A 144179-nucleotide genomic window follows, 5' to 3' on the forward strand; every position below is an offset into this window, starting at 1 on the left:
TTTATGAAGGGAAAATCATGCTTGACAAATCTACTGGAATTCTTCGAAGATGTAACTAGTGGAGTTGAGAAGGGGGAGCCAGTGGATAAATGGGGCTGGTTTAGCACAGGGCTAAATCGCTGGCTTTTAAAGCAGACCAAGGCAGGCCAGCAGCACGGTTCAATTCCCCTACCAGCCTCCCCAAACAGGCGCCGGAATGCGGCGACTAGGGGCTTTTCACAGTAACTTCATTTGAAGCCTACTTGTGACAATAAGCGATTTTCATTTTCTCATTCATTTTTTCATGTGGTGTATTTGGACTTTCAGAAGGTTTTGACAAAGTCCTGCATGTCCTCTTCACAACTTACTCTCCCACCTACATTTGTGTCGCCAGCAAACTTAACAGCCACACATTCAGTCTCTTTATCAAAGAGTTTGATATAGATTGTAAATAGTTGAGGCCCCGGCCCTGATCCGTGTGGGACCCCACTGGTTACATCTTGTTGTGTGAAAATGACCTAATTATCCCCACTCTCTGTTTCGTGTTAGCTAGCCAACCCTCCATCTGTGTTGATATGTTAACTCCACGACTAGTGGTCTTATTTTGTGCAGCAAATTTTGATGTGACACCTTATCCAACACTATTTGGGTGTTGAGGTGGGGGGGAATGGAAGCAGAATCTGGGATTAAACCTGAAATTTCTGGGGTTAAACCTGGAATTGCTGGAATTGGAATCTCTATAACTTACCCTGGAAGATCTAACCTGGAGAGAGTATTGGAGGCTTGGGATGGAGAAGGGGAGTTGGTTGGGGAAGGCACATATTCTGCTTACCTCTGTGATTATTTCCCAGAGGCTATGAGGGGATGATTTCTGCTAACATTACAGGATCCCAAAAGAATTCCAACTATCGCACTATCCTCGGTCGGCAAGCAGATTCCAATTTCCCCGAAGTGTTGGCCTGGTTTCCCTTGTGGGCCCCACCAAACAGGGCCATTGATCCTAAAGGGGCTGCTTACCTGCCAGTGGTTGGGTACGTGCGATCAATCCTAAGTGCCTTGTCCTGACAGCTTGGAGGCAGAGGGGTTTATGGGTCCATTGTACCGCAACAAGTAGAGTAGGCACGCGCCCAATTGTTCTGACACAAGCCCTGCCCGCCCACATACTCACCAAATTCAGGTGGTGACTCATTGTTGAGCGAGTGCTCGCTCAGATTTGCAAAAATCATGTCCTATCAAACCGAGGCCAGAAATTGTTTAATAAACCCAGTAAATAAACATAAATCAGTTCATATATTATGTTAGAATTGATACAATTGTAAGCTACATTGGAAAGAGAGGTGAAGCTCTTACTTGGGCTTTGTTTTGTTTTTTGGGGGCAGCAAGCTACCCCCAAATATCATTTCGCAGAATCACCAATTTTCGAGGGTTCACTTGGGAGAGTAGCAACAGTATATATATATTTGTTTAAAGGGCCTAACGGGTGTTTAATCTTTCTTTTTTTTCTCCCCTTTAAATCTCTTTGTGAATTCAGATCAGAGGGGATCGAGGTTAGGGCAGTTGCATCCTCCTCCTGTAGGATATGGGTGGTGAGGGGTCCTCGCTGACTCCACCTGCGGGAAGTGCACCCAACTCCAGCTCCTCAGAGACCGCGTTAGGGAACTGGAGCTGGATGAACTTCGGATCATCCGGGAGGCAGAGGGGGTGATAGAGAAGAGTTACAGGGAGGTAGCCATACCCAAGGTTAAGGACAAGGCGCGGGATTCTCCCCTACCCGGCGGGGCGGGGGGTCCCGGCGGGATGGAGTGGCGTGAACCACTCCGGCGTCGGGCCGCCCCAAAGGTGTGGATTTCTCCGCACCTTTAGGGGCCAAGCCCTCACCTTTAGGGGCTAGGCCCGCGCCGCAGTGGTTGCCGTCCCACCGGCTGGCGTGGATGGCCTTTGGCGCCATGCCAGCTAGGGCCGAAGGGACTCTGCCGGCCGGCGGAAGTCCGTGCATGAGTGACTTCAACTTCCCTAATATTGACTGAAACCTCCTTAGTGCAAATGGTTTGGATGGAGCAGATTTTGTCAGGTGTGTACAGGAAGGATTCCTGATCAATATGTAGATAGGCCGACTAGGGGGGGAGGCCATATTGGATTTGGTGCTCGGCAACAAACCAGGCCAGGTGTCAGATGTCTCGGTGGGAGAGCATTTCAGTGACAGTGACCACAACTCCTTGACCTTTACCATAGTCATGGAGAGGGATAGGAACACACAGTATGGGAAGGTATTTAATTGGGGGAGGGGAAATTATATTGCTATTAGACAGGAGCTGAGGAGCATAAATGGGAACAATTGTTCTTGGGGAAATGCACAACAGTAATGTGGGGATTGTTCAAGGAGCACTTGTGCTGAATAGTTTTGTCCCACTGAGACGAGGAAGGAATGGTAAGGTGAAGGAGCCTTGGATGACAAGAGATGTGGAGCTTCTAGTCAAGAGGAAGAAGGAAGCTTACGCAAGGTTGAGGAAGCAAGGATCTAACTTGTCTCCAGAGGGTTACAAGGTAGCCAGGAAGGAACTCAAAAATGGACTGAGGAGAGCTAGAAGGGGGCATGAAAAAGCCCTGGCGGGAAGGATTAGGGAAAACCCCAAGGCATTCTACAATTATGTGAGAAATAAGAGGATGATCAGAGTGAGAGTAGGGCCGATCAGGGATAATGGAGGAAACTTGTGCCTAGAGTCTGAGTAGATGGGGGAGGCCCTAAATGAATACTTTGCTTCAGTATTCACTAGAGAGAGGGACCTTGTTGCCCATGAGAACAGTGTGAACCAGGTTAATAGACTCAAACAGGTTTATATTAAGAAGGAGAATGTGCTGTAAATTTTGAAAAGCATCAGGATAGATAAGTCCCCTGGGCCTGATTGGATTTACGCAAGGTTACTACGGGAAGCGAGGGAGGAGATTGCTGCGTCGTTGGCGATGATCTTTGCATCCTCACTCTCCACTGGAGTAGTACCGGATGATTAGAGGGAGGCGATTGTTGTTCCCCTGTTCAAGAAAGGGAATAGGGAAATCCCAGGGAATTAGAGACCCATCAGTCTTACGTCTGTGGTGAGCAAAATATTGGAAAGGATTCTGAGAGATAGGATTTATGATTATTTTGATTAATATGATTATTATGAAAAACATAGTTTGATTAAAGATAGTCAGCATGGCTTTGTGAGGGGCAGGTCATGCCTCACAAGCCTCATTGAATTCTTTGAAGATGTGACGAGACACATTGATGAAGGTCGGGCAGTGGATGTGGTGTATATGGATTTCAGTAAGGCATTTGATAAGGTTCCCCATGTTAGGCTCATTCAGAATGTTAGGGGTAATGGGATACAGGGAAATTTGGCTGTCTGGATACAGAATTGGCTGGCCGAAAGAAGACAGCGAGTGGTAGTGGATGGAAAGTATTCCGCCTGGAGGTCGGTGACCAGTGGTGTCCCGTAAGGATCAGTTCTGGGACCTCTGCTCTTTGTGAGTTTTATAAATGGCTTGGATGAGAAAGTGGAAGTGTGGGCTAGTAAGTTTGCCGATGACACAAAGGTTGGGGGAGTTGTAGATAGTGTTGAGGGTTGTTGCAGGTTACAACAGGACATTGACAGGATGCAGAGCTGGGCTGAGAAGTGGCAGATGGAGTTCAACCGTGAGAAATGTGAAGTGATTCATTTTGGAAGATCGAATTTGAATGCTGAATACAGGGTTAAAGGCAGGATTTTTGGACGTGTGGAGGAACAGAGGGATCTTGGGGTCCACGTACATAGATCCCTCAAAGTTGCCACCCAGGTTTATAGGGTTGTTAAGAAGGCGTATGGTGTGTTGGCTTTCATTCACAGGGGGATTGAGTTTAAGAGCCGCAAGGTTTTGCTGCAGCTTTATAAAACTCCAGTTAGACCACACTTGGAATATTGTGTCCAGTTCTGGTCGCCTCATTATAGGAAGGATGTGAATGCTTTGGAGAGGGCACAGAGGAGATTTACCAGCATGCTGCCTGGACTGGAGGGCATGTCTTATGAAGAAAGGTTGAGGGAGCTCGGGCTTTTCTCACTGGAGCGAAGAAGGCAGAGAGGTGACTTGGTAGAGGTGTACAAGGTGATGAGAGGCATGGATAGAGTGGATAGCCAGAGACCTTTCCCCAGGGTGGAAATGGCTGTCACGAGGGGACATAATTTTAAGGTGATTGGAGGAAGGTATAGGGGAGATGTCAGAGGAAGGTTCTTTACACCAGAGAGTGGTGGGTGTGTGGAATGGACTGCCAGCAGAGGTGGTGGAGTCAGAGTCATTAGGGACATTTAAGCGACTCTGAGACAGGCACATGGACAGCAGTAAATTGAAGGGGTGTAGGTTAGGTTGATTGTAGATTAGGATAGATGGTCGGCACAACATAGTGGGCTGAAGGGCCTATACTGTGCTGTACTGTTCTATGTTCTAATGTTACAATGCTGGCACAATTCCCTGTGGTGCCTGTAGATGGCGTTTTAGTGGGATATGCCACTTCAAGCCAAGCAGCGACAGGAGTTTCGGTCTGAAGGAACTGTCGATTGCCCCCCCACCTATCCCTCCCTTCCCACTGCGCCCCCCCCCCCCCCCAAACAAGAACAGCTAACAATAGGCAGATACCCCAGCTATTCAGCCCATCTTCAGTTTCAGTGCTGAGGAAGGCAACAATTGCAAGTTAGCTTGCAGACAAACAGTCAATTATATTAAATATGTGCTGACTGCCTCTCTCCACACTCTTGCTGCCTTTTATCCCTGCTGCCTGTGCCTCAGCACTTGGAGGGGGAGCTCGTAGTTGTTTAAATGTAACATAAGTACAAGAAAAGTGCAGAAGGAGAAGATGTGGTCCTTGCATCTGATTCCTTCCAACTCACAACAGTTGTGGCGTGATGTCCTGTTCAATATTTATTTTGAAGGCGTTGAACAATGTGGGATTGGGCAAGCTGTGGCGGTGGAAGCTCAGGCTGCCCCACATAGCAGCAGTCACTGCGCTCTCAGAGTAATTAATTGTGCGATGCTCAATGAGGCAGTTCAAACAACTTGTTAAAGTGAAACATAAATGCAAGGGCTGTGGGTTTCTTAATGAATGAGTTTTGCGTTCATTCGCAGGCAGTCGTGACAGGGCACAACGTGTGTGCCATGTTTGCTACATGAGGTGGGTGTCCTCCCAACAAGCCAAGCTAATCACCGTCGGGCGTTGTACATTTCTTCGATCTTTCGCTGCAGTTCTATGAAGGTCGGTCTCTGCGCGGGACTGTGGTTCCAGCAACTCAGCATTATATTGTACATCTGCACAACAGTTAAAAAGGAGATAAAGATGATCATTTAATACCAGGACTATACAACACATTCAAATCACTGCAACAGGAATGACTCAAACACATTCCTGGAAGATTAATAATAATAATCTTTATTAGTGTCACAAGTAGGCTTACATTAACACTGCAATGAAGTTACTGTGAAAATCCCCTAGTCGCCACACTCCGGCGCCTGTTCGGGTACACAGAGGGAGAATTCAGAATGTCCAATTTACCTAACAAGCACGTCTTTCGGGACTGTGGGAGGAAACCGGAGCCCCCGGGGGAAACCCACGCAGACACGGGGAGAACGTGTAGAATCCGCACAGACAGTGACCCAAGCCAGGAATCGCACCTGGGACCCTGGCGCTGTGAAGCAACAGTGCTAACCACTGTGCCACCGTACAAGATATGATGGATTAACGAGTAAATTTATTGCCTGTTGTGGGCTGGGCCAAACACAGACCACTCTTATCCACTCCTAGTTCAATGTATAATATGGTGCATGTGGAAACTATTGACCTCATTGTGGCCACGGCAGCTCTTTGAAAGAACGCGTCAGATATTCCCGCTCCCGCTGAACTTTCCCCAAAGCCCAGCAATTGTATTTTTTTTCCTTTTCACCCATATATTCTTTTGAATTTCACTCTCTCCAGATCACAGCTCACTGCATTAAAAAGCATTTCCTCCATCTCCATCCCCACACCAATTGTCCTCAAGCAGATGCTGAATCAATTGCTCTTGGTTGGAGTAACATTAAAATGCTCCAATCCTTTCAAAATCCCCGGGCGAGGGGATGCAAACCATCAGCCACTCCTCGCACTCCTCGATGGCTGCCTCTCCTCTGTGAAACTGGGAGACCCCTGAGGTTTCTGGCGAAGTTATGTCATCGCAATGGGAGCAGATTCCAGGAAATTCACAGCCGCTGCCTACCTTGGCCAGTTTATGTTTCAGTTTTGTAACTTCCTGGCGGCTTAGTCATGGTGCTGGGTTGTTGGATTCAGAGGCTAGCCTTGTGCTACAGCGAGTGTAACTATTTCAAGCGCCTGTTACACGCCCATCTCAACATCATCTCCAATGTTTTCTGCCAATTCTATTTTCAAGTTGATTCAAGGGGATGTGAGCATTATTGCCAGGCCAGAATTTATTGCTCACCCTGAATTGCACTTGAGAAGGTGGTGACAAGCCAATTGCTTTCCACACCAGGGGCGGGTTTCTCCGCAGCCCCGCGCTGCAATTGTGTTTGGCGCGGGGGCGGAGAATCGATCTTTATGTGGGAATCATAGCCGGCGGCGCTCCCGTGACCGGAGAAACGCTCGCGCGGCGCGGCTAAGGGCCATTGACAGAGGCCCCCCCCCCCCCGCGATTCTCCAGGCAAAACTGGATGAGTTCCCCTCGGCGTGATTCCAACCATGTATTGGCCATCGGGAACCTCGGATGACGGTTGCGGACTCAGTCTGCGGCCGCCCTAGTGGGGGGGGGGGGGGGGCGGGGGGATCGAACAACCGGGGGTGGGGGGGGGCTTCATGGGTAGCCAGGGCAGCGATCGGGCGGCTCGGATCCGCGGGCACGCGCCATCTCTGGGGGGCCTACATTGGCCCTCGGTCCGAGTCCGCCATCGCGCACGGCGCGGCCGCTGCATGCCGTCGCCGTGCGCAGGCGCAGACTGGCGACCGGACGTGCGGGGGCCCGTATCCGCAGCTGACACTGCAAGAAGCACTCCGGGGCCCCGCCAGCCCCCTGCAAGGTAGGAGAATAGCTGTAGATTTTCCTGAGGAAAGTCAAGAGTGAAACACCAGCGTTTTTACACTGGCCTGGGGACATAGCTCTATTTTTGGAGAATCCAGCCCAGATCTGTAAGGGGTTCGAGAGAGTAGAGCAAAGACATTGGATCAATGGCAATTTGGTTGTTGCACTGGCTCAGGCAACTAAGACCATGAATAATTGAGTAACAGATCACCAACTTCAATCCCGGGTCTTTGCTGTGTTAGTTGAGTGCAACCAGTTGGTATAATTGGTCTTGACATCTCTGGGCTGGAGAGGGGAAATTTTGATGGTCATCCAGTCCTTTTTTTAATCTGGGAAAATCTGTTTTCCTGGCGGATAAATCCTAAACCGCAACCTCAGGACATGGTGGCGAGATATGTCCAACCGAATGGGAAGTCGACATTAAGCTTTAATATCAGTCTGGGCCATTCCCATTAAAATGGTTGGGTGTATATTGTTGGGTCGGTCAATGTCTAAGTGGTTTCCTGGCCTGAATGTAGACCCAAGGTTCCATCATATCACCCACAAAGACAAAGGTCTTGGACAACCCCTGGTCTGTGCAGCTTCCTTACCTCTCTCGGGCAGTCCTGAGGTGCTGGCAGCCGTTTAGTTTTCAGGACTTCAAGCATTTGCAGGACAATCTGGCCTTGTACATCTGAACCGATCATCCGCAGAAACTCCTTTTCAAAGGAAGAAGGGGATAGGAACATAATTTTGATTGCTGCATCTCCAAACTTTTCTCTTTGAGGCTGAAAGACACCATCTCCTCCATTCCTCCTCCTCTGCACAATCCCAATGAGTCAAAATTGAGTCACCTCACACCACCTCCTAATCCGGCTTATTCCTTCCCGACCCGTCAAAATAAATTTTCCACTGTACAATTTAAAGATTCTCAAACATTAAACTTGACGTTCACCCAAACTGATTTTCCCCCTTGCTTTTTAAAAAAAAAGTAAAATATCCAATTATTTTTTTTCCAATTAAGGGGCAATTTAGTGTGGCCAATCCACCCACCCTGCCCATCTTTTTGGGTTGTGTGGGTGAGACGGGGAGAATGTGCAAACTCCACCCTGACAGTGACCTGGTGCCGGAATCGAACCCGGATCCCGGCGCCGTGAGGCAGATAGGCTATTATTATAACCGCTGCGTCACCGTGCCACCCTCAGGATTCTCAAAGTTGAATTAAAAATTGCTGTATCCTTTACCAGGTGGCCTTTGACTGCTGCTGCACTCAAGCAGAAAGGGAGGGGCTCGAAGCTGCCTGGAACATTTGCTGCAGCCTGCCACCAGGAGCCCACATCCGGGGCAGATAAACTGGTCCCTGCTGCCTCTGAGAACCTATAGGCTGACTGGAAAATTACAGTCAACCTCCTTCAATTGGCCTTAAGTGGTCATAGAATCATGGATTCCTACAGTGCCGAAGGAGGCCATTCGGCCCATTGGGTCTGCACCGACCCTCTGAAAGAGCATCTGCCTAGGGTGAGGCCCCCCACCCTATCCCTGTAAGTCCCACCTAACCTTTTGGACACCACGGGGCAATTTAGCGTGGCCAATCCACCTAACCTGCACATCTTTGGTCTGTGGGAGGAAACCCAAGCAGACATGGTGAGAATGTGCAAACTCCACACGGACAGTGACCCAGGGCCGGGATTCAAACCCGGGACCCCGGCGATGTGAGGCAGTAGTGCTAACCACGGTGCCACCCCTTTTTTTTTTTAGTACTGGCCCTTGATTAGTTTGATTCACTACCCACTGGATGTGGGCAGGTGGCCCTGCTACCTCCCCCCCTCCCTCCCCCACCTCTGTGAGAATGGCCCAGAGGCAGGAGATAACTAGCACTCTGGCCAGCAGGGCTGTTTTTAGCACCTTCCCGCTTCCACTCCCACCCTCATATTCCGGCCCCTTTTGTCTGGACCCTTTTTCTGACTGCCACACCTTTTTTCCTGCTGTCATATTTTGATCATGCTTTGATGTTGACACTTTTCACTTTAAATTCCTGTGTCAAAACATAGAAGGGAATTTGCCTGTGTAAAGAGGTCACACTGTAATTACACCCTCCCATCAGTGGCGGTGCTGTGGCACCATACTTCTGTGACTGCCAGCTCCTCCACCTCCACGGCAGAGAAACCTTTGTGTTCCAACCACCGCTGGGTCTCTAATTCCCAAATTACTGGAAGCTTTTCATTTGGCAGTGGACGACAATTGCAAAATCAATGTATTACAGAAAAAGCATGGATCGAAATTAATGTTTTAAACTGGGAAGTGCAAAAATTCAGACTAATGTGCAGCCTGATTCGATCATACCCTGCCTCCGAACTAGCTATTTCTAATAGGTAAAAGGGTCATTAATTTGGCCATTTTAATGGAAATACTAAAGCCCAGTTTAAAGTTCATTTTAAAATGGATTTCACCATATAACTTCAAGCATAACTTAGATTACAAAAAACACACAGCTTGCAGGATTTGCAGGGGCAAAGCACAGAATTTGAAACATCTAAAGGCTAGCTAAAGCTTATGCACCATTTTACTGAAAAGTTAAATTGACATTATAAACTGTCCATTGTTCTGATGAACAGAATTGCGAAAGTTATGCAGTTTTACCACAATCTGATCAAGGTCAAAATAAGCACCATGACTACATGAATCCACCATTGTTCAGAATGCAGATAATAGTGCAGTCAGCAGAAAAACCAGTAAAAGCTAGAACTGATTAAAAGTATAAATCGCATTCCAACACACAGAAAGCACCCAAAGATGCAACATATCCGCATATGTGTTGCACATTGATGATTGACAACTAACCATCCAACCAAATGCATTTGAGCCCCATCCAAGCCAATCAACACATTGCAGGGGTAGGGACAGATGGAGCCAGTCTGATAACATTCTCTTTAAACATAGAGGTCCAGGCAGACATTTTCCATCCAGGATCACTCTATACCTTTTACCTAACTATTCGCCATCCTTATTTTGTATTTCATATTTCCAATATAACTCTTAAAGTCTGCACAAGCTGTTCTGCTTTGAACAAGAAACCGTTACTGTAATTTGAAAGTTAAATCTGTTTGTAAACATTAGACATTAGAACATTACAGCGCAGTACAGGCCCTTCGGCCCTCGATGTTGCGCTGACCTGTGAAATCACTCTAAAGCCCATCTACACTATTCCCTTATCGTCCATATGTTTATCCAATGACCATTTAAATGCCCTTAATGTTGGCGAGTCCACTACTGTTGCAGGCAGGGCATTCCACACCCTTACTACTCTCTGAGTAAAGAACCTACCTCTGACATCTGTCCTATATCTATCTCACCTCAATGTAAAGCTATGTCCCCTCGTGCTAGCCATCACCATCCGAGGAGAAAGGCTCTCACTGTCCACCCTATCCAATCCTCTGATCATCTTGATGAGGAAGGAGCAGCGCTCCGAAAGCTGGTGTTTGAAACAAACATGTTGGACTTTAACCTGGTGTTGTAAGACTTCTTACTCTGATCATCTTGTATGCCTCTATTAAGTCACCTCTTAACCTTCTTCTCTCTAACAAAACAGCCTCAAGTCCCTCAGCCTTTCCTCATAAGATCTTTCCTCCATACCAGGCAACATCCTGGTAAATCTCCTCTGCACCCTTTCCACATCCTTCCTACAATGCGGGGACCAGAACTGCATGCAATACTCCAAATGCGGGCGCATTTGTAAACCATTAAGTCAATTATATCTCTTAAAGTCTTTTGCTGGCAAGGGCTTTATTGAGAACATTTGATTTGTAACCACAAGAAGATTTCAGTCTCTCAATTATAGTCAATAGATACAATAAAAGATTTTTATTTTGCATCTGAGAAGCGTAACTTAAATTTCTACTGAGTTTTGAAGTGTGTACGAGACTACACTTAAACCGCATGGTAGATTCCTACAGTCCCTTACCAGCATCACAAAACATGGACATTCTCACGCCCCTCAGTCTGCCCTTCCACCGAGCAATCTACGGCACAAATTCTGACCTTGTGTGATCGTGCAATAAGTTGGAAGTAAAAAAAAACACTCCGTAGAGTGTCATTTGGATGGGAAGACAGGAGTGTCAGGCTTCCTGCGTTTTGAAGTCTTTGTCCGAGACGGATTTGCCCCTTTTACTTCTGCAGGGCTTGGAATCACAGGCTCGGCAGCGTTTGCGGATTTGCCGCCACCTCAATATTAGCACTTACCATAGGTGGACTCCTGCTTCGATCACTGTACGTGAACAACTCGTAAAGTACCACGCCAAAACTCCACACGTCCGACTCCCTGGAAAACTTGCTGTCGGTCAGAGATTCAAGAGCGTACCTAAAACCCAAAGGGATTTTAGTTCAAAAATGATGGTCCAGACTTTCCAATCAGCATGATCAAGTTACCAGGGTAACTACCACTCACAGGTGTTTTTTAAAAATCCATTTGTGAATGAGAGCAGTGCTGAAATGGCGTAACAAGCTACTCAGTATTCAGCAATATTGCCCACCCCTAATTACCCTTGAGAAGTGAGATGCCCTAATTCCTGAATACTGAGTGGCTTGTTAAGCCATTTCATCAGGACTGGACCAAATACAGGTTAGGCAGGGTAAGAATGGTGGCTTTCCTTCCCTAAAGGACATTGGTGAGCCAGATGGCTTGTTATAATAATTTTATGGTCACCATTACACATGCCAGTTTTTAAAAATCAGTATTTATTTCATGAATTCATTTAATTTCTGGCAGGATTTGAACTTGTAACTCCAGAGCAGTAATTTAAATGACTAGCCCAGCAACAAAGAACAAAGAAAAGTACAGCACAGGAACAGGCCCTTCGGCCCTCCAAGCCTGCGCCAACCACGCTGCCCTTCGAACCTAAAACCTTCTACTCTTCCGAGGTCCGTATCCCTCCATTCCCATCCTATTCATGTATTTGTCAAGACGGCCCTTAAACGTCAATATCGTCCCTGCTTCCACCACCTCCTCCGGCAGCGAGTTCCAGGCACCCACTACCCTCTGTGTAAAAAACCTGCCTCGTACATCTACTCTAAACCTTGCCCCTCGCACCTTAAACCTATGCCCCCTAGTAATTGACCCCTCTACCCTGGGAAAAAACATTACCACTATGCTGCCATCCCCAATCGCGGTGCATTGCAAACTGCAAGCATGTTAATCTGGTGATTGGGGGAGCGACTTGGTTGCTTAGGCTAACTAATTGGGTACCAATCAAGCTTCGTCCTGGATGATGTAAAGCTCCTTGAGTATTGCTGCAGCTGTACTCATCCAGGTAAGTGGAGGGTATTCACTGAGGTGTGACACTGCTGCCATTTCTATCTTTCTATCGACTTATGTTTCAGTGCCTGACCCTTGTCTCTGATTCCAAGAGCTGTGAATTAAAGCTCCTCACCAGACCCTGGACACAAAAGCCTCGTTTGACACTCTCTCAGGGCAGTACTGAGCGAGTGCTGCACTGTCAGAGGTGCTGTCTTTAGGTGAGGCATTACATCCAGGCCCTGTCTTCCCTCTCATGTCTTTGCAGGAAGACTCGCACGGCACAATTTTGACAAAGAGCAAAAGAGTCCTCCAAGGCCTCCTGGGCGAACATTTATTTCTCAACCATCATCACAAAAGCAGATTATCTGCTCACGATCACCTAGCTCTTTCTGGGAGTTTACAAATTGGAAGTGAATGAACTTCAAAAATACTTCTTTGTCTGTGAACACCTTGGGGTGCCCTGTGGCCATGAACATCACTATATAAATGCAATTCTTTCTTTTGTAACAAAGGTTTCTGCAGAAATTAACCATATGCAGTAACTGACCGAGCCACTAGGGGGACCTCTCATTGTTCGTGAAGAACTCTTACCAGAAGATCGGACTCTCTCCAGGTTCCAGCACTTTGTAATAATCCTTGTCTCCGGGCAGAATCTTGGTCAGTCCAAAGTCACCTATTTTTACACAGGTGTCACTTTCTACCAGAATGTTCCGCGTTGCCAGGTCCCTGTGTACGTAGCGTTTGGAGCCAAGATAGTCCATCCCCTTTAAGAGAAGAACGGGAAGAGTTCTCACATGTGACTTGCAGATTGGACCGTTTCAACTATTTTGCTTCATTAGAGAAAGTATGAATGCTAGCCAGTCTCTGAGGACCTGAGATACGTTGGCAACCCTCCGGGATTGCCCTGGAGTAGGGGGTTTAAAGACGAACACAAGAATTAGGAATAGGAGTAGGCCCATCGAGCCTGCCCTGCCATGGCTGATCCGATTGCGACCTGAACACCACTTGCCTGTCTACCCAACTCCACCCCGTAACCCTTGACTCTCTTACAGAAACTCAAGCCTTGAGTATATTCAGTGGCTCAGCCTCCACTGCTCCCTGGGGAAGAGAATTCCACAGATGAAAGACCCCCTGAGAGAAGAACATCGCCTGCTTCTAGTCTTGATGCGCCATCAATTAACACAAGACGAGTAGTGAACGAAACTGTGGCTTTAATAAGCTGAACAGAAAGCCTCCACGCCACTGAACCCGAACTGGGGCAGGGCCGGAGGTCAGCCACCTTTATACCGAGCCCAAGGGGAGGAGCCACAGGTGGAGCCATGAGGCAGTGGTTTACCACAATACACGTAGTACAGTAACAGTTTACCACAATACATATAATACACTAACAGTGGTTTACCACCAGTCTTAAATGGGAGAGAGTTAATTTTTAACCCCTAGTCAAGACTCCCCCGCAAGGGGAAACGTGCTTTCAGCATCCACCCTCAGGATTTAACACATTCCAATAAAATCACCTCCCAATCCTCTAAACTCCAAAAGGCCCAACCTGTTCAACCTTTCCTCACAAGGATAACTCCTTCACCCCGGGGATCGGTCAAGTGAACCTGCTCTGAAGTGCTTCTAATACAGTTGTGTCCATTCTTAAGGCAAAAACTGTCCAGAGGCAATGAGGACATTGAAGCAAGTAAACCGAGCAAAATGATCATTAAAAAAATTGTACTTTGAGAATAGTTTTCAAAAGTATTTTGGTTATTGTAATAACCCTCACGAGACCCATGGGGCCGACCCGATTGAGCTCCCCGTGAGGTTGGTGGAATAGTAGCTGGCCCGCTGTGGGGTGAAGGACTAACGGGGCGGGCTTGTTAAAATGAACCAATAACATCGGCCAGGATGGAACCGACATCTTCAGAGGATCGCGATTGGGACTGATTATATTACTTTGTATTTATTTACCTAATAAATCTTTGCGTTTAAATCCTTCTCGAGACTTCTGTGATTATAATATTACTCGGACTGAGTCCTAGGATGGCAGGACTGATGCGGGAGGAGAGGTTGAGTCGGTTAGGACTGAATAACAACAACAAAAGAGAAAATGATGGAAAATCTCAGCAGGTCTGGCAGCATCTGTAGGGAGAGAAAAGAGGGAACGTTTCGAGTCCGGTGACTCTTTGTCAAAGCTAACAGACAGAGAAAGTGGGAAATATTTATACTGTGGAGTGAGAATGAAAGATGAGTCATAGCCACAGAAACCCAGGGAAACCGGGTGCTAATGGCCACAGAAAGAGTGCTAATGGCAGTCCTCAGAGAGAATAAAAGATGAATAACACCAACCTTTATTATTGTCACAAGTCGGCTTACATTAACACTGCAATGAAGTTACTGTGAAAAACCCCTAGTCGCCACACTCTGGCGCCTGTTCGGGTACACTGAGGGAGAATTCAGAATGTCCAATTCACCTAGCAGCACACCTTTCGGGACTTGTGGGAGGAAACCGGAGCACCCGGAGGAAACCCACGGGCAGACACGGGGAGAAGGTGCAGAATCCGCACAGTGATCCAAGCCGGGAATCGATCCTGGGACCCTGGTGCTGTGAAGCAACAGTGCTAACCACTGTGTTACCCGTGCCGCCCCTTACGCTGGAGTTCAGAAGAATGGAGGGGTGGGTACTCATAGAAACTTATACAATTCTAACAGGACTAGACAAGGTAGTTACAAGAAGGATGTTTCTGATGACGGTAGGATGCGGGGTGGACCATTGAGGACAGAGATGAGAAGAGATTTCTTTACCCAGAGAGTGGAGAGCCTGTGGAGTTGATTACCATAGTTGAGGCCTGTGATGATTGATTACTGCACCTTTAATGTAATGATCCCTTTAAGACCGGGTTTTGGAACCCTGGGGGACTCCGCCTCTGGCTCCACCCCCCCAGGGAGCCATATAGAAGGTAATGTCCAGTGGGCAGTGAGCACACTTCTCGGTAGCTGACTGGTTCTCTGCTAATTAAAGCCTTTGTATTACCAATCACCTCTCTCGAGTTGTAATTGAGGGTATCTCAAGGCCAAACCCATGTTTTCAAGAAGCAGTTAGATATAGCATTTGGGCAAAGGGGATCAAAGGATATGGGAGGAAGGCAGGAGCAGGCTAGTGAGTTGGATCATCAGCCACGATCATAATGAATGGTGGAGCAGGCTCGAAGGGCCGAATGGCCTCTTCCTGCTCCTATTTTCTATGTTTCTATGTTTTTATTAATTATGCATATATCGGACACGGGGGAAAAGGGTGTTTTGACTGAAAGCCGAAATCACCCAGCCAGGTACTGTGGAGGCTGTACACTTTCTGACTGGTCACTGGAAGGCAGGACACCATGGTAGCACAGTGATTATGCTTCACAGCGCCAGGGTCCCAGGTTCGATTCCCTGCTGGGTCACTGTCTGTGCGGAGTCTGCATGTTCTCCCCGTGTCTGCGTGGGTTTCCTCCGGGTGCTCCGGTTTCCTCCCACAGTCCAAGGATGTGCAGGTTAGGTGGATTGGCCGTGAAAAATTGCCCTTAGCGACCAAAAAAGGTTAGGAGGGGTTATTGGGTTACGGGGATAGGGTGGAAGTGAGGGTTTAAGTGGGTCGCTGCAGACTCGATGGGCTGAATGGCCTCGTTCTGCACTGTATGTTTTATAGGTGTGGATATATTGAGTAGCCAATGGCAGGAGTGTTGGGGCAGGGCGATTGGAGGCAGCAGGTCAGGGAACCTTCAGGGAGTTTTCCGTCCAGGATTGACAGCTCCTTGTCCTGAAGTCCTCTGTAAAACATCTAACCTGCCCCTGGAAGCAGAACGTTGTTGCACCTCTATTCATGAGGGGACAAAGAAGGCCTTGGGCTGCAAGCCTGGTGGGCAGGATGTGCAATTATATAGCAGTTTCTCAGGACAGCGGATGTGTGCTGGGCCCGTAGCTCAGAGGTCGATGGATCAAAACCATTCTCTGCTATTCATATTTGGGGCAGCACGGTAGCATAGTGGTTAGCACAATGGCTTCATAGCACCAGGGTCCTAGGTTCGATTCCCGGCTTGGGTCACTGTCTGTGCGGAGTCTGCACGTTCTCCCCGTGTGTGCGTGGGTTTCCTCCGGGTGCTCCGGTTTCCTCCCACTGTCCAAAGATGTGCAGGTTAGGTGGATTGACCATGCTAAATTGCCCTTAGGTTAAATGGGGTTGCTGGGTTATGGGGATAGGATGGAGATGTGGGCTTAAATAGGTTGCTCTTGCCAAGAGCCGGTGCAGAGTCGATGGGCCGAATGGCCTCCTTCTGCACTGTAAATTCTATGATTCTATGACACCGGAAAGCGCATTACGGCCAATGAACTGCATGCTTCTGAAGTGTGGTCACTGTTGTAAGGCAGGAGTTAATTTGTGCAGAGAGAAATCCCACGAGCAGGAGCGGGCTAGGTGACCAGGTAAATTGTTTTGCTCAATGTTGGTTTGGGGGATAAATATCGGCCGGGCTGCGGGTGAGAACTCCATTGCTCTACTTTGAAAAGTGACAGTGAATCTTTTATGTCTACCTGAGGGAGTTCACAGGCCCTCAGCTGAAATCCAGCACTTTGACCTCGCAGCATTCTCTCACTACTGCACTGGGAGTATCAGCGCAGTGGAATTGATGCACTGGTCTTAACGCTCAAACCCGTAACCTTCTGGCTTAGAGGGTGAAACCTAAAGTTGACACCGAAAGCTAAAAGGGGAGTCTTTAGCAGTCCCACAAACAGCTGAACGTGTGTTGAATTCTACACGTGATTTTGTTCTCAAGCTTGGAAGGGTGAAAAGAACTGATACAAAACCTATTGCTGAGAAAACAAGGGGCGAGATTCTCCGACCCCCCCCGCCGGGTCGGAGAATCGCCGGGGCTGGCGTGAATCCCGCCCCCGCTGGTTGCCGAATTCTCCGGCACCGGAGATTCGGCGGGGGCGGGAATCGCGCCGCGCCGGTTGGCAGGCCCCCCACCCCCCAGCGATTCTCCGGTGCCCGGATGGGCCGAAGTCCCGCTGCTGGAATGCCTGTCCTGCCGGCGTGGATTAAACCACCTCTCTTACCGGCGGGACAAGGCGGCGCAGGCGGGCTCTGGGGTCCTGGGGGGGGTGGGGGGTGGCGCGGGGCGATCTGGCCCCGGGGGGGGGGGGGGGGGGGTGGGGGGTGCCCCCACGGTGGCCTGGCCCGCGATCGGGGCCCACCGATCCGCGGGCGGGCCTATGCCGTGGGGGCACTCTTTTCCTTCCGCCTTCGCCATGGTCTCCACCATGGCGGAGGCGGAAGAGACCCCCCCCACTGCGCATGTGCGGGAGCGTCAGCGGCCGCCCACGGCATCCCCGTGGAAATGTCATTTCCGCGCCAGCTGGCGGGGCACCAAAGGCCTTTCCCGCCAGCTGACGGGGCGGAAATCAGTCCGGCGCGGGCCTAGCCCCTCAAGGTGAGGGCTCGGCCCCTCAAGATGTGGAGGATTCCGCACCTTTGGGGCGGCGCGATGCCGGACTGATTTGCGCCGTTTTTGGCGCCGGTTGGCGGACATCGCGCCGATTACGGAGAATTTTGCCCAAGATGTGGAGATGCCGGCGTTGGACTGGGGTGGGCACAGTAAGAAGTCTCACAACACCAGCTTAAAGTCCAACAGGTTTGTTTGGATTCACTAGCTTTCGGAAGTGAGTGAAGACAAACAAGCATATATGAGGCACGGCCGCACAGTGGTTAGCACTGTTGCTTCACAGCTCCAGGGTCCCAGGTTCGATTCCCCACTGGGTCACTGTCTGTGTGGAGTCTGAACATTCTCCCGGTGTCTGCGTGGGTTTCCTCCGGGTGCTCCGGTTTCCTCCCACAGTCCAAAGATGCGCAGGTTAGGTGGATTGGCCATGCTAAATTTCCCTTAGTGTCCAAAAAGGTTAGGTGGGGTCACTGGGTTAGCGGGATAGGGTGGAGGTGTGGGCTTAAGTACGGCTTAAGTGGCGTGCTCTTTCCAAGGGTCAGTGTAAACCTGATGGGCTGAATGGCCTCCTCTTGCACTGTAAGTTCTATGATTCTACTGGGTTACGGCACAAAGAATAAATAGGGCTAGCAGGAGTTGCTAGGCAACTGGAGGCCCTTGTAAGGATTTAAAAAAGCTTTTAAGTTTTAGTTTTAGCTGAATTTGTTGGCAGTTGCAGACAGGATTTTGGGCATCTCTCAACTGTGCCAGAAGAAAGGCTGGACAGGCTGGGAGCTGCAAAGAGAGAAGTTTCTTAAAGTCTAGGTAACCAGGGAGTTGGTACAGAAAGAGTGCTGAAGACGATTGAAGTTAAGTGAGCAGAGACCAAGATATTATTCAGAAGAATACAAGTAAGAGTAAACAAAGTGTTCTGAGTGAAATAGACAATTGCAGTAACTAGATTTAAATTGGGACAGCAGCTGTCAAAAGTAAATCAAACACCTGATGCCATTTTAATACAGTATGGGAATTGAGAGTCAAAGCAATTGTGAGCAGTTTACACAGCAGTCAAGAGAAAGAAGTCCTGCACAGGCTGGTGTAAAATCCTGGACTGGATTATCTGTAAAAAGTGGAGTGGAAGCTTTGTTTAAAAATGACATCCCTTACGTCATCCCCGCGCATGAGCAGGGGGGGTTCACTTCCGCATCAGCCATCGCGGAGGCTATGGCCGAGGTGGAAGGAAATGAGTTCCCCCACGGCACAGGCCCGCCTGCAGATCGGTGGGCCCCAATCGCGGGCCAGTCCACCGTGGGGCCACCCCCCAGGGCCAGAACGCCCCGTGCCCCCCCCCCCCCCCCAGGACCCCGGAGCCCACCCGCGCCACCAGTCCCGCCGGTAAGGGAGGTGGTTTGATTCATGCTGGCGGGACTGGCGTGACAGCAGCAGAATTTCAGCCCATCGCAGGCCGGAGAATCGCCAGGGGGGGCCCCGCCGACCGGTGCGGCGCGATTCCCGCCCCCGCCAAACTTTCGGTGCCGGAGAATTCGGCGGCCGGCGGGGGCGGGATTCACGCTGCCCCCTGGCGATTCTCCGACCCGGCGGGCGTTCGGAGAATCCTGCCCCAGGTCTGGATTTTGGAATTCAAACCGCTAAGCGAAAGTATTGTTATGAGAGAAGATTTTAACACGTGTTTTGGGAGTAGAGTTTGGAAACTCTCATGTGACAAACATCTGGGGGAATTCTGAGGAGACATCTACAAACATTTACTTGGGGTTCGTAGTGGAGAGTGTATTTACCCACAGTCATCTTGTGTGCTTAAAAGGGACGTTGTGTTCATGAGACCATCGTAGATCAAGGTGTATTTTGTAACCCGTGTTAATCATCAAATTTGTGTGTGATTGTTAAGCTGAGGGCAGCACGGTAGCACAGTGGGTAGCACTGTTGCTTCACAGTGCCAGGGTCCAGGATTGATTCCCGGCTTGGGTCACAGTCTGTACAGAGCCTGCAAGTTCTCTACGTGTCTGCGTGGGTTTCCTCCGGGTGCTCCGGCTTCCTCCCACAAGTCCCGAAAGATGGGCTCTTGGGTGAATTGGACATTCTGAATTCTCCCTCAGAGTACCCGAACAGGCGCCGGAATGTGGCGACTAGGGGCTTTTCACAATAACTTCATTGCAATGTTAATTTAAGCCTACTTGTGACAAAAAGATTATAAAAATAAGGAGGGGGGTAAAGGTGTATTGCATCACAATCCAATTTGTTAATGTTTAATAAATGCTATTTTCTTGTTGCTGATGCGGATCCGTGTCCTGTGATTCTGTTCCTCCATGCTTTATTAAAGTTAATTAAAAGTTTGGGGGAGGGATTCTCCGTCCCGCCGCATCCTTTTTCTGGTGCGGCACTCCCTCGCCGGCAGCAGGATTCTCCGTCCCGGCAGCCGGCCAATGGGGCTTCCCGTTGTGGGCACCCCCACGCCGTCAGAAATCCGCGGGCGAAACGGAGGAACGAAGCCGACACAGAATCCAGCCCACGGTCTTTCGAGCCAGGGTTCCATTCTGGGATCGTCCCGTCCAGTTATAACACCAACTGGGATCCTCACACTAGTGAAGCTGATTCGAGGAGCTTGTGGGTCGGGTTTTCCTGTGGGCCTTGTGTTGGACTCTTTGATCTACAGTACTGATCTGAAGGCACCCTATCACCCCCAAATCACCCAACATCATACTAGTCAAACTCTCCCTCCCAGGCCCTACTCACCTTACATATTTGGGAGGCGTACAGCAAGAGTTTTTTGTGATCCAGTCTGTGTTTGTTCTTTTGCAGGTAATCTCGCAGGCTCCCATACGGCAGATATTCCATTATCAGTCTCAGGTTCCTGTGCCCTGTGGAAATAAAGCAACAGCTATTTCTGACACAAGAAGTGTTGCATGGGTGTGTAGCACCGATGAATCACAGACAGAATGGGACATATTGTGGAGAAATGTGAATAGCGCAGCTTTCAGTAAAATCTGAATACATTTTTCAATGAGACTGAGCGCTCACACAGATGAGCTTTTTAATCTTTTGAACAGATTTTTTATGCAAACATTTAGCCAGCACGCAGGAAATAAAAATACATATTTCAATCCTTAATGGAGAAGGAAATTATTTATCGCTTGCGGAATCCTTCCCTGGCCCCCGTTCTCCAGTCCCTCTCTGCTTTATCATTTTTTGTTCTATTTTTACCATTAATAGAGAAAAGGTTAAACCTTCCTGCACCCTTTACCTCCCTCCAGCCCCTATGTTGAAGTCAAGACTTGTTGAATCATGACCTATTCACAATCCCAAAGCTGTGGGACTCCGGGTTCACGTTAGCCTTTGTTTCCTCCGACAAGCTTGAGACTTTTTGTGCTGACGACGGGCCACAAGGTGACAAGGTGGCAGCCTATGGTTAATGTAGGGGCTGTTTAGCACAGGGCTAAATCGCTGGCTTTGAAAGCAGACCAAGGCATGCCAGCAGCACGGTTCAATTCCCGTACCAGCCTCCCCGAACAGGCGCCGGAATGTGGCGACTAGGGGCTTTTCACAGTAACTTCATTTGAAGCCTACTTGTGACAATAAGCGATTTTCATTTCATTTCATTTCAAAATGGATTTGTGCCGTGCTGCATTTCTTTGAACACGTGTTTAAGCATTGTTCAGGAACCAGCATGGAAAAGGTCAGAACTGTCTGGTCCAAGGACCTGTGAGGGAAATCCATAGGGTAGCTGTTTCCTTCACTCAATCTCAGGACATAGGTGTTACCTGCATGGCCAGCATTTATAGCCCATCCCTAATTGTCCTTGAAAAGGTGGTGGTGGTGTGCTACCTTCTTGAATACAACCGAGGGTCTTGCTGGGCCATTTCAGAGAGCAGCTAAGAAACAGCTGGACTAAATGGGTCTGGAATCACACAGGGAGGGATTTTCTGCACAGCCGCCGCATGTTTCGCGGAGCTGGCCCACCATCGGTCCAGTCATTGTCAACAGGGCTTCCCATTCCCTCGTTGTCAGGGGGAGGGACCATCGGCAACACCGGAAAATCCCACCGGCATGAATGGCTGGAAAGTCCCGGCCACCCAGTCCAGACCAGGTAAGGAAGACCGATTTCCTCCCAACCAGGACGGACCTCAGTGAAGCAGATGAGTTTCTTTCAACAATCCAGTAGTTTTATGGTCACCGTCACTGATACTGATTTAGTAGCTCTACATTTGTCTACTTAACTCAAATTAAATTTGCTTGCTGTGATAGTGGGATTTTAACTTATATTTTAGGATCCTAAGTCCGTGCTACTGGATTACGAGTCCAGTAACATAGCCGTGCACCCCGACAGATATCTGGGGAGGCCAGAGAATTTAGGGTTGTTATACTTAGAACGGAGAAGGTTAAGTAGGGTTTAATGGAAACATTCAGAATTATGAGGCTTTTTATGGGAGGGAAACTGTTTCCACCAACAGGAGGTTCAGTATCCAGAAGACCCAGATTTAAAATAATTGGGTTGAAAATGGTGCACCCCAGGCCATAGAGACATAAGGATCACTTACAGAGGAAAGCAATCACTGGAACTAAGAGAATATCTACTGTTACAAAATTCCTATACCTGACAGAATAGGACTGGACAGGACAGAATGAGCCTTCAAATAAGGGAATAGTGTAGATGGGCTTTAGAGTGGTTTCACAGGTCGGCGCAACATCGAGGGCCGAAGGGCCTGTACTGCGCTGTAATGTTCTATGTTCTATGTTCATTTTGTGACCTTAAGCATATTATTCCTTACTTTTCCAACTCTGCACCATGAGATCTCGAGCGCATTCTATCTGAATGGGAAAAGTCCCACAATGGGCGGGATTCACATCGCCACTTTGCGAGATCCCACGGGGCGTGGCGAGTTGGTTGGATCCCGGAAGTGGGATCTCCCGACATCTACCGGTTGCATTGACCATGCTGCGCTGCTTTGCGGGCGCAACGTGGCTGGTAGATCCCGCACCTCGTCTTTCTCCCCGGTCTCCTCAATGACAAAAATCGCTGACAGTAAAGGCGGGATTCTCCCAGCCCTGGGCCGGGCCGGAGAATCGACGGATTGGCGCCGGCGTGGCTGGCGCGGTGCCGGTCGGGGGCTGCTCTACACGGCCGGCTCGCCGATTCTCCGGCCCGGGTGGGCCGAGCGGCCGCAGTTAAAACGCTGAGTCCCGCCGGCGCCGTCCACACCTGCTAGCAGCCGGCGCCGTCCTGGCCCCCTGTAGGGACCAGAATTACTCTTGGCAGTGGCCCGTTCACACCGTCGCGTTTTACGATGGCGTGGACACTCTGCCGCGGGATGGGAGCATCCCGCCCTAAGTCTTCAGTTGCCAAATTATCCTGAACACAGAAAGAAAACAAAGAATGGGGAAAGCATTCTGGCTCACCGACACTGTAGCAGACGCCCTTGTATTTTACAATGTATTCACTGTGGAGATTCTTGACCACTGCAATCTCTCGCTCAAAATCCCGAAGGTGCTCTGTCGTGCTGTGCTGGAGCTTTTTCACGGCAACCAGGTCTCCCGTGTTGTCACCGAGTGGATCGTAACGGCATAGCTCCACACTGCCAAAGTTTCCCTGTCAATGAGGCAACAAGAGTCACTGAGCAAACTGGCCTTGGGGATTGGGGGTTGCCAACCCTCCAGGATTGCCCTGGAATCTCCAGGAATGAAAGTTCAATCTCCAGGACACTGTTGGGCACAACATCCAGGAGGAAAATCAGAAGTAATACTTTAAAAATTGCGTGGGAGGTGATGGTTTTTGGTGTAGAAGTTAACCGAGGCCTTGCCTGCCGCCTCAGGTGAATGCAAAAGATCCCATGACACAATTGGAATTGGGTGTTCCAGCACAGTTTCAGTCTATTATTTTACAGGACGTGGAAAGCATTTGCTGCCCATGCCGAATTGTCTGAGAACTGAGTGGCTTGCTAGGCATTTTCAGAGGGTGGTTAGGAGTCAACCACATTGCAGTAGGTCTGGAGCCACAAGTAGGCCAGACCAGGTAAGGATGGCGGATTTCCTTCCCTAAAGGAGATGAGTGAACCAGATGGGTTTTTCCAACAATCTACGATGGTTGTTATAGACCAGGATTTTATGGCCCCTCCCACTGGCAGAATCTTCCGATCCCACCGAGGCCAACGGAGATTTGAAGGTCTCGCTGCATCCGACGCATTGAAACTTATAGAATACTGAGAGGCCGAGATAGCGTGGACGTGGAGAAGTTGTTTCCATCAGTAGGAGAGGCTAGGACCTAAGGGCACAGCCTCAGACTCAAGGGACGATCCTTTAAAACCGAGATGAGGAGGAATTTCTTCAGCCAGAGGGTGGTGAATCTGTGGAACTCTTTGCTGCAGAAGGCTGTGGAGGCCAAATCACTGAGTGTCTTTAAGACCGAGATAGATAGGTTCTTGATTAATAATGGGATCAGGGAGAAGGCAGGAGAATGGGGATGAGAAACATATCAGCCATGATTGAATGGCGGAGCAGATTTGATTGGCCAAGTGGCCTAATTCTGCTCCTATATCTTATGGTCTTATGGACAGAGGACAGCGGGGCTTGACCTTCCTGGCCATGGTCACCATTGCAGAGACTAGCGGTGCGATCTACCAGCTGCATCATACCTGAACAGGAGTGTGACGTGGCCAGTAGATTCCAGGAGAGGCCTCCCATGGATTTCCCGACAGCCAGCATGCCTCTCGGGATCTACCCAGATCTCGCGAGGTGACTCATAGATTATCATAGAATTTACAGTGCAGAAGGAGGCCATTCGGCCCTTCGAGTCTGCACCGGCTCTCGGAAAGAGCACCCTACCCAAGGTCAACACCTCCACCCTATCCCCATAACCCAGTAACCCCACCCAACACTAAGGGCAATTTTGGACACTAAGGGCAATTTATCATGGCCAATCCACCTAACCTGCACTTCTTTGGACTGTGGGAGGAAACCGGAGCACCCGGAGGAAACCCACGCACACACAGGGAGGACGTGCAGACTCCGCACAGACAGTGACCCAAGCCGGAATTCGAATCTGGAGCTGTGAAGCAATTGTGCTAACCACCATGCTACCGTGCTGCCCGTATGGCCCGATCAGGATCCCGCCCACAATAGGCCTTGCACACCTAAGGAGGTTTAAAACCCGCTTAGGGGTGATGACCCAGGATCTATCGGGCTCCCGGCATCTACCGACCTCTCCAGGGCGTGCCAAGCTGGGTGCCATTCGATAGTGGTCCACACAAACGTGGACCAGGCAGAATGGCACCCGGGGTGGGGTCTCCCGGGCCCTCGGAGGTCCTTGTGTAGTCAGGGACAGGGCAGGGTGCCCCACTGGACCTCCTCTTGGAACACGGGTACCTTGGCACTGGCAGGTGGGCACCTTGGCACTGCCACCTTGGCACTGCCAAAATGCCTGGATGACACTGCAAGGCCGGCAGGAGCACTGAGAGTTCCAAGGTGGCAGTACCACGGTGTGGGTGCCAGGATGGAACTGTCAAGGGTCAGGGCCTGAGGGGGGCCTTGCCCATGAAAGGAGGGTGAGGGGGGGGGTGAAGATGAGGGAGTGGAAAGCGGGTATGAAAGGCCTCCGGAAGGTTGGAATGGGGCGAAGGGTAGGGGTCCTGGAAGGGGGGTGGACTGAAAGGGGACGTGGGAAGGCCTAAAAAGGGGGGGGGGGAGGGGGAGTGCTTAGCGGCCCCATAGCGGGGTGACATCATTTGAGGGGGTATGGGGTAATACCCATGTGTGTGGGAGGTGACACTGCCCATGGGTGATGGTGTGTGGAGGTCTCACAAGCTCACTTAGAGATGGGGGCACTCTTTCAAAATGGCAGCCGGATCTTTGTGGAGCTGGTCGGGCCAATGACTTTAGCCCTCCAGTGATGAAAATAATTCAAAGTGTGGACTGGTCTGGTGAGAAAATCCACAGGGCCCAAAAAAGGTGACTAAGTGTAGTTAGATATCAGTGGGGTACTCGCCGACAGAGCAAAACCCACCACAAATCACACTTAGAAACATTTCCGTTAGATCACGCCCTAGATTTATATTCTAAATTTGACATTATCAGCGAACCACTTCCCCTAAATCTCTGAACCAATATGATCAAAGTGAATGATCTGGTCATTTATCTCACTGCTGTTTGGGGGATCGTGGACCAGAAACAAAATGGCTGCCATATTACAACAGTACCCACATTCACAAGCTGCATCATTGGCTGGAAAGCTCTTTGAGACATCCCGAGGAACTGAAGGGAGCTGAGATCAGTGAATCCAGCGCAGGCCAGGATTTGAGAGGTGGCACTCAAACTCACAACTAACACACTCCTCCTCCATCCTCGATTTTATTCCTCTATGAATTCAGCGCAAATTACCTTGCCCAGCATTGAGATGAATTTAAGGTGCCTCTCTTCAAAGAAACTGGGATCATCCTGTTTCCTCATGTCAACAAACCGCCAGAAACCATCGGTACTGGGGAGGTCGCTGGGCGACAGGTCACAGAGCCGTTCATAGTCTGCAAAATACAGAAAGGTCATTAACAACACAGGGGATTAATGTAGGGTTAAACTCTGGCCTTTCACCTCAAGAGTCTTGTTCTATTCAAGCCTATACGAAGGAACTATAATCTCCTTTCTCTGCTTTAAGGATCTTGTGAAATTAGTTTTCTCAGTCGATGTTCTAGTGAACTGTCAAACTGCCTCTGATTTGGCACCAGATGTTCAAAAATGGCAATCTATTCAGGCCACAGAGTGCCTTCTTCTGAGATTGGGGTTGAGGAGCATTGATGGGGACAGTGTAGAGAGAGTTTTACTCCTAACCCTGTTCAATACCTGCCTTGGGAGTGTTCAATGGGGACACTGTAGAGGGAACTTAACTCTGCATCTATACACATGCTGTACCTGTCCTGGGAATGTTTGATGGGGACAGTGCAGAGGGAGTTTTACTTTGTATCTAACCCCGTGCTGTACCTGTCCTGGGAGTGTTTGATGGGGACAGTGCAGAGGGAGCTTTACTCTGTATCTAAGCCCATGCTGTACCTGTCCTGGGAGTGTTTGATAGGGACAGTGTAGAGGGAGTTTTACTTTGTATCTAACCCCGTGCTGTACCTGTCATGGGGACAGTGTAGATGGAGCTTTACTCTGTATCTAACCCCGTGCTGTACCTGTCCTGGGAGTGTTTGATGGGGACAGTGTGGATGGAGCTTTACCCTGTATCTAACCCCGTGCTGTACCTGCCCTGGGAGTGTTTGATAGGGACAGTGTAGAGGGAGCTTTACTCTGTATCTAAGCCCATGCTGTACCTGTCCTGGGAGTGTTTGATAGGGACAGTGCAGAGAGAGCTTTACTCTATATCTAACCCCGTGCTGTACCTGTCCTGGGAGTGTTTGATGGGGACAATGTAGAGGGAGCTTTACTCTGTATCTAACCCCGTGCTATACCTGTCCTGGGAGTGTTTGATGGGGCTGTGCAGAAGGAGCTTTACACTGTATCTAACCCCGTGCTGTACTTGTCCTGGGTGTGTTTAATGGGGAAAGTGTAGAGGGAACTTTACTCTGTATCTATCCATGTGCTGTACTTGTCCTGGCTGTGTTTAATAGGGACAGTGTAGAGGGAGCTTTACTCTGTACCTAACCCCGTGCTGTCCTTGTCCTTGGAGTGTTTGATGGGGACAGTGAAGAGGGAGCTTTACTCTGTATCTAACCCCATGCTGTACCTGGCCTGAGAGTGTTTGATGGGGACAGTGTAGAGGGAGCTTTACTCTGTATCTATCCTCGTGTGGTACCTCGCTTGAGATTGTCTAGTGGGGATAGTGTAGAGGGAGCTTTACTCTGTATCAACCCCCGTGCAGTACCTGTCCCTAGATTGTCTAATGGGGATAGTGTAGAGGGAGCATTACTCTGTATCTAACCCCGTGCTGTACCTGTCCTGGGAGTGTTTGATGGGGACAGTGTAGAGGGAGCTTTACTCTGTATCTAACCCCGTGCTGTACCTGTCCTGGGAGTGTTTGATGGGGACAGTGTAGAGGGAGCTTTACTCTGTATCTAACCCCGTGAAGTACCGATCTTGGGAGTTTTTGGTGGGGACAGTGTAGAGTCAGCTTTATTCTGTATCTAACCCCATGCTGTACCTGGCCTGGGCGTGTTTGATGGGGACAATGTAGAGGGAGCTTTACTTTGTATCTAGCCCCATGCTGTACCTGTCTTGAGATTGTCTAATGGGGATAGTGTAGAAGGATTGTGGGGAGGATGTAGCACTGATTTCTAAAATTAGTTACCTGATGTGTTCAGTCTGTTAAGTTCTCTGATAATGGCCCTGAAGGATGGCCGCAGATAGGGCTGGTAGCTCATGCACTGATTGATGAGGTTGGCGAGTTCCGTCCACCTGGGAGCAGGAAGCTGGAGACCGTCTTCATAAAACTGTAGCTTCTGCACGACACATGGGACAAAAAGACGACAGAATAAAACATTACAAATCTCCCCCAGCACGGCTACATTTTCCGGCAGTTTCTACAGCCTGCACCTGATCTGCTTCATTAGATAACTACCTGGGCTTTGAACGGAAAAACTTTCCCAGTGGGAAATCTAATATTTGCTCCATAACCAGACAGACAAGAGGGTCCCTGCATCAATTCCAGGTGCCCAGTGAATTGCTGTGGCTCAGTGGGTTGCCTGCCCACCCAGAGTCAGAACGTTGTGGGTTTAAGCCCCCCTCGAGAGACATAAGCACGAAATTATAAGGCTGACATTCCCAGTGTGGTACTGAGGGAGTGCGGCACTGTCAGAAGTGCTGTCTTTCAGATGGCACATTAAACTGAGGTCCTATCTGTACATCGATGTAAGGGACCCCATGGTATAATTTTGGAGACAGAGGAAATCGCAGTGATACCCTGGCTAATATTTATCGCGCAATCGATTATCCAACCATTGTCACATTGCTGTTTGTGGGAACGTGCTGTGTGCAAATTTGCTTTGTCCATGACAACAGTGACTAAACTTCATTTGCTGTGAAGCACTTTGAGGCTGCGGGCGGCGCTATATAAATGTAAGCCTTTCTGTGAGCAAGTTGGGAATAGAACTGCTGACCGTGGCAACCTGAGATTGAATCAGAAATGGAGGAAAATCAGTGGGGTGATGCACTATCGATTACCACAAAGACGAGAGCAGTGGAATAATCGAGGCTTTATTGAGCAAAGATGTGGTGCCTCCTGTAGCTGGAACCAGAATGGCTGCAGCACCGGCGAGTGCACACCTTTATACACCACCTACTGGGCGGGGCCAGCAGGCAGGGATTTACCCATGTACCTCTACTATACCGGCAGTGCCGTAATACATGTAATACAACTAGTGGTGACGACCACATGGGGGTCCTGCTCTGAGTTTATTTTAAGGGACCCATGTTGGAACGCACGATGTACGCAGGCATCACGTGGGGACATTATCCCTGTGATACCTCCCACATTTATAGGCAACGACCAACGTTCAGTGTCTCCACTCACTTGGGAATGCTGGGCACCTGTGTGAGTCTGGAAGGTGTGGATTGGACCCCCAGCGTGAACCAAGAGAAGGAGGGAGACAAAAGCTTCCGCCCTTGTTTGGGGCTCGGATTGTCCGGTGAATGGAGTTTTGATTGGAACGCCAAATTCTCACTCACGACGGGTCCCGCCATGGACGAGACCGGAGGATCCCGCCCAATTTGTTAAAGAGGACGAAATCAGGAAAAGAGGTAAGGCGGAAGAAACGCTGAAGGAATAGCGGCATTTACACACAATGGGCAAAATTCTCCAGTATCGGCGCGATGTCCGCCGACTGGCGCCCAAAACGGCGCAAATCAGTCGGGCATCGCGCCGCCCCAAAGGTGCGGAATTCTCTGCATCTTGGGGGGCCGAGCACCAACTTTAAGGGGCTAGGCCCCCGCCGGACGAATTTCCGCCCCGCCAGCTGGCTGAAAAGGCCTTTGGTGCCCCGCCAGCTGGCGCGGAAATGACATCTCCGGGCGGCGCATGCGCGAGAGCGTCAGCGGCCGCTGACGGCATTCCCGTGCATGCGCAGTGGAGGGACTCTCTTCCGCCTCCGCCATGGTGGAGACCGTGGCGAACGGGGAAGGAAAAGAGTGCCCCCACGGCACAGGCCCGCCCGCGGATCGGTGGGCCCCAATCGCGGGCCAGGCCACCGTGGGGGGCACCCCCCGGGGTCAGATCGGCCCGCGCCCCCCCCAGGACCCCGGAGCCCGCCCGCGCCGCCTTGACCCGCCGGTAAGGTAGGTGGTTTAATCTACGCCGGCGGGACAGGCATTTTAGCGGCGGGACTTCGGCCCATCCGGGCCGGAGAATCGCGGGGGGGGGCGGGGGGCCCGCCAACCTGCGCGGCGCGATTCCCGCCCCCGCCGAATATCCGGTGCCGGAGAATTCGGCAACCGGCGGGGGCGGGATTCACGCCAGCCCCCGGCGATTCTCCGACCCGGCGGGGGGGGGGGTCGGAGAATCTCGCCCAATATTTTGTTATTCTTTGTAATATTCACAGGGGGTGCTATCCCTCTGTAATATAACACAGGGTTAATGCTATTCCCTGTAATATACACGGAGTCTGTTATTCTATATATCGTACACGGTGGCTGGAATTCTCTGGCCGGTGCTACAGCCATTCTGGTTCCAGCTACAGGAGGCACAACATCTGGCTGTTGGGATTCTCTGTCCTCGCCGGCAGTACACCCCGCCCGTGGGTTTCCCTGTGGTCTGGGGTGGCTTCAATGGGAAATGCCGTTGACAAGCGGCGGGAATATAGAATCCCGCCGCCATCGAACTGCGTGCCGCCGCTGAAAAACACAGCGGCTGGGGGACCGGAGAATCCAGTATTTGCTGTTCCCTATATCATTCACAGGGGATTCCCTACAACATAATGGGGTCTATCATCTCCTGCAATAGATATTGGGTTTGTTATTTCCCTATGATATATAAAATCTTGCAATTCCCTCGAATGAATACAGTTAGATATTCTGAATGACATGACTGGCTTGGGTGTTGGATTTTCTCATCCTCAAAGGACCAATTTCTGTTGTTGAATTCGCTCAGAGCTGCCGAATGAGCTGCTGGGTAGCCCCAGAACAAAGTCTATTCAAATGTTGAGCAGCCAGAAGTGGATGGCCCCTTACCCGTGTCGGCTCCATGCTGTAGAGAGGAAGGTCTCCCCCACTGAATATCTCCCAGAGTGTTGTCCCAAAACTCCACTTGTCTGATTCCACAGCCAGGTGGTTGGGTTCGTCAATGCACTCGGGAGCCGCCCAGGGAATCCTGTCGATTCGAACTGTGGAAAGAGCGCAGTCACGCATCAGCCTCACATTTAGTTGCAAGAAGGTGTCTACAAAACTACAACCTCCGCCTGCTACGAAAGCAAAGGCGCCGGGCACGTGGGAAACACTCCCACCTTCCCCTCTGAATCGAGCACCATCCCAACTTGGACAGAAATTGGCCATTCCTTCGTTGCTGGCTCAAGATCCCAGAGCTCTGGACCCAGCAACACAATGGGCACAATGGGAGTACATTCTCCACATGGGCTGCAGTGGTTCAAGAGGAAAGCCCATCATCTCTTTTACGAGGGCCATAATGGATGGGCAATAAGTGCCAATCTTGCCAGCAACAATGCCCACAGAAAGGCATGAATCTACTTGGGCAGCACGGTAGCACAAGTGGATAGCACTGTGGCTTCACGGCACCAAGGTCCCAGGTTCGATTCCCCGCTGGGTTACTGTCTGCTCTTTCTCCCCGTGTGTGCGTGGGTTTCCTCCGGGTGCTCCGGTTTCCTCCCACAGTCCAAAGACGTGCAGGTTAGGTGGATTGGCTATGCTAAATTGCCCTTAGTGACCAAAAAGGTTGGAGGGCTTATTGGGTTACGGGGATAGGGTGGAAGTGAGGGTTTAAGTGGGTCGGTGCAGACTCGATGGGCTGAATGGCCTCCTTCTGCACTGTATGTTCTATGTGCTTCCAAAATGGTATCAACACACACCAGTCATATTGACGGGGTGAACGTTTGTCAATATTATTCTTTTCCCCAGCAACCCCCAACTTGACGGACAATTTCTTCTCCACCAACAAAAAAGCAACCTATGCACTGAAGTGAATTTCAGGCCAATCGCCTCTTACCTTCAATTGGCAGGATTGTGATGCTGACTCCGGGGTCGCTTAGCTTGATAAACGGAGGAATCCCGGTCACTGTGTCTCCTTCGCGTGTCAACAGGACATTCTTCGCACAGACGTTGCCATGGACAATGTGCTTGTCCTCCTGTAAAGGTGAAAGCTTTATATCAAAAGAATCTCCAGCATTGGGTAGGGCCTGAAGGCAGCTGGTTCGGTGAAGGATAATCTTGACAATCTGGTGGTTCTTCGGTGGGGGAGATTTCAGAGGGTAACATAAAGAAGGCAGGGCAAGGAGCCCACATTCGTACTTTCCAATTGTCCAGGACTAGAGGGTGAGTGAGAGCACAGGTCAAAGAAAAATACAGGACAGATTCCTGGAAGTATTTCTTCACTCACGAGCAGTGGTCCATGATAGGGATAGGTTATTGAGGGAGGGTGGTTGAGCCCTGGACTACTTCATCAAGTAGTTGGATGCTTGAATGGGAAGCAAGTTGGGTTTCGTGTTCCGGAGGAGGAGATCAAATGGATCCAAACCAACCTCCTTGTATGAGTGGCTTCCTTGGAATAGTCAACCCGAGTGGAGCAATTTAGTACCATTGGATCATAGAATAGTACAGCTGAAGACCACCATTCGGCCCATCAAGTCTAAGGTGGATCATTACACCAACCAGTTAGTCCTACTCCCCTGCTCTCTCCCCATAACCCAGAAATTGTTTGCTCATTAAAGTATTTAACCGATTCCATTTTGAAGGCTGCCGTCGAATCTGTATCCACCACCTATCCACCATTCCAAATCCTAATCAAAGTCATCCCATGATCAAATTGAAAAGAAGTTTAGCCCCATTAGTTTTCCTGGTACCTTCCCCTCTCATGATAGTTATTGTATTTATTTCCTGGTTCCCCATTATTATTTCCCCATTCTCATTCTCTCAAAGGCCTATGTTCATTTTGGCATCTCTTCCTTTCTATATAGTTAAAGAAGTTCTTGCTGTCTATTTGTATATTAATTGATAGTTTACTCTCATGGTTTACGTTCTCCCTCTTTATTTTTTTGGTCATCTTTTGTTGGCTTTTAAAATGTTCCTAATCCTCGGGTTTACCACTTATCTTTGCCACATTGTCCATTTTTTCTTTTACTTTAATACTATCCTTAACTTCCTGGGTTAACTAATGGTTGATTAAATTTAGAGTACCCAATTTTTTCAATTTAGGGGCAATTTAACGTGGCCAATCCACCTAGCCTGTACATCTTTTAGGTTGTGGGGGTGAGACCCACGCAGACAAGGGGAGAATGTGCAAACTCCACATGGACAGTGACCCAGGACTGGGATCGAACCCGGGTCCTCAGCGTCATGAGGCAGCACTGCTAACCACTGTGCTACCATGCTGCCCGCTATCGTTTAATAAATCTGCCTCATTATACATTACCAGTTCCAAATCAGCCTGATCCCTGGTTCGATCCTCTACACATTATTCTAGAAAACTGTCCTGAATGCACTTCTCTGAATTCTTCCTCACAGCTACCTCTGACAACTTGATTTTCCCAATCTTCAAAAAGACTAAAGTCACTCGTGATTAAAGTATTTCCGTTTTTACATGCCCTCAGTATCTCTAGATTTATTCTCTGTCCTACAGTTTAGATAAAGTTAGGCTTTGTTATTCATCTCTTTAGTTAAATAAATTTAGAATACCCAATTCATTTTTTCCAATTAAGGGGCAATTTAGCGTGGCCAATCCACCTGCCCTGCACATCTTTGGGTTGTGGGAGCGAAACCCACGCAAACACGGGGAGAATGTGCAAACTCCACATGGACAGTGACCCAGAGCCGGGATCGAACCTGGGACCTCGGCGCCATGAGGCAGCAGTGCTAAGCACTGCGCCATCGCACTGTCCGTTATTCATCTCTTTTACTCGTGACTCACCAAACCATTGTGGCCACTGGGGAGAGGAGGGTTTTCAAACCATCAGTCAATAGTGGAATTTAACTCAGTGTCAGCGATATAAGAACTGTGCGCTAACCCTCAGCCCAATACGCAACAGGACAGCTCACAATCATTTGGAAATCGAGCGACGCGACTGTTTCTGTGGAACATGCTGCAACACATACCAGGAAATTCATGGCGTAAGCAAGCTGCTTTGCAACTTCCAGCTTCCAGCTGATGTTGACACAGTTTTTGCTTCTATTCTTTTTCAAGTACATGTCCAGGGCTCCGTACCTCACGTACTCCTGCACCATGATGTCTGTAAAGCAAAAAAGGGAGCAAATGTAAGGAACAGGCATCAGCTGGCTACTGAGTAGGACACCTGAAGAATGTTTAACATTTGCAGCAAGTGTAACATGGATACCTTTAAGGCTTTAATAACGGGATATGCTCTCTTTCCTGCCCCTCACCTTAAAACTTGTGATTGACCCCTCTACTAAGGGGAACAGCTGCTTCCTATTTACCCTGTCCAAATCCCTCATAATCTTCCACATCTCAACGATCAACATCCTGGGTGTTACCATTGATCAGAAACTCAACTGGACTAGTCACATTAATTATGTGGCTACCAGGGCAGGTCAAAAGCTGGGAATCCTACGGCAAGTAACTCACCTCCTGACTACCCCAAGCCTGTCCACCATCTACAAGGCACAAGTCAGGAGTGTGATGGTATACTCTCCACTTGCCTGGATGAGTACAGCTCAAAAAAACGCTTAAGAAGCTGGACACCATCCAGGACAAAGCAGCCCGCTTGATTGCTCCCCCTTCCACAAACATTCATACCCTTCATCACCGATGAACATTGGCAGTCATGTGTACCATCAACAAGATGCACTGCAGCACGCACCAAGGTTCCTTAGACAACACCTTCAAACCCATGACCATTACCATCCAGGAGGACAAGAGCAGCAGATACCTGGGAACGCCACTACCTGGAGGTTCCCCTCCAAGTCACTCACCACCCTGACTTGGAAATATAACGTTGCTCCTTCACCGTCGCTGGGCAACATCCTGGAACTCCCTCCCTAACAGCACAGTGAGCGTACCCACACCTCAAGGACTGCAGCGGCTCAAGAAGGCAACTCACCATCGCCTTTTGAAGGGCAGCTAGGGATTGACAATAAATACTGGCCTTGCCAGCGACACCCACAGCCACATGTGAAGAAAGAAACGGTGTTAATTTAATTTGTGAGCTGCAAGAGGTGGGCAGTATAATGAATAAAGAGAAGGCAGATTTGTAACTAATTACACCTGCCCTCTGGCTGTGATAACGGGTAAGGTATTCAGAGCACACTCCCTGCGCCAATCCAAAACCCTGATTCCACTTTGCTGCCTTATTCTCACAGCTCCGACTTTTCACATTTTAGCCCAGGGAATTCCCTGCCCGCTACTCCAATCGTGCAGCAAGAAGCAAACAAAAGGTCGGCCGCGGTAGAACTGTTTGATTGAGTACACAATCGGAGGTGGACTACATGGAAGAGCAAGACAGGGATGCGAGATAACAAACTCTGCCGGAAGTAGTTTATTATTGTAGCGGCACCTCTCTTGACCCATGACCATGGTGACGGCAAACGATTCTTGCTGGATAATCTCCATGACTGGTGAGATGGGTCCGTGGGGACTTTTATTTATTTATTCTTTCACGGGATGTGGGCATCGCTGGATGGGCAAGAATTTATTGCCCATCCTCAATTGCCCTTGAACTGAATGATTTGCTCGGCCATTCCAGAGGGTCAACAAGACCAGCAGCGTGGGTTCAATTCCCGTACCGGCCTCCCTGAACAGGCGCCGGAATGTGGCGACTAGGGGCTTTTCACAGTAACTTCACTGAAGCCTACTTGTGATAATAAGCGATTATTATTATTATTATTATTATTATTATTAATAAGAGTCAGCCCACATTGCTGTGGGTCTGGAGTCACATGTCGGCCAGACCAAGTCAGGATGGCAGATTTCCTACCCCAAAGGACATTAGTGAGCCAGATGGGTTTTTACAATCGACAATGGCTTCATGGTCATCATTTGACCTTTGATTCCAGACTCCTATTGAATTCAAATTTCACCATCTGCCATCGTGGGATTTGAATCTGGGTCCTCAGAGCTTTCCCCTGGGTCTCTGGTTCAGTAGTCCAGTGGCAAAGCCACTACACCTCCTTCTGTCCTGTGTCACAACGTGCCAGAGCAAAGACTTCTTGCACATTCAGACGTTAAAATAATTTATGGGGAGCATGGTGGCACAGTGGTTAGCACTGCAGCCTCACAGCGCCAGAGACCCGGATTCAACTCAATGACTGTCTGTGTGGAGATTGCATGTTCTTCCCGTGTCTGCGTGGGCTTCCTCCGGGCAGGTGCTCCGGTTTCCTCCCACTATCCAAAGATGTGCAGGTTAGGTGGGGTTACGGGGATAGGGCAGGGAGTGTGGGCCTAGGTGCGGTGCTCTTTCAGCGGGTCGGTGCAGAATCAATGGACCGAATGGCCTCCTTCTGCACTGTGGGGATCCTACGGATTCGATTCTTCTCTGAACTTAAACGGTTGGTCGCTGAGGAAAATTCAGTCAGGCGCCGCGAAAATTGCTGGACTTACTTTCGTCGCTGACTGCACAGATTCCGTAAACCAGGATGAGGTGCTTATGGGAAATTTGACTCATGACGCTTGCTGCCTCAAAGAATGACTGTAAGCGTAAAGAGAGTCCACGTTTGAACAATGGATGTAACTCAATATTATAGTTATAATAACAGAGATCTTCTCCAGCCACTCCCAAACGCTGTGCTTCTCTGGTCATCAATGTAACATCCCTGTCACTCCCCCCCCCTTCCCCACCACCACCCCCTCCCCCTACCCTTGCAATCTCTGGAAACCGCTCTCTAAAAATCTGGGCTTTCTCTGCTCCTTTAATTCTCAAAAAACCCACCTTGGGCCAAGGTTGCGGCTCTCAGTTTTCCTTCACTGAATATCTGCTTTCCTCACCTCCAGTCGCAAAGTCCTCATGACTGGATGGACATATGAAGCAACATAGGGGGCAGAACGGACCCCTGAGTCCATTGACTATCCCACCTTTCAATAAAATGAGGACCAGTCTGTATTTTAACTCCATTTGTTTATGGGCCTCAATACCCTTGCCTTGCAAAAATCTCATGCGCTCCATTTTCATTCCTCCCACAGTTTCAAAATCTTTTTTGGGGGGAGGCGCTGAGTTCCAGAATTTCTTAAAAATCTAGAGTGCCCAATTATTTTTTTTCAATTAAGGGGCAATTTAGTGCGGTCAATCAACCTACCCTGTGCATCTTTGTATTGTGGGGGTGAGACCCACGCAGACACGGTGAGAATGTGCTAACTCCACACGGACAGTGACCCGGGGTCGGGATCCGACCCGGGTCCTCAGCGCCGTGAGGCAGCAGTGCTAACCACTGCACCACCATGTCACCCGAAAGGATTTCACTAATTCAGATGTCACTCTCCTTATTTTGGACATTTCAATGAGACCACCCCTTAATCTCCTGATGTCCATTTGCTGAGTGACCCCGTAGATCAGAATGAAAGATGACGACATTACCTCAGAATAGTTCCTGTGTGTGTGATCCAGGACTTTCAGTAAAACATCCATCTGGTAAGAATCACAATCCGCATTTCCCTTCCTTGTACCTTTGAAGATCTTCATAAAGGAGCCTTGACCCAGGCTTTCACCCTGTTGTGATTGAACCAAAGTCGTTAGTTCAAAGTGGTTTCCATTCTCAATCTTGGGCGCAGGTAAACTGCAGCGGCCTCTGCACCCGGGTATCTCCCATTCAAGGAGCCAACAAGGCAGCTCTATTTCCATGGGCGCATTCCTGCCGCTGAACACAGGTTAGAAACACGCACAGTAGAAATACCTTCCAAACCCGTGACCTCCATCTACTAGGAAACAAAAGCAAGCAGACACGGGAGTACACCAAGTGTCCCTCTCAGTCGCACACCATCCTGACTTGGAAATATGTCGCCGTTGCCTCGCTCTCGCTGAGTCTAAAATCCGGGAATTCCCTACCTAACAGCATTGTGGGTGCACTGACACGACAGGGACTGCAGTGGTTGAAGAAGGTGGCTCAGTGCCAGTAATAAATCTGGCCTAGCCAGTGACGTACACATTGGGGTGATTCTCTGAGCCCCGCGCTGGGCCGGAGAATCGCCGCAACCGTGCCTCGACGCCACGACGCCGGCGCGCGATTCTCCAAGTTGCGGAGAATCGGCGGCATTTGCGCCGGTGCGTTTGGTGCGGCGCCGGCCGCTGGAATCGGCGGGGCCGCCGACTCTCCGGCCTGGTACGACAGAGTCCCGCCGGCGCCGTTCACCCCTGGTCGCTGCCGGCGGGAACTCTGCGCAAACGGTCGGGGTGCGGCGTGTGGGGAGGGGGCTCCTTCACCGGGGAGGGGGGGGGCCTCCGCTGGGGTCTGGCCCACAATCAGGGCCCACCGATTGGCGGGCCGGCCTCTACCCCCCCCCCCACCCCCTCCGGGCCTACTTTCCTGCGCGGCCCCTGAACACCATGTTGAGTCGGGGCCGGCGCGCTAAAGAAGTCCCCCGCGCATGCACAGGTTGGCGCGGCGTCCATTTGGTACCTGGAAAGGAGGCTGGAGCGGCGTGAACCGCTCCAGCGCCGTGCTGGCCCCCTGTGGGGGACAGAATAGGTTGTACCCGGGCCCGGTTCGCGCCGTCGTGAAACGCGACGGTGTTCACGACGGCGCGAACACTTGGGCTCCATTTGGGAGAATTGTCCCCATTATGCGAATGAATAACAGAAAACATTCTCACCCAGGAGCGACGCTTCTTTCTCTCAATTAACTCAGGCCCATAGAGGGCGCCACTGCTTAGATCTTTACCGACACACAATTGGGTTTTGGTTACTCCTTCAACAAGAGCTCTGAGAGAACTGACTGCAAGAGGTTAGGCTATAAGGAGTGGAATCGCAGGCTGACGGCACTGCTGCAACAGTCCCTTTTTGAGAATTGACTTTGCGGACTGAAATATCAACCTCCCACATAAATCTATTTAGAAATTGCAGGAGCTGCTCCGCAGCAAGAGAAGATAATCACTGCCTCATGATGCCCACAGTAAAAACACCAACATAATCGCGATAATCCAAATCATCTTCCTCGGGCTCCCCACATACAGCTTGTTATCAATCTGCTTAATTTCATCTCTGGGAACAGAATTCATTTCACTTTAATGGCACTAATTATTTACGTGAAGTATTGTGCACAAGACCTCTTCTTCTCAGAGTTCGGGCTATGGAGCAAAAGAAAAGGATCAACTTTCATCACTATAGCACCTTTCGCATCTTCCACACATCCCAAAGGTCTTTGCAGCCAATGAAGGATAGTGGCTGTTGCAATTGTTGGAACTCATCAAGGTTCCTCGGGCCGCACCTTCCAAAGCCCACGGCCGCCATCATCTAGAAGGACAAGGGCAGCAGGGAACACCGCTGTCTGGAGGTTCCCCTCCGAACCACTCACCGCCCCCGACTTGGAAATATATCGGCCAGTCCTTCACTGTCGCTGGAATTCCCTCCCTAACAGCACCGTGGGTGTACCTACAACCTCAGGGACTGCAGGGGTGCAAGATGGCAGCTCACAACCACCTTCTGTATGGCAACTAGGGATGGACAATAAAACTCTGGCTGAGCCAGTGATTCCCATATCCCGTAAATTCATTTTTTTAAATGTAGGAAACAAGGCCACCTAATTGAACACAGCAATTCCCTACATACAATGTGAGATAAGATAATTTGTTTTTTGATGACGCTGCTTGTGGGGTAATTATTGGCAAAAGGACAATGGGGAGAATTCTTCTGTTCTCCTTTAAAGTAGTGGGTCTGGAAAGGTAGCCAATCCATGGCTTACAAGGGAAATTAGGGATAGTATTAAATCCAAAGAAGAAGCATACCAATTGGCCAAGAAAAAAACCCAGGTCTGGGGATTGGGAGCAGTTTAGAATTCAGCAAAGAAGGACCAAGGGATTAATTAAGAATGGGAAAATAGAGTACGAGAGTAAGTTTGCAGGTGGCACAAAAACTGACTGTGAAAGTTTCTATTGGTGCGTGAAGAGAAAAAGATTGGTGAAGACAAATGTACAGTCAGAAACAGGGGAAGAAAAAGGATCAACTTTCATCACTATAGCACCTTTCGCATCTTCCACACATCCCAAAGGTCTTTGCAGCCAATGAAGGATAGTGGCTGTTGCAATTGTTGGAACTCGTCAAGGTTCCTCGGGCCGCACCTTCCAAAGCCCACAGTTGATCCAGGCTGAGCAACTAAACACACACTTTAATTCTGTCTTCACAAATGAGGACACAGATAACTCAAATGTCGGGGAACGCAGGGTTTAGTGAGAGGGAGGAACTGAAGATGATCAATATTAGTAAAGGAATGGTATTGGGAAAATTGACGGGATTGAAGGCTGATAATCTACACCCCAGAGTTCTTAAGGAAGCGGCCCTAGAAATATTGGATGCATTGGTGGTCACCTTCCAGGATTCTGCAGACTGGGGAACAGTTCCTGCTGATTGGAGGATGTAGCTAATTTAACTCCACTATTTAAAAACGGAGGTAGAGAGAAAATAGGAAATTTCAGCCTGACATCAATAGTGGGGAAAATTCTAGAATCCATTATCAAAGATTTTATAGCTGAGCAGTTAGAAAGCAGTGGCAGGTTCGGACAGAGTCAGCATAGATTTATGAAGGGAAAATCATGCTTGACAAATCTACTGGAATTTTTTGAGGATGTAACTAGTAGAGGGGGGGGGGGGGGAGCCAGAGGATGTGGTATATTTGGACTTTCAGAAGGCTTTTGACAAAGTTCCACATGAGAGATTAGCGTGTAAAATTAAAGCACATGGGATTAGGAATAGTGTTTGAGATGGAAGAAAACTGGTCAGCAGACAGGAAACAAAGAATAGGAATTAGCGGGTCTTTTCCAAATTGGCAGGCAGGGAATAGTGGGGTACCGCAGGGATCGGTGTTAGGACCCAGCTATTCACAATATATATATTAGTGATTTATATGAGGGAACAAAATTGTAATATCTCCAAATTGGCAGATGACACCAAGTTGGGTGGGAGGGTGAGCTGTGAGGAGGATGCAGAGATCCTTCAGTGTGATTTGGACAAGTTGAGTGAGTGGGCAAATTAATGGCGGATGTACTTTAATTTGGATAAATGTGAGGTTATCCATTTTGGTAGCAAAAACGAGAGGGCAGACTGTTATCTGAATGGCCATAAATTAGGGGAAGGGAATGTGCAACGAAACCTGGATGTCCTCGTACACCAGTCACTGAAGATAAGCATGCAGGTACAGCAGGCGGTAAAGAAAGCAAATAGTATATTGACCTTCATAGCGAGAGGATTTGAGTACAGGAGTAGGGATGTCCAGCTGCAATTGAAAAGACCTTGGTGAGGCCACACCTGGAATACTGTGTGCCGTTTTGGTCTCCTTATCTAAAGAAGGATGTTCTTGCTCTAGAGGGAGTGCAGCAAAGGTTTTGCCAGACTGATTCCTGGGATGGTGGGACTGTCATATGAGGAGAGATTGAATCGGTTCAGATTGTATTCGCTGGAGTTCAGAAGAATGTGGGGGATCTCATAGAAACATATAGGGCGAAATTCTCCGGTATCGGCGCGATGTCCGCCGACTGGCGCCCAAAATGGCGCAAATCAGTCGGGCATCGCGCCGCCCCAAAGGTGCGGAATGCTCTGCATCTTTGTGGGCCGAGCCCCAACCTTAAGGGGCTAGGCCGGCGCCGGACGAATTTCCGCCCCGCCAGCTGGCGCGGAAATGACATCTCCGGGCGGCGCATGCGCGGGAGCGTTAGCGGCCGCTCACAGCATTCCCGCGCATGCGCAGTGGAGGGAGTCTCTTCCGCCTCCGCCATGGTGGAGACCGTGGCGAAGGCGGAAGGGAAAGAGTACCCCCACGGCACAGGCCCGCCCGCGGATCGGTGGACCCCGATCGTGGGCCAGGCCACCGTGGGGGCACCCCTCGGGGTGGGGCCGGAGAATCTCGCCCATAAAATTCTAACAGGACTAGACAGGGTGGATGCAGGAATGATGTTCCCGATGGTGGGGGTGTCCAGAACAAGAGGTCACAGTCTGAGGATAAGGGGTAGACTATTTGGGAGAGAGATTAGGAGAAATTTCTTCACCCAGAGAATGATGAGCCCGTGGAATCCATGACCACAGAAAATAGTGGCGGCCAGAACATTGTGGGCAGTATTCTCCGGTCCGTCAGCCGCGTTTTCCTGCGTGGCATGTCGGCGTCGCCGGCAGTGGGATCCTCCATTCTGGCAGCTGGCCAATGGGATTTCCCATTGTGGCCACCCCATGCCGTCGGGAAATCCGCGGGCGTGGGTGCAATGCCGGTGGAGGGTAAGATTCCGTCAACGGAGAATTCCGCTGACGGAAGCAGTTAGATACAGCACTTAGGGAGAAGGGATCAAAGGAAATGGGGGGGGGGGGGAAGCAGGGTTAGGCAATTGAGTTGGATGATCAGCCATGATCATAATGAATGGTGGAACAGGCTCAAAGGGCTGAATGGCCTCCTCCTGCTCCTATATTCTATGTTTTTGTGTTTCTATGTTTCTACATTTCTAGTAAGTGGGAGCATTTTACAATGACTGTGCAATGAAAATTAGCTAAATATGGGTGACATTGCATAAAAGTGTTGACATTATAACAAGGACAGATATTACACAATGAACAACCAGTCAACAACAAGAATAATAACATAGTTGAAACAAAAGTACCAACGCACTTTAAAAACTGACAGCGAGGCACATAAGGAGGTGAATGATGAAGGCAGGTTTCGAGCAGTATTGTGAAAGAGGTGATAATGTTTGGGGAAGGAGCTCCAGAGTTGAGGGTGTAGGTGGCTGGAGCAAGAATATAACAAGCTATTTGTTGTATATGCTTCCTCGCTACATTCTCAGAGTGGTGAAGCTGAAATCCATCGTGGCGTCATTTAAATGAATTGGAACTGTATCACCTTTGGTTGTATGGTGGAGATTAACAAGAAATGATGGTCTCTGTTTCTCGTTACTGATTTTATATTGGGACTGAAATAATTTGTTCTCTGATATGCAGTCGTTTTTGCCCAATCTCTCTCTTGGCCATAGTGGTTATGCGAAACCCACGCAAACACGGGGAGAATGTGCAAACTGCACACGGACAGTGACCCAGAGCCGGGATCGAACCTGGGACCTCGGCACCGTGAGGCAATCCTATGTACCTACATGACAAAGAAACTCCTGCATCACCATAACTATCACTCCAATAAAATACATTTCTTCTAATTCCTCCGCTCAGTTTAGTGACGGATTTAGTTTGATGGCCAGTCCTTACTGGTTCTCCAAGCAGAGAGAATAGTCAACCCTATTTACGCCATCAAAACGCTTCACCATTTCCTCATCTTTTACCTCTTTTATCAAAACTACTTTAATCACCGTTCCTTTGGATGTTAGCCTCAGATAACTTGAAATTCCATTCAAACTCCTTTCCCCTCTGTCAACATCAAGACTTTTTGCGCTGCTCAAATGAATTATTTTGCAAAATCTCAAAGATTGGATTGGATTGGATTTGTTTATTGTCACGTGTACCGAGGTACAGTGAAAAGTATTTTTCTGCGAGCAGCTCAAACAGACCATTTAGTACATGAAAAGAAAAGAAAAGAAAAGTTGACTCTTAGCTACCCTACCTGAAATGGCCGAGCGAGCTGCTCAGTTCAAGGACAATTAGGGAAGAGTAACAAATGCTGTCCCAGCCAGCCACACCCACATCCCAAGAACGAGTTAAAAAAAAGCTCCCTTTTGAAAGCCATGAATAAGTTTGCCTCCAGCACACTCTAAGGCAGCCAATTCCAAATCCTAACCTCAGCTCCAACACTACAGTGATTACACTGTAAACGTATTTCCTTGGCTGCAAGCTACTTTATAAACGCAAGTCATTCTTCCTTTATTCAACCCTATCTTCAAATAAATGGGTCTGGCTCACCTCGCCTGCAATGCTTGGAAATTGGGATTGTGCAATCACACAGTCGACTTCCACTTCTGGGTTCAATTCCAGAACAACTTGATGAAATTATTGGATTGGATTTGGATTGGATTTGTTTATTGTCACTTGTACCGAGGTACAGTGAAAAGTATTTTTCTGCGAGCAGCTCAACAGATCATTAAGTACATGGGAAGAAAAGGGGATAAAAGAAAATACATAATAGGGCAATACAAGATATACAATGTAACTACATAAGCACCGGCATCGGATGAAGCATACAGGGTGTAGTGTTAATGAGGTCAGTCCAGAAGAGGGTGTTTTGGGAGTCTGCTAACAGCGGGAAGAAGCTGTTATTGAATCTGTCCGTGCGTGTTCTCAGACTTCTGTATCTCCTGCCTGATGGAAGAAGTTGGAAGAGTGAGTAAGCCGGGTGGGAGGGATCTTTGATTATGCTGCCCGCTTTCCCCAGGCAGCGGGAGGTGTAGATGGACACAATGGATGGGAGGTAGGTTTGTGTGATGGACTGGGCAGTGTTCACGACTCTCTGAAGTTTCTTGCGGTCCTGGACCGAGCAGTTGCCATACCAGGCTGTGATGCAGCCAGATAGGATGCTTTCTATGGTGCATCTGTAAAAGTTGGTACGGGTCAATGTGGACATGCCAAATTTCCTTAGTTTCCTGAGGAAGTATAGGCGCTGTTGTGCTTTCTTGGTGGTAGCGTCGACGTGGGTGGACCAGGGCAGATTTTTGGAGATGTGCACCCCATGGATGAGAGACTGCTTTGCTCGTTTTTTGGAAGAATACTGCAATGCAATGATTTACCTCAGCCTCCATCCAGCTCGGAGTCTCAAGACGCTGGGGCACACCGAATCACTTCCAAATTTACAATCCCATGGAGAAGTCAGGAAATGTCACACCGCCACAGTAAGGGACATTGAAGAGTAGAGGGAGCTCACACGTTTAGCACTTACTGTCCTCGTCCAGCCCTGGGAGCACCTAATAATAACGCTGACTGCTGGAAATAGCTCACTCTCTCCCTTAAACATTCACCACCTCGACAGACGCAGAGGTTTAAAAGGAAATACAAATTTCCGAGCTCGACATCACCTCGCCCTCTCACTCTTTGAGCTGCAGGAGCATATTATGAGCGAAATTACAATATCAGATTGGCTACTTCCATTGCCAAGTCAATGACTTGGCCTCTTTTACTCTGAGTCAACTTCAAACACTCCCTTATGTGAAATGTCTTGATATGAAATATTAATTCCGCTTTTCTCTCTCCACAGATGCTGCCCGCACAACTTCCAGCATTTGCTGTTTTAATTTCAGATTTCCAGCACACACAATTGTTTTTTGCCAATCCTTCTTTGCTCCACTTTCATTGACTCACCCAAGTTAGCTCCTCCCTCTTCACCTTGTGGAACATCATCTGATTGACGTTCCTTCGTTGCATGGTCGGAGATGCAAGGAGGTCGGAAGAGCAGTTACCCCGTACGATAATCAAGTTGGATTTCTCTGCGAAGGGGAGAGAGGCAAGGAAGACATTGATTGGGGCTGAGCAACGGCTCCCAGGGATAGAACAATCTGTCCATTGTAGAAGCTGCTTGGTTTTCATTCTGATGCCCTTGGCCAGTTTAATCATAGTGTAGAAGGAGACCATTCAGCCCATTGAGTCTGCACCGGCCCTTGGAAATAGCACCCTACCTAAGCCCGCACCTCCACCCCTGTAACCCAGTAACCCCACCCAACCTTTCGTTTTGGTCATGGCCAATCCACCTAACCCGCACATCTTTGGACTGTGGGAGGAAACCGGAGCACCCGGAGGAAACCCACGCACACACGGGGAGAACGTGCAGACTCCGCACAGACAGTGACCCAAGCCGGGATTCGAACCTGGGACCCTGGAGCTGTGAAGCAACAGTGCTAACCACTGTACTACCTTGCCGTGCCCATGCAGGTGCTGATTAAAACCTACTTCACTTGAATCTGATCTTTTCACTCGTGACACCTCATCTTAACATCACACCCTCCTGAAATTCTAGGTGGAACACTAGTGGAGAGTTTTATTGCCTGTAGAACTATCCACCAGATGGTGATACTACTGTAAGAGAAATGAATGGAAACTTCTTAAGAGTAGTTGGGGGGTTACAAGTTCAGTATCATGGTGAGGCCACATCTGGATTATTGTGTGCAGTATTGGTCTCCTTATTTAAGGAAAGACGGGGATGCATTAGAAGCAGTTCAGAGAAGGTTTACCAGACACCAGGAATGGGTGGGTTGTCCTATGGGGAATGGTAGGTGAGGTTAGATTTGTATCAACTAGAAGAGTAAGAGGGGACTTGGTCGAAACCTTGAAAATTCTGAGGGGCGCTGAGGGGGTGGATGTGGCGAGGACGTCAGCGAATCCAAATTTTAAAATTAAGAGCTTGCTCGTTTAAGACAGAGATGAGGAGAAATGTGTTCTCTCGGAGAGTCGTGAGTCTCTGGAACTTTCTTTTTCAAATGGCAAAGGAAGTTTGGGCGAGATTCTCCGACCCCCCCGCCGGGTCGGAGAATCGGCGGAGGCTGGCGTGAATCCCGCCCCCGCCGGTTGCCGAATTCTCCGGCACCGGATATTCGGCGGGGGCGGGAATCGCGCCACGCCGGTTGGCGGGCCCCCCCCGCGATTCTCCGGCCCGGATGGGCCGAAGTCCCGCTGCTAAAATGCCTGTCCCGCCGGCGTAGATTAAACTACCTACCTTACCGGCGGGACAAGGCGGTGCAGGTGGGCTCCGGGGTCCTGGGGGGGGGGGGGGGGCGCGGGGCGATCTGGCCCTGGGGGGTGCCCCCACGGTGGCCTGGCCCGCGATCGGGGCCCACCGATCCGCGGGCGGGCCTGTGCCGTGGGGGCACTCTTTCCTTCCGCCTTCGCCACGCTCTCCACCATGGCGGAGGCGGAAGAGACTCCCTCCACTGCGCATGCGCGGGAATGCCGTCAGCGGCCGCCAACGCTCCCGCGCATGCGCCGCCCGGAGATGTCATTTCCGCGCCAGCTGGCGGGGCACCAAAGGCCTTTTCCGCCAGCTGGCGGGGCGGAAATTAGTCCGGCGTGGGCCTAGCCCCTTAAGGATGGGGCTCGGCCCCCCAAGATGCGGAGCATTCCGCACCTTTGGGGCGGCGCGATGCCCGGCTGATTTGCACCGTTTTGGGCGCCAGTCGGCGGACATCGCGCCAATACCGGAGAATTTCGCCCCTGATTCTTTGAATATTTCAAGTCGGAGCTAAATAGATTCTTGATTAACAAGGGGGTGAAAGATTATCGGGGTATGCAGGAATGTGAAGTTGATGTTACAATCATGATCTTACTGAATGGTGAAGCAGGCTCGAGGGGCCGAGTGGCCTAATCCTAATTCATTTCTATGGTCGTATGTTCGTACCACCACCATAATAGTGAGGATTTTGGCTGGGGATGTCAGGTCCATGGTTCATGCTGGGTTGAGTGGTGACTTTGAAACGATCAAAGTCATCGGTTAGTCTACAGTTTGGATTGATGATCAGTTTTGAGTGCCTCCCTTGATAACGGACATCATGGGGACGGGGCAGGATGGTTGGATAGAGCTAAGTGGCCCACCACTTCTTCACCCAAAGGGTTGTGAATCTATGGAATTCCTTGCCCAGTGAAGCAGTAGAGGCTCCTTCATTAAATGTTTTTAAGATAAAGATAGATAGTTTTTTGAAGAATAAAGGGATTAAGGGTTATGGTGTTCGGGCCGGAAAGTGGAGCTGAGTCCACAAAAGATCAGCCATGATCTCATTGAATGGCGGAGCAGGCTCGAGGGGCCAGATGGCCTACTCCTGCTCCTAGTTCTTATGTTCTTATGTTCTCATGGCTCAGCAGTAGCATCGTCACCCATAAGTTAACAATGCTTGAGGTCAGGTTCTAATCCAGAGACACGCAGGACACGCCAATGGAGTACTGAGGGAATGCTGCACTGTCCGAGGTGCCATCTTTCGGGTGAGGTTAAGCCAGGCTCCCCTGGCTGTCCACTCAGACAGCAAAGTTCCGATGAGGTGTAGTCACTTTCAACTCGGAGGCAGCATGGCAGCCCATTTGTGCACAGCAGGAACCCTAACAGCAAGGCGATGATCTTTTTGGGACAACTTGGAAATAAAGGAACTTTCCCACTGCCGTCTTTCATTAAGATCACAAGAATTGATAATCTTTTAAAAATTTAAAAAAATATATATTTAGTGTACCCAATTATTTTTTTTCAATTAAGGGGCAATTTAGCATGGCCAATCCACCCAGCCTGCACATCTTTGGGTTGTGGGGGCGAAACCCACGCAGACATGGGCAGAATGTGCAAACTCCACATGGACAGTGACCCAGAGCCGGGATCGAACCCGGGTCCTCGGCGCCGTGAGGCAGCAGTGCTAATCACTGCGCCACCAAGAATGGATTATCAAAGTGCTGTTCTGTGGGATCTTGCTGTGTGAAAATTGGCTGCCATGTTTCCCACATTACAACAGTGGCCACACTTCAAAATGACTTGATTGGCTGTGGGGGTCGTTCCGGGGATCGTGAGCTGGGCTGTACTTCACTGAGACAATACTGGCAATAAGAGGCTTTGGTTGTAAGTTACTTGAAAAGCCACGGCTCGTTTTATTAGAAGAAAGATGATTCGGCGGAAATCTGTTAGAGTTTTCAAGACTACAAGGAGCTTTGATAAAGGACACGGGAAAGATCTGTTGCCGCTGATCAATGAATCAAAAAGCAGAGGGCATAAGTTTAAAATCATCATCAAAATTACAAAGAAAGATGTGAGGAAGATGTGCTTTATGCCGTTTATAGGCAAAGTGCTGTATTATACCTTTTCAACAGAAATGGGATTAATATTTAAATAACAACATGTAGAAAAATATGGAGCAATGCCAAGGTAATGAGACCAAGTACATAGCTCTCCCAATATGTGGATATTGTAAAGCACAGAAAGGGTTAATGTAATGTTACTATTCTAGTCACTAGATGGTGCTATAGAGCAACCATATAAATATCACTTGCCTCCTTGATTTCTGGAAGATAGAAGAGATATATGGGATACATGGAGAGAATGGAAGAGAGCAAGACAGAGTAGTTGTGAGATAGTCTAACCAATAGCATAGTTAAAAGTGTAGATCTTTACTTAACTAATTCCTTAGTAATATATTTGAATCTAATTCAGTGCAGTGTAATAAATTAGCTTTGTTTATTAAACACAGCGTGCTGGTCTTTGTTCGCACTACAGCCTTCACCATCCTGAAAGAACTAAAACAAAGAACACATTTTATTTTATAAATTTAGAGTACCCAATTATTTATTTTTTTTTTTTCCAATTAAGGGGCAATTTAGCGTGGCCAATCCACCTAACGTGCACTTCTTTGGGTTGTGGGGTGAAACCCACGCAGACACAGAGAAAATGTGCAAACTCCACACGGAGAGTGACCCAGGGCCGGGATTCGAACCCAGGTCCTCAGCGCCACAGCCCCAGTGCTAACCACTGCGCCACATGGCACCCTGACAGAGACCTCCCTTACACAGGTCTGATGGGCCAAATGGCCTCCTTCCACACTAACATTCTACTATTCTGTAAGGTCTCTCCCAGTCTCCAGCGCAATAGCCAAATAACCTGCCAACACTCACTGCCTAGTGTCAATCATTAATAATGGCCCCTTGGGTGTGGTAGCAAGGAATTGGCAATATCAGTTAATGCCTTAATCTGAAGATGAACAACAGAAACTTGCCTGTCCTTTTGTGCATTAATCATGCCCAGACGCTTCACAGGAGAGATTATCGGACAAACTCTGATCCCGAGTCAATAGGTGTGGCTCGGTCAGTAGCGTTTGATATCTCACAGCTCTGGGTCCAAGTCCCACTCCGGGGCTTGAGCACAGTGGTCAAGACTGACACTTGAATACAGTACTAAGGGAACAATGCACTGTTGGAGGTGCTTGTCTTTTGGATGGAACGTCAAACCAAGGTCCCATCTGCCTTTTGGGGCAGGTGTGAAAGATCCCACGGATTATTTTGAATAAAAGCAAGAATCCCTTGCATTCCGGCCAATATTTATCCCCCCCAACTAACATCACAAAGAACAGTTACGTGGTCATTATTGCACTCCTGTTTCACCCATGAAAATGTTGGTGGGATGCTGATGTTAGTCTGTGATGCAGATGCTAACAATGTAGTTGTCAATCATTCGGAAGCTGGAGGTAATTTTTAAGGCGTGCCTTAAAGGAGGGGGGAGCAAAAGAGAGCCTTAAGGAATCTGAGAGAGAAAATTGGGAAATAAAGACCGTTTTTACCTTTTGGTCGAGGTGGACAACAGGTGTTGAGCTGGATGCTGACTCCTTCTGACATGAGGCCTGTTCTGTGATAGTAATTCAGAAGCTCCTTCAGGCTCTCAAACTGGCGCTGCACGCCAGCCAGAGAATAATTTTTCTCCTTTATAATTAGACAGTCCTTGTAGTCTTTCCCGCATTCCGACTGCATCAAATGAAAGAGTTTCATCAAACGCACTGAAATCCCAGTGGAATTAGTAGACATTTCCTCACAGAAGGAGGCCACACGGCCCATCATGCCTGTGCTGGCTTGAAAAAGAGTTATGCCGCCTAATCCCACTTTCCAGCTCTTAATTCATAGCTCTGGAGGTTGCCGCATCTCAAATGCACAACCCGGTGCTTCTTTTAATGAGCTGTGGGTTACTTCCTTTACCATCCCTTCAGTCACCCTCTGAGTGGAAACATTCCCTTCAACATCTGGCTAATCCTTCCGCCAATTACTTTAAATCTGTGCCCCTGATTACCAACCCTCTCTGATGCGGAGGAAGTGGGTCATAGGAATACAAGGAGGCCATTCAGCACTTCAAACCTGTCCCGTCATTCAGTCAGATCCCTGCTCACCTGTATCTGAATTCCATCGACCAGCTTTAGGCCTTCATTCCCTTACCTAACAAGAATACCTGAGCAGAGGCTGCAAATGGCCTCCTTTGGAGTCAAAGGATTTTCTTATGCGTCTAACTGAACGGTGGAACAGGCTTGAGGGACTGAATAGACTTCTCCTATTTCTTTGACGTAAGGTTACTCTGTTCAGGAATGATCAAAGAGAGCCGTTATGATCTACCTTGTAATGATGTGAGGGGTTGTTACTGTTGAAGTCTTGGAGGTGGTGTGGCCAATATGCCATGGAAATCACCTCACCCTCACAATTTGGGATGAAGCCCTGTGGCCTAGGGCTGGCAGAGCAGATCCCCTGGAATTTCAAGTCAGTGGTCTCTGAATGTCAACAGGATATTGGACAATGGGAAAGTCAGGGCTGATCTTCATCTCTTCCCCAGCCAACATTCACACTTGACCCCACACCCAGCAGTGGGGTGCACTGGGCAGTGATAAGCTAGTGGGAAAGGCCCAGCAGATCTCTTTCCCACACTTCCCAACTCAGGGTCACTGTGAATCCTCCATTCTATCGTTCATGCCATCACTTTCCACCTGATTCACCACCGACCCCAGGGACAACCTGGGACCTTCCTCAGCTGCTTGGGACTCTACTACAGACAGAGATGAATGTAATTCAAAACCTAATTCAATTGGCATCTGTAGTGTTCAATAGGTCAATTGTTTTATGTTTGATTATGTGAATCCGGTAACTGACCTGTGCTCACTGTGCTTGATTGGTTAAGCCCGGCCGTTGACTCAGAGTTATGTAAATAGAAACTGAGCTGGCAGGATAGTGCAGATATTTTAAAACATTGTCTAAAACTCAATAAACAAAGCTCCTGCACCCTTAGAAACTAATGTCATCTTTGCATTGCTTTGAGGCAAATCAAATATATCAAGTATATAACCAAATTTTAAGATGGCGACTTACTTCAACGCAAACGGTCAGGAAGTACTTGTTGAACTCCTTAGGGCTGCACCGAAGGATGTAGAGGCCTCTTCGGTTTCCAAGTTTTTTCAACTTATACACGGCAAAGTCAGAACTGTTAGGAAGAGCAATCAATTTTAAATAAGGACAAGAGACTAAAAATAACCGTAGACCCTTTCACAGGGAACAGGGGTGCGGGAGGGTAGGTGGATGGAACTATTGCTAATTGGGGTTTTCAGTATGGCTTTGGTTTGGCCTTTGACGCCTCACTAAAGTTGGGACATTTCCATTGTTATTGCAGGCTCCCCCTGGCCCCCATCCTGAGTTGGACTGACAATGACCAGAAATTGAGTCAGAACTTGTTTGGCATTTTAAAAAACCTTTTTGCATGTGCGCAAGACAGAAGAAGCCCACTCCGGTGTACCAGGCAGATAACCGAAAACTTGGTCATAAATGTAGTTTCTAAGGCGTCTCCTCAGAGATGAGAGAGAGGTAGAGAGGCACAGCATCTTGGGGATGGAAATACAAGGCTTAGGGTCTAGGCAGCTGAAGGTACAGCCATCAAAGGTGGAGTGATGGAGATCAGGGATGCGCAAGGAGCCAGAGTTGGAGGAGACAGATATCTCAAGAGGTTTGTAGGGCTAGAGGAGATTATAGAGATAGCGAGGGGTGAAACCATCACAAGAATTGAAAGCAGGGATAAAATTGAGGCATTGCTGGATTGGGAACCAATGCAGATCAGCGAGCGATGGGGGAGGGCCAAGGGCACTTGGTGCAAGTTAGGCGTTGGATGTTTATTCATGTGTATAAAAGGGTATTGAAGATGAGGAGAAAGAGAGCAAAATGGAAAATACGTGGGCGGGGTACTTTGTGGTGGGACTCCAACATAATGGACGAGACCTTCTGGATTCTCACGCCAGAGGGATCTTCTGGTCTTGCCGCGGGTTACTCGGAATGTGGGGTGGATTAAATTAGAAATCCCATTGATGATTGTGATGTTGGACTTGATAGCGGCAGGACAAGTAGATCCCACTGCCGGCCAACAGCAGGTCACCTTCCGACATCGAGAAACACACCATGGGAAGGCCAGAGAATCTCGCCCAATGCCTCACATAGCAACTGCAGAAATTATACCCGACCCTCATGACCTCCCGAGGAACTGAATGAATGATAGGCAGGGCAGCATGGTAGCACAGTGGTTAGCGCTGCTGCTTCACAGCGCCAGGATCCCGGGTTTAATTCCCGGCTTGGGTCACTGTCTGTGCGGAGTCTGCACGTTCTCCCCGTGTCTGCGTGGGTTTCCTCCGGGTGCTCCGGTTTCCTCCCACAAGCCCCGAAAGACATGCTGGTTAGGTGAATTGGACATTCTGAATTCTCCCTCTGTGTCCCCGAACAGGCGCCGGAATGTGGCGACTTGGGGCTTTTCACAGTAACTTAATTGCCGTGTTAATGTAAGCCGACTTGTGACTCTAATAAAGATTGTTATCATTGTTATTAATTTTTTAAAATAAATTTAGAGTACCAATTCATTTTTTCCAATCAAGGGGCAATTTAGCGTGGCCAATCCACCTAACCTGCACATCTTTGGGTTGTGGGGGCGAAACCCACACAGACACGGGGAGAACTTGCAAACTCCACACGGACAGTGACCCAGGGCCGGGATCGAACCTGGGTCCTGAGCACCGTAGTCCCAGTGCTAACCACTGCGCACGTTCCGTATTATTAAAGGTGATGATCCACTTTCGCTCGGTCAGTTGTAATGCCCGACCCTTGAACGTACGTGATTGGTCCATGGCAGTTGTGTTCAATGTGTTCCAACAGCTTGGGTGGAGCCACCTCTTTGCAGAAATAATGATGTGCATCGGCCGTCAGCCTGTAATAGCCATCGATAAGAGACACGAAGGAGAGGGCCTCTCTCAGGGTGGGAAACTCTGCCTCCTGTGGTCGCAGGAGTGGAACAAGTTAGACAGAGACAGGATGCAAATCAGAACAAAGTTATACCTCTAATCTCAATCTCTCCGCCCCATGTATTGCCGTCTTTCTCTAGTTTAGACACCGCTACTGATATTGTTCCTCTGAACTTTTCACTCCTGCCTCTCCCAACTTCTAAATACCTGCCACAGCCAGCAGCACCCTTACGCCTCGGGAGGTCATGAGTTCAGGTCCTGCTCCAGAGACCTGTGCACATCATGCAGGCTGACATTCCCAGTGCTAGTAGCGAGGGAGCACTGCACTGTCAGAGGTGCTCACATTCTCTACTTTGATCTAGGGCGGCATGGTAGTACAGTGGTTAGCATTGTTGCTTCACAGCGCCAGGGACCCGGGTTCGATTCCCGGCTTGGGTCACTGGCGGTGCGGAGTCTGCACGTTCTCCCCGTGTCTGCGTGGGTTTCCTCCGAGTGCTCCGGCTTCCTCCTACAAGTCCCGAAAGACGGGTTTGTTAGGTGAATTGGACATTCTGAATTCTCCCTCTGTGTACCCGAACAGGCGCTGGAGTGCGGCGACTAGGGGATTTTCACAGTAACTTCATTGCAGTGTTAATGTAAGCCGACTTGTGACAATAATGAAGATTATTATTATTAGGTGCCAACATTCAGAGGAAGGGGGCCTGTCTGCCTTTGTAGGTGGATGTAAAACGTCCCGGGGCACTATTTGAAGAGGAGCAGGGGAGAGTTCTCCCCAGTGTCCTGGCCAATATCTACCCCTCACCAAAGCAGAGTATTTTGTTTTTGTGGCATTGCTGTTTGTGGGAGCTTGCTGTGTACAAATTGTTGCAGAAAGTCCAACATCACAGCAGTGGCTACACTTCAAAAGTATTTAATTGGCTGCAAAACATTTTGGGACGGCCTTGCCAACTAGGCTCGCTCCCCATGACTGAATTAAAAATAAATATGACGTTCATTTTCACTTGTCTTTATCCCTCCACCATCTTGCTGGTGACCTACACTACGAGCATTGTCATTTCACACACGCCCCCAATTCTAAAACAGAACACAAAATGAATGGCGTCAAACGCTGATAATATCTTCAGTTGTCATGCGGATGACAATGCCACAAGTGAGTTCAGCGACACAGAGTTATTTATATTATGCTGTTTGTCATGGTACATTATTTTTACATCTTGACCGAAATATACAACAAAACAAAAATAACCGAACCAATCTGTCATAGACTATGTCCTGATCGTGGACTACTTTTCGAATTACCCGGAGGTGACACGGTTGCACGACCTCACCTCGTCTGCAGTCATTCGTGCATGTCAAGGAACCTTTGCTCGACACGGCATCCCGCTCACGGTTATGTCGGACAATGGCCCCTGCTTCGCCAGCCAAGAATGGTCCAACTTTGCCAGGGGGTACAATTTTGCCCATGTGACGTCCCGTCCCCTGTACCCCCAATCCAACGGCAAAGCAGAGAAAGGAGTACATATCGTCAAACGGCTCCTGTGCAAGGCTGCCGATGCTGGGTCCGATTTCCCCTTGCCTTGCTGGCCTATCGCTTTGCCCCACTGTCCACTGGCCTGTCGCCAGCCCAGTTACTCATGAGTCGCACACTGAGGACGACGGTGCCGTCCATCCATGTCCCAGACCTCGACCACGTTCCGGTCCTTCGCCGGATGCAGCTGTCTCGTGCACAGCACAAGGCACCTCATGACTCCCATGCAGCTGATCACCCTGCTCTGGCTCCAGATGACAACGTCCGCGTCCATATTCTGGATGGGGGCTGGTCTGCAACCGCTGTTGTCCTTCGGCAGGTGGCCCCCCACTCGTTCCTGGTTCGTTTACCGGATGGCTCTATTCTGCGCCGCAATCGATGCGCCCTTCGTCTCGTTCCACGCTTGCCACGTGATCCTCCAGTGTCGCCGTGCCCTCCTGCTGACCCTGCCACGGACAATGCGGAGCTCCCTGTCACTCTGCCTCCCCTGACACTGACGCAGTCCAGCCCGCTCCTGAACCGGCGGCTCTTGACCCACCCTTGAGGCGATCAACCAGAATTCGTCGCCCACCTCAGAGACTTAATTTATGAACTTTTCGAATTTATGGACTCTCTGAATTGTTTTGTTGCTTTGTTTGATCGTTTCCCTGGTTTATATAGTGTTGATCTCGTTACTCTTGTTGCATACTGCTTCTCTGCACCAGGCACCTTCCCATGTAAATAGCTTAGTTCTCATGTACGTAGTCCTGTAAATATGTCTTTGCACCCCACACGTAGTTAGGAACATTCTCACCACACATTATTTATTGCCACACAATACATTTTTTTATAAAAGGGGGGATGTCATAATATACACCAGTATATCATGGTGCAGATACACACACACTGCTGGACACACAGCAAGACCAATCAGCACACACAACACCACAGCCAATCACCAGTTAGAGCACACTCACTATAAAGACAGGGGGCATCAGAGTTCCCGCTCATTCGGGATGCAGCCTCTCAGAAGGACAGAGCTTACAGCTTACAGCACAGATTCTCACCATGTGCTGAGTGCATAGACTGGTTAGGATATTCAGGGGTCTTTAGTTTAATCTAACATCGTGTTAACCCACAGTGAAAGTATGTTCAACAGTTTCTCGCTTAATAAAATATTGTACTATTTTATCGCTTCTCGGCCTTTTGGCTAAGATCAAGTGTTGGGGCACAGGTTTAAGGTGAGAGGGGCAAGGTTTAGAGTAGATGTACGAGGCAAGTTTTTTACGCAGAGGGTAGTGGGTGCCTGTAACTCGCTACCGGAGGAGGTGGTGGAAGCAGGGACGATAGGGACATTTAAGGGGCATCTTGACAAATACATGAATAGGATGGGAATAGAAGGATACGGACCCAGGAAGTGTAGAAGATTGTAGTTTAGTCGGGCAGCATGGTCGGCACGGGCTTGGAGGGCCGAAGGGCCTGTTCCTGTGCTGTACATTTCTTTGTTCTTTGTTGTTTGTTGTCTGTAGATTGAGCCTTTGGGTTCAGATCGGGTATGTCTCTCTTGTGGGGACCATAAATTCGATTCAATTTGAATTCGTTTTTTGGAGCAGGCGAGGAGCTGGATTAGGGGTTTGCCCCTGACCCACACTCCGAGCCCTGGCTTGGTAACTCAGAAAAGGAAAAACAAAATAAATAAATAAAAAAATAAAAAAAATATTGTCTATATGAAGTGTTGGTGGCCTGTATGTGTTCCACGGATCCAGAGCACCCAACACATCACAATTCACGCCAAACCCCCCCCACCACAATCTTTAGCCATTTGTCCTGTCGGATTGACTGGTCTGAGTTGCTGATACTGGCTGCTTTGCCGAGGAGAAAAGGGGCATAATTATTCCCCCAACGCCAGTGAACTGCAATATTAGTTGAGATCCTGAAATTTGGAATCCAATCGATAAGGATGAATGGAACCATGAGGCCTCATCCATCCACAGTCACTGCCGAGTCCACCATTACTGCATCTTCGTCTTCAGTGATTCCAGGGGCCGTCATAGATAGAATTTACAGTGCAGAAGGAGGCCATTCGACCCATCTAGTCTACACCGGCTCTTGGAAAGAGCCCCCCACGCAAGCCCACACATCCACCTTACCCCTATAACCTCACCCAACCTTTTTGGACACTAAGGGGCAATTTAGCATGGCCAATCCACCTGGCCTACGCATCTTTGGACTTGTGGGAGGAAACCGGAGCACCCGGAGGAAACCCACGCACACACGGGGAGAACGTGCAGACTCCGCGCAGACAGTGACCCAAGCAGGGAATCGAACCTGGGACCCAGGAGCTGTGAAACAACTGTGCTAACCACTGTGCTACCGTGCTGCCCAAAAGAAGGTGTCCATTCCAAACCTTGGCCATTTGTCCCAAAGGGCAACTCGCTGATCAGCCCTAAATTTACCTTTGGCTCTGGTGTCCCCTTGTCTTGTCTTTCTGCCATGGTTGAACGGGAAGCAATGGCAACTGAACCATTTCAGAAGCTCAAGGGGTTGATATGAGGACAGGTTGCATAAACAAGACATGTTTTTCCACTGAGCAAAGAAGATTGAGTGATAATCTGAGCGAGATGTTCAAAATGATAAAGGGAGTTCACAGGGTAGAGAGAAGCTGTTTCCTCTGGTGAGGGAGTCCAGAACAAGGGGGTCATAACCTTAAAGCGAGAACCAGGCAGCAGTATTAAGGGATATGAAAACAAGGTGGGTGGATGGTGTTGTGATACAGACCAGTCATGATCTAACTGAATTCAGGCTAGTGTCCTATCTGTACATTTTATTTACCATTTGCTATCTTATAACCATTGATAAGGTTGGCTGTCATCATCTTTCAAGGCTGAAGAATTGAGATCTCGGCAGGATTTCATTAACTCAATTCTCCAGCGTTGGGGGGTCTATTTCTTGGTTCCCGATTGGTCAGATCGCTCATGATTAGCTGATGGCACCTGTTGCCTCTTTGTTAAAAGCTCATCGTTCAAGTCCCACGGCAGACGTGAGGGCACAATCTAGCCAGAGACTTGATTGCGGTATTGAGAGAAAGAAGCAATTATTGGATTTGGAGTGGTTCAGGCGTAACGTTAAATCAAGATTCCATTTGCCTGCTCAGGGCGGCACGGTAGCACAGTGGTTAGCACTGCTTCTTCACAGCTCCAGGGTCCCAGGTTCAATTCCCGGCTTGGGTCACTGTCTGTGCGGAATTTGCTCAATCTCCCCGTGTCTGGGTGGGTTTCCTCCGGGTGCTCCGGTTTCCTCCCACAGTCCAAAGATGTGCAGGTTAGGTGGATTGGCCATGATAAATTGCCCTCAGTGGCCAAAAGAGGTTAGGAGGGGGTTACTGGGTTATGGGGATAGGGTGGAGGTGTGGGTTGAGATAGGGTGCTCTTTCCAAGGGCCGGTGCAGACTCGATGGGCCGAATGGCCTCCTTCTGCACTGTAAATTCTATGATTCTATAAAGATCCCATGGCATTATTCAGAGGAGATCAGAGGGTTCCCAAAATATGTTGACCAACATCTCAAAAACAGGTTATCTGGTCACTTTCCTTGTTTGTGTGACCCTGCTGACCACCAGCTGGACGCTGCACTCACCTATGTACCAAGGTTCAAAGGTTGCTATTGTCTGCTATTCTGGGATGTCAATGTGGTTTTGAAGAGGTGTTATCTGTAATATTCCACATGGGACTTACGGGGTGGGAATACCTTCCCCGATGTTCACGAGAAGTATGAGCTCCCCCGTAGAGGGGGGTGGGTTGGGGGGGGGAAAGACTCAATTGAGCATTGTATAAAAGGTTGGCCATTAAGTCACTGACCAGAAGAACAATCTCTCCCTCAATGCCAGCAAAACTAAAGAGCTGGTCATTGACTTCAGGAAGCAAAGTACTGTACACACCCCTGTCAGCAACAATGGGGCTGAGGTGGAGATGGTTAGCAGTTTCAAATTCCTAGGGGTGCACATCTCCAAAAATCTGTCCTGGTCCACCCACGTCGACTCTACCACCAAGAAAGCACAACAGCGCCTATACTTCCTCAGGAAACTAAGGAAATTCGGCATGTCCACATTAACCCTTACCAACTTTTACAGATGCACCATAGAAAGCATCCTATCGGGCTGCATCACAGCCTGGTATGGCAACTGCTCGGCCCAGGGCCGCAAGAAACTTCAGAGAGTCGTGAACACTGCCCAGTCCATCACACGAACCTGCCTCCCATCCATTGACTCCATCTACACCTCCCGCTGCCTGGGGAAAGCAGGCAGCATTATCAAAGATCCCTCCCACCCGGCTTACTCACTCTTCCAACTTCTTCCATTGGGCAGGAGATACAGAAGTCCGAGAACACCCACGAACAGACTCAAAAACAGCTTCTTCCCCGCTGTTACCAGACTCCTAAATGATCCTCTTATGGACTGACCTCATTAACACTACACCCTGTATGCTTCATCCGATGCCAGTGCTTATGTAGTTACATTGTATATGTTGTGTTGCCCTATTATGTATTTTCTTTTATCCCCTTTTCTTCCCATGTACTTAATGATCTGTTGAGCTGCTCGCAGAAAAATACCTTGTACCTCGGTACAAGTGACAATAAACAAATCCAATCCAATCCAATCCAAGCCAGTAGGGTTCTACTGGGAAGTGTATATACTGTATTGTAAATAAATCAAAGTTTTTTATTTTATTTGGTGTGGACTCGTCAGGTGGGATTCTCTGATCCCCCCGCCAGGTCGGAGAATCGCCTGGGGGAGGCGCGAATCCCGTCCCGCCGCCCTGGTGCCAGCTACTGTATTTTCCGGCGCCGTTTTTCGGGCGGGGGCGGGATTCCCACCTCGTCGGTCGGGGGCCGTTGGCAGCGCACCCCGGCGATTCTGCGGGCCCCGGTGGGCCGAGCGGCCGTCCATTTTTCACCAGTCTCGCCAGCGTGGGTTACTCAGGTCCCACGCGGCAGGACCTGGCAGGTGAGTATGCGTGGGCGGTCCTTGGGGGGCGCGCGGGGGGATCCGACCCCGGGGTGTGGGGGGCCCCACGGTGGCCTGGCCCGCAATCGGGGCCCACCGATCTGCGGGTGGGCTTGTTCTGTGGGGGCACTCCTTTCTTCCCCGCCGGCCAGACTGCGCATGCGCGAGACCACACCGGCCATTCCGTGCATGCGCGAACTCGCGCCGCCCCTTCGCCGCAGGCTGGAGCGGCGCCAACCCCTCCTGCGTCCGCCTAGCCCCCGAGACAGGTGAGAATTCCTCACCTTGGGGGGCCATTGATGCCGGAGTCGTTGCCGCCGGTTTTCCCGCCGGCGTGGGGACTTCCCCAGAAAGGAGAATCCCGGCCCCCGTGTCCTTAGTAAATTATCCAAAATGCAAACACTGCTTTCCACTCAGCTGCAGCGCTCTTTAATCAGGCGGAGAGTAGAACACCCTCAGTTGGGTCATCCTTTATCAGCTCCAGTTTACGCACCTCCTTTTACACTTCCTCAACGCCCTCGGTGTTATAGTTCCAATGCCACCCATTGCTGTAGTTTTTCTGGGCGAGGCTGACTCTGTCAGGATAGAGTCATAGAATGGCTCATAGGACGAGCAAAGAAAAAGGCCATTCGCCTCCTCACGCCTGTGCTGACTATTTGCAAGAGTTGGCCAATTAGCCTCACTCCCCTTCTCTATCCCTATAGTCCTGGAAAAACAGGCCCTGTCAACCTTTTAACCAATTCTTTATTTAGAAGTTGTGAGTCTGATTCCAAACATTCTTTCTGGAAGTACGTTAGACCACAGCAAAAAATGTGCAAATAAATAAAAAGGTTCTACATGCTGCCTCTGATTCTCTTGCAAATCACCTAAAATGTGTGTCCTTTGGTTACTGGCCCATCAGGCACTGGATACAATTTATCCCTATGCACTGGACCCCTGATTTTAACTCTTCTAACAAATCACCTCTTAAACCTCTGTACACCAAATTCGGAACTGATTGGAACCAACTTGGATGGAGTATTGTGAATGAACGCTCAGGTTGCTTCTAATAGGTCCTCTGATTGGTGCTCCTGATAGGGTGATTGTGCTAGGAATGTAAAAGTCAATGTTTAGATTCTGCTTACCAAAAGCTTGTTGTCTTGCTTGGTGAGTGTGACAATTCGACTTTCTTCCAGGACATAATCCCGGCTGGCTTGCTTGAGAGTGATGTCCACAATCTCGGGGAAGTCACAAAATGGCTGCCACTGCTAAACCAGAAAGGATATCAAAGAGAAGTCATCTTCTTATCCAAGCGTTAAGCGGGTTACAGTCAGGGTTTTATCAGCATAAAAACATTTTAGGGCAGATGAAGAGTCTCCTGGTTCATCGGTCCAATAGAATTAAGATACCCATGTGCACTTCTCACCGCACCCAATATTCCCCTGATGAGAGGTTAAGGCCGGCTAACAACTCATGTTGGCGAATCAAGCAGCTGAGCTACCCTCCTACCAAAGTCTTCAGTTTATGGAGGTGAGCATTAAGCAGGAATATTATCAACTTCAGAATCTACCTGCAGTTTTTGATTTGGGAAACAAAGGGCGGGATTCTCCGAAATTGGGGCTAAGTGTTGACGCCGCCGTAAACGGCGGAGCGTTTTACAACGGCGTCATCTGGCCCCTAGGAGCAGCGTTTCTGCGCCGCACAGGGGGCCAGCCCGGCACTGGAGCGCTTCACGGTCCGCGCATGCGCGTGGGTTGCCTTCCCCGCTCCGGCCCCCGGGCAACATGGCGGAGCCCTACAGGGGCCCGGCGCGGAGGAACATAGGCCCCCCCCTGGATAAGCCCGCCCGCCGATTGGTAGGTCCCGATTGTGGGCCAGGCCACCGTGGAGGCCCCCCTGGAGTCGGATCCAACCCCCCCCCCCCACACCAGGACGGCAGACAGAACGGCGAGGTCCCGCCGGGTAGGACCACATGCGAACGGCGCCGGTAGGACTAGGCCGAACTCGGCGGGCACTCGGTCCGTCGAGCGCGGAGAATCGCCGGGGGGGGGGGGGGAGTGGGCGCATGGAGCGGAGAATCGGCGGAGCGGCCTCGGAGCAGCGTCACGTGATTCACGCCCCCCCCCCCCCCCCCCCCCGGCGATTCTCCGATCCGCCGCGGGGTCGGAGAGTCCTGCCCAATATTCCCAGCTGGCAAGAGGTGTGGAATTCAGTTAGCCTTACTGGAGGCGTAGGGAAAGGGAGTAAGCTTGCAGAAAAACTCAGAGTAACGAACTTCCCAAAGATTAAAAACCTTGGATCTGATTGACCTGGACAAGTGGTGAAAGTTAGGAGAATAAAACTGAAACTTTATAGGTAGAACACCGAAGCAAGGAAGTCACGTTAATTCACTGACTGGACCTTAGCTGGACTTTCGGGCCACATCTAGGCCCCACACTTTAGTGAGGGTGTCACGACACTGAAGTGAGTGCGGAGGAGATTTACTAGGATTTAGCTGTCCAGAGAAAGTAGAGATATCGGTGTTGACCCCCTTGTTGAAGGGGCGGTTTAACTGAGGTGCGCAAAATCGTGCGGGTCTTTGATAGAGTGGATAGAGAGAGACATTTTCCAATGGCAGGAGATTGGGTAACCGGAGGTGCAGATTTCAGATGATTGGCACGGGGGAAGGAGGAGAGATTTCTCAATGCGCCGAGTTGTTACAACCTGGGAAGCGCTGTCTGAAAGAGTGGCGGAACCAGATTCAATAGTAGCTTTGGACAGGAAATTGTATCTCAACATGAAGCTGAGAAAAATAGCAGGGACATGGAGCATAAGACCATTTGGTGGTTCTTCTAGAAAGCCAGCACGGCGTGACGGGCCAAACGGCCTGCATTGGTGTCCTTTGCTTTCATGTTTCCATGGCTAAAGGCAAGAGTGTTCCCTTGATCTGATTCCCATTACATTCTGCATATGGACTACCACAAATAACACCAACCTCGTTTTCTTTTACACTCCATTGAATTCCATGTTCTCCAGAGACACAGATGAACTTGTGAACTTCCTGCCCTTGGGGGTCCCATGTTGGATCCTTAACGTGGAAGGTCTCCTTGCTGGGCACAGTTTCCAAGCTTTCCATGTCCATGAGATATTTCAGCTTCAGGTACTTGAGGTCCGCCTCGCAGTGACTGATTTTCTTCAGGAACTTGTTGAACTTTCTTCGGATTCTCTTCCTCGTTAGGAAGGTGTGCTGTTGGATTTGGCAACGGAGAGTGGCGGGGATGCAGGACTTGTAGCTTTGAACGGAACGAGAATGAATTTGTTAGCAAGGCAGTCCGCCCAGGGACAATTCAGGACTAAAAGTAGCTTTGTACAATGTCAAGATATTGGAGTAAAAGGAAGATTCGAGAATTGTGTCAAATGAAGATTAAAAATAAAATTTGGCGAAAATGCAGTGAAGAATGGGACTGATAAAAGTGCATCTATTTGAAAGGGTTCTTTGATATGCAAATTAGCATGGCAACAGGAAAACAGATGGTTAGCTGAATCACGAGGGAATGGAAAATGATGCGAAGAAATAGGAGATAGACAGGTAGAAGAGGTCAGTTCAAGATGGAGATAGGAGAATATAATTTACTCCTATGTTCTAAAAGCCTGGCCCAAGGGGCTATCCAGGTTTGGATAACCTCAAAGAGAGAAAACTCTTTTATAATAGATATAGGACAGAGGTCAGAGGTAGGTTCTTTACGCAAAGAGTAGTGAGGCCGTGGAATGCCCTACCTGCTACAGTGGTGAACTCGCCAACATTGAGGGCATTTAAAAGTTTATTGGATAAACATATGGATGATAATGGCATAGTGTAGGTTGGATGGCTTTTGTTTCGGTGCAACATCGTGGGCCGAAGGGCCTGTACTGCGCTGTATTGTTCTATGTTCTATGTTCTTTTTGCGCTTGGAAAGCAGCATGACCATTAGAAGCCGGGGGTTCCCTCTTCTGGAACCGACCTGACTCGCCACGCCTTGCGAGATCCAACAGTGCTGCCCACGACCCCCACCCCGTACTCCCATTCCCTCCCCTCTTACAGGCCATCTCGCCAACGCTACCCCCCCCCCCCCCCCCCGACCCCCTCCCACTCCACCCCTGCGATGAACGATGAGTGCGGCTAACGATGCCCCCTCTGTGTCCTCGCCCCGTACGAGGAACGGGTCATGGAGGTCGCGGAGGTGGTCGAGGACAGGTCTGTAACCAACACAGAGGTTGGCGTACGGTGTGGAGGCGAGGATTCACCGGCCCCCACTCAGATGACCTGCCATGTGTGAGTTGTGAGACTGGTCCATCCTTCCTACTGACCACACGTCCATTCTCCCGCAGGATCTCCATCCGACGGCACAGGCCCATCTGAGTTGTTCCTGCCCCCTAATGCCTCCCATGAGAACATTTTGGAGGAGAGATCCAAGGATGCCATCGTCAAAGAGTCCCCAGCCACCAGAGCAGAGACTACACCTCGCTGGGCAACATTAGTGGGAAGGCTTCCTGGCCACATTCTGGTGAGCACCACACAGTTGCTGATGCACATCAGGTGGAGGCAGGAATGCCCAGGTGAGACAGCAGTCGGAGGTCTGCTGGATCCCAGGACCCAGCTGGGTCCCCATCAGATGCTGAGCCTCTGGACTAGGTTTGTTTTCATAAATTTAGAGTACCCAATTCTTTTTTTCCGATTAAGGGGCAATTTAGCGTGGCCAATCCACCTAGCCTGCGCATCTTTTGATTGTGGGGGTGAGACCCACGCAGACACGGGGAGAATGTGCAAACTCCACATTGGGGCTGGTTTAGCACAGTGGGCTAAATAGCTGGCTTATAAAGCAGACCAAGGTCAGCAGCGCGGGTTCAATTCCCGTACCGGCCTCCCCGAACAGGCGCCAGAATGTGGCGACTAGGGGCTCTTCACGGTAACTGCATTTGAAGCCTACTTGTGACAATAAGCGATTTTTCCTTTCAGTTCACGGGCAGTGGCCTGGGGCGGGGATCGAACCCGGGTCCTCAGCACCAGGTTTACCCGGAGCTGGTGCAGACGCTAGGGTGCGGCCGTGAGATTCAGAGGGGGAGATCTGCAACCGTCCAGCAGGTCCATAGCTGGTTGGAGGAGTTCCAGAGGCCACGGGTGCAGGAGGTGGCACCGGCAATGCGCGGCACCGCGGCCAACACTGCTAGGTTGGCGACCGCAGTGGAGAGGCTGGAGCACGGCGGCAGCAGCATGGGTGGAGGTGTCGAAGGCGTGGCTCAGCCAGTGACAGCCGTGGCTGGAGCACCTCGGCAGCACGTCCCACTCGCTGGGGGAACGTGACCCAGTACCAGGCGAACTTTCATGAGGCGCCATGGCACATGTCCCTGACTCAGGTGGGCATTGCCATGGCTCTCCAGAGCATGTCCCAGTCACTGAGGGGGGAGGGGGGGGGATGTACTGCAGGATACCACCAGAATGGTCAAGGCATCTGAACCGCATTGAGGAGTCCGCGGCACTGCTCAATGACAACCCAGGTAGCTGTATGGGCCTCGTTGTCTCGGATCTCCGCCACTGGCTTCCGCAATGCATCATTAGCCACGCCTTCAGCGGGTACCCCTAATCCCCCAAGAGCTAACCGGCCGTCTTGGGGTGCTTCTCAAAGAAGCCGGGGATATCCAACTGCCGCAGGGTGTAGCTGTCGTGCACACTCCCTGGGAAGCGTGCACACTCCCCGGGAAGCGTGCACACTCCCCGGGAAGCGTGCACACACGTTCATGATCTTCATGTTGTAGCCGCACAGGAGCTGGATGTTCAGGGAGTGAAATCCCTTCCTGTTGATATCGGGCACTCCCAGACGGACCGGTGAGCACAAGGTCGTGCACTATCCCCAGGAACTGGGGCATCCCGTCGACGGCAGAGAAACCCGTTGCACGTGCATCCTGACTTCACGGCAGTTTGTGAGATGCCACACAAATCCCCGCTCGAGCCCTGGAATGATCCTGAGACGTACAAGTTCAGGGCTGCGGTGACCTTGACGGCCTCTGGGAGCGGGTACCCTCCTCCACCACGTGGTGCCAAGTCCACGAGGGCACAGCACAAGTGCTGCACCGTCCTCTTGTTGAGGTGAGAATGGTCATGAAACTCCCCCTCCTTCCCCCAACCACCCCAAAGGAAACCCAATCACTCCAGGACTGCTCCGTGGCACTGCCCAGGCAGTGACCAGACAGAGTCGGCAGCAGTGCTGAGAGAGAGCCAGGGAGCAGTGCCCAGACAGAGCCAGGAGGCAGTGCCCAGAGAGAACCAGGGGGCAGTACCCAGACAGAGCCAGGGGGCAGTGCCCAGGCAGTTCCAGAGAGCAGTGCCCAGAGAGAGCCGGGGGGCAGTGCCCAAACAGAGCCAGGAGACAATGCCCAGGCAGTTCCAGAGAGCAGTGCCCAGAGAGAGCCAGGTGGCAGTGCCCAGAGAGAGCCAGGAGGCAGTGCCCAGGCAGTTCCAGAGAGCAGTGCCCAGAGAGAGCCAGGGAGCAGTGCCCAGAGAGAGCCAGGGGACAGTGCCCAGACAGAGCCAGGAGGCAGTGCCCAGAGAGAGCCAGGGGACAGTGCCCAGACAGAGCCAGGAGGCAATGCCCAGAGAGAGCCAGGCGGCAGTGCCCAGAGAGAGCCAGGGGACAGTGCCCAGACAGAGCCAGGAGGCAGGGCCCAGACAGAGCCAGGAGGCAGGGCCCAGACAGAGCCAGGAGGCAGTGCCTAGAGAGACCAGGAGGCAGTGCCCAGGCAGTTCCAGAGAGCAGTGCCCAGAGAGAGCCGGGGGGCATTGCCCTGACAGAGTCAGGGGGCAGTGCCCAGACAGAGTCAGGGGGCAGTGCCCAGACAGAGCCAGGAGGCAGTGCCCAGACAGAGCCAGGAGGCAGTGCCCAGACAGAGCCAGGAGGCAGTGCCCAGACAGAGCCAGGAGGCAGTGCCCAGGCAGTTCCAGGGAGCAGTGCCCAGACAGAGCCGGGGGCAGTGCCCAGACAGAGCCAGGGGGCAGTGCCCAGGCAGTTCCAGAGAGCAGTGCCCAGAGAGAGCCAGGTGGCAGTGCCCATACAGAGCCAGAGGGCAGTGCCCTGACAGAGCCAGGGGGCAGTGCCCAGGCAGTTCCAGAGAGCAGTGCCCAGAGAGAGCCAGGGGCAGTGCCCAGAGAGAGCCAGGAGACAGTGCCCAGAGAGAGCCAGAGGGCAGTGCCCAGACAGAGCCAGGGGGCAGTGCCCAGGCAGTTCCAGAGAGCAGTGCCCAGAGAGAGCCAGGCGGCATTGCCCTGAGAGAGCCAGGGGGCAGTGCCCAAAGAGAGCCAGGGAGCAATGCCCAGACAGAGCCAGGGGGCAGTGCCCAGACAGAGCCAGGGGGCAGTGCCCAGGCAGTTCTAGGGGACAGTGCCCAGACAGAGCCCAGAGAGCAGTGCCCAGAGAGAGCCAGGGGCAGTGCCCAGAGAGAGCCAGGAGACAGTGCCCAGAGAGAGCCAGAGGGCAGTGCCCAGACAGAGCCAGGGGGCAGTGCCCAGGCAGTTCCAGAGAGCAGTGCCCAGAGAGAGCCAGGCGGCATTGCCCTGAGAGAGCCATGTGGCAGTGCCCAGACTGAGCCAGAGGGCAGTGCCCAAAGAGAGCCAGGGAGCAATGCCCAGACAGAGCCAGGGGGCAGTGCCCAGGCAGTTCTAGGGGGCAGTGCCCAGAGAGAGCCAGAGGGCAGTGCCCAGACAGAGCCAGGGGGCTGTGCCCAGAGAGAGCCAGGGGGCAGTGCCCAGAGAGAGCCAGGAGACAGTGCCCAGACAGAGCCAGGAGGCAGTGCCCAGGCAGTTCTAGGGGACAGTGCCCAGACAGAGCCCAGGGAGCAGTGCCCAGAGAGAGCCGGGGGCAGTGCCCAGACAGAGCCAGGGGGCAGTGCCCAGAGAGAGTCAGGGGTCTGTGCCCAGAGAGAGCCAGGGGGCAGTGCCCAGAGAGAGCCAGGGAGCTGTGCCCAGAGAAAGCCAGGGAGCAGTACCCAGACAGAGACAGGAGGCAGTGCCCAGAGAGAGCCAGGGAGCTGTGCCCAGAGAAAGCCAGGGAGCAGTACCCAGAGAGAGACAGGTGGCAGTGCCCAGAGAGAACCAGGGGGCAGTGCACAGACAGAGCCAGGGGGCAGTGCCCAGAGAGAGACAGGGGGCAGTGCCCAGACAGAGCCAGGAGGCAGTGCCCAGGCAGTTCTAGGGGACAGTGCCCAGACAGAGCCAGGAGGCAGTGCCCAGAGAGAGCTGGGGGGCAATGCCCAGACAGAGCCAGGAGGCAGTGCCCAGGCAGTTCTAGGGGGCAGTGCCCAGACAGAGCCAGGAGGCATTGACCAGAGAGAGCTGGGGGGCAATGCCCAGACAGAGCCAGGAGGCAGTGCCCAGAGAGAGCCAGGGAGCAGTGCCCAGAGAGAGCCAGGGGGAGGTGCCCAGGCAGTTCTAGGGGGCAGTGCCCAGGCAGTTCCAGGGGACAGTGCCCAGAGAGAGCCAGGGAGCAGTGCCCAGAGAGAGCCAGGGAGCAGTGCCCAGAGAGAGCCAGGAGGCGGTGCCCAGGCAGTTCTAGGGGACAGTGCCCAGAGAGAACCAGGGGGGGGGGGGGGTGCCCAGGCAGTTCCAGGGGGCATTGCCCAGACAGAGCCAGGAGGCAGTGCCCAGAGAGAGCCAGGGGGCAGTGCCCAGGCAGTTCTAGGGGGCATTGCCCAGACAGAGCCAGGAGGCAGTGCCCAGAGAGAGCCAGGGAGCAGTGCCCAGAGAGAGCCAGGGGGCAGTGCCCAGGCAGTTCTAGGGGGCAGTGCCCAGACAGAGCCAGGAGGCGGTGCCCAGGCAGTTCTAGGGGACAGTGCCCAGAGAGAGCCAGGGGGCAGTGCCAGGCAGTTCCAGGGGGCAGTGCCCTGAGAGAGCCAGGAGGCGGTGCCCAGGCAGTTCTAGGGGACAGTGCCCAGAGAGAGCCAGGGGGCAGTGTCCAGAGAGAGCCAGGGGGCTGTGCCCAGACAGAGCCAGGAGGCAGTGCCAGGCAGTTCCAGGGGGCAGTGCCCAGAGAGAGCCAGGAGGCGGTGCCCAGGCAGTTCTAGGGGACAGTGCCCAGACAGAGGCAGGGGAGGTGCCCAGGCAGTTCCAGGGGGCTGTGCCCAGAGAGAGCCGGGGGCAATGGCAAGGCAGTGTCAGGGTTTGCCCGGGCATGACCTTCGTCCCCCCTGGGGGCCAGCACTGAGGGAGTGCTGCACAGTCAGAGGGTCAGTACTGAGGGAGCGCTGCACTGTCAGAGGGTCAGTACTGAGGGAGTGCTGCACAGTCAGAGGGTCAGTACTGAGGGAGCGCTACAGTGTCAGAGGGTCAGTACTGAGGGAGCGATGCACTGTCAGAGGGTCAGTACTGAGGGAGTGCTGCACTGTCAGAGGGTCAGTACTGAGGGAGTGCCGCACTGTCAGAGGGTCAGAACTGAGGGAGCGCTGCACTGTCAGAGGGTCAGTACTGAGGGAGTGCTGCACTGTCTGAGGGTCAGTACTGAGGGAGTGCAGCACTGTCAGAGAGTCAGTACTGGGGGAGTGCTGCAATGCCAGAGGGTCAGTACTGAGGGAGTGCTTCACTCCCTCTGGTCGGCACGGTAACACAGTGGTTAGCACTGTTGCTTCACAGCTCCAGGGTCCCAGGTTCAATTCCCGGCTTGGGTCACTGTCTGTGCAGAGTCTGCACGTTCTCCCCGTGTGTGCGTGGGTTTCCTCCGGGTTCTCCGGTTTCCTCCCACAGTCCAAAGAACATAGATCATACAGTGCAAAAGGAGGCTATTCGACCCATCGAGTCTGCACCGTCCCACTTAAACCCTCACTTCCACCCTATCCCCGTAACCCAGTATCCCCTCCTAACATTTCTGGTCACTGAGGGCAATTTATCATGGCCAATCCACCTAACAGCACATCTTTGGATAGTGGGAGGAAACCGGAGCACCCGGAGGAAACCCACGCAGACACGGGGAGAACATGCAGACTCCGCACAGCCAGTGACCCAGCGGGGAATCGAACCTGGGACCCTGGCGCTGTGAAGCCACAGTGCTATCCACTTGTGCTACCGTGCTGCCCATAAAGATGTGCAGGTTAAATGGATTGACGATGCTAAATTGCCCTTAGTGTCTAAAAAGGTGTGGGTGGGGTTGCTGGGTTTGGGCTTGGGTGGGTGCTCTTTCCAGGGGCTGGTACAGACTCGATGGGCTGGGCGGCCTCCTTCTGCACTGTAGATTCTATGATTCTATTCTACGCCAGAAGTGCCATTGGTTTAATATCTCAACGTCATTAGAGGATAAGATCATCTCATCGTTATGTCTCTGGCTGCTTACTTTGCGCAAATTGGCTGTTGATTCACAACAGTAACTACACTTCAATAGAACTTATTTTGTCCTAGAAATTTGGGAGCACCCATTCTGGAATCATCAGGATCACTCTGCATGTGTGAACGGTCAGGCCCGAGACTTCATCTCTATTAAGCTGGCCAGCTTCAGAGAGTAACCCCGGGGCCAAGTGGGGGTTGTGGAAGGGAGGAGGCTGACAAAGAGACGGGGTTTTACGAAGAGTCCGAAAGGGGTAAAGAAAGGTGGAGTGGTTGTCAAAGGTGGCTCCAAAAGACCAAGGTTTTAGGCAGAAAGTCACTGGACCGAAATGTCAATGAGCACAGCAATCAGGGCACAACATTCTTCATTGGGGCTGCGCACAATGTGATGTGGGACTGTCCTTGGGGAAAGTCACAGAGATGGGAGGCACAGGGGGGAGAAGATGGAATGTGATATTGTTATTGGGGGGAGGGTGGGCTTTGGGGTGATAGTGTCTGACTCCCTCACTCCCTCACCTGACTTGGTCACAGATCTGCCGCAGGTTCCATTTCCTCTCCTTTGAAATCCTCATGATGTCCAATACCGCCATCCCCAGGCACTCCTCCTGCATCTGTAGGTCCAGAGGAACCTGGATGTGGCCACTGACAAAGTCAGTGCGTGACTAAGTGGAGACCAAAGAAAACATAGCAATGATTAGCAAGTTTGATAAGTCCTGTTTCCTTGTGCGGCTAACCCTGATAAGATGTTTTCAATCAGGTTGAGTTTCCTCTTTGATAAACCCGCACCTACCTCCTCTGAGCTCATTTTCAACCAGGCGGAGTGGTGAATAATTAACTGGCAGAATGGTATTGGTCGATTCCTGTTTTGCTGAGGCCTGCGCACTGCCAATGAATTGACCAGATCCGATTTGCATTTCAGTTCCGTTCTCTGCTGGGCAGAGTTGTGGGGGACGGGGATGTCATAATTATGCACCCACGCACATCATGAGGTAAAAAACAGGCAGTGACAGACACCCAGGTGAGCCAATCAACATACAGGACAGAACACGACCAATCACCAGACAGAGCAGCAGAGGGGGGCTTCCAACTATAAAACACACGAGGCATCAGCACTCCGCCTCTTTTCACTGGTGACAACTGTAGTGACAGTCAGGGTGTATATATCATTTAGCAGCTTCTACACGTGGATCAGAGCTAGCCTGGTCTAGATAGTGAGAGTTAGTTTACTTAGAGTAGAAGGGAGTCAACTCACGGCCAGCTGTGTGCATTGTTACAGAAGTTCAATAAATCAGATTGAACCAACGCCTACGTTTGATGTATGCTTTGTAGTCTATCTGCATCGTGTTGCAGTCCGTGTTACCCCAGGGTGAATAACACGACAGGGGACACTGGGTGGGGGGACGTGGGGGGAATGGCTGACCACGAGCGATTTCGCGCCGGTCAGCTCATTACCTATGCACCTCGTAGTGGCGGGTGCGGTCAGGAAGTCGCTGTGCCCGCCACTGCCTCATTGCTTTGGCACCATACTTAAACTTGCCAGCTTTGCCCAGCCCACCATTCTACCCTTCCCTGCTAACCCTTCCTCCTTTCATTGGTCACCCTCTGCGCATCGTGAGCTGCCCCTACCTGGTCTCAAGTGCAGGCTATAGCGTACCGCCCCGCCCCAAAGTACAATACAGCGGCAAATCACTGGTAAAGGCGGGAGATGTTGGCTTGTCAGGTGTACACCCCTTATCGACAGATGTAAAAGCAAATGTTTTAATTTCTGACTGGCGGGGGCCTTTTAATGAGCTTGCATGAGATGCTAATGTGAGCAAAAGGGCTTCCGAAAGTTTTATCACCAGGTAGCTCGACCCGCCTTTAAGCCTCCGTTAAAGTTCCAAGAACAGAATGCCCAAAGTTCATCCCGACATTGGGAAAGTTCTCGCACAAATTCCCCCACCTGCCAAGCTTCCCACTGCTGGTGGAGACAGATGATCCTGCTCTTTATGTGAATAGTGCCTCATACTTTGCTCCGGATTGATCTGTCTCTAACTTGTTCCTGATTCTCAACCGCAGGTAATGGTTTCTCTCTGTCAAAGGTTGCAAACATTTTTAGTCACCTCGATTTTTGTTACCTCTCAATCTCTACACTCCAGGAGGTTCAAATTAAACCACATGCCGAAGTGAATTTAACTCTCTGAACCTTAAACCTCCTGTGGCATTGCTCTTTGCTGCTCGAAGCTGGGCAGAAGGGAGGCAATGAGCACGTTTCAATGGAAAAATACCTCAGGGCGCTATCCTCCGGCCACGCTGTGCTGGCAAAGCAGCTCGCCGCGGCGCAGCATGGCCGGTGGAAGCCGGGAAATCCCGCTCCCGCGATCTACCCGGCTCGCAATCCCTTGCGAGATTCAACGCAATCTCGCAAGACGTAGCAAGGGGAATCCCGCCCACAGTGGGCAGGATCAGTTTTTGGCAAATCTGCGTATTAGAGCGAGGCAGTAAGCCTTACTCTAACGTGCAGATTCCCGAGGTATCTGAGGCTTTGGGATTCAATCCCTTGACCGCGGCAACCAAACGCTATTTGGTACGGGTCCCCAATGAAACGGGGACCAGACGGAACGGCACTCGTGGGGGTCTCCAAGGGATTGGAGGTGCCCAGCTGCATGCCCTTTGGGCAGGGTGGTGCCCTGGCACTGCTGATGCCACCTGGGTACCCTGGAACTTCCAGCCTAGCACCCTGGCAGTGCCAGCTGCCACCCTGGCAGTGCCATCTGTGTGTTAGCTTGGGTGTTAGATGGCACTGCCGAGGTGCTCGGGTGGCACTGCCAGCTTACAGGGGCACTGCCAGGGTGCCAGGTTAGCAGTGTCAAGCTGGAATTTTTATGCACGGCGGGGAGGGAATGCAGGGGGTCACCCTCGTAGTGAGTTGGGGCTAGGCTGGAGACGGGGGTTGCGCAGGGGCTTCATAGATGGGGATGCCATTTTTATAATGACGTCCTGATCTCTCGCTGCACTGAGGAGTTCTCGCGAGTGGAGCTCCTCAGTGTATAAAATGGGGCTATGTGAGGCCTCGGCCGCGCGGTCTCCGTCGAGGCCTCCTATCTAACCGGGGGGTGCGTTAAATAACGAGGTGTTTCTCGGTGCAGTGAGCGGCGGGAACCACACGGCTAAACGCGCTCGCTATGGGACTTTGTTCCCATTACGTTAAATAGCGCCCTGTCATCTCTTTTATAACTTAATGATCAGAGCTGTGCACAGTACTCCAAGTATTCGCTAACCAATGCAAGTTTAGCATTACTTCTCTTTTTTCAGTTCTATCCTTTCAGAAATGAGAGCCAACGCTTTTTTTGCTTTTTGTTTTAAATACCGCATTAAACTACTATTTTTAGAGATCTTTGACATCTTGGCTCCAACTAATTATCTCAGAATTCAATGAACATTTCATAATGTTAGAAATATTCCAGTCTGGTTCATATTCTCTGATGTGCAAAAGCTTCACAATTACCTGAGCAAAGAGGTAGTCTATGACAGAGTAATCCAGGACGGTGTTAATGTGCTCCTTCGTAAGGTCACAGCGATACGATTTCCTGCTGCTTTGTCCAAACCAGTTGGGGAAGAAAAATCTGTGCAGGGTGAGGGAGAGAGATGAGACAGTCAGCCTGAAAAACAGCGATCTCAGTCTGAATGGGCGTGATCTACCGGCCGCGTCCCACCCGAACCAATGCCAGGAGAGGCCTCTTCCGGGAGTTAACCGGCTCCCCACGCCTCGCGGGATCTCGCGAGGTATTGGGGTCTGGATCCCACCCAGGGGATCAACATTTGGCAAATCTGCAGATTAGAGTGAGTAGCTGGTCTCACCTGATCTACCCGAGGCTTGGGGGTCTAACCCCTTCCCTCAGAGAGCTTAGGTGAGTGCCGTTGGAAATACTGGTCCCCACGAATGGGGGCCAGGCAGAATGGTACTTGGGGGGTGGGCGGGGACATCTCTGAGGGGACTGGGTGCCCCCGGGTGGTTGGTCTCTGGGCTGGGTACCGCCCTGGAAATGGGGGCAGGGTACCAGCCTGGCACTGGGTGCCAGGCTGGCAGTGTCAAGGTATCAGGCTGGCATTTTGCCTAGGCTGGAGATTGGGCCCTGCCTATGTGTGTGTGTGTGTGGGGGGGGGGGCCCTCTCGAACAGGAACGCCCCCTCGATTACCATCCAGAACACACTCTGTTTTTTTTGGTTACATTGCGCACATTGATTGTTTATGGGAGGTGGACAACACCAGCAAGGTCACATTTATTGTCCATCCCAGCACCCTCTGAGGGCATTAAGAGTCAATTGTTATGGGCCAGGGTTTAGAGAACCCCAAAGTGTATCATGGAGTTCACCTGACCCACAACTTTTAATAGATTGTGGTATGGGGAGCACACGGCCCACTCAACAGGTGTGGTACAGCAGAAATGAAAAAGTATTTTTTAAAAGCAAACCAATGTTTATTCTATGAACTGAAGTGCACCTTTTTAAAACATACAGTGAACATCTTAGCAACCATTAATTCAAGTACAACCCCCAAAGAATACAACACTAAGTAATGCTGAATGACTTCCCAAACAACATCCAGAAGACAGAAGAAACCCCTTTTAACAGAAGCACATCAGGTTTACATTCACTACTGAAAACATTTATAATCCTGAATTCACCAAATGATCAAGAGATAGTCTTTTCATGGCAGAGAGATCAACAGTACACCTGCTCTGTCTGGCTTCAGCTCCAACACTGAAATCGAGACTAAAACACACACTGCAGCAAACAGCCTAAAACGAAAGTAAAAAGATGACAGACAGCCCAGCTCCACCCACTCTCTGACATCACTGATAAACATCCATTTCTTAAAGGTACATTTCTTAAACACCCATTTCTTAAAGGTACTCTCACATGACACAATGATGTGGTGTGGGGCTGGAGTCACAGTCACAGCCACACCAGGTACGGGTGGCAGATTCCCTTCGCTGAAAGACAGGAGTGGGTTTTTATAACAATCCAGCAGCTTTTTGTGGTAATTTTCTTTCTGGTGCTAATCCAAAGCACCAAATTTATTCAATTCAATGTCACAATGTGAGCTCAGCACCTCTGAGTAACTAGTCCAGTGTCATTATCGCTCGGCCATTGTACTCAACATCAGCGTGCATTTATACAGCGCCTTTATCGTAGTAAAACATCCCAAGGTTCTTCAGAGGAACCTTACCAGAAAAAATTTAATGTAAACTTCTACACGGGGAGATCACAAGAATGTATTATCTTGCCAATTGAGAATGGCTTTACTAACTGATCAAACTTGATGGTCCACCAAAAATTATGAAGAGGTTCAATCACTCTCCTTTAAATGTTCCTCGCTTAAGTTGGTAAATCAATTGTAACCTTTACCAAAGAGCACTTGAAATGAATGAATTAAAGTGAACAAGCTGGATCATTGCTGCTCTCAAAATAAAGATCTAGTGGTCCCTGAGGCGTGGATTTCCCCTTTTCTGAGTTACTTTAAATCCAGGACCAAAATCAAGGGAATCTCCGAGCATCCAACCAGAATGATGTCATCAAGCAGAGCAAGCAGCCAATCACAGTGGAGAATTCTCACAGACAGCAGGTAAAGTGGTGAAATCCACTGAATCCCTTAGTTTTTGATTTTAAATTTTCACAGATGCTGAAATAAATTTTAATACACGTAGGATTATGTCAGGAAACCCACAGGAGGCGAGGTGCGCTGCCAGCGGGCAAAGAGAATACCAACGGCCTGGGTGTTCCGGCCGAAATACAGTCAACACATTTGAAAAAGAATTATTATTTTAAAAATATTGCCATAATCCTGAGATCTGGCATTCAAAAAATATAAAAATTACTCTTTCAGAGGCAGTTAGGGTGTTTGCAAGTTATTATGAATTTAGTATACCGTTAAACTTTCAGTTTCATCTCATTCGCAAGGTTTTGAGACTGAAAGTGTAAATTGATTTCTAATTGATGGCAGTCTGCAGGACCTCAACACAACACAGCGACTTGAGATGCATAGAGTCACTGACAGCAGCTTCTGAATTTCCACGCTTAACTTACATATTTACAGACTCCAGAAGTTGCTGTCAGTTTCCAAGGAATGATGACGGCGAATGCCGACAATTTCACCGTCATTGGCAATGCAAAATCCGGTCCGTTCTTGATTTTAAACGGACGTCGGTCGCAGGTGTCACGAAATGAAGGAGGCGGAGCAAAACCTTACAGGCCACCAAGGGTTTAACGATCAGTGAAGTGCTTGCGAACAGGGATCGCTGTTGCTACGTTGACAGACACAGCAGTCAATTTGTGCACAGCAAGATCCCATAAACAGCAATGAATAATTTTAAATCTGATATCAATGCATTTCTGCCAGGCAAGGACCTAATATGCTACGGAGCCAGGTCAGGTGAATGCAGTTCAGATCACGATCAGTCACAATCACTTTGAACAGGTACAAGGCGTTGTATGTCCATTGTTATGGGCCAGGGTTTAGAGAACCCCAAAGTGCATCATGGAGTTCACCTGACCCACAACTTTTAATAGATTGTGGTATGGGGAGCACACGGCCCACTCTACAGGTGTGGTACAGCAGAAATGGAAAAGTATTTTTTAAAGCAAAACAATGTTTATTCTATGAACTCAAGTTAACCTTTTTAAAACATATACTGAACACCTTGGCAACCATTAATTCAAATACAACCCCCCAAAGAATACAACACTAAGTAATCTTTTAAGCTTTCCTTTTTAACATCCATAAGACTTAAAACACCTTTTACCAGAAGCACATCAGGTTAAAGACACTACTGTTATAAGTTTTAAATCACCAGGATCGATTTTCAGTCTTTAGATTACAGAGAGAGACTCTAATACACCTTCTGGCTGTGACTGCAGCTATCCAGCTCTGAAAACGAAACTAAAACACACCCTGCAACAAACAGCCTAAAACAAAAGTAAAAAGCTGACAAAAAGCCCAGCTCCACCCCTTCTCTGACATCACTGCAGTAATAAACACTCATGTCTTAAAGGTACTCTCACTACAGATATTTATAAACACACCCATTTCTAAACACCCATTTCTTAAAGGTACTCTCACATGACACCATCCATGCTTCTATATTCTGAATCAGGCAAACGCCTGGTTAATGTTGGTTGAGAGAAAAGCGTACTCCTGTTTCCCAGGTAAAACTTGCTCTTTTTCAGGGCGGCACAGTGGTGCAGTGGTTAGCACTGCTGCCTCGAGGTGCTGAAGACCTGGGTTCAATCCCAGCCCAGGGTCACTGTCCGTGTGGAGTTTGCATATTCTCCCCGTGTCTGTGTGGGTCTTTGCCCCACAACCCAGAGGTGTGCAGGGTGGGTGGATTGGCTACACTAAATTGCCCCTTAATTGGATAAATTTTTTTAGAATTGTGCCATATGGAATCTTTTGCATTGATCAGAACAGAGCAACAGACCCTTGGCTTAACATCTCATCTGGAACACGGCACCTCCGACAGTGCAGCACCTCCGACTGTGCAGCACCTCCGACAGTGTAGCACTCTCTCAGTGTTGGCGTGTCAGCCTGGGTGATGTGGTCAAATTCTGGAGTTCCGTTTGAATCTAGAAGGTGATCAACGCTACTTACTCTGTAAAGAGGAAGACTGTTTAATCTTTAACTGTAGCAAAGGAAGGAACACTATCTATCGCAGTGCTGATCTCTGCTGTATGCACTGACTGGGGAAAGGTTTCCTGTTTACAGTTTTGAAGAGGACAAATCTTCCCTCTATCCTTCCCAGATCTTATTTTAACAAATTCAATCCAACTGGGGGATATCATTGCTTCATTCCAATCTATTGCTTTTGATTTGATGCTTATCAAAGTGCGGGGGTGGGGGCGGGGGGTAATAGAACATAGACCATACAGTGCAGAAGGAGGCCATTCAGCCCATCGGATCTGCACCAACCCATTTAAGCCCTCACTTCCACCCTATCCCCATAACCCAATAACCCCCTCCTATCCTTTTTGGGCACTAAGGGGCAATTTATCATGGCCAATCCACCTAACCTGCATGTCTTTGGACTGTGGGAGGAAACCGGAGCACCCGGAGGAAACCCACGCACACACGGGGAGAACGTGCAGACTCCGCACAGTCAGTGACCCAGCGGGGAATCGAACCTGGGACCCTGGCGCTGTGAAGCCACAGTGCTAGCCACTTGTGCTACCGTGCTGCCCAAGTGTATGAGATTGTCCTTCTCGTTCTGAAATTCAACACAATATCAAGAATTCTCAAGGTAACTATGGAGAATTAACCAGTTGCAGGACTAAACCATCAGGTGGGACAGGAATTTCTTAGAAATAGAATTGCCACATGCCAGGTATAAGATTGTAACATATGAACATATGAGTTAGCAGGAGGAGGCCCCTCGGCTCCTCGAGCTTGCTCCGCCATTCATTACGATCATGGCTGATCTGATCTGATTGTAACCTCAACCCCATATTCCTGCCTGCCCCCGATAATCATTCACCCCCTTGTTAATCAAGAATATATCCAGCTCTGCCTTAATAAAAATATTCAAAGACTCTGCTTCCACAGCCCTTTGAGGAAGAGAGTTCCAGAGGCTCACAACTCTTTGAGAGAAAAACTTTCTCCTCATCCCAGTGTTAAACGATCAACCCCTTATTTTTAAACAGCGATCCTTAGTTCTCGATTCTCCGACAAGAGGAAATATCCGCCACACATCCACCCTGTCAATGCCCCTCAGGATCTTAAAGGTTTTAATCAAGTCGCCTCTTACTCTACTCAATTCTAGTGGAGATACAGACCTAACCTCTCCAACCATTCCTCATAAAACAACCCACACATTCCTGCGAAACATCCTCCCGTGACCTCTACCACCATGTAGCAGCAGCTACCTGGGAACACCACTGCCTGCAAGGTCCCCTCCAAGACACACACCACCCTGACTTGGAAATATATCGGCCGTTCCTTCACTGTCGCTGAGTAAAAACCTTGGAACTCCCTCCCTAACAGCACTGTGGGTGTACCTACACCATGTGGACTGCAGGGGTTCAAGAAGGCAGCTCACCACCACCTTCTCAGGGGCAATTAGGGATGGGCAATAAATGCCAGCCTAGCCAGCGAAGCCCACATCCCCTGAAAGATTCGAAGAACAAGTTAGGATTAGGACAGTAACATGCCAGTTATAGGGCTCTCTGCTGTCAGTTATAGGATTGTAACATACCAGGCTAAGGACTGTAACTTGTTGCTGCTCTCTATACTTCTCAGTTCCTTAAAAGAGAAGCACAACTGATTTTTGCAGCAACCAATACTCAATAATGGTCAGCATTTAAAAGCAGAACAAAAATAAACTGCATTCTAAGAATTCCTAAGGTTCATCTGCTGAGTATGACAAAGTCATTCTGGAACAGTCACCAGATAAACAGTGAAATATGTCAATACTGTGAACGCTTTTCACTTCAGTCTCCATCCCAGGCTGGTCCCAGTCCAAAGCTGACAGGTAAGGCAAAGATCAGTTAGACGAGAAGCCTTTTCTTGCATTCCTGGAAAGGACCATCCTTTGAGATGTCAGAAGAACCTCCATCGATTTGGGAGCATTCTGTCCACATGCCTTTTCCAGACAGTGTGCTGACCAGCCATTGCTTTACTGATTTGAAGTTAGCGTGACATTTTTTTTCTTTTAATTTAGTGTACCCAATTCATTTTTTCCAATAAAGGGGCAATTTAGCATGGCCAACCCACCTAGCCTGCACATCTTTGGGCTGTGGGGGTGGAACCCACGCAAACACGGGGAGAATGTGCAAACTCCACACGGACAGCGACCCAGAGCCGGGATTCGAACCTGGGACCTCGGCGCCGTGAGGCTGCAGGGCTAACCCACTGGGCCACCGTGCTGCCCAGCGTGATATTTGTAAAGCATAATTCCAGAGCTGATCCTCTCACAGATTCATATCAACATTATAACGGGCGATTTCTTGCCAAGCTTAACCTTGTTAGCCAATTGGCCATCAGGTCTTGGCCCACCCACATTTCACTGACAGTCCTGACTGAGTTAGAAGTTCCAGATTCAGATCCCCGACCAGGGTTTGAGCACCAAAATCTCGAATGGCACTCCAGTGTAACACTGAAGGGCAGCACGGTAGCATTGTGGATAGCACAAAGGCTTCACAGCTCCAGGGTCCCAGGTTCGATTCCGGCTTGGGTCACTGTCTGTGCGGAGTCTGCACATCCTCCCCGTGTGTGCGTGGGTTTCCTCCGGGTGCTCCGGTTTCCTCCCACAGTCCAAAGATGTGCGGGTTAGGTGGATTGGCCATGCTAAATTGCCCATAGTGTCCAAAATTGCCCTTTGTGTAGGGTGGGGTTACTGGGTTATGGGGATAGGGTGGAGGTGTGGATCTTGGGTAGGGTGCTCTTTCCAAGAGCCGGTGCAGACTCGATGGGCCGAATGGCCTCCTTCTGCACTGTAAATTCTATGAAAATCTATGCACTGCCAGAGGTGCCTGCTCTCCTCGTTGGAAGTTAAAGAACTGTTTGAAGAAAAGCATGGGAGTTCCCCCTGGTGTCCCGGCCAATATTTATCCTTCAACCAACACCACAAAGGAAAATGACCTTGTCATTATCACGTTACTGTTTGTGGGAGCTTTGCTCTCCAGAAATTAGCAGCTGCATGTCTTACATGACAGTAGTCAAAAGTATTTCATTGCATTTTGGGGCATCCTGTGGTTGAGAACGGCACCACATAAATGCAAATTTTCATTTTGTTTCATTTTGCTACAACTATAGGCTAAAACCCAGGAACAGCAAAAATATGGTAAGGACCGTTTGTTAACACTGTACAGGCCATTAAGGACCACAACATGGATGCAATGTGCCACAACTTGCCTGATCCGGTACAGAACAACCTGTTGAGTGGATCCATCGACTTGGAAAATGTGACTTGGAGGGAACCAAAATTTCAAATCTTCAGTTGCAAGAGCGAAGAGGCTGTTGTAGACTGGCAGGATCCCTGGGGGAGATAGAAATGTTCAAATGTCAAAGGCAGAGATGAAGAGTTGAGACGCTGAGACACAGCTGCTAAAGACTTGAGTGAACGCTTCAGGGCGGGGTTCTCCTTGGGCGGGATCCTCCGCTTCGCCGAAAGCGCACTCACGCCCGCGGGTTTCCCGACGGCGTGGGGGTGCCCCACAATGGGAAACCCCATTGGCCGGCTGCCTGAGGATGGGGGTACACCTCGCCAGAAAACGGGTGTGCGGCGGGAACGGAGAATCCCGCCCTCAGGGTCAATAGTCAAAGTTGAAAGGTGATGGAGAGCTGAGGCATATATTTTAGGAACTTTAGGAAGGGTGTGACATCTTCAGAGAGGGTGCAGAAGATATTTACATCAACTGCAACAGCCTATATTTAAATAGCACTTCTTAATGCAATGAAACATCCTAAGGCATGTCAGAGGATGGTTATCAAACAAGATAAGACATTGAGACACATAAGGAGATATTCGGTCAAATTATCAAAGGCTTGGTCAAAGAGGAAGGTCTTAAAAACTGTTTTGAAGGTGGTGTATAAGGTCAAGAGGCAGGAAGAGATGAGGGAATTCCAGAGCTTGGGGGCTAGACAACTGGAGACACAGCCACTAACGGTGGAGGGATTTTGATTGGGAATGTGCAAGAGGCCTGAATTAGAGGAACACAGATATCTTGGAGGGGTCTGGGATTGAAGATTAGAAAAAGGGAGAATCCTTTCAGGGTGTTTTCCAGTCAGCATGTCAGAACCCCATTTCCCAGGGAAGAAGGAGAGATGTCCAGGTTCTGCTCACCATTTCTCCTTGTGAGCTACTGCAATTATACCACTGGGGACAAAGATGTCAGAGAACCTTGCGGCATCATTCAGCACTTCAGAAAATGGATCGACAGAACGAGGGAGGCTCTTTCTGCTGGTGAGGGAATAACTTTGTGCATACAAATGAAACTAAGGTGTATTTATTTACAGGCACAAACAAGTAATTAAGTAAAGTAAAGTTGCCATAGTCCCATGTGACCATAGGCTAAGATGACCTTCGAGAGAGAGAACTGACTGGTGGTGATTTGACCTGAGGATCAGCACACCTCAGGCGAGGTGTCTCATAGAGGTTCTAAAAAAACATAATGTGCTAAATAAGATTGACAAATATTTGCTCAAAGAAGGAGTTTTGAAGGAGGCGAGGTTTACTGTTGTACAATTGGAAATGTGACATCCAATCTCCCACAAGAGGTTCCCCAAACAGATAATGACCAGATATCTAGCTGCAGGGATACTCATTATGGATGTAAATATTGATCAGGGCACCAGGGAGAATTCCCAAGCTCTTCTTTGTCAAAGAGTCACAGGACCTTTGACCTCCACCAAGAGGGCAGTCAAGGGGTCAGCTTAACATCTCACCTGAGAGCCGGCACCTCTGATAATGCTGCACTCTCTGAGCTAACAGTGCCAACAATTTTGTGTTCAGGTCTCCGGAACGGGGATTGAACCCACAGCTATTTGTCTCAGAGTTGAGAATAGCACACACAGGGCCGCAGCCAACACTTTGACAATGACATATGACCAATAGAATTTTGGACATGCAAAGATTTTGGACAGCTAATGGAAGGTAGAAGTCCCCCCGCCCCCCACCCCCTCCCTGCCCAGAATAGTCTGGAGGTGACAAAGGATGTGGGTTTCAGAGGTGGAATGGCCGAGTGAGGCTGGGGTGGACGTGGCCAGTCTCTGTAATGCAGAGTTTAAGCTTTCCAAGGTCAGTTGCAGAGAAAAGCGGTGTGTCACCATTATTACCCCACGAACAATAAACTAACAGGCTCGTGTGATTAAGTTCAGGTTTCACGACAGTTTCAGAATCTGAATTATTTGTTTAATGCAAAAGGTCAAATATTGCAGATGATGGAAATGTGAAACTATTAGCAATACTCAACAGCTGTGGCAACATCTGTGGAGAGGGCAACAGTTAGTGAGTCAAATCATGCGAGGATTGATAACAACTGTCGGATAACTCTGCTCCTATTTTCTTACTTGAGACTGGAGCTCCACATTTCCCACCTGGGTCTCCACCCTGGGCTTGTGGAGGGATGTGGAGCGTAGCTGCTCCTGGAGTCCTTCAGTGCAGTGCAGGAGAGTTGGGAGAAGCCAAGCCATGCCCCCCTTTCCAACACTAGCTGTCATATTCTGTGATGTTTAAATGTCTTTGCCACTTTGCCAAGCTACGGAGAGAGGGTATGTGAGGGGGTAGGATGGGTATGGAGAGAGGGTGTGTGAGGGGGGTAGGATGGTTGGGGTGGGGGTTCAGGTGGTTGGGGTGTTGGGAGGTGTCGGATAGTCATGAAGTGTTGGGAAGGGTCGTCACGGTTGGGAGCAATGGAGGTTAGTCAGGTGGTTGGGGAGGTACACAGGGGTCAGAGGGAGGTAGTCAGGGTGTGGGAGCTAGTTTGGGGGCCAGGGCAGGTAGTCAGGTGTTTTTGGGGGGGGGGGGGCAAAGGTAGCTGGGGGTATTCAGGGGGGGGGGATGGGTGGGAACATGATTGGGGGGTAGTTGGGGGTGTCGTGGTTAGTCAAGTAGTCGGGGGAGTAGTCAATGGGTCACTGGAGTAGTCTGGAGGTTGGGGGGTTTAGTCAGGGGGTCCAGTGGAGGTCAGGTCGTAGGTGGGTGGGGGTGGTAGTCAATGTAGGGTCAGAGGGCTATTTGGGGGATTGGGGGGGTTGGGGGTAATCAGCATCCAGGAAAGTGGGTTCAGTTGGGGGGTCGGATTGGTAGTCGGATGGTCAGGGGTAGTCGGGGGGTCCAGTGGGTGGGTGTACCATGGTTACTGCAGGGTTACAATAAGTTTTAATCCTGCTAACTTCCCCTGGGTAACTATTCTGCTGAGCAAGTCAGAACCGTCCAAAGTCTCTGATTGTAACTGGAGCTTCTGAGGGTTCCAGATGTGGGGTAATTGCCCAATGCAATTCCCAGACAATTCCAGTGCATTCCTCGCAAGCGGTTCCCCAGCGCATCTTCTGGGGATCTCCAGAGATCAGAAAACCTGGTCAATGGCCTTTCGTGAACCATGAACTCTGTTTCTCTCTTCACAGAGGCTGCTTGACCTGCTGAGTATTTCCAGCACCCTCTGATTATTATTTCATTTTATTTTAAAATATTAAAATCTGCCATCAGTGCGAATGACCATGAAGCAGGCCGATTGCTATAAAAACCCAGCTGATGTCCTTATCCGAAGGGCACCAGCTGGGGTTGAGCGATCTTTCTGAGGCCGTATTCCAGGTTGGCATTGAGATTGACCCGTTATATCATCCCACAACTCGCTCAGTTGCATCAAACCAGTTATCCAAGAAGGCACGTTGGAGGCGGGGTAATGAGTAAAACCTCTGCCAGCGACGCCCCGCGTCCTGAGAAGGTTGTCGTGGAGAAGAGGCCGAGGATGGATTCTCCCTGGATTCTGGAGATAACAGTCCAGGAGGAGGAGCTATTCCTGGAGAACTGGAATTTTAGCCCCTGATGGGAGTGGGCACAATGGCAGGGAATACCGTGCCGTTGGCTGGCCTGCCGGTTCCATGGCCCCTTCCTGTTTCCGGGTCATTATCTTGGGGGGGGGCGGGAGGGGGCCGATCCGCCGGCAAGCTGCAGCCAGCCACTTGAGGTAATTAAAGGCCCATTGAGGCATTTATAGGAGGCCAACCACGGTTTTCCAGTCGGTCTTCAGGACCCCACAGGTGGCGGGGATAGTGTAGCTGCCTGGAGGCGGGGCTGAAGCCTGGGAAGGGTGGAGGGGCGGTGGCCTAGCGAGCCTGCCTGCCTGCCCGTCTGGATTCAGCAGCAGCCACAGGACACTCTGTGGAAGGATTACCCCATTCCCCAGCCCTTCCCCTATCCCCTCATTCACCCCCAGCGGGGGCCCACCTACTAAGGTCATGTTCTGCTTTAAACTTGAAAATATTGGGGAGGGGGGGGTGTAACCATTTTGGAGCTTCATCTCCTTCATTTACCTGCCATTCTGCTGCCTTCCAGCTTTGGGTTGCCTACCTTCCTGTTATAACCCTGCATGGGATTCATCCAGCTGAGGGTGTTTGTTCCCTAGTGCTGATTAGGTTGTGAGTTAACCAGCATTAGTATAACAGGTCAACTGACAGGAAGGCATGAGGACAGCATGGTAGCATAGTGGTTAGCACAGTTGCTTCACAGCTCCAGGGTCCCAGGTTCGAGTCCCGGCTTGGGTCACTGCCTCGTGCGGAGTCTGCACGTTCTCCACGTGTCTGCATGAGTTTCCTCCGGGTGCTCCGGTTTCCCCCCACTGTCCAAAGATGTGCAGTTTAGGTGGATTGGCCATGATAAATTGCCCTTAGTGTCCGAAATTGCCCTTTGTGTTGGGTAAGGTTACTGGGTTATGGGGATAGGGTAGTGGTGTGGGCTTGGGGAGGGTTTTCTTTTCAAAGGCCGGTGCAGACTCGATGGGCTGAATGAACATAAGAACATAAGAACTAGGAGCAGGAGTAGGCCATCTGGCACCTCGAGCCTGCTCCGCCATTCAATGAGATCATGGCTGATCATTTGTGGACTCAGCTCCACTTTATAGCCCAAACACCATAACCCTTAATCCCTTTATTCTTCAAAAAACTATCTATCTTTATCTTAAAAATATTTAATGAAGGAGCCTCAACTGCTTCACTGGGCAAGGAATTCCATAGATTCACAACCCTTTGGGTGAAGAAGTTCCTCCTAAACTCAGTCCTAAATCTACTTCCCCTTATTTTGAGGCTATGCCCCCTAGTTCTGCTTTCACCCGCCAGTGGAAACAACCTGCCCGCATCTATCCTATCTATTCCCTTCATAATTTTATATGTTTCTATAAGATCCCCCCTCATCCTTCTAAATTCCAACAAGTACAGTCCCAGTCTACTCAACCTCTCCTCGTAATCCAACCCCCTCAACTCTGGGATTAAGCTAGTGAATCTCCTCTGCTCACCCTCCAGTGCCAGTATGTCCTTTCTCAGGTAAGGAGACCAAAACTGAACACAATAATCCAGGTGTGGCCTCACTAACACCTTATACAATTGCAGCATAACCTCCCTAGTCTTAAACTCTATTCCTCGTGCAATGAAGGACAAAACTCCATTTGCCTTCTTAATGGCCTCCTTCTGCACTGCAAATTTTATGATTCTAAGATCCTGAGATGTGTAACTGGGTCCTGTGTAAATATTGCAATTATGCTGAATAAATGGTTTTCTTCAGAACTCCTTGCACTCCCCTTTGCCGTTTACTTCACTTCCTTAATTGAACGAACTCCACTCTGGCCATTAATCAGCCAAATTGGAGTGACTGGTTTCCTCACAGACCATCCCCTACCCTTTTCAAGGGTTGTAAAACCTCATTAAAACGCATGTTTTATATAGAAGCAAACCCTAAAATGTTGACCTTTTTGTGAAGGGGCTTTCCATATTTCCCAGCACCAAACACATGACAAAAAACAAAATGAAACTGAAACCGTGTTCCACGTTTCTTAACACATAAATATAAATGAAACTTAAAGTTACACATTGTTTCCAACAATATAATACCTTGTGCCTACTTATTGTATAAGACACAGACACCAATCGCTCATAAGGGATTGGGCTCATTTATTTAAGACTAAGCCCATGAGAACAGTTATGCATAGATGTCAGAGCTGTGTATGTACTCTGCCCAAAGCAAAAGTGAAACTTAGACTGGGTCACATGATACATTTCTCTTCCCGTGATGTCACGCTGGTATCCCTTAAAGGCATATTACAACACTCACCGCTTGCCTTTGCAGCCAGAATACAAAGTTCTTCCGCTGTGAACCCGCCAGAGCAGAAATCCAAGGTGCTTCCACCAGGGTGAGCGGTGGGGTGATAGAGATAGACCTTTAGTCCGATGACACCTTCAGATCCCTGCCCCTCCCGAGCTGTGTCCCCAGGAGCAGCCATTTCTCCGAATTGGTGTAGTGGAGGCATTTAGGTATAAGAAGCTTCCTCTTGGCTGGAAAAAAAGAACAAGAGAAACATTTTCACCATTTGACTAATAGAGGGCTTGAGGAATAGTAGCTTCTAAATATTGGGGCAATTTAAGGGTTAAAAACCTGTGGATATTGTGCATTTGACTGCAGTGGTCACGTTTTTAAAAAAAGGATTTTGTTTTGCAGGGCGGAATCTCCCGGCTTTCATTGGCCGCGCTGCGCGGCGGCGAGCTGCTTTTCCAGCCGTAGGGTCGCGTTCAGAGACACAGGGAAGCTCAACTGTGCCAGAGGTGAACGATTGATCAGGGCCCCTGGTATAAGGTGATTCAGATCGTGAACAGCTCTAGCTGCTCCAGGAAGTCCACACCACAAGTTCCAGGTTGCCATGGCAGAAGGAAGTAACTTTAAATATGTTGGAGGTTGGGTTTTAAGTTAATGGTGTCTCATTAATTGGCTCACGAATCAGAGAATGAACAGGAACACTTCACTGTCTAACTGTGACGATAGCACTTCTTTGGCTTTACTGTACCGTGAAGCACTTTGGGAAGCCTAGAGCTTGAAAGATCAATGGTTCAGAATCGCCGAAAGGTCATTTTCCCCGGAATGTTAACTCTGTTTACCCCTCCACAGTTGCTGCTTGACTAACGGAGTGTTTCCACTGTTTTCTGTTTCTGCAAGAATGATCTTTCTTTCTCTTAGAAGCCGTACCGCAGAACCAACATCACTTCAAAATGCTTTCTCTGCCTTTGTCGCATAGCACCACAAAAACCGGCAGAACTACAAGACCGTCAGATGATGAAAAGACATGCAAAGTGTGTTTGTTTTAGATTCAGGTCCCAATTGAGCAACAAAGGACCTGCTTCACTGCAAACGAATAGGTTCTGACTGAGTTAAAATCACACCCAAAGTGTGGATGATGTCATTGCTGCCTTGTCAGTGACTCAGAAGCTCCCTGTGCAAGAATGATACACTTCAGGAGGCCATACTGCCTATTCTGCCCATGTTGGCCCCCTGAAATGTCCATTTTAATATTTCTACTTCTGCTGCTCTTTCCAAGTTGCAAACCTCTCTTTTTGAAGTTCCTTTCTGAAAGTTACAATCGAATATTCCTCCTCCACTTTTTCAGGCAGCGCACAATTTGCTGTGCAAGAACATTCTTCTCATCTCCCCCTGCGGGTTCCTCTGTCAGTCATTTTAAAATCCATGGCCCTCTGGTTACCAAGCCCTCAGCCGCTGGGACCAGTTTCTCTCTGTTTACTCAAAAAAAAGCTGTTCATGATTTTGAACTTCCCCAGTAACTCTCCACTGGAGCCTCTCTGCTCTAATAAGAACAGCCCCAAATTCCCCAGTCTCTCCACAGAATCAAAGTCCCTTATCCATGGTACCTGTAAATTGTTTCTCACCTATAAGACCATCTTCAACCTCTCCCTACTCCATTCTAAGGTTCCCACCTGCTTCCAAAAGACCACCATTATACCAGTGCCAAAGAAGAACCAGGCAACGTGCCTCAATGACTACCATCCGGTGACCTTGACATCTATCATTATGAAGTGCTTTGAGAGGTTGGTCATGAGACACATCAACCCCGTACTCCCAGAATCCTTGATCCACTGCAATTCGCATACCGCCACAGCAGACGCCATCTCCCTAGCCCTACACTCTTCCCTGGAGCATCTCCACTACAAGGACTCATACATCAGAGTCCTATTCATTGACTACAGCTCCACCTTCAACACCATAATTCCAGCCAAGCTCGTATCAAAATTCCAAACCCTAGGACTTGGCTCCTCACTCTGCAACTGGATCCTCAACTTCCTGTCCCCTAGACCACAATCAGTAAGGATAAACAACAGCACCTCCTCCACGATAGTCCTCCATACCGGGGCCCCGCAAGGCTGCGTACTTAGCCGCCTACCATACTCCCTATACACTGTGTGGCAAACTTTGGCTCCAACTCCATCTCCAAGTTTGCTGATGACAAGACCACAGTGGGTCGGATCTCAAACAACAATGAGCCAGAGTACAGGAGGCAGATAGAGAACCTAGTGGCGTGGTCTAGTGACAGCAATCGCTCCCTCAATGTCAGCAAAACTAAAGAGCTGGTCATTGACTTTGGAAGCAAAATATCGTACACACCCCTGTCAGCATCAATGGTGCCGAGGTGGAGATGGTTGGCAGCTTCAAATTCCTATGTGTGCACATCACCAACAATCTGTCCTGGTCCACCCACGTCGACGCTACGACCAAAAAAGCACAACAGCGTCTACACTTACTCAGGAAATTAAGGAAATTCGGCATGTCCACATTGACTCCTACCATTTTTTACATATGCACGATAAAAAGAACCCTATCTGGCTGCATCACAGCTTGGTATGGCAATTGCTCGGCCCAAGATCGTAAGAAACTACAGAGAGTTGTGAACACAGCCCAGTCCATCGCGCGAACCTGCCTCCATCCATTGACTCTGTCTACACCTCCCACTGCCAAAGCGGGCAGTATAGTCAAAGACCCCTCCCACCCGGGTTATTCCCTCTTCCAACCTCTCCCATTGGGCAGGAAATATAAAAGTCTGAGAACACGCACTAACAGATTCGCAAACAGCTTCTTCCCCGCTGTTACTAGACTCCTGAATGACCCTCTTATGGACTGAACTGATCTCTCCACACATCTTCTCTGCTGAGTAATGCTACACTCCGTACGCTTCACCCGATGCCTGTGCCTCTGTGTTTACATTGTGTTTTTATCGTATGTCCCAGGTTTTCCATGTATGGAACGATCTGTCTGGACTGTACGCAGAACAATACTTTTCATTGTACCTCGGTACATGTGACAATAAATGGAATTAAATCAAATCAAATCGTAAGAGGTAGGCCATTCGGCCCATTGAGCTGCTTCACCATTCAATGAGATCATGACTGATCTGAAATGATAATCCACAACTCCACTTTTCCACATTCCCCTCATAACCCTTGCTTCCCTTACTGACTACAAATCTGTGTACCTCAGCCTTGAGCATACTTATTGACTTAGGTTCTACAACCCTCGGCGGTAAAGAATTCCACAGATTCACTACTCTCTGAGATAAGAAATTCCTCCTCATCTCTGTCTTAAATGGGTGACCCCCTTACTCTGAGATTATGGCCTCTGGTCCTAGACTCTCCCACAAGAGAAAACACGCTCTCAACATATACCCTGCTAAGCCCCCTGAGGACCCTATGGGGGGGATTCTCCAAAAAATGGAGACAATGCGTTCGCGCCGTTGTAAACGCCGTCGCGTTTCACGATGGCGCGAAACGGGCACGGGGACGGCCGATTCTGTCCCCTACAGGGGGCCAGCACGGCGCTGGAGCGGTTCACGCCGCTCCAGCCTCCCTTCCCAGCGACAAATGGGCGCTGCGCCAACCCGCGCATGCGCGGGGGACTTCCTCAGCGCGCCGGCCCCGACGCAACATGGCGAAGGAGTTCAGGGGCCGGCCGCGCAACAAAGTAGGCCCAGTGAGGGGGGGGGGAGAGGCCGGCCCGCCGATTGGTGGACCCCGATCGCGGGCCAGATCCCATCGGAGGCGCCCCCCCCCCCCCCCTGGTGAAGGAGCGTTTATCCCCGCCCCACAGGCTGCCCCCTGACCCTTTGCACAGAGTTCCCGCCAGCAGCGACCAGGGTTGAACAGCGCCGGCGGGACTCTGCCGTTTCCGCGCGTCCGATCGGTGCCCGGCCACGTCAAACGGGCCAGCGCAAAAGGCGCCGATTCTCCGCACCTGGGAGAATAGCGCGCCGGCGTCGGGGTGGCGTGGCGCTGTTGCGGCGATTCTCCGGCGCGGGGCTCGGAGAATCACACCCACTATGTCTCAATAAGTTCACCTCTCTTCTGAACTCCAATGATTACTGGTCCAACCTACTCAACCTCGCCTCAGAAGAAAATCCCTCCATATCCAGGTTCAACCTAGTGAACCTTCTCTGGGCTGTCTCCAATGCTAATATACCTATCCTTAGATAAGGGGAACAAAACTGTTCAATGTTCCACATGTGGTCTAACTTTTGCCTTGTTTAGTTTTACCTATTTTTACCTCCCTATTTTTCTACTCCATTCCCTTTGTAATAAAGGCTAACATTCCATTTGCCTTCCCTACTACCTGCTGAACTTGCACGCTCGCTTTTGCGATTTCTGCGCGAGGACCCCAAACTCCTCTGTGCTGCAGTTTTCTGCAGTCTTTCTCCATTTAAACAATATTCAGCTCCTTTATTCTTCCTACCAAAGTGCATAACTTCACTTTATCCTACATTATATTCTATCTACTGAGTTTTGTCCACTTACTTAACCTGTCTGGATCCCTCCGTTATCTCCAGGGCATCCTCACCACTTGCCTTCCCATCTATTTTTGTGTCATGTGCAAAAGTGGCAACAGTGCATTCACTTCCGTCTACCAAGATCTTGATAATCCTCCCGGAATTGAGGTGCCCAGGATTGGGCGTGAGAATAAGCTGAGGAGGTGGTGCAGTGGTATTGCCGCTGGACTAGTAAACCAGTGACCCAGGGTAATGCACTGGGGACCCAGGTTCAAATCCTACCAGGGCCGATGGCGCAATTTGAATTAAAAACAATAAATTTGGAATTAGAAGTCTGTAAGAATGACCATGAAATGATTGTTGTAAAAACTGAGGGGGAATCTGCTATCCTTACCTGGTCTTACCTACACGTGACTCCAGTAATTGCTGAAATGGCCCAACAAGCCACTCTGCCCAAGGGCAATTCAGACTGTGTAAGAATTATTAAAAAGAAGCTCTGAGGAAGGGTGGGCTCTAAATGTATTAACTCTGTTTCTCTCTCCACAGACGCTGCCAGATCTGCTGGGTTTTTCCAGCATTTTCTGTTATTATTTCAGCTTTCCAGCATCTGGAGTATTTTGTTTTATTGTATTAGGCACAATATTCCACCTGAGGCTTAACCAGTGATTTATAAAAGTTTAAGAGAGTGTTTCCACCTTTCATATTCTAGCTAACTCTGTGAGCTGGATATCTACCACTGATGAGGTCAGACTGCAGCATCTCGGAAGCTTAGAACCAGAGAATTCCTGCAGTGCAGAAGGAGGCCTTCGGCCCACTGTGTATGCACTGACCTCCCAAAAGAGCACTCAACCGGGGTCCATTCCTCCAACTATCCCGCCATATCCCCATCTAACCTGCGCATGGGCGGCAGGGTAGCACAGTGGTTAGCATTGTTGCTTCACAGAGCCAGGGACCAGGGTACGATTCCCGGCTTGGGTCACTGTGCGGAGTATGCATATTCTCCCTGTGTCTGCGTGGGTTTCCTGCGGGTGCTCCGGTTTCCTCCCACAAGTCCCGAAAGACGTGCTTTAGGTGAATTGGACATTCTGAATTCTCCCTCTGTGTACCCGAACAGGCGCCGGAGTGTGGCGACTGGGGGCTTTTCACAATAACTTCATTGCAGTGTTAATGTAAGCCTATTTGTGACAATAATAAAGATTATTATGACATCTATGGACACTAAGGGACAATTTATCACGGCCAATCCATCTAACCTGCACATCTTTGGACTGGGGGAGGAAACTGGAGCACCCGGAGGAAACCTACGCAGACACGGGGAGAACGTGAAAACTCCACACAGGCAGTCACCCGAGGTTGGAATCGAACCCAGGCCTCTAGCGCTGTGGAGCAGCAGTGCTAACTACTGTGCCGCCATGCCGCCCAATGTTAGCGATTGATTGGACTGGATTTGACTGGAAGATCGGAGCAGCACGGTGGCGCAGTGGGTTAGCACTGCTGCCTCACAGCGCCGAGGTCCCAGGTTCGATCCCGGCTGTGGGTCACCGTCCGCGTGGAGTTTGCACATTCTCCCCGTGTTTGGGTGGGGTTCGCCCCCACAACCCAAAGATGTGCAGGGTAGGTGGATTGGGCATGCTAAATAAATTGACCCTGAATTGGAAAAAGTGAATTGGGTACTCTAAATTTATAAAAACAAATGATTGGAAGATCATTGGGGCATAAAAAAAATCTGTTTTCTTTTGCCGCTCTCTTAGAACATTTCTCTTCACCAGGTATAAAAATATTGAAAATAGAGAAAAAAATGTTTGGATGTCGGTCAAGCATTGTCCATTTGGGGAATGCTTTCTAATCAGCGTAGGGAAGGCCGTGCATCACAAGATTGGATGTGTTGGCCGACTCATGGCTGGAGCGTGGTGGCAAGTCATGTGATGAAGCCTGCAGGAAATGCTCTCAGCCTCCAGAAGTGCTTGTGGACAAATCGCTGGGACCCCATCCCAGCAGAACGTCGGAAATCACAGTGGCTGAGCCCCAGCGGGGGGGGGGGGTCACCAGCCCATGTCCGATTAACATGTGAAGGAACCACAGGCACAAAATTGAGTGTGCCCTGACAAGTGTCTTTCTGCCAGATTGTTGGATATTAATGTCGCCTTCAGCAAGAGGATATTGTGTAATTGGTGCACAAAGTACAATCTGCCATCACAAATGTTTGAAGATTTTGAATGGTGTCTGGCCATCCCCGCGATCTCCCTCCAGTCTCATCGGTACATCTTTATACAGCCCCCCTCCCTCTCCCACAGTGAAAGGTGTTTGCTGCTAACTACCTCACTGCACACATTAATCCTCTCACCCAGGGTATTCAGCCCCTGTACGGGTTAACCATGTGAGGCACTCAGCCTCTTACCTCTGGGACCTGAGCTCAACTCCATCCCAGAAAGATACAACAAGGATGTGTATTTATATCACCCCTTCAATGCAGAAGAACTGAGCCGAGGTGCTTTACGGGACATTTCAGACCCAATTTGACACCTCAGCCACACGAGATGTTTCAAAGAGGAGAATTTTAAGCAACTCTGTCAAGGAGGAGGGAGACACGGAGAGAATTCCAGGGACTTGGTCACCCTTGGTGGGATAATAGGCAAGAAGGTTCTTTAAAATGGCCAATTTGGAGCATCACAAAGTGACGGGGCCCTCACAGTTAATCGTGATGTAGCTTATTCCTTAATCCCAACAGCAGGTTCATTGATCCACTTAGAATCATAGAAATCTACAGACAGAAGGAGGCCATATTCCATCGTGTCTGTACCAGCCGTGAAAGAGGGGCGGCACGATAGCACAGTGGTTCGCACCGCTGCCTCACGATAGCACAGTGGTTCGCACCGCTGCCTCATGGTAGCACAGTGGTTCGCACCGCTGCCTCACGATAGCACAGTGGTTCGCACCGCTGCCTCACGGTAGCACAGTGTCTCGCACCGCTGCCTCACGGTAGCACAGTGGCTCGCACCGCTGCCTCACGATAGCACAGTGGTTCGCACCGCTGCCTCACGGTAGCACAGTGGCTCGCACCGCTGCCTCACGATAGCACAGTGGTTCGCACCGCTGCCTCACGGTAGCACAGTGGTTCGCACCGCTGCCTCACGATAGCACAGTGGTTCGCACCGCTGCCTCACAGCGCCGGGGACCCGGGTTCAATTTTGGCCTTGGGTCACTGTCTGTGCGGAGTCTGCACGTTCTCCCCATGTCTGCGTGGGTTTCCTCCGGGTGCTCCGGTTTCCTCCCGCAAGTCCCGAAAGATTACCCCATTAGGTAATTTGGACATTCTGAATTCTCCCTCTATAATAATAATAATAGTAATAATAATAATGATAATTGTTTATTGTCACAAGTAGGCTTCCATGAAGTTACTGTGAAAAGCCCCTAGTCGCGGAGCTACCATACATCTTAACTAATATAAAGCATACAGTTTCCACCAATGGTCTCCACCGGTGGAGGCTCGTGCGTCTGTGACTCCGGGAGCGTGGCTTCGATCTCCATGGCAGCTTCGGCATCCCCAGAAGGCGCTGGTGGGGAAAACAGTTGACCTGGGAAGGGAGCGACTGCGGGGTGCGTCGGTGGGTGGGGGGGCCTAGACGGGGCCGGCGGAAGGACCGATCCTCCTGTAAGGTGCCTGGTGGAGGGGAGGTTGGGACTGGTGGCTGGGATGTGCATGGGGCTCCGGCGGGCGCCAGGTCTCGTAGGGAGACCGTATCTTGTCGGCCATCGGGGTACGCCACGTAGGCGTACTGGGGGTTAGCATAGAGCAGACGGGTCCGACTTGTGCGCCCGCATGTGTTTTTGGAGCAGGATGGGTCCGGGTGCTGCCAACCAGGTCGGGAGCAAGGTCCCAGAGGAGGACTTCCTGACGAAGACAAGGAGACATTCGTGAGGTGTCTGGTTGGTGATGGTACAAAGCAGCGACCGGATGGAGTGGAGGGCATCCGAGAGGACTTCCTGCCAGTGGGAGACTGGGAGGTTCCTGGACCGTAGGGCCAGAGGTCCTCGTGGAGGGCTCAGAGGCGGTCCACTTGTGCGTTGGCACATGTGCCGCAGGACAGGGCGTCAGGAGGCTCATTTAGCTTCCCGGGACGGTACAAGATCTTGTAGTTGTAGGTGGCGAGTTCGATCCTCCACCGCAAGATCTTGTTGTTTTTATCTTGCCCCGCTGTGCGTTAGCAAACATGAAAGCAACCGACCGTTGGTCAGTGAGGAGAGTGAATCTCCTGCCGGCCAGGTAATGCCTCCAATGTCACATAGCTTCTACCATGACCTGGGCCTCCTTTTCCCCTGAGGAGTGGCGGATTTCGGAAGCATGGAGGATACGTGAGTAGAAGGCCACTGGTCTGCCCGCTTGGTTGAGGGTGGCCGCCAGAGCTACGTCAGACGCGTCGCTCTCGACCTAGAAGGGGAGGGACTCGTCGATGGCGTGCACCGTGACCTTTGCAATGTCTGCTTTGATGCGGCTGAAGGCCTGGCAGGCCTCTATCGACAGGGGAAAACCTGTGGATTGGATCAGGGGACGGGCCTTGTCCGCACAGTTGGGGACCCACTGGGCGTAGTAACTGAAAAACCCTAGGCAGCGCTTCAGGGTCTTGGAGCAGTGAGGGAGGGGGAACTCCATAAGGGGGCGCATGCATTCAGGGTCGGGGCCTATAACTCCATTTCGCACTACGTAGCCGAGGATGGCAAGGCGGTCTGTGCTAAACACGCATTTATCCTTGTTGTATGTAAGGTTAAGGATTTTTGCAGTCTGGAGGAATTTTCGGAGGTTGGTGTCGTGGTCCTGCTAGTCGCGGTCGCAGATGGTTAAATTACCGAGATACGGGAATGTTGCCCGTAAACCATACCGGTCAACCATTCGGTCCATCTCACGCTGGAAGACCGAGACCCCATTGGTGACACCGAAGGGAACCCTTAAGAAGTGGTAGAGCCGCCCATCTGCCTCGAAGGCTGTGTATTTGCGGTCACTAGTGCGGATGGGGAGCTGGTGGTAGGCGAACTTGAGATCCACCGTGGAGAAGACCTTGTAATGCGCGATCCTGTTTACCAGGACGGATATGCGGGGGAGAGGATACGCGTCCAGCTGTGTAAACCTGTTGATGGTCTGACTGTAGTCGATGACCATCCTATGCTTCTCCCCGGTCTTTACTACCACTACCTGAGCTCTCCAGGGACTGTTACTGGCTTCAATGACCCCTTCCCTCAGTAGCCTTTGGACCTCTGGCCTAATAAAGATCCGGTCCTGGGTACTGTACCGTCTGCTCCTGGTGGCGATGGGTTTGCAATCCGGGGTGAGGTTCGCAAACAGGGAAGGCGGGTTGACCTTGAGGATCGAGAGGCCGCAGACAGTAAGGGGGGGGGGGGGTATAGGGCCGCCGAATTTGAAGGTTAGACTTTGGAGGTTACACTGGAAGTCTAAACCCAGGAGTGTAGCTGCGCAGAGGTGGGGAAGGACGTAGAGACGGACATTTTTGAACTCCCTTCCCTAGACTGTGAGGTTTGCTACACAAAACCCCTTTATCTCCACTGAGTGGGAACCGGAGGCCAGGGAGATTTTTTGATTAACGGGGTGGATGAGGAGAGAATAGCGCCTTACCGTGTCGGGGTGTATGAAGCTCTCCGTGCTCCCAGAGTCGATTAGGCAGGACGTCTCGTGCCCGTTGATAAATACAGTCGTTGTAGCAGTTGAGATTGTTCAAGGCCGGGACTGATCCAGAGTCACCGAGGCTAATCGCAGCAGTTGAGAGTTCTCTTCGGGCAGTGGGTGGTCAGCTGAGCTGGGGTCCTGGGTATTCATCCAAGATGGCGGCTCCTATTGGCCGCACATGGCTGGGGGTGCACCAAATGGCAGCACCCATCCCTCTAACGTGGCGTCCGCGGAACAAGATGGCGGCGCCCGGGGTCCGCACGTGGCCCTGGAGTAGGAAGGTGGTGACCGCTGGCCGTACAGGGACCGTGGAGAGGTTTATGGTGGTGGTCCGCATTCGCCGCCGGAGACCGCGGCAATCGCACGGGCCTGGCATACCACCACAAAATGGCCCTTTTTGCCGCATCCCTTGCAGGTGGATGCGCGGGCCGGGCAGTGCTGGCGGGGGTGCTTGGCCTGCCCACAAAAGTAGCAGCGGGGCCCCCTGGGGTTGCCAAGCCGCCTTGCAGCACAGGCTTGTGGGGGATGTCTCAGGGTCGGCTGCGGAGGGGTTCCACGCTGCCGAGGGGGCTGCCGTGCGGTCGGGAACGTAAGCGCGGGAGTTCCTGGAGGCCACGTCCAGGGAGCCTGCAAGGGCCCGTGCCTCTTTGAGACCCAGAGTGTCTTTTTCTAGCAGTCGCTGGCGGATTTGTGAGGGTAGCATACCTGCCACGAAAGCGTCCCGGACCAAGAGTTCAGCGTGTTCGCTCGCCGAAACTTGCGGGCAGCCTCAGTTTCTCCCCAACACCAGGAGTGCACGGTAGAATTCTTCCAGCGATTCCCCAGGGGTTTGTCGCCTTGTTGCAAGCAGGTGCCGGGCGTAGACCTGGTTTACCGGGCGAATATAATGTCACTTTAGCAGTTCTATTGCTGCATCAAAGTCTTCCGCTTCCTCGATGAGGGTGTAAATCTCTGGGCTCACCCTTGAGTGCAGGACGTGCAGTTTCTGCTCTCCCGTGGGTGTGTTTTCGGCTGTCCCGAGATACCCTTTAAAGCACGCCAGCCAGTGCTTGAAGATTGCCGCTGAGTTCGCCACGTGGGGCTAAGTTGCAGACACTCCGGCTTGATTCGGAGCTCCATCCTTTTAAAAAAAAACTAGCTTATTAAATTGATGCACGATCAATGACCACTAAAGCGAGGTTGTAGTCCAACTGAAGGCTTTAATAAGCTAGATGTTTCCCCCAGCAGCTCAGGTACAGAAAGAAGGCTGCTGGGGCGGCACGGGCTCTTATACCCCGCCTTGCAGGGCGGAGCAACTATACAGCTTGACCAATAGAAAGTATACAGTTTCCACCAATGGTGCTCCAGCCTATCAGGTACCGTAATACCTCTACTACCACACCCCTGAGCTGCCTCTCTTTGGGAAGGCATGCCACATCTTGAAGCTGGGCAGCACGGTAGCATTGTGGATAGCACAATTGCTTCACAGCTCCAGGGTCCCAGGTTCGATTCCGGCTTGGGTCACTGTCTGTGCGGAGTCTGCACATCCTCCCCGTGTGTGCGTGGGTTTCCTCCGGGTGCTCCGGTTTACTCCCACAGTCCAAAGATGTGCAGATTAGATGGATTGGCCATGATAAATTGCCCTTAGTGTCCATAATTGCCCTTAGTGTTGGGTGGGGTTACTGGGTTATGGGGATCGGGTGGAGGTTGACCTTGGGTAGGGTGCTCTTTTCAAGAGCCGGTGCAGACTCGATGGGCTGAATGGCCTCCTTCTGCACTGTAAATTCTATGATACTATGATGATCTTGTGCTACTCAGGCACTTAACAAGCCAGCAGTAGGTCTTCCCCGGGATGAAGGACCCCCACAGTCGGATGTCCCACCTGCCGAGAGTTGGTGGTCAGTCAGCGGCACTCAACAGCACCAACGGGAAGACGGTGGACACTTCTGGCACTACACCCACTGACAGCCTCGGATTAAGCCGGGGCCCAGGAACAAGTGAGTGATGGTGGGATTCTGGCTGTGGTGGTGGGAGGGTGGGGAGAGGGGGGGTCAGCAGAAAGGGCTGGGGTGGCTTCCAGCGCTCCTTTTCCCAATGCCGGGTCTCTCAATCTGGCATTGAGGGCCTTTAAACGAAGGATCATCGAAGGAGCCCGTAAGCAAACATGGTTTTCATGCTCCCTGAATGGCAAGGCACCTTCCCATCACGGTCACCAGTGACAGTGGGATGAGGCCCTTAAGTGGCCCTAACTACCCACTTATGGCCTTCCACCGGCGGCCAGGTAGGAAGGACGCCCATGAGCCTTCCCTCCATGGATTTCATCAAGGCAGAGGCAGGAAGGTGGCGGGGGTCCCCACTCACCACCGTCGCACCCAATTAAACTCCCACCCCGTTACCAAACGCCACAATGGGGGCGGGGGGGGGGCAAGATGACCCTTGCGATCATGGACATTCACTCTCAGCATCATTTGGTGGCTTTTGTCTTGGGTGAAGATCACAGTTGTACTTTTAAGAAAGAGCGTAAGACAGGCTTGCATTTTTTGACAGTGTGAAATGAAATGAAATGAAAATCGCTTATTGTCACAAGTAGGCTTCAAATGAAGTTACTGCGAAAAGCCCCTAGTCGCCACATTCCGGCGCCTGTTCGGGGAGGCTGGTACGGGAATTGAACCGTGCTGCTGGCCTGCCTTGGTCTGCTTTCAAAGCCAGCGATTTAGCCCTGTGCTAAACAGTGTATTTCATGATGTCAGGATGTACCAAAGTGCTTTACAAATGGAAACGTTGCCAGTGTTGTAACGTCAGAAATGTGGCAACCATTGCAAAGTGGCACAAACGCCATGCTTCCTCTTTCTCCCCCAATCTTACTGGCATATCGGTTTCTCTCTTAGTTTTCAATCCAAGCAAAAGGCACACATCCCGAATGTCGCCACGCAGCTTCACTCTCTGACTGATTTCAGCATCTTCTAATTTAATTGAACTTTCCTCCAACCCAATAACCTTAACCAGACCTAAGAAGGTGGACGGTGAGTTGAAATGGTAAAGAGTGCGATTTTGAAATGAATCCTTTTTCGTCGGTGAGTTCAGTGAAGGTTGGGCCTTGTCTTCTCACCATGTTTGACATCACTTGTTTATCAGCACCGACTGTGGTTTTTCGACATCTGTTACCTGAACCAGTTTCCTCCGACACTTCCTCAACTTGCTTCCATTTACTTCGACCAAGCCAAAACAAGCAGTTGCACCGTTCTCACCATCCCCCCCACTCCTGACACCCACCCTTTTCCCATTTACCAGTTCCCAGTTCAGGCCACATCTGAAACATTACCCAGTTCACTGATGCTGGGCCATCTGTGTATTGTTTTGTTATTTAATATTTACATCGCAACAAAAACAGTTTATTCAGCCCAGCTAGTCAATACGCACAGAAAGTCTGGGGGCATTGGTTTGCGCTGCCACTGTGGCGGGGCGGGGCCTGATGGAGTCGGCACAAAGATCAGGGCCCATCTTTAAAGGCTGCCTGAAGTGCGCCGTAAATAAATTCCCCCCACCCCCCCAGGATGCTGCAGTGCATCCTGTAAATGGGACGCCGCTGCCACTGTGCGGCGCTGCTGGAGGGAGTGAACGTCCAAGATATGGGGCGGCATTTCCCGTAGCCCGACACCGAAATCATGATTGGCTATCGGGCGGAGAGTGGATTTCGATGCTGGGATCGAGGCCGGCGTGGGTTTGGCGCTGGTCGGCTATGCTCCACCCAATCCAAACCGGTGCACCGTTTCAATGGCATTGGCGCATCATTGGCCGGCCCAGCCGCGGTGCTCCGCCCCCGATGGGCCGGGTTCCGGACGACGCGGGCCACGTGTAGTCCCGCACGTGCGGGAACACGGCGTGCCGGCTGCGGACTGTGTCCAGTGCCGCCACACTTGGCCGGGATCCGTGCTGCTGGCCGGGGGGGGGGAGGGGGGGGGCTTCTGCGAGGGCTGGGGGGACAGGTGGGGGGTTGGCCAGGGGGTGGGCTGCGGTGTCGCGGTTGCCGGGTTGGGTTCGCGCACGGCTGGCGCCGTGTTGTACGGTGCGACCAGTGCAGGTCAGCCGTGCATATGCGCGCCCATGACCCGGCCATATGTCAGCTGTTTTTGCTGCGGGAGTTTCACTCGGCACCGGTACTAGCCCCCTCGCCGATAATGGATGTCGATATGTGATGGTTAGTGGTAGGTTGCAGGGTGTGCGGGTGGTACTGGTGAACGTATATGCCCCGAATTGGGGTGATACCGGATTTATGAAACGCATGCTGGGTCGGATTCCGGATCTGGAGGTAGGAAGCTTGATAATGGGGGGGGGGGGGGACTTCAACACGGTGCTGGACCCAGCACTGGACCGTTCTAGGTCCAGGACGGGTAAGAGGCCGGCTGCGGCCAAGGTGCTCAGTGGGTTTATGGACCAGATGGGGGGAGTGGATCCATGGAGGTTTGCCAGGCCGCTGTGTTCCGGGAGTGATTCATGAGGACCAGACGGGATTTGTGAAGGGTGGGCAGCTAAATACAAATGTGCGGAGGCTCCTCAATGTGATTATGATGCCTTCGGTGAGGGGGAAGCGGAGGTGGTGGCAGCGGAGAAGGCCTTTGATCGGGTGGAGTGGGAATATCTTTGGGAAGTGTTGCGGAGGTTTGGGTTCGGGAAGGGGTTCATCAGTTGGGTCATATATAGAGCCCCGGTGGTGAGTGTGGCTACGAACCGGCGGAGGTCGGAGTACTTTCGGCTGTACCGGGGGACGAGACAGGGGTGCTCCTTGTCCCCCTTGTTGTTTGCACTGGCAATTGAGCCGCTGGCCATGGCACTGAGGGAGTCCAGGAAATGGAGGGGATTGGTCCAGGGGGGAGAGGAACACCGGGTGTCGTTGTATGCCGATGACCTGTTGTTGTATGTTGCGGATCCAGTGGAGGGGATGGCGGAGGTCATGCGGATCCTTTGGGAGTTTGGGGACTTTTCGGGGTATAAACTCAATGTTGGGAAGAGTGAGCTATTTGCAGTGCATTCAGGGGACCAGGGAAGGGGGATAGACGAGCTACTGCTGAAGAGGGCGGAAAGGAGCTTTCGGTACCTAGAGATCCAAGTAGCTAGGAGTTGGGGGGCCCTGCACAAGCTTAATTTGACGCGGTTGGTGGAGCAGATGGAAGAGGATTTTAAAAGATGGGATATGCTGCCACTCTCACTGGCTGGTAGGGTGCAGTCGGTAAAAATGTCGGGTTTCTCTTTGTGTTCCAGTGCCTTCCCATTTTGATCCCCAAGGCCTTTTTCAAACGGGTAAACAGGAGCATCATGGGATTTGTGTGGGCGAATAAGACCCTGAGGGTGAAGAGAGTGTTTCTGGAGCGTAGCAGGGACAGGGCGGGGCTGGCGCTGCCGAATCTGTGTGGCTATTATTGGGCAACCAATGTGGCGATGATCCGTAAGTGGGTAATGGAGGGAGAGGTGGCGGCGTGGAAGAGGTTAGAGATGGCATCCTGTGTGGGCACGAGCCTGAGGGCGCTGGTGACGGCACCGTTGCCGCTCTCACCGACAAGGTACACCATGAGTCCAGTGGTGGCAGCGACGCTGAAGATCTGGGGGCAGTGGAGGCGACACGGAGCGAGGTGGGAGCCTCGGTTTGGTCCCCGATTCGGGAGAACCATCGGTTCGTCCCGGGAAGGATGGATGGGGGGTTTCGGAGCTGGCATCGGGCGGGGATTAGAAGAATGGGGGACTTGTTCATCGATGGGACGTTTGCGAGCCTGGGGGCGTTGGAGGAGATGTTTGGGCTACCCCCGGGAAACGCTTTTAGGTACATGCAAGTGAGGGCATTTGCGAGGCAGCAGGTGGGGGAATAATGCCCTGAGTAGGGTTAATTCTTCCTCCTCTTGCGCCAGGCTCAGCCTAATACAGTTCAAGGTTACTCACAGAGCGTATATGACAGGGGCGAGTTTGTGTAGGTTCTTTGGGGTGGAGGACAGATGTGGGAGGTGCTCGGGGAGCCCGGCAAACCACGTCCATATGTTCTGGTCGTGCCCGGCACTGGATGGGTTTTGGAGGGGTTTTGCGAGGACTATGTCCAAGGCGGTGAACGCCCGGGTCAAGCCGAGTTGGGGATTAGCATTATTTGGGGTATCGGACGAGCCGGGAGTGCAGGAGGCGAAAGAGGCCAGTATTCTGGCCTTTGCGTCCCTGGTAGCCCGGCGGAGGATTTTGCTACTATGGAAAGATGCGAAGCCCCCTAGTGTGGAAGCTTGGATCAATGACATGGCAGGGTTCATCAAGCTGGAGAGGATAAAGTTTGCCTTGCGAGGGTCTGTGCGGGGGTTCCTCAGGCAGTGGCAACTGTTCCTAGGCTATCTCGCTGAGTGTTAGGAGGAGGTCAGCAGCCCAGGGGAGGGAGGAGGGGGTTTCTCGTGGGGGGGTGTTTGGATCAAGGTGTTTTTTCCCCCCCTCTTTGTGCTGTTTACAGTTATAAAGGGGGGTTACTGTACATGGGGAAATCCAATGTATAATTTCGACTTGTTGTGTTCATGTTGCTTTCTTTTTGTTGGGGGGGGGGGGTTTGTTGAAAATTTGTGGGAAAACTTGAATAAATATATTTTACTAGAAAAAAACTTAGTTTCCCAAACGGAGATTGCAGCCCATGGTGCGAGACGGGATCGTTAACTCATCTCAGGATCAAGCATGGCACAAAGATTGCAATTCAGGGATTGGATCCGACGGGAATGCCTGATTCATCACATGACCAGGATTTCCAGATGCAGCGTAGGGTACATCCCAGATTGAAACCGAGGAATTATGTACGTCCAGGTGCTGGGAGCAATAGAAAACAGGAAAATGATGACCAAAAGCCTTTGATCAGAGAGTATTAGCGGTCGCATCTGGAAATCGAGTTTGAGAAACCAAGCTAAAAACAAAACTTTCTAATAGCTCGATTAAAAAAAAGACATGCTTTTGTGTCAGGTGCTGAGGGAGCTGGCATATTGGAGTTTCTATACGGGCATCAAACAGTTCACCATCAGGCACTCCTTCTTGCAGTAAACTCATTTCAAAACAATTTCTGCCAAGCCAGGAAGTAACACTCGCAATATGGTGCTGGATTTACCAAAGCACATCGTCCCTCTTCGGAAACTACAATTTACAAACAAATAGGAAGTTGTCTCACTTCAAGTTTCCCTGAAATAGGAATAAAAAGACAAAAACTCCCCTGCAAGATTTTAGCAGCTTCTTGTAAAAATAAAACCCTTTCAGCTTGCTGGGCCAGTTTCAGCACAGTGGGCAGGGGCTGCCGGCCATTAATTGTTTTCCAATCACCGTTAACATTTATCTCATTGCTGCTTGTGGGGTCTTGCTGTGTAAACGTTTACCACTCTGTTTCCTATATTGCAACAGTGAGTGTTGCCCAACAACATGAAATGAATCACCTTGGCTTTGTGATGTCTGGAAGTTGTGTCAGGCAGGAGCGAAATGCAAATTTCTTCTGCTAAAACCCAGCCTGGTAATTGATATCAACCTGATCCCAAACCAGTTATTGAAGAATGAAACTTGTGACGCAATCCTTTTCTTGATCATAGGTTTATTTATAAAATGCAGCATTGCATATGTCTGCTTTCCACCTACTGACCCGGTTTCCCAACGGTCTCGCTTTACAAGTGCTCAAAGTATTTAATTCTGTTTACCTGCGCACCTTAACAATACAACTAACATGCCACTAACAGTTGAGGTGTTGCAATTGGCTTCAGCAGCACTGGGCTCAGGAAAACAAAACAAGGGCAGCACGGTAGCACAGTGGCTACCATTGTGGCTTCACAGCGCCAGGGTCCCAGGTTCGATTCCCCACTGGGTCACTGTGCGGAGTCTGCACATTCTCCCCGTGTCTGCGTGGGTTTCTTCCGGGTGCTCTGGTTTCCCCCACAGTCCAAAGACGTGCGGGTTAGGTGGACTGGCCATACTAAATTGCTCTTAGTGTCCAAAAAGGTTAGGAGGGGTTATTGGGTTACGGGGCTAGGGTGGAAATGAGGGCTAAGTGGGTCGGTACAGATTTGATGGGCCGAATGGCCTCCTTCTGTACTGTATGTTCTATGTTCTATAAATCAGACATGCCCCAGGTCGCTATCCAATGATCCTGTTTTCCAGTGATCCAGTGCTGGACATTAAGTACAGATGCAGTTTTTTCTCTGCTATGAAGTGCTCCATCGTAGACCAGCCTTCCCCTGCTCACTGTTGAGGCTCACATGGAAAGAATGGCCATTCGGATAATGTCTTGGACAGAGACCTGGGCCCATGAGGTGCATCTCAGAAAAGGTAAGGTTCTGTAGGTCGGGGCACCACCCCAGGGGGAATCAGGGTGTGTTACGGTCTAGGACATATAGACCAACAGGTCTTCATCAAAAAAATCAGTGCTGCAAACACAATTGATAAAGAACTCTGATTGTTTCTGTGGTTTTGCTTTTGAAAACAGTTTTTAAAAATTCTAATATGTGGGCATTGCTAGCAGAGCCACATGTATTTGCCCTTCGCTGGTTGACCTGACAAAGTGGTGGTGGCCTTCCCTTCACCTTCCAGAGGTCAACAGGAGTCACTTACACAGAGGGCGGAGTATAATTCTGTCCAGCTCCAAAGTGAGTTTGGTGGCGGAAGGGGCATTTAATTGGGGGAGAGGGTGGCATTTGGGGACCCCGCCATCTTCCTGCCTCTTCCCTGATTAAGTCTGTGGTTGGTTGGGGGAGGGGGGGGCAGGGGCACATGGACAGCCTACTTGTCCTGTTGCCAACTGAAGCCTTTAAGTAGGCCTTGGGTGGCTGCTTCTACTGGCACTGCTTGCAATTCACAGCTGCCAACCTCTGATTGGCTAACAGCTCTCGGAGGGGGAGGGGGGGGGGGGGTGTCCCGGGGGGGGGGGGGGGTTTCCCCCAGGGTTCTTGAACCCCGGGATGGGTGGCTGCTGCGTCTGAAGTGCTGAAAGTGGTGGGCTGTCCACAAAAGAGGCGAGAAGGACCTCTAGCCGCCCCTCCAGCTAGTGGACAAAGCCCCTGTCGCCTGCATTAAATTCTGCCCAGAGTGCCTGGCGGGGCAGCGCACATTCTCTTTCTCTGAAGGACATGTTGGGTTTTCTCGGCCAGACGCCACTGCTGTCAGCTGACAGATGGCCAGGCTTCAGCAGGTTTCCCACATTCAGTTTCTCAATTCGCTATTTGTGGGTTTCGATCTTACAACCTCAGGGTTGCTAAGCTCAGTGCCATTGGTCACCAGACTACTATAAACACAATGGTGAGAAATGACGGCAGTGCCAGGGGGATATTCCAGAGGGGGAGTGACTGACTCAGTCCCTGCAGCGAGTCATTAAGCATTTATTGTGTTTGTTAAACTTTGCATAAGGTTCGTGCTACCTTCCGAACACGCGATCTTGGTTCCTCCCCCGCCCCCCCAGAGGACCAGGGCAGTGTTCACCCAGCAACCACCTGCGGATTCCCCTCCGAACCATACGCACACACACCATCCTGACGGGGAAATATATCCCCCATTCCTGCGCTTCCACTCGGTGAAAATCCTGGAAAACCCATCCCAAGAGCTCAGTGGGGGGTGAAGACTGCGGCAGCTCGCCACCACCTTCTCAAGGGGCAATTAGGGCTGGCCAACAAATCCTGGCCTAGCCAGCAACGCCCACATCCCATAAATGAATAAAAAAAATACCCCCTTGCTCCATTTTTTCAGTTAATATCTCTTCTCAGCCAAAAACCCCGATGATGACATCAACTGTCACCGTGTTTTATGATGACAAATCCTCCTATTTGTCAAGGCACGGAGTTTGAGAATGTATCACTTTCCCATTCTGGGTCACCTATTGCTGGCAGTGACATGCGTGACAGACGCTTCCTGTAAAGTTGAGCAGTCGGGGTGAGCCCGTTAATTGCAACTGGAAGGCCACAGAACATTCCGGCTCCCTTTACTTCTTCGGCCCTTTCCTTTACGGTGTACCAGATAGACTTTTGACAACAGACAATGATAGTTTCAATTCTAGCTTTACTAATTGAATTTAAATTGTACCAGCTACCAGGGCGAGTGGGATTTGAACCCATGGCTCCAGCCCGGGCCTCTGGATTTTTTAACGCCCAGACACCACCACCACCCCTATCTAATAATAATAATAATCGCTTATTCTCACAAGTAGGCTTCAATGAAGTTACTGTGAAAAGCCACATTCCGGGGCCTGTTCGGGGTGGCCGGCACGGGAATTGAACCCGCGCTGCTGGCCTTGTTCTGCATTACAAGCCAGCTGTTTAGCCCATTGTGCTAAGCCAGCCCCTGCAGCCTCACAAGAGCGTTGCTGCTTCACAGGAGCATTGCTGCCTCACAGAAGCATTGCTGCCTCACAGGAGCATTGCAGCCTCACAGGAGCATTGCTGCCTCACAGGAGCATTGCTGTCTCACAAGAGCGTTGCTGCCTCACAGGAGCATTGCAACCTCAGAGGAGCATTGCTGCCTCACAGGAGCACTGTCAGCAAAATCTGACACTTAGCCACATCAGGAGCGATTGTGATAGATGACCAAAAGTTCAGTCAAAGAGGTAGGTTTTAAGGAGAACCTTAAAATGGGGTGTGGGGAGGAGTGGGCTGCGCGGTAAAGAGCCAGCGAGTTTGAGGGAAGGATGTCCAGCTCTCACTAACTGCTGAAACACAAATAAAATTAACAGAACGAAAATGTAAGGACACGCTTTGCAATAGTTTTGAAGGTGTTCCACAACACTAAGATTATTCTAGAAGATAAATGCTCCTGTAATGATCTGGATGACGTTGCCTGTAAGTGTGTGCAGATGGGGCAACAGTGCACAGGGCTATGTGGAAAGGGCAGAGAAGTGGGATTAACTGGCTGGCAAAGACTGGCATGGTTAGGATGGACGGAGTGGCTTCCTGCTGTGTCATACTATCCCATATTAACTCTTTAACTTTGCATCAGTTTAAAATAAATGACAAACAGGACGTTCTTGCTGACAATCCAAGTGTCTTTGCGGCCTACCTCAGCACCCCTCCCTCCCCCAGAACACAGCCTTCACTCCTGTAACGTTTATATGGTTCTGGGCCACGCACTACCCTATTCTTCTTCGGTTCTCTGACCAAAGGTGGGTCCGACCCACAGCAGCATCCCAGGTAGGGCAGGGAAGGTTGAACCCTGTGCTGTTTGGCACCAATTTGATCCACATCTACGATCCAGCACCCCAAGGAGTCTGAGTTGCTTTGCCAACGTGCACTTCACCATGCACACTGTAGTCTGGAGCTACGAATAGTGATGGTCGACACTCCAATTTCCTTTCCAGCCCATGGCTGACCATAGAATCATAGAATTCACAGTGCAGAAGGAGGCCATTTGGCCCATCGAGCCTGCACCGGCCCTTGGAAAGAGCATTAAGCCCACTCTTCCACCCTATCCCCGTAACCCAGTCACCCCACCTGACCTTTTTGGACACTAAGGGCAATTTAGCGTGGCCAATCCACCTAACCTGCACACCTTTGGACTGTGGGAGGAAACCGGAGCACCCGGAGGAAACCCACGTAGACACGGGGAGAACGTGCAGACTCCGCACAGACCGTGACCCAAGCCGGGAATCGAACCTGGGACCCTGGAGCTGTGAAGTGACAGTGCTACCACTGTGCTACCGAGCTACCCGGGTCCGAGACCAGGAATCTTTCCCACTCTTACCACCACCTGTCCTTGGGGTGTTGGATGAATTTACGAGTTGACACTCAACGCAATATGAATGCACCTTCCTTGGCCACCAAATCCTGGGCCGGGACTCGGACCGAGGTCTTTTGGCTCACTGGCGGTTTCGGTCTCTGGCTTCACTGATTGGTCAGGTGGGTAACCCGGGGGTCCAGGCCGACCCCTTCTCCCTTTCGGAACCTGCCTGAGCTGAATTCCAGCTCCTGGCATCGGAGGAATTAGAATCAGGCAGGACCCACAAGGGCGAGGGACCCATGCCGTCCAATCACTCCTAGGTTGGAAGCCAGAAATGGCCTCCAGGGTGTTCCATTGACTAGTACTGTCTGGCGAAGCACAAACATAAAGTGAGTTCTATTGCTTCCTCCAGAAGTTCAGGCTGTAAGGAGACAGTCGTGCCTCAGTATTTAACATGCACACACCTGAGTCAGTGGCTGAGGGTTCATGTCCCACTCCAGAGACCTGGACACAGAATGTAAACTCGCACGCTCACTGCAGCACCCGGGGAGTGCTGCACTATCAGAGGCAGTGCCATTTAGAATGAGACACCTGTCTACCTTCTTGGGTAGATGTAAGAGATTCCACGTCACTATTATGGACGAAGAGCAATGGAACTCCTGCCCTTGGTATTATTTATCCCGCAGTCAAGAGGAGCAATAAGAGGGAGGGAGCTGCTGTCCGAGTTAATATTTACCTCTCGGTCAAAATGTCACCAGAACAGATTATCACATTGTCACATTGTCATATTGCTGTTTGTCGAGGCTTGCTGTGCCCACTTGAGCTGCTGAGTTTTTTCAACATTTTTACAGCAGCTACGCGACAAAAGTACTTCTTTACTCACTATAAAACACCTTGGGGTGTCTAGAGGCTTCTATGCAGGTCAAAGCCCTGGAATATGGAGGGGCAGATTTAACCTGCTACTGCTCAATTAAATCATACCAGAAAGTGTGAGTGTGTGTGTTTATATTTGACTGTGCGGGGTTCTGTGTTAGTGTCTGAGTGAATGTGTTTCTGTCTGCATGTGTGTATGAGTGTGTTTGGTTGTATGAGTGTTTGTAAGCACATGAGTGTGTGTGTGTGTACATGAGTGTTGGTGTGTGTGTAACTATGTACGCATATGTCTGAATGAGTGTGCATCTGTGTGTATATAAATATTGATGTGTGTGTATTTGGGCAAGTATACAGACGTGTGTGTGTGAGAGAGTTTGTATGTTATGCCTTTGTGGGTACATGTGTGTGTGTGTCTAATGTATGTATAAGGGAAGAAAGGCCCGTTCACGCTACAAAGTACCTATTAAAGTTATAAAACCAGTCAATGAAGTTTCTTACCCTGAAATGTTGCTTCTCCTACACTGGGCAGGGTTTCCACATTGCAGAGTGAGAGGAGGGAGCGGGTAGGAGGTCCTCCATGCTGTGTCTGGCTTCTCTGCTGTGTGAGCAGCTACGTTTGCTGCATGCGTCCTAGACTTCCTGTCAAGGCTGGATGAGACATAGATTGTTGTGCAGCTTCCTGCCTCTCAACGGGCTCTTTCCCCTTCTTAACCCACATAGCAGCATGCGCCTCCATAAGAGTAGTCACTGCACTGCAAAGGCAAGTCACACTGCAAAGTGCTTCGAAACAAGTTAAAGTTGAATCAGTAATTATTGATGATGATTTATTTTACAAATTCTTTATATCGCATGTAATAGTCAGAGATCTCCGCCCTTTAGGAGCATTGGAAGACGAGTAGGCCATTCGGCCCGTCGAACCTGCTCTGCCATTCAAAACGATCATGGCTGATTGGACACAGCGTTTTACACCCACTATCCCCATAACCCTTTATTGTCAATCAGAAATGTATCCACCTCTGCTTTAAACATGCTGAATGACTGAGCTTCCACAGCCCTCTGCAGTGGAGAATTCCAAAGATTCACATCCCTCTGCGTAAATAAATTTCTCTTCATTTTGGCCCTAAGTGGCTTCCCCCTTATTTTGAAATTGTGCCCCCCCCCCAACCAAGGGAAACATCTCTGCATCGACCCTGTCTATTCCTTGAATTATTTTCTGAGGTTTCAATGGGATCAGCTCTTGTTCTTCGAAACTCTAAAACAGGCCCAGCTTCCCCCAATCTCCCTTCCGAAGACAGTGCCGCCATCTCCAGAACAAGTGTGGTGGACCTTCGTTGCACCCCCTCTATGGCAATAATATCCTTGCCTCCATGAAGGTATGATATGTTTATGTTTGTATCGTCAATCTTTCTCTAAACTATACCCGGTATTGTTGTTTGGAGAAAGTGTAGGCCAGGCACGGAAAGACAACCTGCAAAGAAGCTGATGGGCCCCTCGAGATCATTTTCTTCATCCATTCTCGATTTTCTCGAGAGTCAGGGGGTAGAGGCGAGTGTCGTGGCCATCACTGAGGAAGCTGAAAGGTCTGAAGGTGGATAACTCACCCGGACAGGATGGCCTACACCCCCAGGGCTCTGAAGGAGATGGCTGAGGAGATGTCGGAGGCATTGGCGGTGTTCTTTCAGGAATCACTGGAATCAGGGAGGGTCTCAGAGGACTGGGAAATGGCAACGTGAGACCCCTGTTTAAGATGAGAAATTATAGGCCGGTTAGCCTGACTTCAGTCGTTGGGAAGATTTTAGAGTCCATTATTAAGGTTGAGATTGTGGAGTAGGAGCGGCACGGTGACACAGTGGCTAGCACTGCTGCCTATGGTGCTGAGGACCCGGGTTCGATCCCGGCCCCGAGTCACTGTCCGTGTGGAGTTTACACATTCTCCCCGTGTCTGCGTGGGGCTCACCCCCACAACCCAAAGACATGCAGGGTAGGTGGACTGGCCACGCTAAATTGCCCCTTTATTGGGAAAAAAAAAATTGGGTACTCTAAATTTATTTTTTTTTAAAGAGATTGCGGAGCACTTTGAACTGCTTGGTACAATAGGGCTGAGTCAGCACGGCTTCGTCAAGGGGAGGTCATGCCTGACAAATCTGTTAGAATTCTTTGAGGCGGTAGCAAGGAAGTTAGATAAAAGAGTGGACGTGATCCATTTGAATTTCCAGAAGAGCTTTGACAAGATGCCATACAGGAGGCTGCCAAAGATAAGAGCCCATGGTGTTAGAGGAAAGGATAGAGGATTGGCAGAAGGCACAGAGTGGGGATAAAGGGGTCTTTTTCAGGATGGCAGCCGGTGACTAGTGTTGGTCCGCAGCGGTCAGTGTTGGGACTACAACTATTCACTCTCTACATTAACGATCTAGAAGAGGAACTGAGGGCTTTGTTGTTAAATTTGCAGATGATACAAACATATGTAGAGGGACAGGTAGTATTGAGGAAGTGGGGAGGCCGCGGAAGGACTTGGGCAGGCTAGGAGAGTGGGCAAAGAAGTGGCAGATGGAATACAACGTGGAAATGTGTTGAGCTTTTGCACTTTGGTGGGAAGAATAGACCCATAGACTACTTTCTAAATGGGGAAAGGCTTTGAGAATCAGAAACACAAAGGGACTCAAGATTTCCAGTTAACTTAAGGTTAACGTGCAGGGTCAGTCGGCAGTTAGGAAGGAAAACGCAATGTTTGCATTCATTTTGAGAGGGCTAGAATACAAGAGGATGGATGTACTGCTGAGACTGTATATGGCTCTGGGCAGACCCCATTTGGAGTATTGTGAGCAGTCTGGGCCCCGTATCGAAGGAAGGATGTGCTGGCCTTGGAAAGGGTGCAGAGGAGGTTCACAAAAAAGATCCCAGGAATGAAGGGCTTGTCTTATGAGGTGTGGTTGTGGGCTCTGTGTCTATAATCGATGGAGTTTAGAAGGATGTGGAGGGAATCTCATTGAAACTTACAAGATACTAAGAGGCCTGGATAGAGTGGACGTGGCGAGGATGTTTCCACTAGTAAGAGAGACTTGAACCCGAGGGGACAGCCCCAGACTGAAGGGACGATCCTTTAAAATGGGATGAAGAGGAATTTCTTCAGCCAGAGGGTGATGAATCTGTGGAACTCATTGCCGCAGAAGGCTGTGGAGCCCAAATCACTGAGTGTCTTTAAGACAGAGGTAGATAGGTTTTTGATTAATAAGGGGATCAGGGGTTATGGGGAGAAGGCAGGAGAATGGGGATGAGAAAATATCAGCCATGATTGAATGGCGGAGCAGACTCGATGGGCCGAGTGGCCTAATTCTACTCCTATGTCTTAGAACATAGAACATAGAAAAATACAGCACAGAACAGGCCCTTCGGCCCACGATGTTGTGCCGAACCTTTGTCCTAGATTAATCATCGATTATCATTGAATTTACAGTGCAGAAGAAGGCCATTCGGCCCATCGAGTCTGCACCGGCTCTTGGAAAGAGCACCCTACCCAAGGTCAACACCTCCACCCAACACGAAGGGCAATTTTGGACACTAAGGGCAATTTATCATGGCCAATCCACCTAACCTGCACACCTTTGGACTGTGGGAGGAAACCGGAGCACCTGGAGGAAACCCACGCACACACGGGGAGGATGTGCAGACTCCGCACAGACAGTGACCCAAGCCGGAATCGAACCTTGGACCCTGGAGCTGTGAAGCAATTGTGCTATCCACAATGCTACCGTGCTGCCCTTAAGAACAAATTAATCTACACTATATCATTCTACCGTAATCCATGTACCTATCCAATAGCTGCTTGAAGGTCCCTAATGTTTCTGACTCAACTACTTCCACAGGCAGTGCATTCCATGCCCCCACTACTCTCTGGGTAAAGAACCTACCTCTGACATCCCCCCTATATCTTCCACTATTCACCTTATGGTCTTATGTAGGTTTGTTAACTGACCCTACCTGTCCTGAAAAGGTGGTGGTAGGCCTTCTTCCTGGAACACTGTGGTAGCTGAGGGGCTTCCAGGGTCACTTCAGAGGGCGGGTTAAACACATGGAGTTCGACTGGAGTTACATATGGGCCCAAAACCATGCAGCAGTTAGGTTAATCGTTGAGGAGCAGGAACGAACAGGGCTGAAATGGGTTGGAGATAAAGTAAGGGAAATAAAGGTGTGGTGGCAAATTGAAGGCAGGTTTCGTTTAAGAAAGCTGAAGGGTTCTAAGAGGAAGGGAGGACCACGGAAGTTAGGGAGTGCCGTAATCTGAGGTGAAAGAATTGCTCCATTCTTGTGGCTGTGCCGGGCACGGCGAGATTCATCCTTTCTTTCCTCCTCCATGATTGATCATAATTTATAACAATGAAAGTATTAATTCAAATTCTGCACTCCACCAGTTACACACAGATTGCAAAGAAAGCAACATGACAGGCGTCGTTGAATTTAAACGAAAAGGTTATTTTTTATTGAGCTGAAAACCGATGCTGGTAAAGATAGAAGGATATGTAAAAACGTCCGCCTACTTCACACACGCAGACCCATGCAGACACACACGCGCACACAAAAACACACACACTCGCTCACACAGACAAACGCACACACAAACACACACCAAGCACGCACATGTATGTACAAACACACACAAGAACACTTGCGCACAAACACACACACATGCACACACAGATATGCACGCCATCACACATGCACACACACAAACATGCACACACAGAGACACACACAAATGCACACAGGCACACACAATCACCCACCCCCTCCCCCACTGCCTTCCAAGAGAACACCTTGGGCAATCACGGCGATTATTCCCATCTTCCACCAGCACAGAGACACGCACCTCAGTGGCCGGCTTTAGTGGACAGGCTCCTTTGGCACGATCTGTCACAGCCGCACAGATGCTGATGTACATCAGGTATGTCAGCAACATCCAAGGGAGATTGCAGTCGGATGTCTGCTGGATCCCAGGATCCAGCTGGGACCTAGTCAGACAGCGAGCCTCTGGACCAGCTTATCCCGGAGTTGACGCAGACGCTAGATTGTCGCCATGAGAATCAGGAAGGGGTGTCAGTGACGCTACAGCAGGTCCACAGCTGATTGGCAGAGTCCACAGTCCACGGGTGCAGGAGATGGTGCCAGCAACATGTGGCACCAAGGCCAACACTGCTAGGGTGGTGACCGCAGTGTAGAGCCTGGTGCATGACGTCAGCACCATTAATGAAGGTGTCCAGGGATTTGCTCAGTCAGTGACATCTGTGACTGAGTCCCTGACAACATGCCCCAAACGCTGGGGGACGTGTCCCAGACACAGGTGGACATTGCTGAGGTACTGCAGCGAGTGGCCCAGTCACAGAGGAGCATTGCCGAGGGCGTCGACACCATGGTGCACACAATGGGGAGCCGCCAGGGCTGGCAGGGCCAGATGACACAAGAGCCTCTGGTCCTCAATCCAGCTGCCCTTCCATCCCCAAGATGGCCCCCAGGGCCTTATGGGAACCATCCGGGTGGGGGGGGGGGGGGGGGGCTGGCGAGAGGGTCAGGGTGCACCATCGGTAGCTGGACACAGTTAGGTTTTCAATGGTTCACCATTAAAACATTTTATATCTGAGACCCGTAAAACCTCTGTTACGTGATTTTGCAATGCCAGCCTCCATGCTCTGGCTGCCCCCACAGGTCCTCCATGAGCATGTCCTCCAGCCCCTCCTGGTCCAGCTCCTCCTCGCCCTCCTCCTCAGGTGAGGCCGCACGTCCCTCCTCCTCCTCCTCCATCTCCAGCATGTCGCCTCCTGCTATGCCACAATGCGGAGGGCACAGCAGACTGGCCATAAAGCGGGTGACTCTCTGGGGGCTCTGCCGGATGGACAGCAGTGCACCACCAGAGTGGTCGAGGCATTGAAACCGCATTTTCAGCAGTCCGATGCACCGCTAAATGACAGCATGGGTTACAACCAGGCCCTCGTTATATTGAGTCTCCACATCAGTCCCCAGCCTCCATACTGACGTCATTAGCCAGGACCACAGCGGGTACCCCTCATACCCCAAGAGCCGTCATCGTGGGGTGGCCCTCGAACATAGATCAAAGAACAATACAGCACAGGGACAGGCCCTTCGGCCCTCCAGCCTGTACCGGTCATGATACCACCCTTGGCCAAAACCCTCAGCACTTATCCTATCTGTGTGTTTGTCGAGATGCCCTTTGAACCCCGTTAATGTATCTGCTTCCACAACCTCCCCTGGCAACGCGTTCCAGGCACTCGCCACCCTCTGTGTAAAAAACCTGCCTCGATTTTCACCTCTGAACTTTACCCCATGGACCTTAAACCTATGCCCCCTGGTGACTGACCCCTCCTCCCTGGGAAAGAGTGCCTGCCCATCCACTCTATCCACGTCCCTGATAATCTTGTAGACTCTATCAGGTCGCCCCTCAATCTCTGTCGTTCTCATGAAAAGAGTCCGAGTCCATTCAGGCTGTCCATAGCCAATATCCCTCAGACCAGGCAACATCCTGGTAAACCTCCTCTGCACCCCCTTCAAAGCCTCCACATCCTTCTAGTAGTGTTGCTAATTGTGTTTTTCTTAATTTGGCTCTGAAGATGGCGGCCAATATGGCCGCCTTCCTTAATTCTAATTACGTTTTGCTCTAGAGTCGCCAGGTATCTCTCAATACCGCCACAAGGTTCAAAACCAAATACTGATCAAAGACTCGATACACCAGTTAGTAAGTTTAAACTCGATGCTCATTTATTTACACACACAGTCAAATATACTCATGCATAAAACTCTACAGACTAAACTATCACTACTGCTAAAGCCTATACTTAGCTTCGGGCGCCCACTCAGTCAGAGGAACAATGGCCATTGTTCGGTTCTGAGGCTGCTGGGGTCGAACTGGTCTGGAATAACAGCTGGGAGCGTCTGTCTGGTAGCGTGCGTTGCCCTTGGACTTACTTGTTCTGATGTTGCTGTTGGGCCGATCTCTCCTTGGTGAGAGCCGGGGCCGCAAGAGAGAGCTTCTCTCTTGGGGGATCCTTCTTATACCCAAAAGGGGCTTCACGCGCTTTTGGGCGGGCCTTGAACTTGGCCCCAATTAATTGGGCCGTTTCTCAATCGTTCCTATTGATTTCCTCCAATAATGACTGGGCGTGTCCTAGGTGGCCGTTGGCCTGCTTTGTTCTGGTCTCCTCTGGCGCCGGGGTGTCTGTTCTGGTATCATTTACTCTTTTGTCCCCGGGGATGGCTCATTAGTATGGTAATGGTTTAGCAGTTTCGGTCTTGTCTGGGAGCTGCGGCCCCAATCAACAGACAAACCCTGCAACTGCTTGCTTTCTCGGTATTGTCCATTTTCCCTGCAATTTTTGCAAAGTGTCCATTTTGTAATCGGGAAGTGGCCATTCCAGTTGGCTACAGAAGTGTGGCGACCAGAATTGTGAGCAATATTCCAATTTCAAAATGGCTGTTCTGGTCACATGTCCTCTCTCCTTCTAGTTATATCATAAAGCAGTTGATTAGCTCATGTCTGGGCAGGCCATGGCTATGGTTCTCTGGCCTGAGCGATTAGTTTCTGTAATGTCCCAGCTGTGGTGTTGTGCATCACTGTAAATACATGTAAGCTAGACAGACACTAGAGGGAGCACCAGAAACATCACACACACACACTCAACCAATAGATAAGTTAGATAGGAGGCGACCAATGGACATTCACGATACACAAGGAGGTGACACGACCACAGGGGGGCATTACACCAACCTATACATAAAGGACACCACACACATGATCAGCCCTTTTGGCCAGTGGAGACAGTCAGTGAGGAGAGGCACAGGGTTGATTCAATATTACACCCACCACGTGGAAGACAGCAGCTGGTTAGTCAGTTTAGGTAGCTACAATAGGATTAGCAGTCGTGTCGAACTCAAGTTATAAAAGTGTACATAGTGTAAATAAATGAGTTGAAGTTATTTACACATCTCGACCTTCCTTGACAAATGCAACATAAGGAAGCCGCTTATGTTACAAAGGAAACATAACAAAACATGGTACCAGTAGTGAACTGCTTAAATCCATATAGCCATACCTCAGCGTACAGAGACAGCCAGCAATACCCAGGCAAGATGTACGAGCTCCCGGTCCCGCAGCCGCTCCAGTGCCACGGCGATCTCCGCGAAAACTGGCAGCGATTCCGGCAAACGTTTGAATTCTTCCTGGTGGCAGCCGAACTTAAAGACCTGGCCGATGATGAAAAAACAGAGCTTCTCCTCACCATCGCTGGTGCCAGAGCAGAAGAAATCTTTTAAAAATTCAAGTTCTCCAAGGGGCAAAACAGGTACGACTTCAAGGCAGTCCTGGACAAATTCAGCAAATACTGTGAGGAAAACACACTCCAATCGGCAAGGAAAGGTAAAGGAAGCGCCAGTACTCACCTCGAGGCCGAAATCCCGGACCAGAGAGCGATTTGGGTCGAGGTCGGCGGCCATCTTGCTAAAGGGACTACACAAGCGCAGTTGCGCGAGAAGTGCGCAGAACCGGAAGGTTCGTTTGCGCATGCGCGAGACGCCGTGCATGCGCAATCAAGAAAACGGCCATCGGTAAAGGAACAGCGATCTGCGCATGCGCAATCGCTTCCTACGTGCTCCGTCACGCGCGTCATGACATCAGAGGCCCCAGACCGCACCAATTTAAAGGGGAACGTCCAAATCCAATTTAAAGGGGAAACGTCCCAAATCAAAGAAAAAATCTTTTAAAGCTGTACAACAACCTTCCTTCACCTGGAAAGACAGCACAATGCCTCAAATTGAACCAGGCAATGAATTTAACCTCCGAAGAACCCTGCAACAAGCAGTTACCTACGCACAAACCGATGATTCCGACCTCGAATACTTCGATACCGACCTGTACATTTTTTCTGGACCTCGCGAGCCCAATGACAGCTCCATGGTCCTAGACGACTACGCCTCGGACGAACCTTTCGTGTTGCACATTGGCGACTCCTGCATTGAATCCGACGCAGATGCGGATTCATTTTTCGGATTTGAGGATCTTCAATCCAGCAGATATGACGTCCCAACTCATCAGTGCCGGACGATGCTGCAGCCTGACATTAAGAGACAGAGAGCGGTACAAGCCCACAGAGAGCGGCCTGCTGCCACACAGAGCGTGGTCCACGCCCCACTCAGGGTTCCCGACTCTACGAAAGAAGACGGGCAAGACTCCACACCGCAGTCCTTGCAGGAACAAGACGTGACTCCAGTGTCACAAGACTCCACAGCAAGCTCGTGGACAGACTCCACAATTGCAGAAACGCATGACTCCGATGCGCAGTCCTTGCAGGAACAAGACCAAGAGGGTCTAGCAACCTCCTCTGACCAACTAGCGGCAGACGATGCAAGTCTGCCATGCTCATGTAAACAGCAAGAAGGCTATAACAGTCTACCACACTCCACTGCACAGCAGGACGACCATGACGGTCTATCATGCTACAATGAAGGGCTCAGCGCTGATGACTGTTCAAGCCCAAATGAAGACAAGCCAAAGGAATCGCCTCTTCCAAGCCCGAAGAAAAAAGGATTATGCGCTGACCTTCAGGATCATTCTAGCCGAAGAGATATTAATAATGCTGCACAGTCACAGAAGGATGCTGAGGATTTGCTAAAGAAATTGCTTGTATGTCTAACTTGCAAGGAGCAGACTGAAAATTGCCATTGCTTTAGTACGGATCAAAAAAATGGACAAGACATTGATCCTCATTTAATGGAAATAACACAACCTGAATCATACCTACAGCAGGGACAACTGTCTCCCTTCAACACAAAACCGCAAAGTCTCAACTACAGAGACCAGCAGTTAATCAGTAATGACTCTTCAACCCCTGATGGGAATATTAATCGCATTGAACCTCTGCACACGCCACTGATAAATGAGCAGAACATTGGAGCAAGAATCCTGAGGACACCGACATCGAGTAGCCAGATAAAGCACTTAAAACCTGCAGAAGTTTCAAGTGAACCAATTGTGCTTTCCAGTGATGGTGAAGATGCAGATAAGGTCGACCTGATTATCCATTGTACCACATTAACTTCAGACATTAAGCATTTATGTCTGGGGAGTAGAATGTGAGCAATTGAGAACAGTAAAAGAGAGACTGTGACTGTGCCAGTCCCAGCAAAATCAGAGCCAGAGACTATGAAGGCATGTACATTAGAAAAGGATGCATATGAAGTAACTGAGAAGAAAATTGAAACGGACTGTTCTTTGGAAACTAGTACAATGACGAAAGAAACATTGGATCTAACATTTGATGCCCTACATACATGAGAAATTGAGAGAAATGAACAAGGTTCTGTAATGTCTGGGTGAAGATTTAAAATTCCAAAGAAGAAAAGCCCAAATGAAGGACAACGGCAAGACAATGACAGTCCACCCACATTGTTTGCACCACCAGATGAAAACTCTGACAATTTACCCAACCCTAGTGAACAGCAAGCAGCTACTGAGGATCTACCCACGGTATGTGAAACGAGTGACGACAGCATCCCACTTCCCATGCAAAAGGTGCAAAGTGACAGACCTCAGCTAGTGCATACAGAGGCACTCGACAATCACGGTGAGACCACTGGTGACTCCGGTGACACCACACTATTTCCACCCTCAATTGCTCGAACCTCTCCACTAGTCAATGCATTCCTGCATGTTCCGACTCCAGACGTGCAGCTTCAAGAAATCTCAGCTGACTCCAGTGAACCTGCTAAGACTTCGGACGGGGAGCATCAACAAAAATCAGACCAGACTCCAGATGGGGAGCAACCAAACGCCGACTCTGATTCACGTATGCCAGACTTTACTCCAGACAGGCAGTGTCGCAACCTCAGTGATGGCACGCTCAGGGTGACAGCAGATGCCACAACGACAGGAGATGCATCACGTGACAATCACACTGGGTCAGCAATAACAAGCAGTAGCTACAATCCAAGAGGAATACACCAATTTTCACCACAGCTATGTCCACACATTTGTTCCACACCAGCAGTGCAGCCAATGACAGCTCATGCTGGACAAACCCAGTATTCAGGCATGCAGCAGCCAGCAGCCTATGCAGCATATTCTCAAACAGGCCAGCAGTACGGATTGCCCACTAATGGAATCAAGACCGAAGGAGGACCACCGCAAGCGCAATCTGCACTACAGACTGGATGCCTTAGTTACTGCCCAGGATTTGACAGCCTGGCCAGACAGCATATTCCTATCAGATGCAAGGTTCTGGTTTCACACCATCACCAGACATTGATGCGAGCAGCAATTCTGTCTCCAAATCGACATGCTTCAACGCTTCTCAGCAGAATCACCCTTCCAGCACAGCATGTGGCCAGAACCAGTATGCACAGTCTCATCCGACTTCAACATCTGGCACATCCATGACCTCGAATGATACTGTTGATGGTACCTCTTCAATGTCAACGACCTATCAGCTACAAGATGCCATCCGACAGCACCACCACAAACACAAAAAGAAAAAAGAAAAAGACTCCAAATCGGACAGCGCAGTGATTCGACCACTTCTTGGTTCCTGTTGATGGCGTTCATAACCAAGAGAGACATTTGACCATGTAGATTGATGGTTTATGGACTCACATGAATGATTTGGACTTGCTGTTTAATCACCGTTCCCATGACTTGTCTATACCTTACCTTATCTACCTGTTCTTTGTTCAGTTTTTCTTAAAGTGTACAGAAAATATGAACATATAAAAAAGGGAGGATGTGGTGATGTGCATCACTGTAAATACATGTAAGCTAGACAGACACTAGAGGGAGCACCAGAAACATCACACACACACACTCAACCAATAGATAAGTTAGATAGGAGGCGACCAATGGACATTCACGATACACAAGGAGGTGACACGACCACGGGGGGGCATTACACCAACCCATACATAAAGGACACCATACACATGATCAGCCCTTTGGCCAGTGGAGACAGTCAGTGAGGAGAGGCACAGGGTTGATTCATTATCACACCCACCACGTGGAAGACAGCAGCTGGTTAGTCAGTTTAGGTAGCTACAATAGGATTAGCAGTGGTGTCGAACTCAAGTTATAAAAGTGTACATAGTGGACTTCCGGGTGCGGCGATGACCAGCTAAGTCGCACGTTTCGGCAGCTCCCGGTGGAACGGACTTTTGGGCTCTTAATAGGAGCCCCAACGGCAATTTTAACGGCTAAAAACACTGTGCGGTAAACCAGAAGGGAATCCCCCCTGGACACGGATGGAAAAAGGAGAGGAAAGTGGCCGGATTGCGGTGGATCCTTTAGAGCAGCGGCAAGGAAGGCAAGCACAAACCAAGATGGCGTCGGAAGGTGGCAGTTTAATATGGGGCCCTGAACAACACGAGTTCTTGAAGCGCTGCGTGGAAGAACTTAAAAAGAAGATGAAGAAGGAGCTGTTGGCCCCGATATTACAGGCGATTGAAGGGCTAAAGGATGAGCAAAAGACCCAGGAGCAGGAGCTTCGGGTCGTGAAGGCAAAGGCTGCCGAGAACGAGGACGATATACAAGGCCTGGTGGTGAAGATGGAGATGCACGAGGCACACCATAAAAGGTGTGTGGAAAGGCTGGAGGTGCTGGAGAATAATGCGAGGAGGAAGAATTTAAGGGTTCTTGGTCTTCCCGAGGGTGCAGAGGGGGCGGACGTCGGGGCATATGTGAGCACAATGCTGCACTCGTTAATGGGATCGGAGGCCCCGACGGGTCCGTTGGAGGTGGAGGGAGCCTATCGAGTTATGGCACGAAGACCGAGGGCTGGAGAAATTCCCCGAGCCATAGTGGTGAGATTTCTCCGATATAAGGACAGAGAGATGGTCCTCAGATGGGCAAAGAAAACTCGGAGCAGTAGGTGGGAGAACGCGGTGATCCGCGTATATCAAGATTGGAGTGCGGAGGTGGCGAGAAGGAGGGCGAGCTTTAATCGGGCCAAGGCGGTGCTTCATAAAAGGAAGGTCAAATTTGGAATGCTGCAGCCGGCAAGACTGTGGGTCACACATCAAGGGAAACACCACTACTTTGAAACGGCAGATGAGGCATGGACATTTATTGTCGAAGAGAAATTGGAATAAGTGGGTTATAAAAAAGAACGTTTGAGACAAAGTGGTGGGGCGAATATGGGGGGCGAAGAGGGGGGAAAAAGGGGGAGAGATGATTTTTAAGTTGTTAATCCTGCGACCCTGTAACTTTTCTCTCTTCCCCATGTTATGGGGGAGGGAGGGAGGGAGGTGGAGGAATTGGGGGCGTCAGCCATTGGGGGCGGGGCCAAAAGGGAAGCGCGGGCTTTGTTCCCGCGCTATGATAATTATGGCGGGAACAGGGAAGCAGGAAGGAGGGGGCGTCGCACAGTGCGAGCCGAGGTCACGGGGGGAAGCCGAGGTCGGCCAGAGTTTGCTGACTTCTGGGAGCAACATGGGGGGTGCAATTACGCTAGTGAGGGATCTAGCGGGGGGGTGGGGGGATTAACTGGGTTGCTGCTGCTGGGGAGAAGGGGGAGCTGGTATGGGGTGGGGTGGGCGGGGCGGGGGGGGCGCCGCCTGGGGGGGACACAGCTACGTGGGAACCGGGTGAGGAGCTGGATTAAAAAAGGGGATGGCTAGTCGACAAGGGGGGGTGGGGAAAGAGCCCCCCAACCCGGCTGATCACGTGGAATGTGAGAGGGCTGAACGGGCCGATAAAGAGGGCACGGGTACTCGCACACCTAAAGAAACTTAAGGCAGATGTGGTTATGCTGCAGGAGACGCATTTGAAACTGATAGACCAGGTCAGACCACGCAAAGGATGGGTGGGGCAGGTGTTTCATTCGGGGCTAGATGCAAAAAACAGGGGGGTGGCCATACTAGTGGAGAAGCGGGTAATGTTTGAGGCAAAGACCATAGTGGCGGATAGTGGGGGCAGATACGTGATGGTGAGTGGCAAACTACAAGGGGAGGCGGTGGTCTTAGTGAACGTATATGCCCCGAACTGGGATGATGCCAACTTTATGAGGCGCATGCTAGGACGTATCCCGGACCTAGAGGCGGGGAAGCTGGTAATGGGTGGAGATTTTAACACGGTGCTGGAACCAGGGCTGGACAGATCGAGGTCCAGGACCAGAAGGAGGCCGGCAGCAGCTAGGGTGCTTAAGGACTTTATGGAGCAGATGGGAGGAGTAGACCCCTGGAGATTTAGTAGACCTAGGAGCAAGGAGTTTTCGTTTTTCTCCTATGTCCACAAAGTTTATTCACGGATAGACTTTTTTGTTTGAAGGGTGACGGGGACGGAATATACGGCTATAGCTATTTCGGATCACGCTCCACATTGGGTGGACTTGGAGATAGGGGAGGAAAAAGAACAGCGTCCACCCTGGAGAATGGACATGGGACTATTGGCGGACGAGGGGGTGTGCTTAAGGGTGAGGGGGTGTATTGAAAGGTACTTGGAACTCAATGATAATGGGGAGGTCCAGGTGGGTGTGGTCTGGGAGGCGCTGAAGGCAGTGGTTAGAGGGGAGCTGATATCAATCAGGGCACATAAAGGAAAGCAGGAGGGTAGGGAATGGGAGCGGTTGCTGAAAGAACTTCTGAGGGTGGACAGGCAATATGCGGAGGCACCGGAGGAGGGACTGTACAGGGAAAGGCAAAGGCTACATGTAGAATTTGATTTGCTGACTACGGGTAATGCGGAGGCACAGTGGAGGAAGGCACAGGGTGTACAGTACGAATATGGGGAGAAGGCGAGCAGGTTGCTGGCCCACCAATTGAGGAAAAGGGGAGCAGCGAGGGAGATAGGTGGAGTGAGAGATGAGGAGGGAGAGATGGAGCGGGGAGCGGAGAGGGTGAATGGAGTGTTCAAGGCATTTTATAAAAAATTATACGAAGCTCAACCCCCGGATGGGAGGGAGAGAATGATGTGTTTTCTAGACCAGCTGGAATTTCCTAAGGTGGAGGAGCAGGAGAGGGTGGGACTGGGAGCACAGATTGAAATGGAGGAAGTAGTGAAAGGAATTCGGAGCATGCAGGCGGGGAAGGCCCCGGGACCAGACGGATTCCCAGTTGAATTTTATAGGAAATATGTGGACTTGCTGGCCCCGCTACTGATGAGAACCTTTAGTGAGGCGAGGGAAAGGGGGCAGCTGCCCCCGACTATGTCAGAGGCAACGATATCGCTCCTCCTAAAGAAGGAAAAAGACCCGCTGCAATGCGGGTCCTATAGGCCTATTTCCCTCCTGAACGTGGACGCTAAGATTCTGGCCAAAGTAATGGTAATGAGGATAGAGGATTGTGTCCCGGGAGTGGTCCATGAGGACCAAACTGGGTTTGTGAAGGGGAGACAGCTGAATACGAATATACGGAGGCTGCTAGGGGTAATGATGATGCCCCCACCAGAGGGGGAAGCGGAGATAGTGGTGGCGATGGATGCCGAGAAAGCATTTGATAGAGTGGAGTGGGATTATTTGTGGGAGGTGCTGAGGCGATTTGGCTTTGGAGATGGGTATATAAGATGGGTACAGCTGCTGTATAGGGCCCCGATGGCGAGCGTGGTCACGAATGGACGGGGGTCTGAATATTTTCGGCTCCATAGAGGGACGAGGCAGGGATGTCCTCTGTCCCCATTATTGTTTGCATTGGCGATTGAGCCCCTGGCAATCGCATTGAGGGGTTCCAGGGAGTGGAGGGGAGTACTCAGGGGAGGAGAAGAACACCGGGTATCTCTGTATGCGGATGATTTGTTGTTATATGTGGCGGACCCGGCGGAGGGGATGCCAGAGATAATGCGGATACTTGGGGAGTTTGGAGATTTCTCAGGGTGTAAATTGAACATGGGGAAAAGTGAGTTGTTTGTGGTGCATCCAGGGGAGCAGAGCAGAGAAATAGAGGACTTACCGTTGAGGAAGGTAACAAGGGACTTTCGGTACTTGGGGATCCAGATAGCCAAGAATTGGGGTACATTGCATAGGCTAAATTTAACGCAGTTGGTGGAACAGATGGAGGAGGACTTTAAGAGATGGGACATGGTGTCCCTGTCACTGGCAGGGAGGGTGCAGGCGGTTAAAATGGTGGTCCTCCCGAGATTCCTTTTTGTGTTTCAGTGCCTCCCGGTGGTGGTCACGAAGGCTTTTTTCAAAAGAATTGAGAAGAGTATTATGAGTTTTGTGTGGGCCGGGAAGACCCCGAGAGTGAGGAGGGGATTTTTGCAGCGTAGTAGGGACAGGTGGGGGCTGGCACTACCGAGCCTAAGTGAGTACTACTGGGCCGCCAATATCTCAATGGTGTGTAAGTGGATGGGAGAAGAGGAGGGTGCGGCGTGGAAGAGATTGGAGAGGGCGTCCTGCAGGGGGACTAGCCTACAAGCTATGGTGACGGCGCCGTTGCCGTTCTCACCGAAGAAATACACCACAAGCCCGGTGGTGGTGGCTACACTGAAAATCTGGGGGCAGTGGAGACGGCACAGGGGAAAGACGTGAGCCTCGGTGCAGTCCCCGATAAGAAATAACCATAGGTTTGTTCCAGGGAGAATGGATGGGGGATTTGGAGCATGGCAAAGAGCAGGGGTAACACAATTGAGAGATCTGTTCGTAGATGGGACGTTTGCGAGTCTGGGAGCGCTGACGGAAAAATATGGGTTGCCCCAAGGGAATGCATTTCGGTATATGCAACTGAGGGCTTTTGCGGGGCGGCAGGTGAGGGAATTCCCGCAGCTCCCGACGCAGGAGGTGCAGGACAGAGTGATCTCAGAGACATGGGTGGGGGACGGTAAGGTGTCAGACATATATAGGGAAATGAGGGACGAGGGGGAGATCATGGTAGATGAGCTGAAAGGGAAATGGGAAGAAGAGCTGGGGGAGGAGATTGAGGAGGGGCTGTGGGCTGATGCCCTAAGTAGGGTAAACTCATCGTCCTCGTGTGTCAGGCTAAGCCTGATACAATTTAAGGTGTTACACAGGGCGCATATGACTGGAGCACGGCTCAGTAAATTTTTTGGAGTAGAGGATAGGTGTGCGAGATGCTCGAGAAGCCCAGCGAATCATACCCACATGTTCTGGTCATGCCCGGCACTACAGGGGTTTTGGGTGGGGGTGGCAAAGGTGCTTTCGAAGGTGGTGGGGGTCCAGGTTGAACCAAGCTGGGGGTTGGCTATATTCGGGGTTGCAGAAGAGCCGGGAGTGCAGGAGGCGAGAGAGGCTGATGTTTTGGCCTTTGCGTCCCTAGTAGCCCGGCGCAGGATATTGTTAATGTGGAAGGAAGCCAAGCCCCCGGGTGTGGAGACCGGGATAAAGGACATGGCAGGGCTTATAAAGTTGGAACGGATTAAGTTTGTTCTAAGGGGGTCGGCTCAAGGGTTCACCAGGCGGTGGCAACCGTTCGTCGAATACCTCACAGAAAGATAGAGGGAATGGAAAAGAAGAAGACAGCAGCAGCAACCCAGGGAGGGGGGGGGGGGGGGGGGGGGGCGGTGAGGATTCAGAAGGACTCTCAGGGATGTTATTGTATATGTATAGGTATTTGGTATATGTAATTGTATATTGGATTGTTGGATTGTATTTTTGGAGAGTATTTATCTTGGACAAGGCAGTTGCCATTTAGTTTTATTTTTGATTTTGTTCATATATTATTTATTTACTTGTTTAAAACTGGCCATTGTTATTTATATTGTTTTATTGTTGTGTAAAGGAAACGCTATGTGCTGTTATGTTTGGCCAAAAAATCTTGAATAAAATATATATTTAAAAGAAAAAGTGTACATAGTGTAAATAAATGAGTTGAAGTTATTTACACGTCTCAACCTTCCTTGACAAATGCAACACAAGGAAGCCGCTTATGTTACAAAGGAAACATAACAAAACACCAGCCATACTTCTGAATGGCCTATACTTCTCTGTGAAGGAGCCAGGAAGATCACCTTTCATATAGGTATAGGGATATAGGTACAGGTATTTTCATAGCGGTATTGTCCCAGTGGACCTGTGTTTCTGCCTGAAGGGTAACTTTTAGGAAAGGAAAGGCCCAGTACAGCTGAGTTTGTCTTTTGAAGCAGTTCTTGACATCGGCAGGTTGAAATTCTAAGAGGTCCACTTGGCAAGTCTTAATTATAATCAACAGTGGAACATTCTAGAAATGTTGCCAACTAAAGCAGGTGACCTGGGGCAACTATCCTAAGTCAGAGTCTGTGTTTGCTTTTCTGAACTCTCTTTGAATTAGTTGAACATACCTGACCAGCCAATGAAATTAAAGATTAATATCACGTATGTACACCTCAGTCCATTGTGACACCCTCACGGCACAGGGAACGAAAAGCAAATTTCCATTAGAGTTTCATTTGTCATGACGATGTGTGACGTGCATTTATGATGTTAATCTTTAATTTAAGCAGCTGGTCAAATAGAAAACGAACTGCTTGAAAAGAGATTGTGGCAGAAATCTTATGTTGGTGCCTTTGCTCGGCTTTTTAAAAATCCTTTCAAAGTAGTTGATGAATATTGTGGGGGGGGTGTGGGGGGAAGGGGTCTGTCAGCGCTGAATGTCGGGCGGGGGTGGGTGGGCAGGAGAGAGTCCCCGAGGCATCCTCGATGTGAATTGGAGGCCGTTAGGCTGTACCAGTGATCGCGGTGACCGATCGGGGCTGTAGCGGTGATCGCGGTGATTGATCGTGGTGACTGATCGGGGCTGTAGTGGTCATCGGGGTGATTGATCGGGGCTGTAGCGGTGATCGGGGTAATTGATCGGGGCTGTAGCGGTGATCGGGGTAATTGATCGGGGCTGTAGCGGTGATCGGGGTAATTGATCGGGGCTGTAGCGGTGATCGGGATGATTGATCGGGGCTGTAGCGGTGATCAGGGTGATTGATCGGGGCTGTAGTGGTGATCAGGGTGATTGATCGGGGCTGTAGCGGTGATCGGGGTAATTGATCGGGCTGTAGCGGTGATCGGGGTGATTGATCGGGGCTGTAGCGGTGATCGGGGTGATTGATCGGGGCTGTAGCGGTGATCGGGGTAATTGATCGGGGCTGTAGCGGTGATCGGGATGATTGATCGGGGCTGTAGCGGTGATCAGATGATTGATCGGGGCTGTAGCGGTGATCGGGGTAATTGATCGGGGCTGTAGCGGTGATCGGGGTGATTGATCGGGGCTGTAGCGGTGATCGGGATGATTGATCGGGGCTGTAGCGGTGATCAGGGTGATTGATCGGGGCTGTAGTGGTGATCAGGGTGATTGATCGGGGCTGTAGCGGTGATCGGGGTAATTGATCGGGCTGTAGCGGTGATTGATCGGGGCTGTAGCGGTGATCGGGGTGATTGATCGGGGCTGTAGCGGTGATCGGGGAAATTGATCGGGGCTGTAGCGGTGATCGGGATGATTGATCGGGGCTGTAGCGGTGATCAGGGTGATTGATCGGGGCTGTAGCGGTGATCGGGTAATTGATCGGGGCTGTAGCGGTGATCGGGGTGATTGATCGGGGCTGTAGCGGTGATCGGGGTAATTGATCGGGGCTGTAGCGGTGATCGGGATGATTGATCGGGGCAGTAGCGGTGATCGGGGTAATTGATCGGGGCTGTAGCGGTGATCGGGATGATTGATCGGGGCTGTACCGCTGATTGGGGTGATTGATCGGGGCTGTAGCGGTGATCGGGGTGATTGATCGGGGCTGTAGCGGTGATCAGGATGATTCATCGGGGCTGTAGCGGTGATCGGGATGATTGATCGGGGCTGTAGCGGTGATTGGGGTGATTGATCTGGGCCGTAGCAGTGATCGGGGTGATTGATCGGGGCTGTAGCGGTGATCGGGGTGATTGATCGGGGCTGTAGCGGTGATCGGGGTGATTGATCTGGGCCGTAGCAGTGATCGGGGTGATTGATCGGGGCTGTAGCGGTGATCGGGGTGATTGATCGGGGCTGTAGCGGTGATTGGGGTGATTGATCGGGGCCGTAGCAGTGATCGGGGTGATTGATCGGGGCTGTACCGGTGATCAGGGTGATTGATCGGGGCTGTAGCGGTGATCGGGGTAATTGATCGGGGCTGTAGCGGTGATTGGGGTGATTGATCGGGGCCGTAGCAGTGATCGGGGTGATTGATCGGGGCTGTACCGGTGATCAGGGTGATTGATCGGGGCTGTAGCGGTGATCGGGGTAATTGATCGGGGCAGTAGCAGTGATCGGGATGATTGATCGGGGCTGTAACGCTGATTGGGGTGATTGATCGGGGCTGTAGCGGTGATCGGGGTGATTGATCGGGGCTGTAGCGGTGATCGGGATGATTGATCGGGGCTGTAGCGGTGATCGGGGTGATTGATCGGGGCTGTAGCGGTGATCGGGATGATTGATCGGGGCTGTAGCGGTGATTGGGGTGATTGATCTGGGCCGTAGCAGTGATTGGGGTGATTGATCGGGGCTGTAGCGGTGATCGGGGTGATTGATCGGGGCTGTAGCGGTGATTGGGATGATTGATCGGGGCCGTAGCAGTGATCGGGGTGATTGATTGGGGCTGTACCGGTGATCAGGGTGATTGATCGGGGCTGTAGCGGTGATCGGGGTAATTGATCGGGGCAGTAGCGGTGATCGGGGTGATTGATCGGGGCTGTAGCGGTGATCGGGGTAATTGATCGGGGCTGTAGCGGTGATCGGGATGATTGATCGGGGCTGTAGCGGTGATCAGGGTGATTGATCGGGGCTGTAGCGGTGATCGGGGTAATTGATCGGGGCTGTAGCGGTGATCGGGGTGATTGATCGGGGCTGTAGCGGTGATCGGGATGATTGATTGGGGCTGTAGCGGTGATCAGGGTGATTGATCGGGGCTGTAGTGGTGATCAGGGTGATTGATCGGGGCTGTAGCGGTGATCGGGGTAATTGATCGGGCTGTAGCGGTGATCGGGATGATTGATCGGGGCTGTAGCGGTGATTGGGGTGATTGATCTGGGCCGTAGCAGTGATCGGGGTGATTGATCGGGGCTGTAGCGGTGATCGGGGTGATTGATCGGGGCTGTAGCGGTGATCGGGGTGTTTGATCATGGAGGCCGATCGGGGCTGTAGCTGTGCTCGGGGTGATTGATCGGGGCTGTAGCGGTGATCGGGGTGATTGATCGGGGCTGTAGCGGTGATCGGGATGATTGATCGGGGCTGTACCGCTGATTGGGGTGATTGATCGGGGCTGTAGCAGTGATCGGGGTGATTGATCGGGGCTGTAGCGGTGATCGGGATGATTGATCGGGGCTGTAGCGGTGATCGGGGTGATTGATCGGGGCTGTAGCGGTGATCGGGATGATTGACCGGGGCTGTAGCGGTGATTGGGGTGATTGATCTGGGCTGTACAAGTGATCGGGGTGATTGATCGGGGCCGTAGCAGTGATCGGGGTGATTGATCGGGGCTGGAGCGGTGATCGGGGTAATTGATCGGGGCAGTAGCGGTGATCGGGGTGATTGATCGGGGCTGTGGCGGTGATCGGGGTAATTGATCGGGGCTGTAGCGGTGATCGGGATGATTGATCGGGGCTGTAGCGGTGATCAGGGTGATTGATCGGGGCTGTAGCGGTGATCGGGGTAATTGATCGGGGCTGTAGCGGTAATCGGGGTGATTGATCGGGGCTGTAGTGGTGATCAGGGTGATTGATCGGGGCTGTAGCGGTGATCGGGGTAATTGATCGGGCTGTAGCGGTGATCGGGATGATTGATTGGGGCTGTAGCGGTGATCAGGGTGATTGATCGGGGCTGTAGCGGTGATCGGGATGATTGATCGGGGCTGTAGCGGTGATCGGGGTGATTGATCGGGGCTGTAGCGGTGATTGGGGTGATTGATCTGGGCCGTAGCAGTGATCGGGGTGATTGATCGGGGCTGTAGCGGTGATCGGGGTGATTGATCGGGGCTGTAGCGGTGATCGGGGTGTTTGATCATGGAGGCCGATCGGGGCTGTAGCCGTGCTCGGGGTGATTGATCGGGGCTGTAGCGGTGATCGGGGTGATTGATCGGGGCTGTAGCGGTGATCGGGATGATTGATCGGGGCTGTACCGCTGATTGGGGTGATTGATCGGGGCTGTAGCAGTGATCGGGGTGATTGATCGGGGCTGTAGCGGTGATCGGGATGATTGATCGGGGCTGTAGCGGTGATCGGGGTGATTGATCGGGGCTGTAGCGGTGATCGGGATGATTGATCGGGGCTGTAGCGGTGATTGTGGTGATTGATCTGGGCTGTACAAGTGATCGGGGTGATTGATCGGGGCTGTAGCGGTGATCGGGGTGATTGATCGGGGCTGTAGCGGTGATCGGGGTGTTTGATCATGGAGACCGATCGGGGCTGTAGTCGTGCTCGGGGTGATTGATCGGGGCTGTAGCGGTGATTGGGGTGATTGGTCGGGGCCGTAGCAGTGATCGGGGTGATTGATCGGGGCTGTACCGGTGATCAGGGTGATTGATCAGGGCTGTAGCGGTGATCGGGGTAATTGATCGGGGCAGTAGCGGTGATCGGGGTGATTGATCGGGGCTGTAGCGGTTATCAGGGTAATTGAGCGGGGCTGTAGCGGTGATCGGGATGATTAATCGGGGCTGTAGCGGTGATCGGGATGATTGATCGTGGCTGTACCGCTGATTGGGGTGATTGATCGGGGCTGTAGCATTGATCGGGTTAATTGATCGGGGCTGTAGCAGTGATCGGGATGATTGATCGGGGCTGTAGCGGTGATTGGGGTGATTGATCTGGGCCGTAGCAGTGATCGTGGTGATTGATCGGGGCTGTAGCGGTGTTCGGGGTGATTGATCGGGGCTGTAGCAGTGATCGGGATGATTGATCGGGACTGTAGCGGTGATCAGGATGATTGATCGGGGCTGTAGCGGTGATCGGGGTGATTGATCGGGGCTGTAGTGGTGATCGGGGTGATTGATCGGGGCTGTAGCGGTGATCGTGATGATTGATCGGGACTGTAGCGGTGATCAGGATGATTGAACGTGGCTGTAGCAGTGATCTGGGTGATTGATCGGGGCTGTAGCGGTGATCGGGGTGATTGACCGGGTCTGGAGCGGTGAGCGGGGTGATTGATCGGGGCTGTAGCGGTGATCGGGGTGATAGATCGGGGCTGGAGCGGTGATCGGGGTGATTGATCGGGGTGATTGATCGGGGTGATTGATCGGGGTGATTGATCTGGGTGATTGATCTGGGTGATTGATCTGGGTGATTGATCTGGGTGATTGATCGGGGCTGTAGCGGTGATCGGGGTGATTGATCGGGGCTGTAGCGGTGATCGGGGTTATTCATCGGGGCTGTAGCAGTGATCTGGGTGATTGATCGGGGTGATTGATCGGGGCTGGAGCGGTGATCGGGATGATTGATCGGGGCTGGAGCGGTGATCGGGGTGATTGATCGGGGCTGGAGCGGTGATCGGGGTGATAGATCGGGGCTGTAATGGTGATCGGGGTGATTGATCGGGGCTGTACAGTGATTGGGGTGATTGATCGGGGCTGTAGCAGTGATCGGGATGATTGATCGGGGCTGTAGCAGTGATCGGGGTGATTGATCGTGGCTGTAGCGGTGATTGGGGTGATTGATCGGGGCTGTAGTGGTGATTGGGGTGATTGATCGGGGCTGTAGTGGTGATCGGGGTGATTGATCGGGGCTGTAGCGGTGATCGGTGTTATTGATCGGGGCTGTAGCAGTGATCTGGGTGATTGATCGGGGCTGGAGTGGTGATCGGGGTGATTGATCGGGGCTGTAGCGGTGATTGGGGTGATTGATCGGGGCTGTAGTGGTGATCGGGGTGATTGATCGGGGCTGTAGCGGTGATCGGTGTTATTGATCGGGGCTGTAGCAGTGATCTGGGTGATTGATCGGGGCTGGAGTGGTGATCGGGGTGATTGATCGGGGCTGGAGCGGTGATTGGTTTGATTGATCGGGGCTGGAGTGGTGATCGGGGTGATTGATCGGGGCTGTAGCAGCGATCGGGGTGATTGATAGGGGTGATTGATCGAGGCTGTAGCAGCGATCGGGGTGATTGATCGGGGTGATTGATCGGGGCTGTAGTGGTGATCGGGGTGATTGATCGGGACTGTAGCGGTGATCAGGATGATTGATCGGGGCTGTAGCGGTGATCGGGGTGATTGATCGGGGCTGTAGCGGTGATCGGGGTGATTGCTCGGGTCTGGAGCGGTGATCGGGGTGATTGATCGGGGCTGTAGCGGTGATTGGGGTTATTCATCGGGGCTGTAGCAGTGATCTGGATGATTGATCGGGGTGATTGATCGGGGCTGTAGCGGTGATCGGGGTTATTCATCGGGGCTGTTGCAGTGATCTGGATGATTGATCGGGGTGATTGATCGGGGCTGGAGCGGTGATCGGGATGATTGATCGGGGCTGTAGCGGTGATCGGGGTGATTGATCGGGGCTGGAGCGGTGATCGGGGTGATTGATCGGGGCTGTAGCAGTGATTCGGATGATTGATCGGGGCTGTAGTGGTGATCGGGGTGATTGATCGGGGCTGTAGCGGTGATCGGTGTTATTGATCGGGGCTGTAGCGGTGATCGGGGTGATTGATCGGGGCTGTAGCGGTGAGCGGGATGATTGATCGGGGCTGTAGCGGTGATTGGGGTGATTGATCGGGGCTGGAGCGGTCATCGGGGTGATTGATCGGGGCTGTAGCGGTGATCGGGGTGATTGATCGGGGCTGGAGCGGTCATCGGGGTGATTGATCGGGGCTGGAGCGGTGATCAGGGTTAATTGATCGGGGCTGTAGCGGTGATCGGGCTGAATGATCGGGCTGTTGCGGTGTTCGGGGTTAATTGTTGCGGTGATCGGGGTTAATTTATCGGGGCTGTACTGGTGATCGGGCTGATTGATCGGGGCTGTAGTGGTGATCAGGGTGATTGATCGGGGCTGTAGTGGTGATCAGGGTGATTGATCGGGGTAATTGATCGGGGCTGTAGCGGTGATCAGGGTGATTGATCGGGGCTCAAGTGGCGATCGGGGTTAACTGATCGGAGCTGTAGTGGTGATCGGGGTTAATTGATCGGGGCTGGAGTGAAGATCGGGGTTAATTGATCGGAGCTGTAGTGGTGATCGGGGTTAATTGATCGGGGCTGTAGTGGTGATCGATCTGATTGATCGGGGCTGTAGCGGTGATCGGGGTGATTGATCGGGGCTGTAGTGGTGATTGGGGTGATTGATCGGGGCTGGAGCGGTGATTGGGGTGATTGATTGGGGCTGTAGCGGTGATTGAGGTGATTGATCGGGGCTGTAGTGGTGATTGGGGTGATTGATTAGGGCTGTAGCAGTGATCGGGATGATTGATCGGGGCTGGAGCGGTGATTGGGGTGATTGATTGGGGCTGTAGTGGTGATCGGGGTGATTGATCGGGGCTGGAGCGGTGATTGGGGTGATTGATCGGGGCTGTAGCGGTCATCGGGATGGTTGATCGGGGCTGGAGCGGTGATCGGGGTGATTGATCGGGGCTGTAGCGGTGATTGGGGTGATTGATCGGGGCTGTAGCGGTGATCGGGGTGATTGATTGGGGCTGTAGCAGTGATCGGGATGATTGATCGGGGCTGGAGCGGTGATTAGGGTGATTGATCGGGGCTGTAGCAGTCATCAGGGTGATTGATCGGGGCTGGAGCGGTGATTGGGGTGATTGATTGGGGCTGTAGCGGTGATCGGGGTGATTGATCGGGGCTGGAGCAGTGATTGGGGTGATTGATCGGGGCTGTAGCAGTCATCAGGGTGATTGATCGGGGCTGTAGCGGTCATCAGGGTGATTGATCGGGGCTGGAGCAGTGATTGGGGTGATTGATTGGGGCTGTAGCAGTCATCAGGGTGATTGATCGGGGCTGTAGCGGTCATCGGGATGATTGATCGGTGCTGGAGCGGTGATTGGGGTGATTGATTGGGGCTGTAGCAGTCATCAGGGTGATTGATCGGGGCTGTAGCGGTCATCGGGATGATTGATCGGTGCTGGAGCAGTGATTGGGGTGATTGATTGGGGCTGTAGCAGTCATCAGGGTGATTGATCGGGGCTGTAGCGGTCATCGGGATGATTGATCGGGGCTGTAGCGGTGATCGGGGTGATTGATCGGGGCTGGAGCAGTGATTGGGGTGATTGATTGGGGCTGTAGCAGTCATCAGGGTGATTGATCGGGGCTGTAGCGGTCATCGGGATGATTGATCGGTGCTGGAGCGGTGATTGGGGTGATTGATCGGGGCTGGAGCGGTGATTGGTGTGATTGATCGGGGCTGGAGCGGTGATCGGGGTGATTGATCGGGGCTGTAGCGGTGATTGGGGTGATTGATCGGGGCTGGAGCGGTGATTGGGGTGATTGATCGATGCTGAAGCGGTGATCGGGATGATTGATTGGGGCTGTAACGGTGATTGGGGTGATTGATCGGGGCTGTAGCGGTGATTGGGGTGATTGATTGGGGCTGTAATGGTGATCGGGGTGATTGATCGGGACTGTCGCGGTGATTGATCGAGGCTATTGCGGTGATCGGAGAGACAGATCGGGGCTGTAGCGGTGATCAGGGTGATTGATCGCAACTGTAGTGGTGATCGGAGTGATTGATCGCGATGATTGATTGGAGCTGTAGCGATCATCGGGGTGATTGATCAGGGCTGTAGCGGTGATCGGGGTGATTGATCGGGGCTGTAGCGGTGATTGGGATGATTGATCGGGGCTGTAGCGGTGATTGGGGTTATTGATCGGGGCTGTAGCGGTGATCGGGATGATTGATCGGGGCTGTGGCGGTCATCGGGGTGATTGATCGGGCCTGTAGCGGTGATCGGGGTGATTGATCGGGGCTGTAGCGGTGAGCGGGATGATTGATCGGGGCTGTAGCGGTGATTGGGGTGATTGATCGGGGCTGTAGCGGTGATCGGGGTGATTGATCGGGGCTGGAGCGGTCATCGGAGTGATTGATCGGGGCTGTAGCGGTGATCGGGGTGATTGATCGGGGCTGGAGCGGTCATCGGGGTGATTGATCGGGGCTGGAGCGGTGATCAGGGTTAATTGATCGGGGCTGTAGCGGTGATCGGGCTGAATGATCGGGCTGTTGCGGTGTTCGGGGTTAATTGTTGCGGTGATCGGGGTTAATTTATCGGGGCTGTACTGGTGATCGGGCTGATTGATCGGGGCTGTAGTGGTGATCAGGGTGATTGATCGGGGCTGTAGTGGTGATCAGGGTGATTGATCGGGGTAATTGATCGGGGCTGTAGCGGTGATCAGGGTGATTGATCGGGGCTCAAGTGGCGATCGGGGTTAACTGATCGGAGCTGTAGTGGTGATCGGGGTTAATTGATCGGGGCTGGAGTGAAGATCGGGGTTAATTGATCGGAGCTGTAGTGGTGATCGGGGTTAATTGATCGGAGCTGTAGTGGTGATCGGGGTTAATTGATCGGGGCTGTAGTGGTGATCGGTCTGATTGATCGGGGCTGTAGCGGTGATCGGGGTGATTGATCGGGGCTGTAGTGGTGATTGGGGTGATTGATCGGGGCTGGAGAGGTGATTGGGGTGATTGATTGGGGCTGTAGCGGTGATTGAGGTGATTGATCGGGGCTGTAGCGGTGATTGGGGTGATTGATTAGGGCTGTAGCAGTGATCGGGATGATTGATCGGGCCTGGAGCGGTGATTGGGGTGATTGATTGGGGCTGTAGTGGTGATCGGGGTGATTGATCGGGGCTGGAGCGGTGATTGGGGTGATTGATCTGGGCCATAGCGGTGATCGGGGTGATTGATCTGGGCTGTACAAGTGATCGGGGTGATTGATCGGGGCTGTAGCGGTGATCGGGGTGATTGATCGGGGCTGTAGCGGTGATCGGGGTGATTGATCGGGGCTGTAGCGGTCATCGGGATGGTTGATCGGGGCTGGAGCGGTGATCGGGGTGATTGATCGGGGCTGTAGCGGTGATTGGGGTGATTGATCGGGGCTGTAGCGGTGATCGGGGTGATTGATTGGGGCTGTAGCAGTGATCGGGATGATTGATCGGGGCTGGAGCGGTGATTACGGTGATTGTCGGGGCTGTAGCAGTCATCAGGGTGATTGATCGGGGCTGGAGCGGTGATTGGGGTGATTGATTGGGGCTGTAGCGATGATCGGGGTGATTGATCGGGGCTGGAGCGGTGATTGGGGTGATTGATCGGGGCTGGAGCGGTGATTGAGGTGATTGATCGGGGCTGTAGCGGTCATCGGGATGATTGATCGGTGCTGGAGCGGTGATTGGGGTGATTGATCGGGGCTGGAGCGGTGATTGGGGTGATTGATCGGGGCTGGAGCGGTGATCGGGGAGTTTGATCAGGGCTGTAGTGGTGATCGGGGTGATTGATCGGGGCTGTAGCGGTGATTGGGGTGATTGATCGGGGCTGGAGCGGTGATTGGGGTGATTGATCTGGGCCGTCGCGGTGATCGGGGTGATTGATCGGGGCTGTAGCGGTGATCGGGGTGATTGATCGGGGCTGTAGCGGTGATTGGGGTGATTGATCGGGGCTGTAGCGGTCATTGGGATGGTTGATCGGGGCTGGAGCGGTGGTCGGGGTGATTGATCGGGGCTGTCGCGGTGATTGGGGTGATTGATTGGGGCTGTAGCAGTGATCGGGATGATTGATCGCGGCTGGAGCGGTGATTAGGGTGATTGATTGGGGCTGTAGCAGTCATCAGGGTGATTGATCGGGGCTGTAGCGGTGATCGGGATGATTGATCGGGGCTGGAGCGGTGATTGGGGTGATTGATCGGGGCTGGAGCGGTGATTGGGGTGATTGATCGGGGCTGTAGCGGTCATCGGGATGATTGATCGGTGCTGGAGCGGTGATTGGGGTGATTGATCGGGGCTGGAGCGGTGATTGGGGTGATTGATCGGGGCTGTAGTGGTGATCGGGGTGATTGATCGGGGCTGTAGCGGTGATCAGGGTGATTGATCGGGGTTAATTGATCGGGGCTGTAGCGAGGATCGAGGTGATTAATCGGGGCTGTAGTGGCGATCGGGGTTAACTGATCGGAGCTGTAGTGGTGATCGGGGTTAATTGATCGGAGCTGTAGTGATGATCGGGGTTAATTGATCGGGGCTGGAGTGGTGATCGGGGTTAATTGATCGGGCTGTAGCGGTGATCGGTCTGATTGATCGGGGCTTCAGCGGTGATCGGGGTGATTGATCGGGGCTGTAGCAGTGATCAGGGTGATTGATCGTGGCTGTAGCGGTGATCGGGGTCATTGATTGGGGCTGTAGCTGTGATCTGGGTGATTGATCGGGGCTGTAGCGGTGATCAGGGTGATTGATCGGTGCTGTAGCGGTGATCGGGGTCATTGATTGGGGCTGTAGCAGCGATCGGGGTGATTGAACGGAATGATTGATCGGGGCTGTAGCGGTGATCTGGGTGATTGATCGGGGCTGTAGCGGTGATCAGGGTGATTGATCGGGGCTGTAGCAGTGATCGGGGTGATTGATCGGGGTGATTGATCGGGGCTGTAGCGGTAATAAGGGTGATTGATCAGGGTGATTGATAGGGGTTGTAGCGGTAATCGGGGTGATTGAACGGAATGATTGATCGGGGCTGTAGCGGTGATCGTGGTGATTGATCGGGGCTGTAGCAGCGATCGGGGTGATTGATCGGGGTGATTGATCGGGGCTGTAGCGGTAATCAGGGTGATTGAACAGGGTGATTGATAGGGGCTGTAGCGGTAATCGGGGTGATTGATCGGGGCTCAAGTGGCGATCGGGGTTAATTGATCGGAGCTGTAGTGGTGATCGGGGTTAATTGATCGGGGCTGTAGTGGTGATCGGTCTGATTGATCGGGGCTGTAGCGGTGATCGGGGTGATTGATCGGGGCTGTAGTGGTGATTGGGGTGATTGATTAGGGCTGTAGCAGTGATCGGGATGATTGATCGGGGCTGGAGCGGTGATTGGGGTGATTGATTGGGGCTGTAGTGGTGATCGGGGTGATTGATCGGGGCTGGAGCGGTGATTGGGGTGATTGATCTGGGCCATAGCGGTGATCGGGGTGATTGATCGGGGCTGTAGCGGTGATTGGGGTAATTGATCGGGGCTGTAGCGGTGATCGGGGTGATTGATTGGGGCTGTAGCAGTGATCGGGATGATTGATCGGGGCTGGAGCGGTGATTACGGTGATTGATCGGGGCTGTAGCAGTCATCAGGGTGATTGATCGGGGCTGTAGCGGTGATTGGGGTGATTGATTGGGGCTGTAGCGGTGATCGGGATGATTGATCGGGGCTGGAGCGGTGATTGGGGTGATTGATTGGGGCTGTAGCGGTGATCGGGGTGATTGATCGGGGCTGGAGCGGTGATTGGGGTGATTGATCGGGGCTGTAGCAGTCATCAGGGTGATTGATCGGGGCTGTAGCGGTGATTGGGATGATTGATCAGGGCTGGAGCGGTGATTGGGGTGATTGATCGGGGCTGTAGCGGTCATCGGGATGATTGATCGGTGCTGGAGCGTTGATTGGGGTGATTGATCGGGGCTGGAGCGGTGATTGGGGTGATTGATCGGGGCTGGAGCGGTGATCGGGGTGATTGATCAGGGCTGTAGTGGTGATCGGGGTGATTGATCGGGGCTGTAGCGGTCATCGGGGTGATTGATCGGGGCTGTAGCGGTGATTGGGGTGATTGATTGGGGCTGTAGCAGTGATCGGGATGATTTTTCGGGGCTGGAGCGGTGATTAGGGTGATTGATTGGGGCTGTAGCAGTCATCAGGGTGATTGATCGGGGCTGTAGCGGTGATCGGGATGATTGATCGGGGCTGGAGCGGTGATTGGGGTGATTGATCGGGGCTGGAGCGGTGATTGGGGTGATTGATCGGGGCTGTCGCGGTCATCGGGATGATTGATCGGTGCTGGAGCGGTGATTGGGGTGATTGATCGGGGCTGCAGCGGTGATTGGGGTGATTGATCGGGGCTGTAGTGGTGATCGGGGTGATTGATCGGGGCTGTAGCGGTGATCAGGGTGATTGATCGGGGTTAATTGATCGGGGCTGTAGCGAGGATCGAGGTGATTAATCGGGGCTGTAGTGGCGATCGGGGTTAACTGATCGGAGCTGTAGTTGTGATCGGGGTTAATTGATCGGAGCTGTAGTGATGATCGGGGTTAATTGATCGGGTCTGGAGTGGTGATCGGGGTTAATTGATCGGGCTGTAGCGGTGATCGGTCTGATTGATCGGGGCTTCAACGGTGATCGGGGTGATTGATCGGGGCTGTAGCAGTGATCAGGGTGATTGATCGTGGCTGTAGCGGTGATTGGGGTCATTGATTGGGGCTGTAGCTGTGATCTGGTTGATTGATCGGGGCTGTAGCGGTGATCAGGGTGATTGATCGGGGCTGTAGCGGTGATCGGGGTCATTGATTGGGGCTGTAGCAGCGATCGGGGTGATTGAACGGAATGATTGATCGGGGCTGTAGCGGTGATCTGGGTGATTGATCGGGGCTGTAGCGGTGATCAGGGTGATTGATCGGGGCTGTAGCAGTGATCGGGGTGATTGATCGGGGTGATTGATCGGGGCTGTAGCGGTAATAAGGGTGATTGATCAGGGTGATTGATAGGGGCTGTAGCGGTAATCGGGGTGATTGAACGGAATGATTGATCGGGGCTGTAGCGGTGATCGTGGTGATTGATCGGGGCTGTAGCAGCGATCGGGGTGATTGATCGGGGTGATTGATCGGGGCTGTAGCGGTAATCAGGGTGATTGATCAGGGTGATTGATAGGGGCTGTAGCGGTAATCGGGGTGATTGATCGGGGTGATTGATCGGGGTGATTGATCGGGGTGATTGATCGGAGCTGTAGCGGTAATCGGGGTGATTGATCGGGGCTGTAGCAGTAATCGGGATGATTGATCGGGACTGTAGCAGAGATCGGGGTGATTGATCGGGGTGATTGATAGGGGCTGTAGCGGTGATCGGGGTGATTGATTGGGGTGATTGATAGGGGCTGTAGCGGTGATCGGGGTGATTGATCGGGGCTGTAGCGGTGATCGTGGTGATTGATCGGGGCTGTCGCGGTAATCGGGATGATTGATTGGGGCTGTAGCAGAGATCGGGGTGATTGATCGGGGCTGTAGCGGTGATCGAGGTGATTGATCGGGGTGATTGATAGGGGCTGTAGCGGTGATCGGGGTGATTGATCGGGGCTGTCGCGGTAATCGGGATGATTGATCGGGGCTGTAGCAGAGATCGGGGTGATTGATCGGGGTGATTGATAGGGGCTGTAGCGGTGATCGGGGTGATTGATCGGGGCTGTAGCGGTAATCGGGATGATTGATCGGGGCTGTAGCAGAGATCGGGGTGATTGATCGGGGTGATTGATAGGGGCTGTAGCGGTGATCCGGGTGATTGATCGGGGCTGTAGCGGCGATCAGGGTGATTGATCGGGGCTGTAGCGATGATCGGGGTGATTGATCGGGGCTGTAGCAGCGATCGGGGCTGTAGCGATGATCGGGGTGATTGATCGGGGCTGTAGCGGTGATCGGGGTGATTGATCGGGGTGATTGATCGGGGCTGTAGCAGCGATCGGGGTGATTGATAGGGGTGATTGATCGGGGCTGTAGCAGCGATCGGGGTGATTGATCGGGGTGATTGATCGGGGCTGTAGTGGTGATCGGGGTGATTGATCGGGGCTGTAGCGGTGATCGGGATGATTGATCGGGACTGTAGCGGTGATCAGGATGATTGATCGGGGCTGTAGCGGTGTTCGGGGTGATTGATCGGGGCTGTAGCGGTGATCGGGGTGATTGATCGGGTCTGGAGCGGTGATCTGGGTGATTGATCGGGGCTGTAGCGGTGATCTGGGTGATTGATCGGGGTGATTGATCGGGGCTGGAGCGGTGATCGGGATGATTGATCGGGGCTGGAGCGGTGATCGGGATGATTGATCGGGGCTGGAGCGGTGATCGGGGTGATTGGTCGGGGCTGGAGCGGTGATCGGGGTGATAGATCGGGGCTGTAATGGTGATCGGGGTGATTGATCAGGGCTGTAGCAGTGATTGGGGTGATTGATCGGGTTAGTAGCAGTGATCTGTGTGATTGATTGGGGCTGGAGCGGTGATCGGGATGATTGATCGGGGCTGTAGCAGTGATTGGGGTGATTGATCGTGGCTGTAGCGGTGATTGGGGTGATTGATCGGGGCTGTAGTGGTGATCGGGGTGATTGATCGGGGCTGTAGCGGTGATCGGTGTTATTGATCGGGGCTGTAGCAGTGATCTGGGTGATTGATCGGGGCTGGAGCGGTGATTGGGGTGATTGATCGGGGCTGTAGCGGTGATTGGGGTGATTGATTGGGGCTGTAATGGTGATCAGGGTGATTGATCGGGACTGTAGCGGTGATCGGGGTGATTGATCAAGGCTATTGCGGTGATCGGAGAGACAGATCGGGGCTGTAGCGGTGATCAGGGTGATTGATCGGAACTGTAGTGGTGATCGGAGTGATTGATCGCGATGATTGATTGGAGCTGTAGCGGTCATCGGGGTGATTGATCGGGACTGTAGCGGTGATCGGGGTGATTGATCGGGGCTGTAGCGGTGATTGGGATGATTGATCGGGGCTGTTGCGGTGATTGGGGTGATTGATTGGGGCTGTAGCGGTGATCGGGATGATTGATCGGGGCTGTGGCGGTCATCGGGGTGATTGATCGGGGCTGTAGCGGTGATCGGGGTGATTGATCGGGGCTGTAGCGGTGAGCGGGATGATTGATCGGGGCTGTAGCGGTGATTGGGGTGATTGATCGGGGCTGTAGCGGTGATCGGGGTGATTGATCGGGGCTGGAGCGGTCATCGGGGTGATTGATCGGGGCTGTAGCGGTGATCGGGGTGATTGATCGGGGCTGGAGCGGTCATCGGGGTGATTGATCGGGGCTGGAGCGGTGATCAGGGTTAATTGATCGGGGCTGCAGCGGTGATCGGGCTGAATGATCGGGCTGTTGCGGTGTTCGGGGTTAATTGTTGCGGTGATCGGGGTTAATTTATCGGGGCTGTACTGGTGATCGGGCTGATTGATCAGGGCTGTAGTGGTAATCAGGGTGATTGATCGGGGCTGTAGTGGTGATCAGGGTGATTGATCGGGGTAATTGATCGGGGCTGTAGCGGTGATCAGGGTTATTGATCGGGGCTCAAGTGGCGATCGGGGTTAACTGATCGGAGCTGTAGTGGTGATCGGGGTTAATTGATCGGAGCTGTAGTGGTGATCGGGGTTAATTGATCGGAGCTGTC

General features: G+C 51.1%; 1 protein-coding gene across 2 annotated transcripts; it reads right to left on the reverse strand.

The window, feature by feature from the left end:
- Window positions 1–4895: 4895 nt before the first annotated feature.
- LOC140394981 (tyrosine-protein kinase JAK2-like) lies at window positions 4896–114128 on the reverse strand. Of its 2 annotated transcripts, XM_072482248.1 has the most exons (25): window positions 113949–114128; window positions 110469–110750; window positions 87280–87500; window positions 81369–81492; window positions 73971–74088; window positions 71000–71145; window positions 63140–63437; window positions 61311–61433; window positions 53553–53710; window positions 51776–51887; window positions 50215–50395; window positions 45284–45408; window positions 37436–37567; window positions 36466–36553; window positions 34008–34141; window positions 31906–32044; window positions 30918–31069; window positions 28045–28195; window positions 26145–26284; window positions 23172–23361; window positions 20511–20635; window positions 12913–13085; window positions 11268–11385; window positions 7640–7747; window positions 4896–5292 (listed from the first exon to the last, which is right to left on the reverse strand). In XM_072482248.1, the coding sequence occupies exons 3-25, from the start codon at window positions 87473–87475 to the stop codon at window positions 5188–5190; spliced, it is 3336 nt and encodes a 1111-aa protein (XP_072338349.1). In that variant the 5' UTR covers window positions 87476–87500; window positions 110469–110750; window positions 113949–114128; the 3' UTR covers window positions 4896–5187. The 2 variants fall into 2 exon arrangements, with proteins under 2 accessions (XP_072338349.1, XP_072338350.1); XM_072482249.1 differs by lacking the exons at window positions 110469–110750; window positions 113949–114128 and adding an exon at window positions 87601–87965.
- Between the last annotated feature and the right edge of the window lie 30051 nt (window positions 114129–144179).

This window comes from Scyliorhinus torazame, chromosome 18, assembly GCF_047496885.1.
Source record: "Scyliorhinus torazame isolate Kashiwa2021f chromosome 18, sScyTor2.1, whole genome shotgun sequence".
Classification (NCBI taxonomy): domain Eukaryota; kingdom Metazoa; phylum Chordata; class Chondrichthyes; order Carcharhiniformes; family Scyliorhinidae; genus Scyliorhinus; species Scyliorhinus torazame.

What these genes read in the sequence shown, in the direction of transcription:
- LOC140394981 (XM_072482248.1), bottom strand. Translation starts at nt 87,475, where the DNA reads ATGCCTCCACTACACCAATTCGGAGAAATGGCTGCTCCTGGGGACACA. An exon ending in AACTGCCATGGACCAATCAC is followed by an intron (nt 51,888 to 53,552) that starts GTACGTTCAAGG and finishes TCTTCCTAACAG; the next exon opens with TTCTGACTTTGCCGTGTATA. An exon ending in CTCAGGACTGCCCGAGAGAG is followed by an intron (nt 5,293 to 7,639) that starts GTAAGGAAGCTG and finishes ACTGTTGTGCAG; the next exon opens with ATGTACAATATAATGCTGAG.